General features: G+C 39.3%; 2 protein-coding genes across 2 annotated transcripts; both read left to right on the top strand.

Moving 5' to 3' along the window:
* Positions 1–1,645: 1,645 nt before the first annotated feature.
* On the top strand, positions 1,646–89,394 carry CNOT2 (CCR4-NOT transcription complex subunit 2). The gene is made up of 15 exons (XM_063396474.1): positions 1,646–2,256; positions 54,023–54,145; positions 65,296–65,362; positions 68,694–68,841; positions 69,433–69,615; positions 72,049–72,128; positions 73,231–73,356; positions 75,839–75,963; positions 77,473–77,593; positions 77,705–77,861; positions 79,547–79,608; positions 79,705–79,754; positions 80,533–80,633; positions 81,210–81,354; positions 88,255–89,394. The coding sequence occupies exons 2-15, from the start codon at positions 54,035–54,037 to the stop codon at positions 88,339–88,341; spliced, it is 1,563 nt and encodes a 520-aa protein (XP_063252544.1). The 5' UTR covers positions 1,646–2,256; positions 54,023–54,034; the 3' UTR covers positions 88,342–89,394.
* A 5,952-nt stretch (positions 89,395–95,346) lies between these two features.
* On the top strand, positions 95,347–112,641 carry KCNMB4 (potassium calcium-activated channel subfamily M regulatory beta subunit 4). Its single transcript, XM_063394910.1, has 3 exons — positions 95,347–95,839; positions 105,002–105,129; positions 111,408–112,641. Exons 1-3 carry the CDS (start codon positions 95,501–95,503, stop codon positions 111,574–111,576), a joined length of 636 nt encoding a protein of 211 aa, XP_063250980.1. The 5' UTR covers positions 95,347–95,500; the 3' UTR covers positions 111,577–112,641.
* Positions 112,642–121,243: the final 8,602 nt, after the last annotated feature.

Here is a 121,243-nt window from a genome sequence, read left to right as displayed (position 1 = left end):
CTTTGGAGCAAAATGTATTGAGTCAAGACTAAAAGCAGCAAATGTATGAACACATACTTGACAAAACACCTTCTTTATTGATGGTCTTGGATGTTATTTTAACACATTAAAACACTAAATGCTTTCACTTTCTTTAAGAAAACAAAAGAGGAAGTAGAAGACACAGCTACTAAAGCTTGAGTAATGAACTTCCTCAACTAAACACAGTCTTATGCAGAAGGACAGGTTAGATTTTTTTTCAGTTAACTGAATTTAAATCACAATTTACACACATTGTGAGTACTGCTTAGCATTAAGCTAACCCGTCTAACACGAGATAACACACTTTTCCCCCCGTTATCTAGCTCTGTTGAGCTACTCAGGCTTCTTGTCCTATAAATGCTAATTGATTTGCATGTAAACTGTAATTTTGTAATGGACAGAGATATCAGTTCATGTAGATGCAATGACAATACCAGATTCCTAGTTTACTTGCATCATATTGTTGGGTATTGTCTTAAATGATGTTTCTTTGGGAAAATGGAACAAAAATTAGCTTTCAGAAAAGAAACTCAGACCACTAAAGTGTGAAATGAAACACAATGAAGCAAACTGTTTGTATACAGATACAAAAGAATCAGACTACGTAAACACTTATTTAATAGCACTGAAGGTTAATAAGACTGATTGTATTTCTCAGTCTAAAAGTACTCCTTTTACATTTGATTTGTGGTAAGAGGAAATGTTTGATTTTTCACACTGAACAACAAAAGCAGTTCAGAAGTTCATACTCTGAATAATGTTACTTTTGGTACTTTCTAATGCTACTTTGATTGTAGCAAATGCATGAATGTTTGAGTCACAAAGGAAAGGTTTATGATTAAAATAATAAAATGCAGTGCTTTCCTGGATGGTGTATATACACATTCATTTCAATGACATGGCAGCCACGCTCATCACACAACTAAAGCTGGTGGCATTAAGAAATTAGTCTCCTGGCTTAAAAGGAAGACTGCTCTTTTATCTTCAAAACATATTTATGTTGACAGATATGTTATTGTAGGACCAATGTTTCTATAAAACACTAGTGTTGTGTAACCTACTTCAGTAATTCTAAACAGTTTGGAGGAACTCAAAATCAAACCTGAAAAGAAAGCACAGCTGTGAACCTATTGAAAGCAACCTGCTGTTTCTGCCTGTATCTTTGCCTGAAATTTTAACTTTATGATGATTTTACAACCAAACGAAGGTATCAGTGCCATGGTTTTTCTTGATGGAGCAGAGTGGCCAGTTCACAAATGATGTCGGCCTTCATCCTGTAAACACTTGTGCACAAGCTTAGCTTTTGTACCATTGACAGTGTCATTGCATTCAAGGGGATTATTTGAATGTTTTGTGCATCAGCGCTTGCTGTATTCAAGCCATTGCTATAACATAAATGTTTTGAGGGTTGATAAAACGAAACTCCACTTGTGTCATCTTGTAAATGCTTCTCCATTTTATTAACACACAAAGTGGATAGCAGGACCCATCTCTTCACTGCTACCACACGGCAGAGAAAATAGGAACTTCCACACAATTTACCCCATCGTCGGGTCGTTCCTGACCTCAAAACCTCCATAGAATAACACACAGCTTGCGGAGAGGCCAGGCCGCTCCTGCTGGGCCCTGCAACCCAAGGGGAGTTGGCAGGGCAGGGCCACGGGGGCTGGGACACCCCCTCTGGAAGCTGGGGCGCTTCCCAAGGGAGCGCGGCCCCGCGGGGTAGGTGTGCACAGGCCCCGGCAGCCGCGGGCTGCGGGGCTGAGGGAGGATCGGGGAGCCCCGTTGTGCCCTGACCCTGCTCCCCCCGCCCCGCTCCGGGCCTGCGCGCCGCCCTCTCCCCTCACAGAACGGGATCAGATCCGGGCGCGTCCCCGGCCAGCAGCGGCTCAGAGGGGCCGGCGGAGAGCGGCAGCATCCGGCAGCCCCGCGGCCTGCGGGCCCTGCCCCCAGCACTGGGCCGCGTCTCCCGCGGGAGGCGGAGGGAGCGCAGCCGAGGGAGCCTCGCTGCTCCTTCCTCCTCCCCTTCTTCCCCGTCCCCCTCAGCCCCTCCGCAGGGCCGGGCCGTTGCGGGCGGTGCAGCGGCGCTGCCCCCGCCCCTCGGCGCTGGCGGCCGGGCCGAGCGGCGGCGGGGTCACGGCGGCGGCCGGGTCAGAGGGTAAAGGTTGCTCCCCCAGCATCCTCCGTGCTGGATACTCAGCCATCTTGGATTCGCGGGACAAGAAAATTCATGCGGTGAGTCCGGCCCCGGCCGCCCCTCCCCGGCCCCGCCGCCGACCCAGGCCTCGCCGCCGTCCCGGCCGCGGCCCGATGTGGGAGGCCCGGGCGGCGGCGCGGCCCTCGGCGGGGCTTGTTGGGCCTGGGGCCGCCCCACCGGGTTTCCGTTTGCTTTTGTCTCCGAGGGGGAGCGGGGGGGACGCGCGGCGCCCGAGCCGGGGGCGCAGCCGCAGGCCCGGCCCGGCCTGCTGCCCCCCTCCCTTCTCCGCGGCCGCCGGCGGCGGCGGCCCCCGGGCGCCGCTCTGGGGCCGGGCGAGGCCGCGGCCCGGCGGTGCCCGGGCCCCGCATCCCTGCGGCCGCCGGCGGCAGCTCGCCCTGCGGCCCGCTCGGCCCGCCCGGCCCGCCCGAACGGCTCCTTCCCGCCGCCGCCCCGGCGGCTGCTCCCGGGCCTCCCCCGTCCCTCCGAGCCCGGCCCCGCAGGGCCGCACGGCCGCCCGGCCCCCGCCCGCCGCCTTCCCCAGGCCCGGCGCCGGGGCAGCGGAACCTGCCGCCCACGGCCGGGGCTGCGCCGGCCCCGCGCTCCGCCGAGCGGCCGTGCGGCCTGTGCCGCGCGCCCCGGGCCGAGAAAGGGGGTGAGACGGGGGTGCTGCTGGCTGGCTTTCGGTTCAAAAATATATATTTTTTCTTTTTGCCTGCGCCTGTTTCACTCTCCTCCTGGCGGCGGTTAAGGCAGTGTGTAAACAGGTTCTGGCTTTCCCTCGGACGTGTTTGTAAAACAAACTTGAAAGGGAGAGAGCGCGGTCGCCGAAGGAAGGAATGAGCCTTCCCCTGCCCGCCTGGGCGGCGATGACAAGCTCTGGCGTGAACCTGACCCGTGCTGGGAGAGGAGGTGGCACAGGGTGACAGGTTAGGGATAACAAGGCGACAGTAGGGCGGTAGGGAAGGATGCAAGGGTCAGTGTTAGCAGTCTGGTCAGTTTATGTATGCTACTGGTGAAAACAAGGTACCAGCTAATGGGTATTCTCGGTTTTAGGGTGAGTTTTTCTTGGTGAAGTTACAGGTAACTTTGTTTTGGAGGCTCTGTAACGTGGGAAAATGAAAACATTCTTGTGTTAGGTGTTAGGTTGCTTCTTATTCACATCTAACACAAGCATGTTTAGTTTCTGCTGTCTTTTTTATCGGGCAGAAAGTTGTTTCCAACTTTGCTATGTTTTATCCCCAGGGGAGAATAAGAGCTTTGTGTGTCTTTCATAAGTATATATGTGTGTGTGTGACTTGAGTGTGTGAAGGAGACACTCCTGTGTGCTTGCACAGCAGCAGTCTGGTGCTGGTGACTGGCTGCTAGTCTAAACTCTTCAGCTGGGGAAAGATTAAGATGATCAAATCTGCTGTCATATCTGTTACTGAAAAACTTTGCTTTGGGAAACTTGGACTTGTTTCAGACTGTTAAGACTTGGGAAGACCTGCAAGGGGAAAATAATTGTAGACGTTTATATTGCAAAGGCATCTTCCTTTGGACCTGGAAGAATTGTTTTGTATGTGTTGATGTGCTTTGAGTTCTCTTATAATGACAAATTAATAGAACATAGCTCACAGGAGCAGGTTTTGTGATCTTGAACATGATGTATCTGTTCTATGCCTTTTTTTCCTCTTCTTTTTGCCCCCAACTTCCCCTGTTGTTTATGTTGAGTATTCAGCTGGTATGCTAAACTTCAAGGCGTTGACTGCTTCTGATTTTAGAAAGGGATTTGAATACTCACTTATCAAGAGCTGACTGACTTGACTTGCAAGTGTATTTCCGTTTCATTTTCAGGAAGCTGTTGATAAAGCTAAGAGTGTAGTAGGAGATAAACCTTGTCTACATATCTCTTCTAGAAATTTAATATTGCTGTCAAAGTAGTCATTGTTATTGCAACCTGTTTGTGTGTCAGTTCTGTCAAGAAGTGAAAGAAAAGCCCTTGGTTAAAATCTGAAAACAAAGAAACCCCAGAAACTTATATTTAAAATGGATTTGAATTCTCTTTAACAGAATCTAATTTTAGATAATTGTTATTTAGTGGAAAAAGTAGGACAGTTAGTGTGTCCTAAAGTTTGATGCTAAAAAATTGTCCCATAAATGGCTGTTTCCACCTGAAGATCTTGGTCTTTACCTCAGTCACTTCATATGAAAATTCTGAGTGCCTGCAGCACACTGGTAGATCTCAGAAAGTATTTCTGTTGTATTTTTTATGTTTCTAAGTGCATTTCTGTCTGGATAGAGATTAGCGTTTCAATCGGGAACATTATTGCTTTTTTAGTGTCTGTTGTAGCTTTCTTAAAAATTACCTTAATAGTCATGTTGATGCAAGGTCTGTTGTGTAGTAATTTGCTAAGTTGTAACCTCATTATGGTTTTAAAGGGGCCTTGTATCATAACACTGTTTATTCAAAAATATCTTCCACCTCCTTCATTTTATGAACTCGAGAAGTGAATAGAACTTAAAAATGCACCACAGTTGAATTAAAACAGAGGTTTCTATCACCTGGCTTTCTCACTTTATCTGGAAACTGAAAAGAAGTATTGAATGGCTTGTTTGCCTATGAGGTAGTATAGAAAGTGTGCCAAGTATAGAATTTTGTTCTAAAGGAAGTAAACTCCTGTATCTAACTTTCTAAAATTATGTCTTCTCTTAAAGCTTTAATGTGCTTAAGTAAAAGGCACCTTAAAAATGTGTTATTTTAAAAAATAAAAGAAAAGATCTTAAATTCTTTGCAGAATATTTGCCACATTTGTTGTGTGTTTATAAATGTTAGCTTGAATAGAAAGCCCTTTACCAGTTTCTATGGAAGTACAGTACTTCAGGAAGTCAAATCAATATTTTTATGACTGATTTAAATGATTGCTCTGTAAATTATACAGATTTTCTCATTTTAAATTACTATCAGTGCAGTGGGTATGTAAATTTCAAGGATTGACAAAAGCATAGAAGTTGAAGTTAACTTTGCTTGATCTGAGCTTTTGAGACATAAATAAGTAAAAAAAATGTATGTGAGCATTCTTCTATACAGCAGAAATCTGCAAATATATTTGCTTGAAATTTATTTTTGTATCTCAGTTGCACTGCACTGAACAATTCAATACAGCTTGTTCCAGTTTTCTTTCCTGAGTAGAATTTGCCTTTTTTTTTTTCCCCCAGATGTGCTTTAGCACGTAGGTGCTATGTTTGTGTGTCTTGTTGATCTCCTGACCCAGGTTCCTGGAAAAGCATATGAACACCTGGAAGTTTGTGTGTAGTCTCCTTGACTTAGAAGCCTCTGCTTACATGCTGATGGTTAACTTGTGTGTGAGTTTTCAGGATGGATGCTGTATTTTGACAGCTAACTATGCTTTTATTGAGCATTATAATAGCGTAGGAAGAATTGTGTCAAGTGAAAATACTGCACCGTAGGTATTTTAAATTGTCCTTGTGGAATTATTTTGGTTTTGGAGCAGGTGTGTATACACAAGCATGGTCTGTGCTAATCAACAAGAGATTCTTGTTCAACACAGGATTGAAAGTATTTTTGTATTTGTATATGCAAATATGAAAAAAAACCTAACCAAAACCCCAGCCATAAAATGTTCATATTGCTTATTATATATATTTTATCTTTCATTTTTAATACTCTCAAAAAATACAACATTTTTGTTGTGGTGGTGTGCAGTAGCACATCTTCTGGTCTGGTTGGGTAATGGGCTCCAAGTCAAGGTGTAAGTGATTCTTGCCCAAAAGGGTTACTGAGAAACCTTAATTTGTCTTGCTGTAGCATTGGATATCGTAGCATTACAGAAAAGTGTGCATTACTTTTTCCCCCTGACTTGGTTACTCTGCCATCTGATTGCTTTTTGCAGTCCTAATATGTATAATTTCACAATTCTGCATTTCCTAGGAGGATTCCTTTCAAATTATGCTGGTAGGTTAAAATTTGATTATAATGAAGACTTTTTTCAGACACATCCTTCTCTTGTTAAATTGCAGTGCAAGAGTTGTTAATCAGAAATGCAGTAGTAAGTAAACCATTGTTTCTTCCTGTTTTCCTTTTGATTTGGGATAATTTATGGGGCGATATTTTTAGGTATTATTTTTTACCCCATGCCACTTGGGATTTCTTTTTCCTGAGTGGTTTTTTTTTTTTTTTTTTTTTTTTTTTTTTTTTGGCTTATTGAACTTCAGAAGCATTTTTTATCTGTGCTTGAGACCAGTCAATGATGTTTGAATATAGTTAGCTGAAGTCAAGTTATTCATGAAAAGGTGTAGTTTTTTTAAACTGAAAACTGATATAAAATGCTGCTATATTTGTAGTGCATAAAATGGAAACTTTTACTTTGCATTGCTGTTGCTGAGTAGACAGTAACCCCATGGGCTGAGCTGGACCACGCTTTCTGAGTTACCTACTGAGGTGATGGGTTACTCTGGGTAAGTCATTTAACCAATTCCTAGCAAAGCTCTGGTCTGTGGTAAGAGGATAATGGTTTCCTGTGTTTCACTTGCCTTGTTCAGGACTTCTGTGGAACCACACACTGCTAGCAGTTGATACATATGGTTAGCAAAACCAATTTTAACCCCCCCCAAATGGCCCTATACCGAGTTCAGTAGGTGACACTTGTCTGGTTTGTCCCTTATGTGTTTCAGAATGGCATGTCCACAGTATTTTCATTACAATCTAAATATGTGTGCATTTAGAAACAATAGCAGGGAGTTTTCAGGCTGCAAAAAGAGGCAGTCGGACTCATTATGGCCAATTATTTTTAATTATAAAATGTTTACATTTAGATTTGTAGGCAATGTCTTGGCAAACAAGCTTTTCTAAAGCTGTCTTTGTAACTCAGACAATGATAATGTAATATCATATATTATCTTTTCTGTCAAAGGGTTGTAGGAAAATGCCTGTCCTGGTGTAAAATGAGCAACTAATGCTTGTATCAGTGGACTGTACTTCTCTTGCAGTCTATATGACTGTGTGAGTTTTGGCTTTTGAGCTTCAGTGGAATAGTATTTTTCCCCTTCCAGCTTAGGAAGACCTTGCATTATTTCAGGCAGAATGAATATTCCTTGTAAACATTTTTTATTCGAATTGTAAAAACTATTCTTGCAGAGGAGATGTTGCCAGAGAATTATAATGATGGAAAAAATGTCTGCCAACCTTCCCTCTGTTGCTCTACTGTGTAGGGGACTTGTTTGGGTACATGCTTGAAGTCTTTCACCATTCAGAAGTCATGAGGTTTGTGAGAAAGTACTTGTTGCATATAAATACTTATTTTTTGAAAAAGTTATAAAACAGGAAAATAGCTTGAAGCAGGTATTTTATGTAATGGCTGAGTAAGCTAAAAAAACGTATAGAGGAAAGTTGTCTCTTGAATGTTTGTACCATATGTTGTGATGTGGAGAAGTGGAAATCTGAAAGGTTTTCAAATAGAAATCAGCTGTAAACAGTGTCAACTTTTGAAAGACTCACAAGGTGATGAGCAATTCTGAATGTTAAAGTACCTCATGATACTGTGTCCACCTGTAAAACTGTTTGATACAAACTAGCTTTTTAATGAGTTGTTTGATTATTTATTGCAGTGTTGGTACTGGTCTTGATACTTTGCTGTATGGTGTACTTTTCCTAACATGTCAGAAGCACCCTGGTAAAGCAGAAGGGTACCTTATGTTGGAATCTTAATTTGCTGGCTTATTTTCTGAATGTGGATGCACATTTCCAATACATCACATTGATTACAACCAGCATTACACATGTAAGTAAGTCAGTATCACTTTTTATTTCATGGTGGAAGTCAAAGTAAATTCAGGAATTCATGTTCCTTTGCTGCTGTGGTATGGAGTTAATTTTTTGTTTGTTTGGGGTTTTTTGGGTTTTCTTTTGTGCGTGTTTTGTTTTTTGTTTTTGGAAACTTTTTGGAATTTTCAGGATGATATGTTTTGGACAATAAATACATGTTTTGTTTCCTCCAATGTCCCTGGAAATTTAGTTATGCATAAATGTTGTGAGACATCTGTGATGGAACAGGGACTATCAAAATTCTTACAAATTTAGATTCAGGAGTTTGGTGCTCTTCTGAGCTTACCTTCAGTCAGTGTATGTTGTGAATACGAGCAGTATATGGTTGATGGCAAGTAGTATTTTCATGAGGATTAGTATTTTAATTAGGAATTGCAAGCTCTTAAAGTGAGTTGTGATCCTAATCTTTTATCGTCTCTGAAAGACATGTAACTAGTTTAAATCTTTTTTTTTAAGGAACTGGCAATTCTTTTATGTTCCACAGGGTAGATTCAGTTTCACACTGGTGTGAATTAGGTTTTATAGCAAGAATTCAGCAAGTCTTGAAAACTGGGATGGCCAGGTGTAGGTCTCGTTGGTAACCAGGAGTGACTCACTAAGAGCAGGCATCTTTAACTCCCCCTTAAAAATGTATTCCAGTGTACAGCTACTGGCCTTTCCTATAGTAATGAATACCTGCATCTCATGAGCCCAGTTATTAAAGCAAAACCATTTTGAGCAGTGTATTTTAAAACTTGGTAAACTAAAGGTACTTCACAGGCCCTGGTGTTAATGTAGTTGGGAGAGAGCCTGGAGAGGAATAACAGAGACTCCAAATGAATAAATGGTGATAGTAAATGAATAAACTGTTGATAGTAGAATGTGCTTCATGGGTTAATTTATATTTGTAACTGCAAGAAACATAAAAATTTAAAATAAGTCAAATATATATTGGTAACCTAACTTTTGAGTTAACTCAGATTTAAGCATTTAACTGAATTTATATAAATATGCTTCTATATGGAAACTGAAATCAGAAGGAGAAGTTAAAATTCAAATTATGGTCCTACAGACGTCATACAGTTGTGTCTAGGTGAAAGAAGGAATTTCAAACTAGTGCACCTTCTTAGAAAAGAAATAGTGAGATGATCTGGTGTGTATTCAGTAGGAAGGCAGCTGGTTAAGCATCCTGTAAACACATGCAGACTCTCAGAGTGTCCACACCACAACTCTTTTCCCTGAAGTGGGGGAAAAGTCACAGAGAGAAGTGGAAAAGAAGGAAGTTGTGAGTTATCATGGTTTAAGTATTAAGACACAGAACAAATCTTTAAGAAACCAATTTTTATTAATTCTGCTGCTCATAGCAAAGGTCTTTATGATTAGTAGGTTTTTTCTCTATCTACTGAATGTAAATTAAATTTTATAGTCTCAGATGGTTCAGTATTTTTGGGACTGTCAGGAGAGAACTTCAGTCTGAATGGAATCTAATATTCTGCTCCAAGTGAGCAATTGTTCTTTGTGCATATTGATGTAACTGTCCATATCTCTGCAACAGATTCCAGTGCAGTACTTAATTTTGTAATGTGCTTCTAAAAATAAGTGCATAGTCTTATGTAACACATCTTGTATTGTTAGCACCTAGAGGCTTCATCCCCACTGGTGTGAAGTGGAACACATCCTACATAAGTTTTGATTGTGGTTATTTACATCTGAAATACTTTCTCTGACAGTGTCTATGGGCAAAGAGTAGCTTTGTTTTAGGAATGAGCAGTAGTTTCAGGAGTATCAGATACCTTGTTTGTATGGTGAAGTATGTTACTCCTCTGCATATCTGAGCAAAACAACAGTTGGAAAGGTACTGTATAGCTCAGTAGACATCTCTGATCCACGAGAGAAGCTCTGTGGATTCCTGCTTGCAGGTATGTGCACTTTCTCAGAGCTCTCGCTTAATTTGGCTCTGCAGTGCAACTATATAAGCATTCTGAAAGTCTGTGGATGCTGCAGACATGAAAATGAGATGTTAATCATATTAATGCAGCTTTGAGGGCAAACTTGAAATCTTCTTGAAAAGAAAGGTGACATTTATGATCAAATTACACTGTTGTGTTAGGTTTTGTACACCTCTTGCTGTAGTCTTAGCAATGTTTTGATCTCTTTAATGTGGCTTTTCTCACGCTTTTTGAATTCAGGCTGCAAATAACATGTTAAATTAGATGATAAAATGCATGATGTCTTGCTGATATGTTGTTGTTTAAATTTATGGGGGGTTCCCGGGGAGTGCCCCCCGGAGACCCCCGGGGTCTTTAGGGGTCGTGGTGTTCCCGGGCTTGCAGGCAAGGAGACTCAGACGCCGGTGGGATGCTGATGAGGTGAGGGTTTATTCACTGAGGGAGAGGGGAAGGGGGGAGGGGGAAGGGGGGGAGAGGAGAGAGGAGCGTCCGGACGCCTCCAGGGGTAGAGGGGCAAGAGGGGCAGAGCCTTCTGCCTTAGCATTCTTATCACAGAGGTTCAAAGGGGCGCGGTAACATTCTCCAACCAATGAGGTTACAGATACAGGATACTGCAGGGAGGGTACAGACTGGGGATAAATCATACATTTTCCAAGGGTGAGCCAGAGCAAACCATTTCCATAAAATGCAATTCCACAAGTCACCCTTTTTTTCTTTAAAATGTGAGAAGAGAAATATGACATATGACAATTAATAATTTAAAAAATGAAACAGTAATTACACTTTTGCAGCATGAAACTAAATACAATTGCAGTAAGGATTATGTTATACTGTGAACAGTTGATCTGACCTTGTAATTGCAGTAGACGGGTTATGTGAGTTTATATTGCAAGATTTGAAACAAGTTAACAAATTTGTTTGAGCCTTTCCAGCGTGACTGGCCTAATAGTGTCTAGTCTTTTCCAACTGGCTTTTCAGACCACCACAGCCCCCAGCTTAGGCTGTGGCGCTGACTATGCTCCCACTCTAGGGATAGGAAAACACGTGGAGTTCCCCGGGCTCCACACACGGCTTCAGATTCTCCAGGTGGCCTGCTGCAGTTCCCCCATTGGGGCCGGGCAGGGGCAGTGAGGAATTTAAATCAACTCAAGCTGCCATTGATTTGTCACGGAATTCCCGTAAGGCTTGAACAGCAAGTCACCGACACTCACGGATCTGAGCCAAACCACTCCTTTCACTTTCCAACTGGTTCAACCAAAAGACCCCCAGTTTTAGGTCATCAAAAGAGAAACAAAAGAAAAAAACTACAAAAACCGTCAAATACTTTCTCAGACACCAATTTAGGTTATCAATCACCCTCAGAACTAACTGAGGACAGCATAAACCCAAAAGCGTTACAGATTCAATAGTCTACACTACTGAATCGCGCCTTACAAGAAGACAATTCAAAAACTGCTTCCCTTGGATCTACACTTGTGACCTGAAAAGGCCTCTGCTTTCTAAAACAGAAAACAGGGGAATCTGCAATATTTACACACACAAAACTAGAAAGGCATAATTGTAAAACTACTTCATGGGGATGGGAAGGAAATGGAGGGGTTTGGGACACCCTGCTGTTTGGCCAGAACAGCTAGGGACAGGGGCAGAAAAACAGGGAAAGGGAATCGAAGTAGCATTAACAATTATACAAGGCTGTAAAACTGGTATTACAAATTCACTTTAGCTTTGGGGTTTGGTTTCTTAGCGTTTACCTTGTGGGACTTGAAAAACGGAAGATGGGACTGAGAGCACGTGGCCATGGTGGCCATGCGGTCACAGCGCTGATAGGATGACACCTGTACAGAACAAACTTCTCATATGTAAATAATTTAAGGGACAGAAATCAAATTTATCAAGAATCACAGCTTTATCTGAGTAACTTGGTTCTCATTTTTCACCACTTCTTGAAGTAGGTGCTGTGCTTTTATGTCAGGGGCTCAGCTGAAATTTCAGAGTAGAGGATTGAAAGTTCATCTCAAAGTCCGAGGCCAAAGCAGAAGCAACCATTCTTTATTCTGTTAGTGTCCCTCTAAAAGTTAATTTTCTGTAGTGTTGTTTACTGAAACCCCAAATGCTTCACTTTACGAGGTTCTTCTCTTTCCCTAAGAGATCTGGTACTTCAGTGAAAAATGTATTCAAAGGGATCTGAAGAAATAACTAGAAATCTGGAGAAATCTGTAAAGCTAAACAAACAGGTTATCTCTTAATTAGGTTGCATCTTTATCAATAAATGAGGTGTTTGTAGATGTTTTTGATGATTTTTTTTATCTGAACAACTCAAGTTATTTAATTTTCTAGCAGTACCTAGGCCAGGTATCCATTGCTTTGGGGCAGGAGAAGCACTGTCAGGGAAAGTACCTTTGTCCGTCCTGAGGCCAAACAGCACATGTACATATTCAGGTAGTTAGATATGTGCCATTTCTACATGTATAGGTTTTGGGTTTTGTGTAGAAAGGATGAGAGTCTGCCGGATCCCCAGTGGAGCTGCCATGCACCTCTGATGGGCGAGGGAGGGAAGCATCCCAGAGAGGAAGAGCCTGTGTGCAGACCATGCCATGTTATTCTGATCCTGGTGCGTCAGCCCAGGCCTAGCCTGTCACTTAATACTGTGCTTGTAGAGAAGAAATGCAGTATTGTTATAGCAAATATGTTTTTCTGTTCTGTCTGGTATTATTTCCTTTTTCTTGAGTAAGTGTCCAGGGAGCCGAATGCAAGAATAATGCCTTGGTTGTGTATTTCAGCATTTTTGTGTCAGCCCTTTTTTTTTTAAGGAGTGTATCACAGAGTTTGCTCTCCACAACTGCCTGTCATCTGTTTGTTCACCAGTAGGAGAAGACTGAAGGTGAAGTAGGTCCTGCACTGAGCCTTCTTAGCCTGGTTTGAGTAGGGCTATGCCAGGAAAATGTTGGTATCACCAGGTTCATGAGGGATTGTTAAGTGAGAGGAGTTTAATGAAAAGAACCTGCCATTTATTTTTATGTGCAGAATCAGTACATAACTTCTTACTTTAAACACTTAGTTGTCCTGTTAATATAATTTATCTTTGTGAAGTTAGTGTGTTTATCCCTCACTAATCATATAACTTGCTGTTTATGAAAAGCTTCAGAGTTTATGGAAGATGGCATAACCTCTATTTCCTGTCTAATTAAGCAAAACTTTGAAGTTTTATGTGAGGTTCCTTCAATATCTACCTTTTTAGCTTGCAGCTTGTACAGTGAATGGATAGTCTATTTTATTGATTAATGGAGGGTCAGAATGAGCTCACATCCCTCTAATGTTGCCCTTGCGATGGCATACTATAAAATTATGTGGGTATCTTTTGATCCTTGTGAGATATGAAGATTTTGGCAGTGAACATGTTTTCTGTGAAAACTTTTAGACACTAACAATTGTTGTGACACTCTAAAGTATCTGTTACTGTTTTTACTGGAAAAGCAAAAAGTGCATAAGACCACAAGGGAATAATGGATTTTGCTTAGGAGGTAAACTTCTGAAATTGTTATGCATGAAAACCATTCAAAATAATTCAGCTGTCAGTGTTAAACCGATACTGAAACAGGGAAAAAAGGCGAAAATGGTCTTGCTTAATCAGTTGCCCTCCTGCTTTGTGTCAGAAGACAAACCAAAATTGCCTTGGTTTGCAGAAGAAAGTTCCCTTTTGTAGTGTGCTTCTTCTGTATAAATGCAACTGCCACGGTTCTGCCCACAGTATAAAGCTTTCTTTTCTTTTTTTTCCTCTCTCTTTTTCCTCTCAGAGGTGAGAGGCCAGTGGTGGTAAGGATGCTATCTTAGAACAAGATAGCTGCTAATAGAATGGGTTCCACAGCAAGGCCTTGTCATTCCTGGGAAACATCGCCAGGTCCTGCTCCTGTCAGCAGTCTGACTTCTGTGGAAACTGCCAAACTGGCAAAGTAAAATGGGCAAAAAAATCAGAATTATAAATGGCAAGATTACTAACGAAAATGTGTGCCTTGAGTAAGTATGGGACTCCTAGTGATACCTTGTAATTACACATTGGTTATGAGAATCTAATCTAAATTTGCGGTTTGAAGTGATAGAAATCTATGCAACACTGCTGAGATGGTCATATTCTTCACATATAGGTTCTTTAATATCAGTTGTGCTTTAAAATCTTAGCTATTTAGAAGTTAATTTTTTTTTTTTACTTAGTGTGAGAAGCTTTGAGTTGAGTTAGTACATAAACCTGGAGAGGAGCAGCTTGGTTCCATCAAGTCATGAAGGCTTTCCAGTGTTAAAATATAGGCACATCATGCTGAGGAGTAACGTTTTATCTGAAGACAGCGGTTTAGGTAAATGCAAGACACTCCAGGTAGTCTTTTTTTGTCTCCTGTACTCCCAGAATACTTTTTTTTTTCTTTTTCTTTTTTTTCTTTTCTTTTTTTTCTTTTTTTTTTCTTTTTTTTTTTTTTTTTCCCTGAGGTATTCTTATGATTTGTTGGTTTGTTTTTGTTTGGGTGGGTTTTTTTTTGTTGTTGTTGTTTGTTTTTTGGGTTTTTTTTTGTTTGTTTGTTTTGGGTTTTTTTTTTGGTTTTGGTTTTTTTGGGGTTTTTTTTGTGTTTTTCTTACTCTTTCATTACTTCTTTTCACTGGGTTTCATTTCTTTCCCCACAATTGAAGATTCAAAAGTGAGGTTTTGGGTCACCTTGTTGTTGTTCCTGATGCTTACTTTTTGTATTGCAATGTCAGACTCATCTCATTTTCAGTTCATAAACTGAGAGGGATATAGGTCACTGTTTAAATGAGAGTTTGAAGTTTTCTTGCAAACAAACCCCTCCCTCAGTACATAAAACCCTGCTTCAGTGGCCATTAAAATTGCAAACTCAAGGGAGTCTGAATTCAAGGAATGCTGGAATGAAGGTTTTTTCCCATCTTGATTCAGGTTCCATCTGCAAGTCACTGTTACATAGTTTTTTTGATGAAATAATGTTTTCCCCAGAGCACTCTGGTCTCGTTGGTTGGACAGGTTTCATGGTGTTCTCATACTGAGGTTTTTCTTTTTTAATCCCATTGTTCAGATCATGCTATCCAAATTTTTAGGCAAATACAGGATTAATGTTTTCTCTCCAATTTCTTCATTACAGTTTCATGGAAATGCTTTATAATACTTTTTGGAAAAGTTATATTTTTATATTGCCTCTCTGAAGTGACAGCCATGCATTACAAATAGAGAAACCGAGACATTGGCTTAGTATTTCAAAACAGAAATATCTTCATTTAATTTGCAGATGTGAATAGTTAATACTTCTCCATAGACACATGAAGTCTATGGAGACACATGACTTCAAGCAGAAGTCACTTGTGGAAATCTGTGTGTGGCTCCCTCAGCATTAGTTAAAAAAAAAGAGAATACAAACCATAATGGACAGACATAAAATTGGTTTACATATGTGGCATTTAAACATCTTAGCTAGACATATTTTCTTTCTGTAGTCTCTGTGTCATGATTTAGAAGAGGATAGAGCTAGATCTTGATAGTGGTCCCTGGTCCATTGGCCAAAAGAATGGGAAAGCCCAGAAGGGGTGGGTCCGGGATCTGAGGCTCTGCATGCTGTAGTGTTTGGATTTTTGGGACTCTCTGCCTACCCATCAGCATCTTACACATCTGTCTCTTTCTTTATGCAATTTCTTTTTCTGTTCCTGTTCGGAACTCCAATTCCTCTTCTGCTTTCCTCCCTCCCTTGTGTTCTGGCTATTCTCCTGCTAGCACCCAACTGCTATTTAACTGGTATTTAAGACAATGATAAGCATTTCTCAGTCCTAGGATGCCGGGTCATTAGCTATCATGGCCAGGCTTACATCCACACCACTGCGCAGCAGTCCTGTGCAAGAAGGGGAAATGTGTTGTAGAACAGCAGAGAGCCTGCACAATCTTGGTGTAGCATGTGAGCAGGGTGGTGCAGAGCAGATTTGAGCAGGTCTTCACTGTGGTGGTACACAGTGGCTTCCTAAGACAAGAACATATTGCACTCATCAATGCTGCACAGCATTCAAGTACTAGAGCATCCAAACAGACTAGATTTTAAAATGTTTTCAGCTGGAGGGGGGTATTTTTCTCTTGAAAACCACTGAACAATCTTAGCTGCTCTAAAAAGATTAAATTTGATCAGTTTGGCCTGAAAGACGGTTAAAGGTTGTGTTTGGTCCTAAAAAGCGTATGCATTCTGTAATTTGGCCAAGTGAATGAATGTAGGGGTCTTAATGACTACTATTGTACATTACAATATTACTGCCTGTGCTTTCTGTAACAATTTAAGTTGATCTTAATTTAGTAAGACTGAATCGGTATGTTTTCATTGTTTTTTCTTCTTCCAAAGTAGTGCATTTGAAGGCAATTTTAAACAAGGCCCAGATTAAAGTGTATTTTGTGTGCATGCAATTTATTGTGCTGTTCTGAATATGAAGCATGAGAAAAGCTATAGAAAATTTCTTGAAAATCCTTAGTTTAGAAATGTTGGCTTAAACTTTAAATTACAAGATTTTGTTTGGAATTCCTAACTTCAAAATACACAGTTATCAAAGGGGGCTATCTGTCCAAGATTTCTTTTGAAAATGGCTCTGGAGTTAAATTCTTAGAAAAAGTATTTTTGTGCTCTAGTTTTTTATTTTATTTTCTGAAAGGAAGTGTCATTTAAGGAGATAAGTTGTGTCCATAGGAAAATTATTGATATTTTTAGAAATGGATTGGAAAGCAGTTAGCTGTAACTTCATGGTTAAGGAATGACAACCACTGTTTGTGTTGTAAATCAAGATAACTTTCTGTGTAAGGGTATAGGAGGATTATGTCATGAGAAAAAGGGTGAAGCTATTAAAAGTGAAAGTGTTACAAGAGTGAATGTTCTCAGATGAGGTGAAGGTTTTAGTTTTATTTGGTGTGTTCACCTGCATTAAAACTACTGTGAAAATAGTAAAGATGTTTATTTAAGGAATACATGACTCATTTTCTTCATTTTGTTTTTTACAAGTGAGACTTAATACCCAGACTCAGCTGTAAGTCTTGGGGTGTCAGCTACAAGATCCAGATTTATGCCACATATCTTTCTCCACTTAGTTTTATTGCTTTATTGCCATTGAGTCTTCTGACTTCAGCTAGCTAATAGGTAGGCACGTAGGCCTCTGCAAGTCTGGGTAAAGACGTACAAGAACTTGAGCGTCCTTGAAAGTGCGTGTGCACAGGAGAAGAGAGCATTTGCTCTGTGAGTGAACATGTGTACCTGAAGGAGTCCGTGTGTACGGCAGTGTGTGTGACAGGTCACCGAGACATCGAAAATGTTGCTGTACCCTCGTCTTCCTTTTCAGACTGTGCTTGTTGCAGTACACATAGAGCCAGTCTTTATGGTGTGCACATATGCTGCAAATAATAATCCAGGATTTTCACTAGGATGGACCTAAATGTGTGAGTTGCTGAACTGAAACTTACCCTTTTTATGCTTTCATTTCCAGGTAGGGATATTTTTTCTTATTGGGCAGGTCTTGTTTTCCGTGTGTAACCAAAGGTTATGGTAACAATTTTCCTATGTAAATAGACAGTAGAGCTGCTAGACCTGTGCTAAAGCATAAGAACCCTAATAAACTTGGTATCACTATAGCAATTACAGTATAATAATGATTGAGAAACCTTTGAATAACCTTAAAAAAAACCCCAAACCAAACTCCATGCAACAATATGTAGTCAGTAGGATCCCTATGGGATTCTGCATTTTTTGAAGACTGCCTCTGTGTGCCTGTGTGAGTAGTGATTATCGAGATCTCAAATGAGAATATGGTTAGCATATTTGCTTGTTAGGGATCAGTTCTGGACTCATATTTTCTTCTCCCCCACTGTATCCTCCCTGTGTTGTGGTGCTTGTCCTTCTTGGTGAAGGGTCTGTATTGAATTATGGTTTGTTTACTAGCTCTTCATGGGCTGCTTACTGCCTGTTTTTTAAGCACAGCACCTCTGAGATCTTTCTTCTTCAACCTTCTTTGTCTGGAAAAGGCAGAGTTGGTACCTCAGAAAATTTATTTAGATTCTTTTGGTTGAGAGATGTGGTGATTTTTTGATGTATGATTTTATAAGGATGTGCAGTGTTGCTTTTGCAGTCTCAGTGTGTGCTTCCCCTTTCAGATGCATATATAAATGGTTACCAGTTCTGACTAAAAAATGTGTTTTTTACAGTTTCATGCCTTCTTTTTCTCTTTTTCCTTTTTTTTTTAGTGAATCAGAACCATATAAATTGGATTAAGAGTAGAACATTGAGAATAAAAAGTTTGCGATATGTAATTTTTTGTTCAGTGACTCAGTGTCCTCTCTATTTGTGCACTTCTCGTGAGATCTTAATTGTGAGAAGGTCCCTACTGGGCTGGGCCACCATGCTGATGGTATGAAGTTAATCCAAGGTACAGGCTTTGCTTGTAAAAACCTCCTTAAAATATGATCTGTAATACTTGCCACCAGTTTGTGTCCTAACAAAGTTCAAAATCAGGCTACGTTGTTTTCCATTTTTTTTAATGCTTTTTTTATTGTATTTTTTTTTTCAAGTATGTAACGTATTCAAGAACCACTGAGTTTTATCAGTGGTAATTTATCTTTCTGATCTTTTTGTTCTTTAAAATGTCTATTAGGCTTTCTAACTGTAAAAATATGCTTGATACTGATGGGCTGACATAAACTGGTTGACTTGCTTATAAACAGTTACTTGAATTTTTTTAAGCGTTCTGGATCATATAGAAATGTAATGGAAAAAATCAAATTTTTTGAAAAGAAATAGGTACATTAATGGTTAAGGGAGCATCTGTTAGGGCAGCAGACATACATTGCTCCCATATACATCACGTATGTATAACCTGTTAATCATGATGTGCTTCAAAGGAGCAAACTACTGAAACAATTTCTCTCATTTGGGCTTTTATCTAACTAAACCAGTTAGAAAAGATCATGACACTCTTTCATACTTCATTTAAAACTTTTAACTTACGTTTCATGTGTTTTTGAAGATTCTTGAAGGGTCAGTTCTTTTAAAAGGTGAAATTTCTGTTGTATTACATGTCAGCCTCAATGGAATTTAATTTCAGTATTAAAACCAATAGTTTCTCAATATTGCAGTTGATAAATTTAATTGTGAAGATTCCTTTTGTGTGTGTGTATGTGTCTTCATCCTCTTACAGAGAACTTGTGAGATTTCTGGATTTATTGTTTTTTTTATTTTTGCTAATTCTGTAGTGAAGAGTATGTGTTTACTCTTAATTTGCAAACATGAGTTGCAGTCTCCAAACTTACATGCCATGAGGTATATATTCTGAAATTGGACAGTTGGGTTTTTTACATATAGGTTTGTTTTGAGGGATGATATAACCTGAGATTGTGAATGTGGTACATTTTCCTTTGCAGAATTAAGTAAGCAATTCTCAAGTGAACATCTTCCTTATAGAACCTTCTTATGTGAAATACACCAAAATTAAAAGCATGATATCCATTTAAAAATATCTTTAGCTTGTGTCCAGGTAGGAGATAGAGTACTGTCTTCTCTTTGTTTCAAAGTACACCTTTGATAAGTGAACATATTGGATTATTGGGATGCTTAAAACTACCTGATGACCTTTCTGAGTAAGGTTTTGTCTCTAACATCTTTGTTAACCCATTAAGTAAATAAGGTCTCTTAAAGGGTTAACACAGACATTACTTAGGCATTAAGTCTTCCTTTCCTCAGTTAACTCCAAGGAAGCTGCCATAGGGTTGTTGTGAAAAGTAAATGACCAGGTCCAGAGATTCCACTGTTGTGGGCTGAGTTAGGAGAACAGATTTGGAATCTCCTGTTTTGGCTTTCAGTGTCCTGGAAGGAACTAGTAGTTGATAAACAGATACCATTAATGACTGTAAGAAGGGTGTCCCCTGAAAGCTTTTTAAGGGTTTATAAAGTGGAAGTTACTATTATTAAGCTGTTCTTCATTTATGTGATTTCTCTGATTCCTTGCAGCTGGTCTTGTGGCTCACCATCCTAGGGGCAGAGAGGAATAAACTTCATCTCTTAGAATTTTTTTTACTTATCTGTCATATCTTGAGAATGCTGGTGGTAACCACTCATAGCCTGCAAAAGGTGTTTTCTACAGGCAGTTGTAGTGGATTTGGCTGTGAGGAATTCATTATCCCACAGCAGCCCTCGCTGTGCTGTGCTTTGCATCAGTGGCTGAAAGGGGGTTGATAACACACCAGTGTTTTGGCTACAGCTGAGCAGCTCTGGCACAGCATCAGCACTGTACCCGCAAAACAACATTTCCCCCACATCAGTAGGCTGGGGGTGGGCAGAATCCCGGGAGGGGACACAACTAGGCCAGCAGACCCAAAATAACCAAAAGATATTCCATGCCATATGAAATCAGCTCAGATGTAAATGCTGAGACAAAGAGGAGGAAAGCAGGGGTGGGAGGGGGATGGATATTTGTTATTTTACCAGGTTTGCCTTCTGCAGCAGTTGCTACACGTGCTGAAGCCCTGCTTCCTGGGAAGTAGCTTGCTGATGGGAAGTGGAGAATTAACCTTTTTTTTTTCCTCTTTACTTCTGCATGTGCAAACTTTTGTTTTTGCTTTAGTGAACTGACTTAACTAGAGTTGTTTTCCATCTTACTTTCTCTCCCTTGTGCATGTGGGAAGTGAGAGCAACAGAGCAGCTTGGTGGGCACCTGGTATCCAGCCAAGGTCAACCCATCCCAGAAGCAAAAAGCATTAGATGGAGAGATTTTAGAAAACTATGGGAATTAAGTTTTCGGACGTTGTGGACTGTTCAGAACAGTGTCATGTTTTTCTCTTTTGGAAGCAAGACACAGAAACCATTTATGCAAGATGCTGGTTTCCCCTGGACAGAGGTCATGGAAGAATAGTATAAACATATTCTGTGGTGTCAGCCTTCGGAGTGAAGTATCAGCTGCAGAGCAGTCACTTTGATACAGCCATGTCTGAGCAAGCTATTTATGATCATTACCAGCACAAAAAGCTTTGTGCTTCCATTTTTCCCTGCCTTCATAAATGCTTCCTGTCAAACAATGATCTGCCAGCACGGGTACCTGTATGATAGGGAAGCGAGCAACTAAACAAACCCAGGAGATCCGGCCAGTCAGTAAACTGGATGGAAAGCTGCTGTGAGAACCAATGGAGAAGCTGCTTGGCAGAGCCTGCTCTGATAAATGAGGAAAGTAGTTTTTAAACTTGCTTGCTAGACAGGCTTGCAAGCACTGCCTTAGGCTCTGACAGTTATCTCTGATTTCCAGCAAGGTGGCTGAATTAAAGAGAGCTGCTACATCAGAAAAAGAAGAACAAGTTTCTAAAGAGATATTTCAGGTAGTTTGCTGTGTTTTTCTCAGTCTTAAGAATGATCTAGGAGGCTATTACTGTTCTTTGGGGTTCTCACAGAATTAGGTTTTGGGGGTTATAGATGGGAGTATTTCATAGATGGAGGAAGATTGATTGGGCAATTAATTTAAATGTGTCATTGAACTAAAATGTTTTTTGTCTGCTCATAGTGTGACTAATGTGGTATTTCACAGATTATCCATTGGAAATTTGCTGAGTTGAGGTGAAGTCCAAGATTCATTCTATAAAGGATGCCTTTTTGTGTAACTGTCTGTAGCAAGTATACTTCCTTTGCATACCATTTCCAGAGTAAGTTCAGCTCTTTACAAACATCACTTAGTAAGCTAGTAGCCCAAAATAGAACAGTTCAGTTGGGACGAATTTGCAAAATGACTTACAGCAAAATTAAACTTCATGGAGGAAAATCTTCAAATCTGCCATCTTATGTGCCTCTCAGTGGTTTTTATACTTTGGTTTTGTTCAGGTTTTATCTGTATGCCTGTCTTATCCAAAGGTAGTTTTCTGATACTTTCCTAACAATCAAATTACTTGTGGGCTTCAAGTGTGTCTGTTTCCTGGAGCCAGACCTATGTAGTAGCAAGTCCTAAATTGAGCTCTTGGCTGCTGTAGGCTGAGCATCCATTATAATAGACTTACAGAATTTATTTTGCTAAGAATAGCAGGTTTTATGGTAAGTTCTGTTTGTCTCACATCTCAAGCTTTAAATGGAGACAGAAGCTGCATTCTTTGCGTTCTATCCGTAGTGAGGGAATGAAGGAGGGAACTTGTGCCTTTCAGTAAAGACTATAAACCTGGGATTTGCTCTTCTGCGTAGTTGCAAAACATGCTAACAATTCCTCATAACTTTTATTTGTGGTACTACGCTCAGCTGATTAAGATCTATCCAGTACTAAAAAAATTCAGTGCAGAATTTTAGCTTTAGAGACTCTTTGATAATACGCAAAGGAACAAAAAAAAATATCTCCTATCATGTTAATTCTCATTGCCAGTCTTACGGGTTTACAGCATTATCAGTCTGTTGCTCTCAGTGTTTAAATTGTACTGTCTGAGACCTCTGGAGGTTTTTCCTTGGTCCCAGTTGCTCTTTATGCTCTTTCTGCTCAAAGTGAGCAAAAAATGAATATAGGCATGTCCAATTCAACTAAAAGCAAACTCAGAAAGAGACCTATTATTTAATCATATTCTTAATTAAACATGAACCATTATGTTATGCTTTTTTCAAATATCTCAATTTGTTCTGTTATGCTTTTTTGTTTTAAGAGTGTGTTAAACCTTCAAAAAATGTTTTGCATATTGATACTGTAACTTAAAACATACCCAGAGTCCAGATATGTATAGTAACAGCATTATTTTTTAATTGATTTGCCACGGAAGGGTTTTGAATACTTGTTTTGTTATTGTATTGTTACAGCAGTTATTTTTAAGGGACAAAAGGCTGACAAATAGGTAGCAAAAAGTATTGGAATGTGAGGTAGCCAGGGATGAAACTATTGGGAAAACTTCCTAAAAATACTATATATTTTTATATTTAAGTCTGTATAAATATCATGATCTCTAGCCTTGGCTTTGGAGCATTTTTGGATGCTTTTTGATGATACATATCTTTTAATCTTAATTACATACAGTCAGGAGACTCTCTGGATGCACATTTCTAGATGCCTAATTAAATACTGCAAGAGAAGGATTTAGCATACATAGTGACATTTTTAATAATGAAATTTGACTTAGTCTTAGTCTTAGTTGTAGTGTATCTTACCTTAAAAGAATGGTTCTTAATATATTGTAAAATAGAGGAGTGGTCAGTATAGCTTGATTTGTAAGAGTGCCTGTGTAATGACACAATTTTAATTACAAGGTCATTGTGCTTTCAGATGTATCTGTGCTTATAGTAAAAAGTTTATTTCTTTTTCTTTAGCTGCCATCTGAATGATACTAGTGCCTTATAAAGTAGTAAGTGGAATTACTGTTCTGGTTCATCAAGAATTTGAGTGTGGGGTAGCATAGACAACATAGAAGCAATAATTAGACCCAAAGAATTTTCGCATGATCACCTGCAATGCATCAAAAGAAAAGTTTGCCATTTAGCTATTCCAATTTTAAGAGCAAAAGGCTGGATCATTCACTGACTTGAGAACTGAGCAGGTTTATGAGACATGAAATGAATAAACTTCATGTTGTTTCTAGGTACTTCAGATTTACCATTCAGGAATAAAAAGGTGTTTTCTAATGAAACGCAAAATAACCTGGACACTGATCAGCTGTAAGAGATGTGCAGTTTGCTTAATTGTCAGTACTACCTTGCTCCATCTTATTAAATGAGTTTAAAATCTGGATGGGCCCTGGAATGAGTAATTGTAGGCTTATTTTTCATGTTAAGTGCAGTTAGATTTTTGTAATTTTGAGTGAGAGTTACAAGTGGTCTGCAAAGACTAAATTGTTGTATCTGTTAACCAATGTCTAAATATAAGCAGTAAAGTCTAACTTGTTAGTGTACCTGGTCAAAGACAGCTTTCAGTTAAACATTCAGCTACAAGAGACTGTGCTGTGATACTTAATGTGAAACACAAATTTTTTTGAAATTTCTGCATTAAGGATATGTATTTATGGGGCAGTTATATATCATGGTGCTTTTTTTGTATTTTTCTCCTTGAATTTTTTTCTCTTGCTGTCTGTTTAAAACAGGAGGAAGGAAAGGTGAAAGTCTCTTCTACAGCTGTCTTTCCCTCCCTACAAAAAGGGGTATGGATACAACTTAATTTAACATAGTCTGGGCCCTGTTGGTATCAGTAATATTCTCTGTGTGTAAAAGCACTTGCTTTGGGAAAGGGGTTGGCCCCAATCCCAGACTAAACGTAGCTTGATTTCAGTAGTGAGTTTCTCATTTGACTTCAGTGAGACTCGTTGTGCATATAGCACTTCAACTTTAAGAGTATATTGTGTAAAAATAAAGTAGTAGAGTGATTGAAAGGGCACCACTGATTTGTTTTAAGTTGATATTATCCAGTAATGCATTTTGAATACTTTACCATGAGGCCTTTTTATTAATTCAGATACACTTTTTTTCACCAGCATATGACTTGCTGATCCACAGTCTGCTGCAGAAACCTTTGCTAGTCAGCAGAGGTATCTTGCTGCTCTCCTTGAGCACCTGTGTCTCTCCAGGGATAGGGTTGTTGCTCTTGCACACTGGTTGGTCTGGGCAGGTGGAAGACCATGAGCAGAGCCACCATCCACAGATGAACCACGAAGGGCCTGTAAGAATGAAATCAGTGATCTGCAAAGTGTTCTCAAGCCAAACAAGTATAAGGCTAATGATACTTAGAATTAACTTTCCTCAGTAATTTGGCATTTGTTTCTTAGCAGGTCTGACAAGAGCATAAACCACTGTTTCACGGTTTAATAAAATCCACAAGGGGTATTTTGTGAGGTCATGTGCTCTTGATTCTCTGCAGAGTATGTGTAAATTAAAGGTGAAGGAATACCTCCTTACCTTTGTATTCCTGACTCCTGCTTAGCAGATATGTAGCTGTTTCTTGTGAATTGCACTTTTATTTTGCTCTAGTGTTGTTACTGCATTACTGTAAAGTTCCTCTACTGAAAACCTAAAAATAAGGGCATTTTGAAGTTATCTTAATATCCACTTAAACATCAGAGGATAAAATTCTTGAAACATGCATGGGATAATGTACTGTGGAGTTGAGTTAAATGGAGCGATTGGAGAAAAAAGATACACCCACATTTGGGCTGTTTTGGTTGAATAAATTAAACAAAATGGATCTGCATCAGTGCCTGACTGGGCTAGGCTAGCACAGGTGTGTGCTTATAGCTCCACGTAAATATATGATGCGTGAAGAATTAGTGAGAGAAAACTTGCGGAAGTTAGAATCTATTAGATGAAATAGAATGAAATTCAGTTTGAGTGTATTGATTGATTTAGCTTCAATGGTGTATACTGACCAACTTCAACAAAACAAAAAAGGAGGAGTATTGCAGATGTGCTCAGATGGGTGCTGACTCCCAGTGTCCAGGGCCTGGGTTGTTGCTGTTGAGACTGTCTTGATTCTGTTTCTGGACACGTTGTGCCAAAGGCTGCGTGCACTCTAAAGCTGGAGTTTGGATCCTGCCTACAAGAGTTGGACAAATTCTTAGTTAACCTGTTAACTTATTTGCCCAAGCATCTAATTGAATGCAATACTTCTTTAACTATACTTAACAGACAAAAAAATTTTTGCAGGTTCTTAACAGATGTGAAGATTGCTTTACCTTTGAGGCATGAGTCACATAGGTATTCACACAGAGATCCTTGTATGCTCGCAGCTATTTGAATTAGAGACCTCTTCTGTTTGTAAGGGGTATTTAACAGGAGTATTCTTGGTGCTCTCTCCTGTTTGCTGACAACACTTGGCTATTTTTGTTTTTCTCTGAGCTGCACAAGTTTTTACTCAGAGTTTTTAGCCTTTAAATCTCTTTGCCCTGCTTGTCATTGGCATCTGTGGTCTTTTCAAGCTCTATTTATTGTAAGGCAGGGCCAAAACATGGTGGCAAGGTGCAAAAGCTTCTCAACAGCAGATGAGATGGATGCTTGCTTATTTAACCTGTCTGAGCATGTGCTCCGAGCTGCGGATTTGTGGGGCACAGTAGTGGATCTCTCTTTCCCACAGCATCTGGGAATGAAATAACTTTATAATACAATACGGGTCTGCAGTCATCTTTGTCCATCAGAGAGAGCACAGTCTCCAAGTTTTAGCAGAATAATGGCTTTTCTTCAAGGATTTAGCTGAAGGCATGGCAATGGTCTGTGTATTAGAAATAGAAGAGGGAAGGGAAGCATCCTGCAGCCTCACAGATGCTGTGTGGTAGCTTGATAATTCTTACCTATAGGTATGGCCGAAGCACAGCTCTGTTTCACTCCTGATTTCTGTTTCCTTGGCTGTAGGAAAGAAAGGTCAGGAGTTCTAACCTTCTAGGGGGGACATTTTTGGTGTTGCCTTCGTGTCTGGCTGTCTTGACACAGAGAAATGTTAATAGTTGGAGTTTCGGGATAAGCAGGTATATACCTGTGTTTTGCCAAAACACTTGTATCTGTTGTAGAGGATCTGCCTATGCTGTTTGACCTGAAAACAGATGGTCTCTCATGGTGTCAGGTTTTCTAGCTGACAGCATCCTTTCTTTTGCCTCTGTTATTTTTTAGGAGTTTTTTTCCCCCCAAAAAAGGTGGCTTTTACACTGCTTGGAGACCTTGGATTCAGCTTTTCCTTACTCTGTTTTCAGACACGAAGAAAACTAGTCCCAGTTGAAGGCTTTATAAGCTTCACCTCCACCTCTAATGACCCATTTTGTATTCACTCTGTCACTGTAGGTGTTCCAGCAGGTTCATATTGCCCACTTTGTCCACCCTGCCTGCAGTTTCCTTTCTCTAAAGTGAAAAAATACCCAAACCAGACAGCCAACCCAAACCCAAAACAAACTCTCTCTCTCCTGTTCTTGATGCATTTAGCCACAAGTCTTACCAGTTGTACGATGTCCTACAGTTTGCCACTACCTTTATCTTTGGGGAGTCACTGTGGAATTTTGCTGTATAAAATTTTATTACACTACAGAGAGAAAGGAGTTTTTCCAGCCTGTTTTTCTAGTATCAAAATGGAGGAGAAAGATGAAATAATTTTATTCTGAATCATTCATCTTTTCTTCTTCCTTCAGGCTTTGTGATTAGCCATTCTCTTGGCCATTCAGGAAATTACTTGGTGTCTCTCTTGATTTCAAGACACTGCCATGGAAATAGCTGTATTTTTTTAGTGATGCAGATCTTCCAACACTAAAATACCCAGTGCCCAGAAATTTTGCCTATGCCCTATTCAGTTGGATACAGCTGACTGGGGTAATTTGCCCTGCTACCTGGAGTAAGGCCCTTAGGGTTGTTTTTCCTTTCTCCTTCCAATGTAAAGTTTAATTAAGATTAGTTTTACTTAATCTGTGATGGGATGCACAGGTCTTGCACTTTAGAGTTGTCCACTGCAGAGAATCAGAAATGTTACGTTGTCTTTCTGTATCTGGTCAGTGAAGTGGGGGGACTGAGAGGTTGCTGTCTTTGGGTGTCTATGATGGTATATATCACTCTATGTATTGAGTGTGTAGCAGTATTGAAGTATTGAAGAAAATGCTGTAAAGTCACATGATGTTCATCAAGACAAAATTATTTAACTTGTCAGGTATGGAGTTTGTTTTTCATTGTACTCTGGATGTTGTGAGTACCTTAGCAAAAGTCTCAGTCACTTCATGGCTTGGATCCTGAGTGATAGATTTGGACCTGTGAGATAGACATCTACAGACAGGACTGTCATCTCTGTTAGGCATTCAGAGAATAATTCTTGAAATATCAATTCAATTTGTGATTGTGCTGAAGTGGTGTGTGTTGTGGTTTGAACGCCTTAGCACAGCAGGGTCAAAATTTGCCCAAGACCAGTGAGAAAGTTTGTTGCTGTTTTAAATAATATCTATGCTCCCAAGTCCCGTTTGGTCTTGCTTCGGCCTATTGTTGGAAGCCCGAATATACTTTCCATTTTCCTTTTTCCAGTAGTAATGTCTTTCAGTTTTTAGGATAATATTGTCCTAATACTTCTTGAATTAAAATTTGGGATTAAAATAGTGATCACCTACAATAGATATTTTAAAATATCCTTATTGAGAAGAAAAACACTATGAAACAGCAGAAGGATTTGGGTAGCTGTAATTTCCAAGTAACGGAAGAGAAATGAGACTGTAGAAGCAGGTAGTATCAACAGGAAATTGTGTGGTTTCACTGACATTGTAAACACTTACTTATGCTGGCCCAAGCCAGAGTCACCTTTCTTATTTTTCTCTTGTTGTTTTTTGGGTTTTTTTGGTTGGGTGTTTTTTTGTTGGTTTTTTTTTTTTTTTTTTTTTTTTTTTGTTGTTGTTGTTGTTGTTGTTGTTGTTGTTGTTTGTTTGTTTGTTTGTTTGTTTGTGTTTTTTTTGTTTTTTTTTTTTTTGTTTATGTGAAGTTGCTTTCATCTGCATGTTTATTCTCATTTTGGGTTATTTCAGCACTGGAAATGGCTCAATAATTCAGTGATGTCAATCAGCCACTTTTCTCACTTTACCCCCTACAGCACATTAAGATTTTCTTGCTAGTGTATTGTCTAAGCAGACTACTGGTATTCATTCTTACCATTCCTCCTTGTACGGAATCGGTTACATCTGTGCAATGTGGACCAAGTCAGTGTCTTTAGAATGCTGTGTTTTTATGAGTTTTTGTGGTGACATTTACTTGCCTCTTTTTTTGTTTAGGAATCTGAAATCTAATTAAATGAATGTTCTGAAATTTTTAGTCATCTTCATTAAAAATAAGTAGTCTTTCCATTGGAAATTCACTCCCCAGATGAAATCTGCACTGTATACATTCTCCCAAATACTGAGAAAGACATGGTTTATGTGCAGATAAGAGATGTTGATATTAGTTATCTTGTCAGAGGTGCAATATGTGGAGGAATTAAAAGTGAAAGGTGAAAAGGAGTTGTCGAGTCATACAGGCTCATGAAGAATTTTGAAAGAAGCAGTTGAGAAATGCAATTGAATGTGAATATGGTTAGCCAGAAATGGAATATTGTCTTAGGTTATGTGAATTTGAATATTGCTCTTTGTGATCTTTTCAGGACAGGAGGGATAAAAGAAAGTTTGCATTATAAGAGTTTTATATTAAAAACTTCCTGAAAAAATCCTACCAATTGGTAACGTTTTTGAAATCTGTGGTCTGTTGGGAGACCTTTTTGTTGAGGTCTGCATGTACATCCACGTGTGTGTGTGTACTGTTTAGATGTTTGTATCTTGATCTGTGGATTGTTATACCCCTGTCCCCTAAGTCTGGTGAAATGAGAATGTTTGTTTTGCTGGGATTGTTAGGTTGTCCGTGAATGCAAGTGAACACAGAACAAGTGGTTGCAAGGCACCAAGTAGAGAGGTTCATTTCTGTTTACAAGTATACTTTCAGAAAAGTATACAAAAATGTGCATGTTTTAGGATTATCTCTCCATTAATATGTCAGAGCTGTGTTATTTTTCTTTATAATTATCAGATGATGACTCTGAATGGAAACCATTGTTGTAATTCTGACCTACGTATGCAAAGAAAAACAATGGTGATTTTATTTCATGAAGTGGTTAAAGGGGAAACTGATGCTAGAACAAGCTCCAAGTATTTATTTTTCCCTACTTAATTTTACCTGGATAGTCAGAAGATTAACTTGGATGTTTCTGTGCACCTGTACCTGCTAAGTGTGACACTCACGTGTTGGAAGTGAACTTGTCTGCAGAGTAGTGGTGGTTTTGTTTTGAGAGCTGTCTCCCACTCAAGGTAATAGTGGTAGTATCTGTAGTAAAAGATCATTCAGGGTTACTGGTCGTTTGTGCTTAGTGTTTGTTTTCTCTTAACTGTTTTTTGTGTAGTTATTTTGTACACTTGCCAAAGCTCTGCATGTTTGAGCAGTTTATAAATAATTTTTGATTGTCCTAAGTGCAGTTCATTGATACCTGTCCTACTTTCAGGCTAGTGCTGCACTCTGAGATACTAATGTCAATGTAGAGCTGTCTTACACTCACCTAAGATGCAGTTGAAATAGAATATGGGAGGGAATAAATAAATGAGCTACAGATAAATACAAAAAGTGGTAAACTTTGTTTTAGCTTATTGTGTGTGGTTATTCAGTTATTCATTTTAGATACTGATTGCATATCTGTGTGACAAATAAAATGATTGTATTCCCTTTAGCATGAGCCGTTAGAATTCTGGTGTGACAAATTTAGCATTATTGGCTTTTTTCCAGTCAGTAAGATCAGAGGAAATGTGAAGTGTGCTCTGTCAGATGGAGTGACTAGGTCTGCCTCACTTATGTTTGGCTACTGCTAACAAGTTTGAAATGTGATTCATCCCTTCAGACATCTTTTACAGGCAGTGCCTTGAGATCACTCCAGGAGCGATTCCTTCCCTGACGCTTCTCTTGCCTGTTGGTAAGGCAAACTTAGTTGTTGGTTTTGAAAGCAGGATTCTTAATGCAGCTGTTTCTGAGTTCTTCAAAGAACTTGTACTGCAGACTCGGTTGGTTTGGTGGAGCATACAAAAGGGCCTTATTACCTAGAGAAACCTTTTTGTTTTTATTTATGCAATAGTACACGCAGGATAACAGTGCTATTTCTCTGTAAGGACAAAAAAAATCTCTGGACAGTTTCATTCCTGAAAATGACCTGAAGTGATTTGTATTAGGATCACTGATCAGATAAAGGTTTTTCAAAGCAGTATAAAAATATTTGAATTTAAGGAACAATGCTGGAATAAAATTAATATTCAACTATGGCAAATCCAGTTCAAAATTAAAAATAATGAAATTGTCCATCCGTCAAGCTTATTGAGTCTGAGGCTACGGAGAAAATATCTTTCAAAGTAATTCTTCTGCAGGGAAAAATGCAGGCAGTATTCAAAATACAAACATTAAACTAATGTATCTGAAATAGAAGGAGAATATAAAACTATATCTGAGTTTAGTGTATAGGAAATTCTGCAAAATGACATGCATATTTTAATGTGCTTCAGTATAAGCACTGTTTTGACTGAAATTCTTACTGGAATTTGAAAATTAAATAATGAAATCCTTCCAATAGTGAAATACTTTCTGTTGTCTTTGCTCTGTGTGACCTAAGGTTTTAATGTCAAAAGCATCTTTGTTTTAGCTTTGCATTAATCTGTGTTAAAGTTTGGAATGCTTGAAGAAACACTTTTCAGTTTTTCTGGCCCTTACCATGTGTGGTTTGGTTTTTTCTTTTTTTACTGAGATTTCTTTGTATTGAGACAGTTGTCCAAACTGTGTGGTCTGAGATTCAAAGTGGGACTTGTCAGTGAGAGTACTTCAGTTTTTCTGAAAATCAAATGGAGGAGGGAGGAAGTGAAGCTGTTCTTCAAGAAAATGTTTTAATTTTTTGTTCTGTCAAATCTAGTATTAATATCCATTTTTTCTTTTTGTTTTTCATAGATTTTTATTTATTTTTTTCTGTGACCTCTACTCTGTCTTACTTTTTTCTAAAATAAGATAGTTCTTAGTGTATGTTTTCTTTTGGGGGCTGTTTGGTTGTTTGTTTGTTTTTATAATGTTACTGTTAAGATTTTTAAACACCTAACAATGTTTTTTCTCAGTTTGTTAAAATGGAGAGTGAGTCACTTGGTTAGGGTTTGTAAAGCTAAAGCATAAACTTAGGTTGCAGATGTAGTCTGATTGGGTGTTACTCTTGAAGCCTATTTTGAAAGGTTTTGTACAAAACCAAACTTTGCTGAAACAATCCCATGTTCCGCAGTGCTAGAGCAGAATATTTGAGTAGAGAAGCAGTAGATCCTGTATATTTCAACAGGAGCTTTTGGCATACTCTGGTGTGGTCTACACAACTTAGTTAAGGAGTGGTGTTATAGACTGAATCTTCTGTAAGTTGTTTGGAAAACTGTAGTATGAATATTTCACTGGGAAATTGTAGGGAAATTTCAGATTTTGTATGCATTTTCTTGAGCCTAGTACTTGTCAATACTTTTCCTGAATTACTGGCTAATAGAACAGAAAGTAAATATATGCACTTTGCATAAAAAGGCAAATACCGAAATGCCAAACAGTACAAATATGTGACCAGGAGTACTGCTGAATTAGCAGAAAAGGGGGTAGTGCTTGCACTGAGCAGTAAGACATTCAAACCTGCAGTATGTTACTGAGGGAAAGAGGGAAATTGTCTGGGATGTGTTCATAGGAGTGCCTGTGTCCAATCACTAGTGAAATGCAGCGGCTGCCTTCAATGTACTTAAAGGAGTATATTAACTGTTACAAGGACTAAAAAGGAATAGTTCTAGCAACTTGGACTAGAAACACAGAGAGAAAGAACTGGAGCTGTGCAAAAGGGAAGTGAGAGGAAAATGGAATGGACAAGATTGTTGTAATACTTTGAATAAAAGGATTTTTAGGAAGCTGGAGAGAATTTAGGTGTGGTCAGATGCTGGGGATAGGTTCCTCAGGGAGTTTGTATAAGGGTTTTAGAGCCATTGAATGGTGCTGCCCAGTAGATACTGGCTCCTACCGTATGGAGGACTGAAAGCTCAGGAGCCAGAAACCACCAGCCAGCCAGCAACTGCTCCTCTTGAGTGTGAAGTATCTCTTTGCTAGGGAGAATCTCATGTTTCCGGCAAAATTTTTAATCAAGTTAACATCTAATTTGGAAAAGAAGAATGCAGTTTGATGCACAGCCTTTGGGCTGAAAAATTCTTATTTCCTGTAAAACACGGAAAATGAGGTGAAACTAGGGTGATTTTAGTGAGAATAGAGTTTTTGTTTGTTTTGGTGAAATAGCCTACTACTTGGATACATATGTTGCCTTCTTATTATAACATTATTTACATATGTAACAAAATAATGAAGATTGGCGATTTCTCATGCAAAAGGTGTTTACTTCTGATTTGGTTTTGCTATAGTGCTCTCAAGTCTTACCTATTTTGGTACTTGAGTAGGGTCCCATGAATGCTTTATCAATCTGTATTCAAGGGATGGTGAGGCTGGAGTATTGTGGAATTTCAGCAATACTGTTCTAATTGTTCTGGTAAAGTTCACATTGTAGTGGTGTGAGAGATGCCTTTCTTCTATTGGAACTGAACAAAAGGCTGCTTTGGTGTAGCTTTTTGATGCTATGAAGAGAGGAGAAGGAGGAGCTCAGTGAAACCCAGCTCCTTCTGTGACACTGCCTAGAGAGGCTCTGCAACCCAAGGCCTTTCCCTTTCTGCAAGACAAGGGAGCAATCTAGTTTTATGTTGAAATTTTGACACTTTAGGGATTATGCTCTGATAGCAATTGCTTATGCTGGGATTAAGTTTGTCATGTCTGTTCAGGGAAAGAATATAACCCTTCCTCTCTAATTTCTCTTACGACTTTATTACTACTTGCATGCCAGCTATGGTGCATGCTTCCATCAATAGGTGTATAAGACTCGCTGACAGGAGCCACTCCGTGTATAGCAAATCTGAGCTTAATGTAATAAAATAAATCTAATACCCTCCTAATGATTAGAGTGTTAGAAGAAATACTTAATATTGTTAAGTATAGGGATGCTAGAATTGAAATAGTAACATTTTAAGGCAAGTAAAGAAAGCAGAATTAGGGAGTGTGAGGTGAATTTAGAATCTAGCTAGAAGGGAGTTTTGAAAGCTATAAAGTTTTATGTCCTGTATGTTGAAGCTCCTAGTTGAATTACCTAGTCCCTTTTCAGGCAGAAGGATTGTTCCTGTAAGACTTAGGTGGCATAATTAGTACTTTTTTATAGCCAATGAAGTTGTTACAGAAATCTCTTCCTCAAAAAAAGAAACTTAAGGGTTTTCCACAGTATTTGATACCACCTCCATTTTGTCAGACAAAGAGCCAGCTGTCAGACGCATTCTTTTATCCAGCAGTGCCAAGTGCTACTTGCTTTGAGCAGCAGTACTGCTCTTTGCTAGTGCTGGTGAAGGGAGAGTGTCTCTGGATTATCTGTTCTTTATTATCTGTACATAACTGGGGAGGCCAGGTTTGTTTGCAGAACCAGGGGCATCTGAAACTTCCTGCTGGCTTTTTGGTGGTGCATGTTGACTTTGCAACCTTTCTAAGTGGAAAGACAAGGCAGCAATTTGCCTGCTGTCCTGCTGTTTCTTTGCCGGATGTGATGAGGCTGAGTGTGGTGTAGCAACATGGGAGACAGCAGCCTGTGCTGCTTTTCCTCCTCCCATTGCCAAACTGGGTTGTGTTGCATGTTGTACAGGACCTGGGCCTGCACTGGAATTGCTCAGGAACCCAGGGCTGACCACTTGGACCTGGGCAACTTGGTTGCTTTCTTCAGGCTTTCTTCTAGGCTGTGTTTGGTGGTAGCCTCCTTGAATAGGTCCCCTACAGTGTCGGTACTTTGGCAATAATTTCTCTGAAGTGTTTTTGTTGAATGGCTTAAAAAATTTTGCAGAATAAGAATGTCCAAATTAGTTAGCAAATGGACTTTGAAATGTTGCCACTTTTCTGAGGTAAAGAACCGTGTCGGAAAGTATTGTGAGAAGGGATGATGCAAAACGCTTGGTGGAGTTCTGCCATGCAGCTGCAGGACCTGGTTGTGTTATGCCTTTTCTGGGCATCCCTCTTACAGTCTGGATATGCTCTTCAGCTTTTTGGTAAAAAAATTACAACTTTGTGATTGTGTGCAACAGCAGGTTCCTTCTCTAGACTCTGAAAGGTTACCATCTGCTTTCCCAATTGCTTTTTGGTGATCTTTTGTGTTTGTTTTTTTCTTCATTTTTCTTTCCATTATTTTCTCTATAAACTTAAGTTTGCTGTTGGGGATACTTTTTATTTTCCTTCTTCTCCTTTGGATTTGGAAATAGGGCTTCTGTGCTTTCAGCTTCTGCTTTTGTTTTCCAGTCATCTCTGAAAATGACTGGTTCATGAATTTGAACTTGCTCATTTACTATCCCAAGCATAGAGTTTGAAAGCATTTCTGTCTTTTTGTAAGGAGGAACAGTTCTCTGTAAGGTGGATAATAGAAAGAGTTGTCAGTATTCAAGTTCTGTTGGGGTTAGCAGAGAATAAATTACACACAGTTAAAAATAATTTCAGGACCATTTGTGATTTCTTATGTGGTTTTCTTATGAGACAAGTCTGTATTACTAGAATAACTTGTCTGTACAGGATCAAGGCATCTATGGCTGTCTGTTTGGAGAAAGGATCTCTAGATACTGTAGATCTAGATCTCTGGATTTTCTTTTTTATGGGAAAAAAAGACTCCAGCACTTAGCTGCTGATCCATCTTTTTCCTAAATCTTCAAGCAAGTAATAATTTTGTTTTTAAAATGAAGTTCCTCTACGTAATGACTCCTGCTTTAGTTTGACTGTGATTATTGTTTTTTATGGTATTTAGGTTTTGCTTTAAAACTACTCAGAACCTTTTTAGTTTATTTTCATTTTATTTTCAGTGTATAAAATGTTTTCAAATGGATTTTTTTTTCCTGTTTATGGAACAGTAGGAATTGTAAAAAGGTTGGAAGAAGCAATATATTTTACTAGTAGTATTTTATCAATTATTTTATTAATTTACAGGAAGCAGTCATTGGTCAAAATTTGCTTCCCTGAGCAGATACAAAAAATTAATGGGCAAAAGTATGGTGTGTAGTTGGGTTGCATATTTTCAGTGCACTTAAAGTTCTTTGAAGAGAACCTTATTCTGAGGGAGTGGCATTAGCTCTCAAAATGTAAGGTTTTGTTTTTTAAAATATTTAGGTAGTAGTTTCAACAGTGACGTGTTGAAGGAACTGGCTTTGACGTACATTAATGTGCTCCCTACCATTTTGAGTTTTTATTAAAAAGTGACATGGAATGTTGTGTATATGCATTTGAGAGGTCAAGAGAAATTTTAAAAAGTCTATTTTACATGTACTTTAAAAATTTTTGCAAATGCTTTTCTTTAGGATTTGTAAACACAATATTCCCAAAAGTGATAGTCTTCCCAAATTTGAACATTACTAATTTATAAAGTGGTTTGGCATCTTTAGTTGTTGATGGACAGTGTTTTACTACATGCAGTGCATTGAAATGTAGTGCAATAGTTGTTACACTTCGGTATCATTTACTTCAGTCTGTAATCATAATAAAAGTTAGTCAAGGTTCTGTGACCGTAAATTTACAGCAGCTCTACCACACAGTGAGTGGTTGAGTTCTGCATTTTGGAATATGAATAAGAAATACATTTTATTTATCCCCTTAAAAAAAAAAAAAACCCTTCATATTAACAGTCTGCTTTACACATAAACATTCTTTGGAATCCCTAGTGTTCATTCACCTGAAATGGCAAAGACTAAAAAGATCCACAAAAACCCCCCTTGGTTTGCTCATACAGAAACATATGTTGTTATTAATTATATGAAATACTTTGGGATAGCATTGCGTTTAATTCAATAAAATAATCTTTGAAGATGAAAGGTTCAATTTCAGGACTGTTTTGTTTTTTATTTTAACATCAATAAGTAGAATTTCAGTGGCTTTGTTTTTTATTGCAAGTCTCAAAGTGTGGTGCTATGCAGTGTAGCCAGTTTTTATATTTATGGCCTAAACATAGAGTAGGAAGGAGGTGACGTTCCTAAATTGGATATTATACCATTTTAAATGTAAAATTTCTTACTTTCTTGTGAATTAGGGAGGAATTTGGGTGGACTGGACTCTGTGGGTTAGTAAAAGCTGACAAATTGTTGAGAAAAAAGTGAATATGATAAAGAATTAGGTTAAAAACAGAGGAGATAGCTTTGGGGTTTTGCATGCCAAATTGCATTTGAAAGTAGCATGGTCACGTTCCCAGGAACATGTCATGACATGCTTAGGATTCATTAAACTGAGATGAGCAGAAGAGTTGGTAAACCTCAAAAATAGCTTGCTTTTGTGATTACTCTGCTTTACATTTTGGCAATATGTGTTTGAATTTAATGATACACTGTGGAAAGTCCCAGAAGTGATTTTGAAGAATTTTTCTTTTCTGATGTCATGTGTTGTTTGTTATGCTCAGTTAGAATTCAGTTTGAGGATTTAAATGGGAATGTGAATTTAAATGTGAACTGTCTCCTATGGGCTCCTAGCTCTTGTCCCAGAATCCCAAATGGTTGGGAAAAAGTTGTGCTTGACACAGGTTGGTTTCTTGTTCCTAAGGGTAATTTATCGGTGTGCTCTGTTTGTATCCAAGATAGTCTACAGATTGTTTTGGCTTTCCTAGAGTAGGTAGGTTACCAGGTTCTAAAAAATGATTTTTAGCAGTGTGTTTCTCCTCAGTTTCCCATGTAGTGCTTAAAAGAAGCTGAGACCAGAGAAACCTGTGGTATGGAATTGCAGTTCCCTGTGCAGGTGAGAGCCAGTGTTTAAAGTGCAAGCAAAGGTGTGTGCAGACTGGTAAGCAGGAGCTTGAAAAGTTGTAGTTCCAGATATCCTTGGTATCAGGACAACAGAGGTTGTCCTGACTGCTGTGATAAGGAAGGCAGGTGAGTGTTCTCGTTGATGAATTTATATATTCTGAACCAGGCAGTAGGCTCCCTTCTTAAAGCCAGTAGTGCTTGAGACACATGCAGGTACCAGGGCAAGAGAAATAACCACTAGTAGCATTTGAAAGCCCCATGGAATGTGATTCAGCGTATTTAAATTCGGACTAGATCTGATACTTCATGAAGCAGTACCAGACAGACCTGTTTTGAAAAACTGGATCCACAGATGAAAAGTCATTCATTTATTTAGATAATCTTCAGCTTTGTTCTTTCTGAAGCATTAAAATGAGTTTGCCTTGTAAAAGAAACCTTTGGTTGAGCACTTCTGTATCCATGTTGTGTCTCATTTCCAGTCTATCACTTTTTGTACCAAGGAATTTTACAGAAGCCTCTCATCTAAGACTGTATGTTTTGCTTCCTTTAAAAATAGGTATTTTAGAATAGGACTTAGAACTGAGGGATGCTTTTGTAAGAACGTTTTCAGATGTAGTTTTTTGTTTGTATTAAATCCTTTGTTGATTTGAACAAGAATGAGAAAGTTGTATTTGAGAGCCCCTAACTCAAGATCTGTTTGTCCCTATGAACATACTATGGGAAGAGGGAGCAAACTGTAAAGGTCTACTTTAAGTTCAAGTGCAAGGCCAGTTACAAAATTTAGTAATCTTTACAGAAAGGGACTGGAAAATTTCTAAAGAGAATAGCATGCATACTTTGCTGTTGATGAGAAGAAATTTAGGAACATCAATACAGAGTAAAAGATAGATAAGTACTGGAAGTCACAAAGTTCCCAGGGGGGCTCCTGTCTTTCTCCTAACTAGACTAACTAGACTTCTCCTAACTAGACTTTCTTCCTTGTTTGTTGGATCACTATAAATAATTGATATTTGAAATAATTTTTCTTCTGAAATTTATCAGCATTTTAAGGAAGAAAGCTGTTAAACTGGAAAACAGTAACAAAAGGAGAAAAATAGAACTGACCAAGGATGCACTTTCTACACAGAAAGTAGAAAAACCTAAAGGTTTTAGTTTCAATCTTTTGTCAGTTAATCTGACTATAGAAATGAATACACAGAGGATTCAGAGAATACTTTCAAAGTGTTCAAAGCCATAGTATAGTGAAAGTCTTCATAGAAATAATTCTTTGTAAATAACCTGAAACTTCTAAGTTCTTTTTAAAAGAAAATTTACCGCTCCTTAATTTTATCTCCTTAACTAGGGCTGTGCACGCCCAAACTAACTATCTAAGCATTTAATTTAGAGTTTAGAAAATTTATCTTTATTAACAAAAAAAGGTGTGCTTCAGATCATGCATCTTTTCTCTGTATCCTCTTCATGGCTTGCTGACAGATTATTTTCCTTTAGTGTTTTTGAACCATTAATTAATGGGCATTCATCAATATTTTGTTCTCTTCAGTTGAAATTTTAGACTGGGGATTAATGTTTGACCTTTTGTGAGAAGCATGAAGGTAACAATAGTTAAGATCTACTACCTGTGGGTATATTAGGGTTTTGTTGTCATTCTTTCCCAGTGAAAAGACAATTGAGCAAAAAGAAAATCAGGTGCTGGATGCCAGCTGGCACCCTGGGCAGGGGAAGTGGGGTGGTGCATGGGGTTACCCCCCTCAGCTGTGCTCTTGCTCCTGGCCCAGAGGTGTCTGTTCTCGCTCTAGGGATGTTTGCACAAGGTATTGTAGCAAATCCTGTGTGAACTTCAGTATAACCTACCAGAAGTAAATCAGTGGTACATCAGTTGCTAGTGGTGTTTGCAGCTTGTCAGCAGCCCTTGAGAACAGGCATGATGGAAAAATTTAAGGTGGCAACTTCGCAGGTCACCCTAGTTCAATTTTAACAATCAATTACTTATTATACTTGCTTAATAGTGTTTTCCATCATACAAGAATTCATTCTTTTAGTAAAGTGAATATGGACAATGGGGTACTTGCCTTGATCTTCAGATACAGTTTCTTGTCTGTTAAGATACTGTAAATGGGGGCTGTGGCTGTTACATTGTCCCACCTGCTATGGCACAGTGTAACCATGGCTGTAACCACACAGCACAGATCCCAGCTGACTGAAAACCTAAGGAGCCAGCCAGGAGCAGGACTGTCACAGTGGACTTGACGTTATGCCTTGTGAAAATTCTGCTCAGTGGCAATTCACACTGTAGTGAATCTTTCATTGTAAAACACAAAATCTTCCTCTTCAAAGTCTTAGTATAAAAATTACATTATTTAATGTAAGAATTGTCCACTGAATGTGTAGAAGGTTTCTCTCTGTCACTTCAAAATCCAAAGAGCTCGCTTATCATTAAAATTTTGTAGTTGCAGTCTGTAGTGGATCATGGTTATGGGTTTGTATTCCGTCTTCCCTGTACCTGATTTGCTGTCACTGTTAAGCTTATTTTAAAGTATCTTAAACTATCTTATTCTCAAAGAATGCTTTGAGACTTAAGTAAGTGGTATTCTAGTACCTATCTGTAGGATATCTGGTTTTCCTTGTTCTGCTTTCAAAGCTTTTGTTAGGTGTTTAATTTATTGAATCATCTAGACTTTTCTTTGCAGTTGCTAAAAAAGGTCATGTCAGTACTTCAGAAGTAGTAGATCCTCCTTTCCAGGAATCTCCAGTACTGAAGGCAAATGGTTTGTGTGCATTAGAATTTATTTGATAGCTGTTGAAGTTCAGATTCTTTTTAAAAAATCATGTTTCTGACCGCTTCTTTTTCTGTGTTTCACTTAGATATGGGTGATACAGTATTGTCAAGGTTTTTTTTTTCTGTTAATAAGCAAAAAGCTTTTGATGTATCCAGTCACTATGAAATACATATTTTCAGTTCTTTTGTACTTACCTGTAAACAGTAATGGTATTGCCATTTCTGAACTAATTTGAAGATAAATTCTGGTCGGAGCTAGGAAAGCATTCTTTTTTTGTGTGTAGCTAGGTTTTGGGAGTTAAAAATTGTGCACTGTGCTTGCTCTATAGGCTATTCATTTATGCTGCCTCCGGGAACATTATTCTTCCTAGCAGTAAGTGTTTGGGTAAGTTCCCTTTTAAAACGGGGGGAAGGGGTAACAAAAGCTGCAGGGAATATATTTAACAGAAAGAACTTTTGGCATCACAGAGATACATAAACAGTTTTTTAAAAATGACGGTATTGAAGGAGATCAAACACAGAGATAACTCAGTATTTGTAAACACTTTTGACATTTGGAGTTTTTGACAGGTAGTTACTGTACGCTTCAGTCACTTAAAGAGAGCTGCTATATCTGGGTGGTATCTTGTTTAAATTAAGAAGAACTATAAACTTAGGCAACATGTGGCTGTCTCCAGTTACCTGGTGTATAGGTCCATGATGAAATGTATGACCCTTCATATTTTTGCCAGCCTGATGCCAAGAGAAAGACATATGCATGACTTTACTGCATTCATTTAGACTTTGAAAATATGGTAAAGAAATTAGTTTTTATCTTCCCTGAACAAGATTCAATTCTGGAACAATGTTTCTTTTTAAAACAAAACTTCTAAGATTCTGCTTCAAAATTGTGCAGGCCAGGGGAAGGCAGGAAAAAGGGATTGTAAGAAGCAAGAACTTCTTTCAGGACTTGGCTGACGCTGAGAATACTTCAAAGAATTTGGCATCAAGTTGTGGTGTAGTGATTTAAATCTTCTGCTTTCTCCATCTGCAATACTGGTAAAATATGTTGAGAGTAAAATTCATTTGACTGTTTTGCTGTTGCAAGTTTAGATGAAAGTGAGGTAATGCTGCTGGTCAGGATAACTTCTGAATCTTGTGAAATCAGAAGTAGGAACTGTGAGCAAAGTGTATACATTAGCTGAAGACAGTAGTCCCAATTTCAGTAAAAGTACTTTTTTTTTTTTTTTTTTTTTTTTTTTTTTTTTTTTTTTTTTTTTTTTTTTTTTTTAAATGAGACCAGAGTAACAGGAAGTAATACCCTGTTATTTGTTTTACCAGGCTGTAGAGGCACTAAACATTGCTGTGCTATTTTGGAACTCTGTATCCAATTGTTTTCTGAGAAACTGTGAGGATGGTATGAGATGGAGGGGACCATCCCAGGGCGGGGGCTTGGGCCAGGTCTCAGCAACATTTGCAGTCAGAGCTTAGACTGCCAGTTTGAAGTAGCTCTGTTTTAAAATGTTGTAAAGTCTGTCCGTTCCAAGAAGAGATGTTTTGAATTTAAAATTGGTATTTTATTTCAGTTTCTGATATTTGAGCAAAGTTTACAGCATAAAGGCAGTTTTTTTACAATACGGGAATCTGACTAAAGTCCATGTGCATAAATAAGAGATTGCATAGCTAGTCTAATTCAATATTTGACAACTTTGATGGACAACAGAGTGATTGGAGAGGTTTAAATTAAATGTATGGAAGATTAGTACAGTGGAAATGCATGATAGATGCATTTACCACTTCCTTAATTTTACTTGTTGATTGCATTTATGATTGTGTGGTAGGGAGCTCAGTCCATAATTTCTTTTCCACTTTGGAGTAGAATCTCTTAACACTTAAATAATGAAAAATAATGAGGAATTGCAGTTCAGAAATTTAAAGTCTTAAATAATTGCAATACTTTTTACATTATCTTTTTTAAAAGAGCAGCATTTTTTTTAAGACTGATTTGGCCTTGTACTTCAGATATGATGTAAAAACATTCAAAGTTGTTTTGTCATACTTTATGTCTGAATTTGGTACAGCTGTAAACACAACATAGTCTGGCTGTGTGATCAGAAGGTGAAAAGAAATGGGCCCTGGAATATTTAGGAAGCATCTGAAGAGTTTAATTTAAGAAAAAACACAATAAATAAATAACCAAAGGGTAAAAGTCTGTAATTTTGACTTGGTTTTTTGCATTTGCCCTGAAGAATCACAGACTCATACGTATGTTTTAGGAGGACACTCCAAAAACCCATAAATGAATTTAACTTTAACCTGTCTGTGCTCCTGGGAAATGTTTCTGCTTTTGCAGACTGTAACATTAGTCTGGAGAAGGAGAGGCAAGTATGCTGCCAGGAGGTTGTGGCAGCTTCTAAGTACTTCTTTTCCTTCAAGGATTCAATATATTAAACATACTTAATGTTTTGAATTTTCCAGTTGTATTTTAAGTTAAGGCAAGATGTTTGATGTGCTGTGTGTGCAGAATAAAGTTTTTGGCCAGAATATTCTCAACTATTTCTATTTTTAGAATACCTCCAGGAAAAAAAAAAGCCCAAACCAAAGGGAAGCCTGTATTTCTTAAAATTCAACTTAAATTAAAAGTACTGTTATTATCTCTTTTTTGAGGGGCTTCAAACAAATGGTTAGCAGCTTACATTAAATACTGTATGTGTGAATATACTGATAGAAGATAAAAAGTAGCTGCTTTCTTGTTCAAAGATTATTTGTGCTCCCTGTACAGAAAGGCCCCCCCCATGCAAAACACCAACACACCTTCCCCCACCCTTGCTCAAGCTGGAGTAGAAATGGGTCTTGTATTGATTTATTTAATGTCAACAAACTCCATCAGAGTAATGAAAGAAAACAGTATTCTGTTGTTACTCTCTTATCATGCTGTACGTCTCACTGTACAGTGCTTAAGTCCAGGAAATGCTCAGGAACCCAGGGCTTGTTTAAAATACAGTATTTTAGATTAACCAAGCATGAAAGTTGTGACTCTATCCAGGAAGAAATAGGAAGGCAGTGCAGCTGTCTCAAAAAGTTAGTGGAATTGGTGCTGTGCTTAAAAAACCAACCAAACAAAACAAACAAAAAACCACCCCAAAACCAAACCAAAAACCTGCAGTATTCCTGGAAAGAGGAGCCTGTTCAAAGTCATCGTGGATATGTCCCAGCTGGAGCAATGGTTTTGCTTTTAGCTGTAGCACAAATGCAGAGATCTAGCCTCCTGACTGTCTCAGCTGAAAGCAAATAAAAAGTCAAAGGAGCCCTATTTTTAATTTTTAATCTTTTATTTTTCTCATACAATAAATGAGATTTGACATGATGAAAACATCTAAATCGTGATTATGAACCAAAATTGAATTAACACTTCAAAGTTTCTTTTTTCATCTCCATGTTTGCATATAGTGCAAAAGTTTTTAAACAGTAAATGAACCAACAAAAACCAGTGTCCAGTGAACAGATGCAGAATACCTAATAGATATTGTCATCTAGTAAGACTTAACATTTTGTAGGAATCTAGAAAGCTTATCAATGGGCATTTTTGGTTTCAACTGATTTGGGTATGTAGGAAGTGTTAAATGTTGCTTGAACAGTGTGTAAGGTACTACAGTGGTAGCTGGAGGCACTTAGCAGATGAAGCTCTGTCAGCTTGGCTTAGGTGTGATGTAAGGGACCACAGTAAGATTAAGAGAAATGGGGAAAAACCACTCTCCCAGCAACAGAGCAGGCATGTGGTCATGGTACTTGCTCACTGACAAGCGTATCAACACTGTCCTTGCAACCATCTTCCCTTGCCTGTGAGGCCCAGCTGACCTTCAAGTTTCCAACTCATCCGCTCCCATCCCCGTGCTACTGCCTCCTGCCCTGACAGTGTCCTTGATGCAGGCCATTTTCACTTTTGACACCCTGCAGGGATACAGCCTCCCTAAAATCTGAGAGTGTTGTTTTCTCTTTCCTCAGCACTAACTTTCCTTGTAAAAATTTCTGATTTGGCGGATTCTGATTTCAGTGTAAATGTTTGCATGTTACTCCTCCAAGGGTTTTCTTTTGTTTTGGTAGCTTCTTAGACGATTTATCAGCATAAAAGGTTTTTGAGATGCTCCTTATAACGAAACCTTTGTATCATTTCTTTTATGCTGGGAGCAGTTCTCTCTGCTTCAGAAGTCAGACTGTAGTGCAGGCTTGGAGTAGACAAGGACCTGGTTTGTTTTCCAGTTTAAACTGTGTTGGTCCATTTGTGCATCGTCTGAGTTGACTGTTGTTTGTGGAAAATATTGTTTAGCAGCTGTGAGTGATACCAAATGTCAGAGGTGGCAAAGTATGTCATGCTGGTATCAAAGCTGTAACACTTAACAGAGGAAAAATAATTTAGCACTGCAGCTCTCTTAATTGTGAAGCTGGAGTCCAAACTACTTAATCTTACTTAGTTAACATCTATTATAATTGCTATTAGAAACATCTTTTTTGAATATGTGATGACTATTAAATACCAATGATGAATGAAAAGTCATAAAAGTGTTTTTCTGCTCCCAGAATTGTTCTAAGCTTTTTATCAAAAGTCATGCTGTATTTCTTTGTATTTTTTAACATATTTGACCTGTCTGGGGATTCAGTGAATTAAGATGCTAGAATTCCAAACCTGGCTTATGGCCTGTCTGATTATCACTTAACCTGCTTAGCTCTCTTCATAGGAGTGCATTTATGTCCCTTAAGAATCTTTCCTCTGCTACGTGCCCAGACACGTGTCATGAAACATGTATTAAACAACTGCCCTGTTTTGGGGCGTTCTAGCAAAGGAGGAGTACTACCCAAAGAGAGGACCAGTACTCTGAGGTGAGAATGGTATGTCCCTGTTAAAATCCCATTTTCTGTTGCTAGTACAAGCTACAACAATTTTTTCCAGACTCAAGCTTCTTATTCCCCGTATCTGCTTTGCCTAGTCTTGGCACCCCTCTTTGAATTTTCAGCTGAAGTTACTTACATCCAGTTCTATGACTTGCTTCATATAGAAATGAATTTTTAGAGTAGGAAGTGCAAACTTCTTTGAACTATTGGCTTTGGACAAAATTTCCTTTTTTTGCTTTCATGAGAAATTTATAGAACCTGTCACATTTCTAAGTACTTCAGAACAGTGTGCGTGTTCTTAGTGTGATTTTGCTTTGTGGGTTCATTTCCCCAGTTACCTGATCCTTTCAGCTTTCAGACTGCACGTGCATCGTGTGAGTTTGGCCATATGCACAGTTTCCTGTAACAGAATTTTGCTGAACACAGAAGTTGCATTTTTATCAATTTGCTCTGAGGATCATAATGTTTAAGAAAATGCCGAATTCCAGCTTCTCTCTCTGTGGCCTGGAGGGAATGGTAGGATTTTGTTATTTCTGAAGAACTTAGTTGTAGTAGGAATTTTCTGATATTTTAAAGCTTGGCTTTACAATTGTATATTATCTATTAAGGAAGTCTCCAGAGGGTATCTGAGTAGATCCAGAATTTCTAATTGGGTAAATTGTCTTTTTATTTATTTTATTAAAATAACGTGCCACAAAGCAACAAAAAAGGCAAGCCCAGGTATGAAACTGGAAATAAAATTCAAATAGAGGAACTTGCTGAATAAAAGATTCTCCTAATCTAATTTGTTATAAAAGGGTAATTTCTGAAAAAAGCAAAACTTGTATCAACAGAGAAATACTCAAAAGTATTAATGCAGTTCATATGACAAACTGCAATATTTTTCAATTACAAAATCAATTTTTAGTTTAAACTTCAGGTAATTTTCAGCCAGTATGTTTCTGAATTACGTAATGGAATGAGTCAAAGGTTATCAAGCAAAAGAAGGTAGGAAGGTGCCATTCTGGTTCCTTCCAATGGCAGTTTTTTATTATGGCTGAAGTGCAAAATACTGGTTGAGAAAAACTCACAAAATAATTTTTTGAGGAGCCAGGAAAAGTGCCACTGTAGTAATATGCTTATTATGAGGGTATTTGAAGACATTTCATTATCTTTCTGAAATGGAATTATGAGGTTTTTTGCTTATTTACAGACTTTACAGCTCAAGTTCTCCTTTCTGAGATTGACCCATTGCTTCATTAACCAAGTACCAGCTTTTATAGGGAAAGTATATTTTTGTAATTATATCAGACAAGTAGTTACTGTTCCCAATGGACAAAATTCCTAAACCATGTCCTTGACAGAAAACACAGCTGTGTGTTTTAGAGTATGTATGTGGGTGTGCAGATGTGTGCAGTAGTCAGGACGTGTGATCTCATTGCTGTGTCTACAAAGGAGACACATTCCTCCTTCTCAGGTCATATCACTGACTAAGGCAGAATTCATGTGGCATCTTGATTTCTCCCCAAGCTGCTCTAGATGGAGTGTGAGTTTGTTTGCCCTTGTTCCTTCTGCAAATCTCTTGCTGCCTTTCTTGGACGTGTTTGGATTTCGTTGAATGGTCTGTCAGAAGATTATTTTCCTTACGGGTATAACTCGTTGATCCGACTCAGAAAAGGCATCCAGCTTAATGAAAAGTCATATCCCCAGCTACTGTTGGTTTCTAATATCGTCCAAGTGTTGTGCCTGTAGCAGGAGGAGAACCTGCAGGACTCTGCCCCAGGATGGGCATCGTGTCAGCCGTGTTACAAGACCAAATGGAGTTTCTTGTAAGGACAATTTTCAGGTTCAGCTTTATTTATTTCAATGTTGGTTTATTCTTATTTTAATGTTGGATAGTTTTTCCTACTCCTCCTGTGCTGATCTATTTCAGGAGTGTTTTAAAATGTTTCTTTCATAAGAGATGGTTACAAACAGCATGTTGAACTTGTTCAGGGAGAATTTCTGTGGCTTGTTTGATGTTAGGGACTGCATTTCTTGGATATAGTTTGCTTCCAGCATAGATCCACAGTTTCAGTTTAGCTTTTGAAAGCATTATTATACATTACAGAATACTTACAAAACTTCTATATGTCGTTATTTCTTTGATGCTGAAAAATTTTGTGTGGAGTTCCTGCGGCTAGGTTGCTGTGCATATTGTCTGTCATAGCTACTTTTTGAAAGGAAAGGCTATGCAGTGTTGTAAGGAGATCAGTAACATCTTCAACTGCTTGGAGACTTGACCTGTGTTACTCTGTAATTGCTGTTGTTTTCTACAATGCTGTGTGAATTTGGAACCAATTTATCATAGGACACAAGTACCTGGAGTTTATTCTGAAGGCTATAAAACTTTAAAGTTTTTTGACAGATTTGTCTCTCGTGTTGTGGTGGTCTTTTAGTCTTCCATGTTTCCGAGATTGAAACTTAAAGACTTACTTAATTTAAAAGATGATGAAGCCAGTTGTTAAAGATCACTGAATCATTAGGGTTAGAAGGGACCTCTGGAAATCATCTAGTCCAACCCCCTGCCAAGGAAGGGTCACCCAGAGCAGGTCACACAGAAACAAAACATGAACAAAGTACTTATTATACTATTGTATTCTTACAGTGAGTAAAAACTGTGCCAGTATTAAGCTAATCAAGGAAAAAAAGCCTTATAAACAAAAAGAGAAATAGAACTATCGTAGCATAATCATGCAGTGTACTGGTAGAGGTTATCATTCACCTTGAAGAAGTGGACAGACTTTGATTATGAAATGAGAGAACTAAGGATCTCAACTTCTAGTTTTGTTTTGTATTGCATGTAGAAAATGAAATCTATTTGTGCCAATGTTGTTTTGTTTTTTTAATAGCTTTAACTTTGGTTTGGGATTTGAGAGATTTTTTTTGCATTTGGCAACTTGGTAATATATATATTCTATTGTATATCATCTCCACTTAATATTAACTAGGAATTATCTTTGACACTGAGAAATACTACCACAAACACTAGTAGTTTTTACTAGCAAACCAAGTGGTGGAACTCCAAATTCTATATTCTGACTTAAATTGCAGGCTCATTTGGTGATTCCTGTGATTTTTGAGAGACACTTATTATGCACTGAAAGGCTCATTAAGGGTCACTTTTGTAGATACTTCCAATGTGCAGGTATGTTATCTTCTGTGAAAACAGTGATTTGTGACAGATAAGAAATAGAGTAAATTGTTGGCTTTGCTTATTAATACCTAGGAAGCAAAATCAGAAGCAATAGTGTATAAATGGGTAGAAGATCTGTAACATCAAACTGAGATTCCAACTTTCAATTGCTTCCATGTAATGGTAGCGTGCCTGTTGACAGACACTGTAATCACTGGAGAGGCAGGAACGGGAAGATATTGCTAGAATTCCTAAAATGGTTTCTTTTTTTTTTTAACTTGTATTACTGTGCATAGTTTTAATCTCTCATGAAGACAATGAGTTTAATGAGTTGTAATTCTGTGTTGGTTTTTCTACTCTATGGAAAATTAAAAGTATTCATTCTCCTGTGAGATTTTATAATATCATCTTAGATTTGGCTGTGTTAATGGTGTGAGTGGGCTGTCCTTGGGCACTGCCTATAGTAATATGGCAAAACAAAAAATATAGTTTTCATTTTTTAATAGTATAATTTGCTTCAGGCTGTTAAGCTAACATTGATATACAATCATAGAACCACTTTATAAGTTAATTTTGAAGATTTTCTTGCAGCTTAAGACAAAACTTAATCGTTTTTCCATACAAATTCAGATTTAATAAGATATTTTCAGTTACTGGTGAGACATTTTTGTTTGGTGAATTATGCTATACTGCATAATATATGCAGTGTTCATCACAATTAAAAATACTTCTCTTTAAATCTTTTTTTTAAATAAGTGTTGGTTGTTGTTTGGGGTTATATTCTCAGCTGAAGGAGAAGGGTCAGTGACCACAGCAAACTGTATGTTAGATCTTTCAAGTTCGTAACATTTGTGCAGTGCTTCTAGTTCTTCTGTAGTGGTTGTTAGGAAATGTTCCACCAAAGAATTTAAAGGTCTTACCAGGTTTCTAACTGCATTTTGCTTGATGAACATTAGCCTGAAGTTGTGAGTTTTCAACATAGAATCATAGAATGGCCTAGACTGGAAGGGGCCTTAAAGATTATCTATTTCCAGACCCCTGCCATGGCAGAGATACTTTCCACTAGACCAGGTTCACAGCCCCATCCAGCCTGAAAACTCTGGGGATGGGGCATCTACAACTTCTCTGGGCAGCCTATGCCAGTGCCTCATTATCCTCACATAAGGGATTTCTTCCTAACATTAATCTAAACGTATTCGCTATCAATTTAAAGCCGTTCCCTGTTGTCCTGTCACTACATGATCCGTATTTTTTTTTAGGCTCCCTTCAGGTACTAGGAGGCCACAATTAAAATACCCCCAAACTGTCTCTTTTCCAGGCTGAATAATCCCATTTCTCTCAGCTGTTCCTCATAGGAGAGGTGCTGCATTCCTGTGATTATCTTGGTGTATCCTTCTGTGGATTCATTCCATTAGGGCGGTGTGCTGGGAACCCCAAAGCTGGGTGCAGCCCTGCAGGTGGGGTCTCACCAGAGCAGAGCAGAGGGGCAGAACCCCCTCCCTTGCCCTGCTTGCCACACTGCTTTGAATAGCCAAGATCCAACTGGCGTTCGGTCTTTGAGTGCTCGCTGGTGGCACGCGTCCAGCCTCTCGTTCATCAGCACACCCAAGTCCTTCTTGGCAGGGCTGCTCTGTTCATCCCCAGCCTGTGTTGATACCAAGGGTTGCCCTGACCCAAGTGCAGCTCATGCTTTGAAAGAATCACGTGTGTTCGTTTGATCAGAAATGGATGTGGCTTGTGGCCATGTGTCTGGTGAGTTCTCTTAAATCCACCCTAACATTCCCTTTCTTTTCTCTGTCACCATGAATATTTTCTAATAATATTTTGCATGGGACTACCAGTGGGAGTTGTAAGTACTTTTGCAACATTACGCTAAAGAATGGATTGACCTAAGTGCACCGTTTTTACATTTTTAATGAATGGTTACATTGCCAATATGTCTTGTGCAACAGAGAACTGAGTTCCCACAGTAGAAAAGGAAGAGTAATTAGAGGATTAGGAGAGGGATCTGCATGACATTAGTCTGAGAGACAAGAATTCTTTGCGTAATAAAATTGCCATGCATTTGGCATACCACTTCTGTGAGATTATGTTGGCATGTCTGTGTGTGTGTGTGTGTGTGTATGTATATATGTATAAGAGGAACTTAAATACAAGAGCTGATTTCTACCTTTCTTCACCTCACCAGTCTATACCCTGTATCTGAAGGTCTAAAACCTCAGGTTACTGTTTCTTCCCAAAGGGATTAAAATCTGTTTGTAAGGGCTTCATGAACTTTGCTGTATTTACTTTCATAGCTGATTGGGCACTTATCTGTCAGTCTGTGAAAAGGGAGCTGCAATAGCTTCTTCTAGGAAACTTCTGCCTAGGAAATAAGCAATAAGTTCCATCTGCAGATCTGCCTGCATTTGGCACAGACCCAGTTCTTCTCACACCTTCATACAAAGAGTACCACAACAGTATTTTTCCAATATCTGTGCATATGCTTGTAGCATGAGTGACTAATGAGTGTGTTAGTGAATACTGGAAGAAGTTACCATGTATCAGAAGATGCCTGCTGCTAACCTGGCAACAGTATGACACTGTCATTGCATAAACCCACTATAATATAAGTGTCTGCATGGGGATAAGTGCTCTGATTCAGAAATCTGCCAGCCTTTTAACTGTCACCAATGACTATTGGGAAGTAGGTAAGTTGACTGCTGGTTGTAGCCTCAGAATGAGCACAAAGCAACCTGGCTACAGCAGCTGCAGTTTTAAGTCTCTAATCCCAGTTCCTGCTCTTTCTGTTACTGGTTTTTAGCAGCTTGCCTCATGTTATTGTGCTGTTAGTTTTGTGAAAAGGGCTGGATAGTGGTGTGAATTGTACCACCACATTTCTGTGTTGTCATCTGTGCTGTGGTTCACCCTAAGAACAGGTGACAGCTCTTTCTAGTGGAGTGGAATCCTGTTAAGGATGCAGGCAGTTGCCAGAATGCCCTCCAGTGCCTATACCACTTCCCTCAATGGGAGTTTGGACAGCTTTAACATTACATGCGACTGGTTCACTTGGCAGTGTTGAACAACACAAAATCTTGTACAAAAATGCTGTTGGGAGGACGTGTCAGTCTCTGCAAAAAGTCTTCAGAGGTCTTCAGGGTAGTTGGGTGCAGTGATGCAGCTGGGTAGCAGACAGGAGCACTACAGGCTCCTCAGCCTTCACCTCTTCCCCTACAGCTGCAGCCTGCTCTGTTCTCTGGAGTTCATCAGCACAGTTCTGTTAGGTGTCATGTAGAAATAATAGATTTCAAATAAAAATATCAATATCTATCTAATTATTAAAAGTTTCCTTCATTTCTTTCTTTATAACCATGCTCTTGTCTGACTCCATATTAATATCATTGTACTTCATCAATCTTCAGGGAAGTCTCAATTAGTTTTTTGGGCCACTGTCATATATGATTATCAGTATAGAAAATAATTTTTCAGAAAGTTTGAATTTAGTGGAGAATTTAAAATATCTTTCAACTTTTCAATAGAAAGACTGTATTTGGACATACTAACTTTTTTGCAGCAGCTATAGACATACATTTTGAGAGCTCTGACCTGCTGACTCAGAAGTCTTTGTGGTACATATGTAGCCAGCCACATGTAAACCTTTGCAGAAATAAGATCAAAATCTGCAGGGTCAAAGACAGAATAGTTTTTACCCCTTATATAGCTCCTGTAATGCAGCTCAGGATTGCTTATTACATTAGTACAGTACCACGTGTGCATCAGTGACTTGCTTTCTATCACAGTTCCCTTGTTAATTCTGATAATGTACACAAGAGAAGGTTATGGGGCAAAAAATAATCCTTTTCTTGTCCCAGGTATTCTTAAAGGAGCACCAAAGAATTCTTTGGAACTTGTGAGAAGTTGTTTTTCTGTTCTCAAGAGCAGTAGTTGGGTGAGACTCCAGCTTTTCTTCATTGCTGAGGATAGCTTCACCAAAGCATTTCACTGTCCTTTTTACTGCAGTTAAAGGCAACTGCACATCTCTCTGCACTTTACTCAGGCAGAGCAAAGGACAAGATAATCCCCTTAGCCTGTTAAATGCTCCATCCCATCTGGTAGGTGATAATTGCATTGTAAGGGGATTAACACAGTGGGATATGCTTACAGTGTAATGAAAGCTTCACTCTGAGTGTGAAAGTCAGCTGATTGCATTCTAGCACTAGGGGACCTCACATTTACACATATTTTGTAAAAAACATAAAAGACAACTTTGATCTGGGGAAGGTATGCAGTACCTTTACGTGCCATCCTTCACATATTTGTAACAGATTTTAAATTTGTTCTGGAATATCGGTAGTCTGAATGTCTGAAATCCTCTCGTAGGAGCAGTGCAATAGACTTTCGTTTAGCCAAATGTTTTGAGATCATTCCGTGGAGTATTGCTACATTAAATGCATCCTAGGTGTTGGCTACTGTTTAATCAAAAGTACAATGACTTTGAAATCATGGGGTTTAATTGTTACCAGTCTAGGAATAGCCATGTTATTTGAACACTGCTTGGAAATCTTTGTCAGTAAAGGTGAAATTTGAACAAGCCACACTGTGAGGAATATCACAGTAATTTTGTGTCAGTGGGGATTTCTGTCAAGAGGATTTCTGGCTGAAAGCAACTCTTCTTGAAGCCAACCAAAATAAATATTTTGAAATTTCAGTTTCAAGCATGAGCCTAAGGTAGTGCAAACTGACTCTTAAAAAAAAAGTTTTAAATCCTATGTTTTTAAAGTTTATTTAATGCTGTCTTGAAGATAGTAAATCTTAAGGTTCAGAGCATTTCATAAGCTAACTGTGCCTTAACTTTCTTACCTTTCAAGATGATAAAGATCCTTGTGAAGATAGTTACATAGGGCAGTAGCTCTGGGTTGATTATCACCCTGTTGATTGCACTCTCTCCAGTCTCCCCATATGGTACAAGAAACTGGGCAAGTTGCTCTGTGCTGACCTGCGTGTGCTGCCTCACTGGTTTGAACATTAACCTGTTTGGTTAAAACAGGGTTTGGTTATCCACACTGTGCTGGGATGTAGCTTCATAGTCAGGTGATCAAATGAGAGTCAGGTATAGAAGGACGCACTGTGTGCAGTGGATGCTTTAGTGACGTTGCATGACCTTGCTGCAGGATTAAATTTTCTAATGAATTAGGGTTCTGTGACCAGCTGTGTGGCTGCTGTTTCTCTGGTTTCCATTTCCTGACTTAGCAGCTCTGTGTGCATGTGTGCTACTGGGAGTAAGGGTAAAATAAAATCTAGTGGGGGTTTATGGGCTGTCTGCAGGAACTTTGCCAGTCTGTGATGAAGTTATTGAGTGTGGTTAAGCTCAACCTTCTCTTATTTAATCATGGATCTGAGTGGGGTCAAGTGGAAAGCTAATTTTCCAAGTTCTGGTGATGAGACATGGATGATTTCACAGATTATTTTTTTTCTTCTCTCTTTTATTTTTGTTTATTTATTTTTATTTCTTTTAATGTGGCTGAGCTCTAAAGAATATTCTTAGTTATTTCCTTTGAGGCTAAAAACGTTTACCTGAGGAGAGGAAAACTAGGGAAGGTTGCTCTTTTATTTTCTGACATGTTGTAGTTTTAAATAAGCTTGTGTGTAAGGTCATGGAACTCAAAAAATAAACATAACAACAATCTTCCATAAATTGGAATCATGTCCCCTTTCCTTTCCTCAGTTGTTCCTGGAATATGGATTTGTCCCATGAAAATCCCTCTTGAAAAAACCATTACACTGACAATATTCAGAAAGTATTTTTAAGAGGAGTTCTCAGATATTTAGAAATGGGTTTTTAAACAATCCTTCCATATACATATTTAAAATATATACCAAGTCTATAGCAAACCAAATCATACATGATATATAATAAATTTTCTTCTTATTTAGGTGACAAACAGCATGTTTGGTGCTTCAAGGAAGAAGTTTGTAGAGGGGGTTGATGGTGACTACCATGATGAGAACATGTACTACAGCCAATCATCGATGTTCCCACATCGGTCAGAAAAGGATGTAAGTTGAATAAGCTTATTTTTCCTCCCTACAGTACTGAGATAACTTCAAGTATAAAAAACATATGTGAGGAGGGGCTTCATTTAGCTTTCAGCTGTACATGGCTGTTTCCTGTAGTAAGTGTTTTAATTTCAGTGAATTTGTTCATGTAGACTTCAGCCATATGCTTGTGAGTGGGGTTTTTTTGTTCATCTTGAAGCATTGCATTTGTAATTTAAATTGAGTTATTGACTGTATCTTGCGATTCCATGCAGTGTCTACAGGTTTTCTGCTGTGGTTTTGCATTTTACATCTTCAGCCATTTTTAGTTTCTGAAAATGCTTTGTGCAGTTTGTTTGCTGAAGTATTCTAAGTTAGGTATTTCTCCTATTTGGAATGCCACAAAGTTACAAAACTAGTAATTTCTAGTATTTTCCCCTCAGTAATGACAAATTGTATATTAGAACTGCATTGACAGTACTGAAACTCTGCTGCTTATTACCAAAGATGAATGTATTAAGCAGTAAAGTGTTTCACTTTTATATGGAGTGGCATGGAGAAATACATGGACGCCTTGAAAGCATGTCTTGAAGTTTGTTACCTGCAGGTCAGTAATATCATCTCACGGCAGGCTTGCATTTTAATATGTGTAGGCTACATGCTCTTAAAAAAAAAAATTTCATTCAAATTTTTTAGAAGGTGCAAATGCTTCAAGTCTGTCTCCAAGACTGTCTGGAAATACAGTTAATAACAGTTGTGAATGTAGTCTTGATAGACCTTGACCTGTATCAACATAAGCATTTCCTACAGACTCTTAGCTGAATTTCAGTTTAGATTCTCAGAGATGGAAATAGGTTTAGCGAGTAGAAGGCCTTTTCAGACAAAGTGAAACAAACAAAAAAGCCTAAATGCAGCTCTCCAATTCAGTTTCATAAATTGATAAGAAATTTCAGGTGACCCAGCAAAGGATTAAAAGGTAGTACACAAAACTAAATGGGCTGCTCTTTTCTCTTTTTGTTGATTACTTGTATACATCTACTCCAGATGCACATAGGTACAATGGAATATTTACGATGTTGAATATACATCCTTTCTGTGGTCACTGAGAGCTGCAGCTAGCACTCTGAAAAACAGTAGACAATATTTCACCAAAGTGATTCCTGTACATTAAATCCTCACTTTTAGATTTGGTGTACTGAGGGAAAAATCATTATGGTGTAGTAAGAAAGGTAAAGTGAGATAAATGCTGTGCTGCACAGTGTACGCAGTGAAAACTGATGGCTTGGCACATGGGTGACACAGTGAACGAGAGTTTCAGTTGCCTACTTTTTCTGTAGGCAGAGTTGCAGAAGTGGATCTTAGAATGGCACTTCAAGAGAAGGAAGGTGGGTGTTCCAGACACCAGGAATGACAAATGAGAAATCTTGAAAGCTTGTGAGAGAAGTGGCCAAAATGGGGCATAGAAGCCTGCTGTAGTTGGCAGAAGAATGATGTCATTTCGACAAGAAATGGAAGAGTGGATTTGCAAAAGCTTTTTAAAATTTTATTTCCAAAATTTTTTTAAGATTCTCCAAGCTCCTGTAGTTTCACTAATTGACCATTATGTCTTTCTGAATTTGTGCTTATGAAATTTTAAACTGTTATATGCCATCCTAATTTTTTTATAAATTTATCAAAATAAATTTACGGTTTTAATATTGACTGTACGCTATTGATCACTCATGTATAGCTAAATGTATATTGTGTATTACATGTTCTATTTGCTGTTTTGTTTGGCTAACAGTAGATAAGGAGGGTTGGAATGATAGTTACATTCTTAGTTTCCAAGTACTTTCACAGCTTTGTAAACCTTTTCCTTTTGAAAATAACCATGTTTTCAAATAGTCTTTCAACTAGAATTCAGCTGAAAATGTTGTATATGAAAGTAGAATAAATATATTGACTCTGTTGTTTAGATAACAGTATTGACAGGCTAAAATTAAATTGCTCAGAAGTTTTTCCAAGTAAGCTAATAAAGACTCATGTTCAAAACCTAGATCCAGTTTATGAACACCTAGGGGGAATATTTCAGCATTCTAGATCTTGAAGCACTTTAAATCTTTCTGTCTTCACATCTACTATGGGAATAAAATAAAGGTAGAAGAAATATTGGGGAAAGAAGCAAATTACTCTTATATTAAAGATGCAGGTCTTTTTGCAATTGAAATTATTCCTCCTTTTTCATTTTCAGCTTCATTTATAACTTTACTGAAAGCAGATAAAATTAATGTTGCAGGCTTCTGCTACTGACCTGTAAAAAAAAAATTACAGAAATGTTAATATTTTTCTCTCCTGTGTATGATATGTACATATGAATGCAGAGTCCTTAATTTATGCTTCATATATCTTCTAGAGTTCTTCACACTGAAGTAGAATGGTTTTGGTGGAAGCCTTTGTGAATGGCCTCCTTAAATACTGTTTTTCAGAAAAGGCTAAAGCCTGTTTAGTATTTACCCTTATACTGGCTTTAGGTAGGTGTTTCTGGTTTTCATTTTGTTGAAGTTTCACTGATTCTGATCTTGAAAGTTACTACTTTGCAAGCAACTGTTGCTCGTGTGTGTGTGTACTCCAAGCTGAGGTACATAGGGAATGTACCTAATATTTGTAGTAAAGGCTATTACTGCAAGCATACTTGTATACACTTCAAAACTTACTTTTCACTTTATTTTTACAGTAAAGTCAAGCCAAATCCTGTCTTAAATTTCTGTCTTAAAGGCTTTTGACATGGGCAAAGAACTAGCAGCAAATAATTTTGGATGTCTTACTTTTATTTCAGCCTCAGTGTAGCTAAGAGCTAAAAGTTTTCTTTTAAATTACTTGTTTTTTCACTAGAGAAAGCAGCTGTAGATAAACAGGATTAATATGATAATTGAAATAGAAAAGTTGCATGTTACTCACATGCACAAGTGCTTCCAAGATCATATGGATACTGATTGGGTAAGTTATTTTAGGCTCACAGTTACGATTCCTTAGATGAGATTACATCTTGCTCAAGCCATTTTATGCTTCTTTTTTTACTAAATAAGTTGCTTTGACTTGAATAATCATGTGCTTGCTGAACTAAGTAGGGAAGAGGAGCAGAGTATATGCATGAATGCTTTGTGAATTTTTCTGCATTTGGTCAGTGCATTATAACCAGGTCAGTAATCCTTTGGCAAAGAAATTAGGTGTTTTATAGCACTTTCAGAACACAGAACAGATTAAGAAAATAGTTTTAACTTTTTGCTGGCAAGAAGTGGGATCCTTGTAATATAAATTGATAAGATGATGCGCTGAGTGCCCACAAAACAATTTCAGGGCTTTCTTGTGGTTAATTTCACCAGCTTAATTGAGCTGTCTGTGCACTCTGCAAAATAATTTTCAGGACATGGATACATGTATTTTTATTTGGATATAGTGACAGTGGTAGAAGTTGGTAACTCAAGGCCCTCATGTACTTTTGAAACTACAGTTGTTAAACAAACAAAACAAAAATGTAGACGAGCTTTTAGAAAAGATTGAACTGATCCAGTCTGAACTTCTTTGATTTCTCATGGGAATGGGAAGGGCTTCACAAGGTTTGATCAATCTAGCCCAATCCACTGAAAATGTGTACATGAGAGTATAAGATCAGGGCATCTTCTGTTGCTCTGAACTGTAGTCATAAATCTGACAGTAGGCACACATGCATTTTAATGAAGATCTACCCAGTCAGAAAAGTTAGGAGACTTTTTCAATTAACATTTTTTTCAAATCTTGGCACAATCTTTTGCTGTTCCGTCTCTTTTCTGGTTGCTCAACAGATAGTAAAATGCTTGCAGTAAGGTAATAGTAATACTTATGGATTGTACTTTTAATTGTGGCAGGTGAGATCCAGCTTGAAGATTAGATTTATCTCATTGCAATTGTTTATCTAGGTCCCTAGCACTAGGAAGTCCTCAGATTTGGATACTGAGTACAGAAAAATGGGTTGCTGATTCTAGGAACCTTCTTTCCAGAGATTTCTTCCATCCTGAGCTGAAGCATGTCTGTGATGGATGAAATTCAAGAGTTCCTGTGCCATGAGACAGTTGCATGAAGGCAGATGTCAGTGGTGCTGATACAACAAAGCCTGGTCAAAGGCCTTTTAGTGTGATTCCATGAAACTGATTTTCAGAACCTTTACTTTTACTGTGTTTTGAAGTACTTGGCCTTGCAAGGAGATGGTACTTTTACAAGAGGGAAAACCCTGAAGGTTTAGCTTACCATTGTGGTTGCTAAGTTTTGGAAACTAAGTATTTAAGAGTTTAGACAGTTTTTTGGAGACAACTTTGACTTTAAGGCCACTGAACCTCATGAATCCAGATGAATTGCTGACTTCACAATGCTATTACGCCAGGATTCTGAGGAAACCTATGGTATCGTGTTTCCCAAGGTATCTTCCTTGCTTTAGTCATAATTTTACTTTAGGTGCTTCATATGGAGTTGTATTTAAGAATTCCCGCGAAACTTCCTTGTGTCAGGAGCAGTTGTAGCATTCACACTAATGCTGGTTGGCAGGATAGAGATACTGTACATTAACCTAACTTCTAATTGTCTGAATAGTTTTGATCCATTTGTGGAGTGAGAAAAAAACCTAAAGTTTATTTTGAGAAATAAATAAATTAATGTCTTAATTATAAATGGCAAGTGAATGTTTTCATATGCATTAATTTGCACATAAACATTCTTGTAGATTTGACTGAATAGTGAGCTGGTTTGCCCTGCTTGGTTTGTGAAACACATGACTTGGGCTTCACTCTTTGAAGTGTGAGTTACAAGGCAATAGAGTTACTTTTCACCTTCCAGAAGAGTGATTAAACATTGCTTGCATGTATTACTGAGTACACAATAAGAGTTTTTTTAAAAAAACCCAACCAACCAACAAAAGAAAAAAACAAAAAACAAAACACAAAACAAAACAAAAAAATACCCACAAAAAAACCCCAAAACAAACAAACAAAAAAACCCACAAAAAACCCAACAAAAACAAAAAAAACCCCAAAACAAAAACAAACAAACAAACAAACAAAAAAAAAAACCCCAAAAAAAACACACCAAAAAACAAAACACCAAAAAAAACCACCCACCCCAACAAAACCCCCAACAAAACCCTAATGGAAACAAACAAACAAACTTTAAATGTATGAAAAGTGCAATTCCATTGATAGTTGCAAAAGTGACAAAATAGTTGGAAGGACTTGCAGGGAATGAGATTAGTAACAATTGAAGAAACTGTGTTTTAATGCAGTTCCCTTTCAGAGCTTATCATCATTCTGCCTGTAGTGTGCATTTTCATAGGAATGAAAATATCTCTCAGTATGCTGAAAGAACAAAAAGTTTCAAATACAAAATGCGCCCTTTACTGTGTCACCTATAAGTTTGCACCTGAATGGATTCATCAAACTGATTTTGTTTAGAGACAAAAGTGTTTTTATATTATTTCACACAGTAAGCAAGTATGTATGTGAAAACATATATATCTGAATGTAACTTAGTTCACTCCTTTTACCATTTAGAATTATGTCACAATGAAATTAATTTTATTGTTGATGGCTAGTATAATTTTCACTATGATTGTGTTTGTATTTAGGCTTTTTATAGAATAATTGAATGACTATGGTAGGTGTTCTGTGCTTTTCTTTGCTTAATCTTCACTTCATCTAGAAGCTTTATTTTACTGCATCTCCGCTTCACAATGTATAAAAATTTTTATATTTCAGCTCTAGCTTTTGAAGTGGTGCCTTTAACTAGATTAATTCCATGCATAAAGTTGTGTGCGTTTTCTAGAAGGGGAATTACGCAGTAACTCAGTTCATTGGACATGCTGTTTTGTAATATTGGTGATTATAAACACACTGTTGGGCATTTTGTTTGGTTTTTGGGTTTTTTTGGTATGCAACTGATTATTTAGTTGATATGAAATATTTGCTTTGTTGTCCTAGTTCTTGATTGCTTTGGCATTTTTAATAGCATCTTTCAATGAGCTTTCAGTAGTCATTTGGCTCATTGATAAACTGTACTATCAAACAATGTCTCTACACAGCAGAATTTGTTTTTACTTGGGTAGCCACGTTAACCTCACAGTAATAATATCATTGTCATTCAAAAGCAACATCTTGTCTATGAGATCCTGGGATATTGCTGCCATCAGCAGTGTGGTCCTATCTCCTTATGCTCTCCAAGTGCTGCTGGAGGCAGCAGAAGGTCACAACAAACCAGAAATTATGAAATATGAAAGACTGAATAAAGTTTCATTTATTTTACCGTATTGCATTTGGGTTTATATTTCACAAATTATTTACATCAGTAATAATTTTTACTGGCAGATAATACCCTGTGTTTCTATGTGTATACAAGGTTTTCACTGATTTATGATACTGAGATTTGGAAATACTTTTTTGTAACATGGGAATTTTGTGAGTGCTGTATTAAAAGGTGGTGTAAAGAGGTAGACTAATAGCACTACTAAAAGACTGTCAAAGTCTAGAAAAATATGTAATTTTTATCTGTTATTTGTTGACTTGTTCTACTACAGTTTTTTATGTCACTATAGCACTTTCTTCTTTTGAGGCTGTGGGTCATATGTTGTTATTAAATAGTGCAGCACAGATGGCAGATACCAGAAAATAAACCAGTGTAAATACAAAATGATGCTGATGTTTGCATCTGTGAGAAACCCATCATTTATCAGGCCAGATATTACTCACAAACTTGCTTATTCTAACACATTTTGCTTCTAGGAGTTGACTTTGTAGTCCTAAATCAATATGTTTTAGCTACGGCTTGCCTCATGTTTAAGAAAGTAGCTTTGGGCTGTAAGTACGTAATGCAGCAGCCTTCACAGAATACTGCCGTGTGCTGCTGTGCAGCGCTGGTGGCGGGCAGCTGTCCCCGTGCTGGGTGGGGCTTTGCTTGGAAGAGGCAGGATGCTGCAGTGCACCGGGGGCAGGAACCTGCTGGGCCAGCACTGCCGCTGGAGCTACCTCCCTCTGCTTTTGGGAAGGCTATGATCTCCACTCTTCTGAGAGGGCTGCAAAGTGCAGTGTTTTCTTCACAGTTCTGAGAGGTTTAAGCATTTCATAGTGCTTTTTTATTTGAGATTTGTTGGCATCTTCAAATGAACATTCTGCAGTAAACTGATCAAGAGTAATGAAAGCAGTTACAATAAAATCTCTCAGCACTAGGATTAGGAAATTGTCTGATAGCCCCTTGCAGCTGATTGATTCTTGGTGTGGACCAGTCCAGAAAAAATTGGGCCATCTGTTTGGATCATCATTTAGTTTGAGTTTAGATGCATAATCTTCCACGATCAAAATTGTGCTGTCAGTATTTGAGACTCGTGAGTAAAATGATGTCCGTGTCTTGAGTTGAGTGTCATGAGCTCAGTCTTTCACCCTGCCAGTACTGAGTGTTGCTCTTTCCTGTATATTGGCAAAATAAACTGAAGCCTTCATGTTACACAGGGTCTTTTTTGCTCACTAGTCGCCCTGTCCCATGGGAGAGGCAAGTCTTAGGCCTCCTCTGTCTCCTAATACAACACAGGAAAAGCTAATTGAAAAAAAAATCTGTCAAGTTCAGTGATACAACTTTGGAAGAGAAGCAGAAGTCCCATGCTGGGTTTTGTGGCTGTTAACTACTAGCAAATTGATTTAGGTTGTTACAACTATAATTCTGAGCATTTTTCCCTAAGATTTTAACATAATTAGATAAAGCTTAATAGGTCTTAACAACTGGAAGAGGCTTTAGTCACCTTAGGGCTTGGTTTGCTTTGGTTTTGATTAAGGTTATGACTTTTGGCTGTTGTAGACAAAGAGAAATTCAAGTGACTTCCAGTCACACATGCAAGTACGCTCTTGGAGAATTGTTATATTTTCTGTGTCATGTAGCAGGTAGCCCAGTCAGATGAAGTAATGACTGCAAAATGCCGGAAGAAATGTTTTTAGTATTACTAATACCATTCATCCTGAATCTTCATTATCTTTGCTAGACCAAGTTTGAGTAGACTATAATCGTGTCTCAGAGGCTTCAAATGCAAGTCAAGGTGTAATACAGGTTAAGGTTTTGCTGAATTTAATTTTTGTTGTTGATCCAAATAGTGTGGAAATAATAATAATAAAAGACAATTTTAAACTGTTCTTTACTTAGGTATGACAGAAAAGCGTATTTAATAAAGTAGAGATGGAATAAGTGAGATACCCATACAGTGTATTCCTGGTCCATAAGATTTGAGAAATTCTGCATTTAAATCTGCCCAGAACAAATCCACAGGATTTTTTTATTGACTTTTTTTGAGGTTTGTTATCTTTGATGTTCTAAGTATGTTATGACATTAAATTATCAGACTTACTGAATTTAACGCTTGGCCTTTATTATGGTTTTCTATAAAAGTTTCCCTAGTCATTTTGCAATTAACTTTTCATGTAAAAGTAAGTGGCACAATAGATGTGACCTACTTTGCAATGTTTCAAAAGAAAATCCTCTTCCTAATAAGCAGTGTCCAATAAATATTATTTGCTACTGCTTTTAACTGAATTTAAAAAATCAAGTAATACTCAATTGTACATGAGGTGGGATTATTTTTTCTCTCTTTAAAGTAATCTATTGCCTCTTAGGGGTTTTCTAATTATGGGATATTTTTTACTCCAAATTAGTGTTATAAATAAAGGATTTTATGCTGAGATCTGTGCCATCTTCTCATTATTACATCATGTGCCATCACAGCAGTATTTTAGTTCCCTTAGCAGCTGTTCTTGTGGGATATTCTTTTTTGGCTTAACTGTTTCACTTACCTTTCCCAAAGGTGTTAGTACTTTTTTGATGAATGTTTCTAGTGCAGTGTCTGGTGTGTTGACTTTTATTTTTGAACTTGTGTGCCTATATCGTTGTCTCAGGAGGTGTCTTATAACTTTATGCCTCTCATTTTTCCCCAATAGAATTGCAATTTTTCTCACCTTGCAGCATGTTCTAGGGTTTTACTACTTGTCAAACCTGAATGTTTTTTTAACCTCACCATTTTACTTTGTATTTCCTTTCTTAAAAGCTACTGTGTCAGCTTGTTTTCTCAGTGTTTAATGAGCATCAATTTCTTAGGTTGGGGCAGGGGGGAAGTGTGCTTTTGAAATCTTGCCTCCCAAGTGTCCCCATTTCCGCATGCCTTGGTTCGTGTTGCAGAGTAGTTATTGGTGTGAGTGAATTTTAATCCTTCTGAATGAACACAGGTTGGAAGAGATGCTCTAGCACTGCACCAGATATGTACCACTCACTAATGGGCATCTAGTCCATGACATCAAGTGTTTTAGTTAGGAATTCATACAGGAGCTGGTAGGCTCCTAGAACCAACTTTTCTTATTACAAATGTTCTTCCCTCTGGCTGCATCACTTGCTGATGCAGATGTGGCCTGTGAACCTGGTTATATGAATACTGGGTGTTATTTAAAGTGGGGTTTTGTTCACAGTGAGTTCTTCACTAAGAAAGATGATCTTGTCTTGCTATTTCAATTCTCTTTGTATGCTAGTGTGGATGTTTGTTCCTGGAGTTGCTTACTGTCAAATACCTGCACTTTGTTCTTAATATATGTGAGTAAAATATATGCTGAGTTAGGTTCTGATATATTTTCTGGTGGTCTACAGTAATTGCCTGCTGTAATTTCTTTATTCATATCTTCTGCATATATTCAAAAAAATCATAAACATTTTGTGACTTACAGATACGAATGCTACTTTTTGATACTTACTGACTTACCCTGCATACATTACCCTGTATTCTTTCTCATTTCTACTGTCTGGATTTGGCCCCAGTATAGAAAACTAGCAGATTCGGTTTGTAAGGTTCGTTTGAATTTTACATCTCCCTAGATGATATCAACACAGCAATTTGCAGTTTATCACAGTAAAGTTATTTTGATTTGAATTCTTTACTCTCACATTGAAAACCCTTGGAATTGCCTTATGTCTAAGAATCCAGACATTCCTTTCTTTGAAGCCATCCTAAAATCAGTCCAAGTCCAGACTAATTCACTAAACGAGCATCTATTTGCCCATGTGTTGCTAAGTAGAAGTAGCACGTTGTTGTGGATGGAGGGATTAGGTCAACTAATAATCCTTCTTGCTCTGGGGGGACAATCAGCTATACCTAGTGTTAGTAAACAGCTAATCAACAAAAAGTGTACAGTGATGGATGTTCCAATATTTACTTACCTTAAGACTGCAAAGGGCTTTTTCTCCAAGTGTTTAGATTATATGTCCTGTTTCTCAAATTTATTAATACTTTACATTTCTTCAGAAGCATGGAGAACAGTTTATTCTTTTCCTCTCAGAACAATGGCTAGAAAACTGGTGTCATATGCCTACATTAGTTGCCTTCTTTCTGGGGTATGCAAACCCAGATCTCCATCTTTCTTCATAGAGGGTGATGATGGGGTTTTTTGTGTTTGGGGTTTTTTTGTTGGTTTTTGTTGTTGTTTGTTTTAGTTCTTACTCTAGCCAAGAGTCTCTGTAGTTTGTCACAGAGAGGGTGTGTTGTCTGAAAGTTGGTAAATGGAAATACTTGGTAATATGTGATTTCTCTAAAGTGGGAATGGTAGAGTGGGAAATAATGCTTATGACATTTGTAGGTCCTGTTCATATCTGTGTTCAAGCATGAAGCCAGCTCTTAGGGTAGTATATTATAAATCTTAACATTGGAGTCTTACCTGAAGCTCATATCTGCTGCTGCCTATCCACTCATATCGTAAATAATTATACCAAACTCATTTGTTGAGCAGGAAAGGATCTAGTTGTATGAGGCATGTTTTGCAGAGGAAAAAGACCTCTGATTTAAGTAAATGAGTATTTCTTTTTTCTGTAATGATGGGTCTTCTAGCTGCAAGGGTAAGAAGTCTGAAAGCTTTTAGATCATCTGTGCTCTGTGTTGCAAGTAAAATCTGTGTTTATACAGGTAAAGTCATAAATTTTTATTGATGTGTAATATAGTACAGGTGTGCAGATGTTTTGGGGAGTTTCTAAAATTTTTCATAACTTTAAATGAGTTTTCAGTTGTTTTGTTTTCTTGGCGTAACAGTGTTGTAAACTTTCAGAGCAAGATAGCACAATATCTTTGTCTTTAATAACCTCTTATTCTTCTTACATTTTAGATGCTGGCATCACCATCAACATCAGGTCAGCTGTCTCAGTTTGGGGCAAGTTTATACGGGCAACAAAGTAAGCATTCTTTTTATTAATAATGTATTTATTATTATTAATGTATGCTAAATATATTACAGTTGGACTTTCTGGAACATGCGGATGGGCTTTGTCTGATGATTGTAAAAATGACAGTGTGTCTCCTTACATACAATTATTTTAAGATACATTTTTGCTTTGCTTAGTATGCATTTTTGCAGTGTTCAGTGTGCAAAATGTCATTATCACTTTAAAACTGCTAATTATCCAACCACAATCATACTATAAAAATTTCCTGTGATTCTACAGGCTCTCTGAAGGAAAACTCCAAGAAGGAAAGCTGCGCTAAAAAGAGCATAGTTCAGAAAACTGTTAGGAATAGAAGGATATTATACCTTAAATATAACTGATACTTCATGCTCTACAGGTGCACAGTGAATCTTGTGTACATGAGTGGTAACTTGCACTTGGCAAAGAGCTTTGCCATGAAGATTAATACTTTCTGCATCACTGTTTTTTTCTTTGTGGTACCTTAACGATTTCAAGTGTCGGCCACTCATGTGGACACCGTTGCAACAGAAGAGCTACAGAGCAACAGTCATGGTGTGATACTAATTTAAGGACACCTAACTTAGGGTCAGCCCTGAGAAATGAACCTCCTGGGAACTGAGAGGTGCACGCAGGCAGTGACTTAGAATATCTGAGTTAGATACAGTTCCAAAAGTAAAAGTGGTTGGGAATATCATCTCTCCTGTGTCACTGTATGCTTTTAAATGTTTTCTGCTGTCTTGCTGAGTACATCTGACTCAGATTGCAAGAAAAAGTGTCTTCAGAGTACTTTAGAAAGTCTGGACTTTTTTATCTGGACAAACTAAACTCTTTGTTTGCCAAATGCATGGCTTTCTCAACTTCTTTTGGCTTTCTTCAAAAGGTTTTTAAAATACAGTGGAGTTTTGGGGGGATTTTTGTCTGGTTTTTGGTGGGAGTATTTTTTTTTTACATTTTTTTTCCTATCTCTGGCTGTTGATGAGTGACCCTGTAATACAGACTGCCATTTTATTATGCTACTGAGATTTATATGAGCAGCTTGTAGCCAGCCTGATAGTCATGTTTGGCTCTTGTCTTTTAGGTGCTGATTCTGGCACTGTCGAACCTTTCAGACTTTACTGTATACAGATACTGAAATAGTTTATTCATTCTGTTTGTCACAATTATTTATTTTTTAAGGTCATCTTTTCTGTCAGGTTGTTTTTTCATTCAGTTGGTTGCTGTGCCTAGCATGTAAGCTCTGTAACATGGAGACATATGCCTAAAACCTTGAAAGTAAATATTATCAAGTGACAGTTTCTACCAGACCTTGAAAAAAAAGGGGCAAGAGACTTTTTTGTTGAAGTCATGGTTATGATTAAAATACTCTTTGGGAAAAACAAAGCCGATAGTGCCTGTGCACTTTTAATCATTGGTAGCTGTCAGTTATTAAGCAAGATGTCATGTTATAGGATTCATGTAACTTAACCAGTAGAAGGGAGATTGGCCATTTCATTGGTCTGCCTCCAACATAGCCCATGTAAATCTTGTCTCAGTTAGAGAAGTGGAAAGTGTAAGAAAAAAGGGTTTGGGGATTTTTTTTGTCTTCTTTCAGGGAATATTTCCACTGCCCCTCCTTGCCAGGAATATGGTTCTACTTCACTGTAGCAACCCTTATCAATAAAAAATCTAGTTTAAAGAAAGCCAGTAAGAAGAAATAACCATCAGTCTAAAACTGGCTTTGCTGAAACAAATGCTTGCACAAAATTGACTATCCTAATTGTGTTTTTTGGTGTGCTGTATCTAGTTTGAAACTGTTTGTATTTTTTCTTTACCGTTTTATTTTAAATATACCATATAATTATTAATCAACATGAAATATTATTTATAATACATATTTATGCTCATTGGAGTTATTCTGATGCAGCAAATTGCCAAAATATTTACAGTGAAGACTTTGATGTAATCAACTTCTAATGAAATGTTAGGGTGCTTGTTATAGCAAGTCACACTACCTCTTAATCGGAATGTATAGAGATAAATCTGAGTGTTACATACTTGAGTTTTATAGCAAACGCCCTGGATTTGCAAATTGTAGGGTAGGACACAGATTGCAGTTCTTATAGTGTAAAAGCTGAATGACTGGGAGATTTCTTCAGACCTTGTCCATGGTAATAATTTGAGCATATGCTGTGTCTGTTCTTCACATTCTTAGTATTTAACCACATCATACATTTGCATATTCAGCTCTTCTGCTGGGGCGTTCTACCATGGAAGAATGCTGATCCATCAAAATTTTCTTTTGTTTGGTCTGCAAGATAAGGTTTTGAGTTCTGTCAGTCTGCCTCAGCAGCCTCATGCCAAAGCAATAGGAACTGTCACAGCCATCATTTTTTATAATGCTAAGTTTGTTATTTATTGCCATATTGCACTAAATGACATTTTCTTGTCTTTGAACATAATTCTGAAACTTCTTGAACGCAGAAAAGTGATGTGAGAATGATGAAAAACTTTATTATGTTTTTGGACACTTTGAGACAGGACAGTAACTTAATTATTTTCTGCTGTTCCCAGTTAAAGTAATTTAGTTTTTTATCTCACTGAAGTGCTTGCTTTATTCTGTCACACACAGTTGTATGTGTAGAAAATACTTTCGATCACGTTGTTAAAACCATTCTGTATGTTTTTAAAATGCTAATAGAGGGCTGTTAAAATTTTGCTTGCTTTCTTTTCTAATAAGGTCAAACTTGATCACAGATGCTGAAGTACTATTGCCATAAAGAAGCAACATGAACTGTAGAGAGAGAATTGGCCTCAAATGTTGCTTTTGTTGTTGTAAAACCAGTGTTATTGTTAATTAAAAATCCATCACTTTCTTTTTTTATCAGAGATTTGCTTAATTTTTAGCAAGGCAAATCAGTATTCTAAATACTGGTCAAATATGTACTTATTTATTCAAAAGTAATTAGCATATTTCTTGAGTGCAGTTCTGATTTTCCTAAAATACTTTTGAGATAATTTGTAGATTTTCATGTCGTTATTGAAAAACTCAAAATTCAACCCTTCATCTACAGTATATGTCTCAAAGGAAACAAAATTTTGTGACTTCAGAGAAATTCCTTAAAGAGCCTTTCTAAAGTTAAACAGAAATGGAGCTAAATTTGATAATTGAGTGTCTACTATCCAAACTTAGGATAGGACTTCGTTTTTTCACTGCACTTTCCTTCAGTCTTTACACCTTTTTGTACACTGTCAGCATAAATTGTTTCCATCTGTACCCGATGGAGAAGACCTTGTTCCTGATTGCTCTGTATCTCCACCCCTGTGAATTTTTTTTCAATAGGTGCACTAGGCCTTCCAATGAGGGGAATGAGCAACAATACCCCTCAGTTAAATCGCAGCTTATCACAAGGCACTCAGTTACCGAGCCACGTAACGCCAACAACAGGGGTACCAACAATGTCACTTCACACGCCTCCATCTCCGAGCAGGTATTTATCAACAGCCGATATTTCTGCCATTGTCTCTTTCAGCACAGCTCTTGTTAAATGGTCTGCATATTTTACAATCTGATAAATTAAAAAAGAGGAAAAGTAGTTTCTATGGACCACTGCCTGTGTTAGGGAAATAATACCATTAAAAAGTAAGGATTTACTGTAAGACAGTATTTTATTTTTGTATGTAAAGGACAAATTGCTGGCAAATTCTGCTTCAGAATGTAAGAGGTTGTTATTTGATTGTACAGTTAAAATTTTGCTAGGATGTTGTACACTGCATAAGAATATGAAGATAATAGGTCTAAGGTGCTCATTAGAAAAGAGCTGTAACACCTTTTCATATGTATAATACTTTGGTATTTATATAACCTGATGAAGAACTTGATTAGCATGTAATGGGTCATTTGGTATTTCCGAAGAAATCCAGAACTGCATTAATTATAGAGAATAATCCAAACACACTGTTTGGTCACTAAGCACAAATTAAGTTGTAACAACTCGGAGTCCATCCTGCATTAGTAATCTAAATGAGAAGCCAAATACTGTTGTCCAGATTCATCTCTGTGGATGGTTTTTCTCTTTCAGGGGGATATTGCCTATGAATCCTAGGAATATGATGAACCACTCCCAGGTTGGTCAGGGCATTGGAATTCCCAGCAGGACAAACAGCATGAGCAGTTCAGGGTTAGGCAGCCCCAACAGAAGCTCTCCAAGCATAATATGTATGCCAAAGCAGCAACCCTCTCGACAACCTTTTACTGTGAACAGGTAAGGCTCTTTAGTTGAACCATCTCTGTACAGCAGTAGACATGCTGTTCTGGAAATGTAATTTTTATCCTTTGGAATAAATCTTGAAACCTGCCTTGTGTACTCATGTCTGGGAAATAAACTTTGAAGCTCCATGTAATATTCTTATAAGGTCTTTGCAGCTTTTAAGCTCTCTTTCTGACTATTGAGTTTCTGCTGTGTCCACTTTAAAGTATGTGATGTTTCTCATGTATTCCCAAGTTTATTTTTGAAACATGCCCTGAATTTTCAGCATATGTATCTGTTTTAAAATTGTTCATCTAGGACTTTGGGAAGAAGTAAGGCAAAATTTAAAAACATGATAGTTATTCTGGAAGACTAGTAAACTGATTCAGACACAGTAAGGATCTGGTATTTTACTTCTTTTAATTCTAGAATGATACAGAGAACAGTGGCTTCCCGGTTTTTTAAGGATTTAGTACTCATTTGGATGCCAAAGTTTTCTCAGTTGCTTCTTCTCTTTTTCTAACTCTGGGAAGGATACTAACATCATAAATCATTAGGCTTTAACTGTGTTATTGTGCTGTGTTTATGCTTCATTCATATTGATAAACTTGTAATAAGCACTGTCTTAGTTCTAATTAGTTAATGTGTGTAGTCACAGCTTAGCATGGCTGACTGCTTTTGAAGCTTGGTTCCATTACCTCATGATCTCTGTGTTCCCTGTTAAGTCCTTTTTCTTCCTTCAGGCCCTTCCTTAGAGGAGTGACTATTAGACACAGCACAAATGTGATAAATGGCATTTTTCACAACAAACTCATGGTAGTCAGGTGCCACCTCTAAACCATCTAGTATTTCACAAAATAGATAAAGGAAAGTGAAGACTAACAGTTATCTGAATCTTAATCAGATTGTTTAGTTTCATAATTTCACACTAATATAGGCGTACAGATACTGTTCTCAAGCACAGCAAATAGTGATCCACTAATAGCAGTTTGTGGTCCTGAAGCATAAAAAGTCTTCGTATCTTGCCTCTGACTATATAGAATTTGCCTTTTCTATCCTGTCTAGTGGCAAGTAGAGCTGATAATTTTAAAATATTTTAAATTACTTTAATATTTTAAAGTATTTTTGAAAATAAAATAAATATTTTAAAGTATTTTTGAAATTTGATATCACATACAGATGAAATAGTAATATACTTAAAAACTCTGTGTAGAGAACAATGATATTGGATATTGATACACGTAGACAAAGTACTTGTTTAGATATCATTCAGCTGTAGGGTAGATAATGAAATCCCTGTGTGTAGGAACATTTGAATTAAAATGCTCATCTTTTACTGTTTGCATTTCTTACTTTCAGTAAGCTACAAGTTTTAAAAATTGTGAAGGAAATACCTCAAACAATGACTGGCTCTTATTCCCCAGTTTATTAACCCAAGGAGGTTTAATAGTAGTACATATCAAATGACTAATTGAGTTGTTCAACAGAATTTTGAAATTACTCTTGGGGAAAAGAATTTATGGCTTTTACTTGTTAGGTGCATGAATTACATGACTTTCAAGAAGCATTTTCTGAATAGTTGCTTAGTTGGAGCAATGAAAGTTTTTAGGTTAGGTTTTTGAACATGAAACATTTGAAGGCATTTCAAATTAGAGTTAACTATTTCAGATTTGTAACTGTAAAAAGTTTGCATAGGGAACCATTTCATATTTCTGTTCATGGAAACTTCCAAATCAGCAGCTTCTATCCTGTTACAGGGGAAAGGTGGATGTTGTGATTTCCTGCAGGGCAGACATTCAGAATTTCACTCAGCTGAGGTCCTACCTTTGGGACTCTCAACATATCCAGCTCCCACAGGATGAAACGGATTATTTGTGAAATTGTCTGTGCAAGCAGAGTAGTCCTGTATGATATTTAGATGTTTTCAAACACTTTTGCTTGACTATAAGAAACTTCAGCTCCCGTCCTTGTGTGAGAGAGACCATCTCTCTGCTCGCAGTAGTGCCATTTGTACATGGTCACGATTGTACACCGTAACTGTTCAGCTTATAAATGAGTCATGACAAATTTGGGCATTTTCATGATCCAGCTTCCCACCTGCCAATGAATGGATTACATTTGACTTTTAACTACTGCATTTAAATGCTGCTTCATTTTTGTATATGAAATTATTGAGTAGTGATCATCTTAGTCATAACTTGTTGAGAGATGTCTTAATACACAATGGCTATTAAAAAAACTAAGCTATTTTGAAGTCATTCCACTTGACCTGATTGAGCAGTGCCTGTTGCTGCTGCTCAGTGTTTTCAGAAAATAATTAAAACCAGGTTTAGGCTAATATGGGTCGCTTAGGTGGGAAATAATTTCAATTTTTCCCCCTTAATATCTTCAACTAGAAATACAAAGTATGTATATCCTTTTGTCTGACTTCCTGGATTTTTTTCACAGTATGTCTGGATTTGGGATGAACAGGAATCAGGCATTTGGAATGAATAACTCCTTATCAAGTAACATTTTTAATGGAACGGGTGAGTTTACTCTCTTTAATATTGACCTTAAACTACAGTAGGATTTTTTTTAATAAGTCTAATTAAAAATACATTTTTCTGTTGGAGTGCAACTTTTTAATAATTTTCAGATGTTCCAAAGAAACTTCTCTCCACTTGAAGACAAAGTGGGAGTAGTTCTGTAGTATATTTGCTGTACATCATGTGCCTATAGATTATACTTATTTAGTTAGAAAAGCAAAACAGCTCTTGAATTTGAAAAGGGTATTGGAAAAGAAAAGGTTTACCCATATTCTGTGAAAACATTAGGTATGTAAAAGCAGTGGGAAAGCATTTTTCTTAAATCTCAAACTCCTGAACAGCTGGTTTGTCATGTGATCCTTTCAGTCAGTTGTTTAAGTTGTGATTTTTCTCCAGGAATTACTTCTTCACCTGAATTTAATGAGCTAGAGAGGGGAAAATACCTTTGTCCATAAATGATTTAGGTTGATGTTTGTGTGCTGATGTTTCCGTATGTGGCTGCGTATATGAAGCAACCTGAGGTGCTGGTGATGTCACAGCAGTGGAAGCGTTTGGGCATTCCCTAGGACATTGTGACATTTTTATAGAGCTGCGGCTCTGGCCTCACCTATCTAGCATTTCCTGCTGCAAATCAAAAAGTGTTCCCATGTAACTTGCACTGCATTGGCTTTTCAGCTGCTTCAGCTTTATCTTACCTTGTCTAAGGACAATAGAGCTCTTTGATGCTGCCGCTAATATGGGTTATTCTCTCAAATTTCTTCTTGATCTTCTACTTTAAAACAGATTTTAAACAAATTTAAATGCCCATTCTAGAGCTGTAATTTTGACAGCTTTGCCTGTATTTTACGCATACAGTCTTTTAATTCAAGAGGAGTAGACCTTACTAAATGCTGTTGACTAGCTGTCGTTTGAGAGCAAACTTCAAACATGCTGATGCTCTTTAGGGTAGTCTTGTAACACAAAGGCTGTGGTTATTTGTAGTAATTACAGAATGAGAAACAGTATCAACTTGAAAGAAAATATGTCTTACATTTATCTTGCTCATAATGAAGCCTTTGAAAAAAATACATAAGGGAGTTAAAAATTCCTGTTTTTATTGTAGATGGAAGTGAAAATGTGACAGGACTGGACCTCTCAGATTTTCCAGCACTAGCAGACAGAAACAGAAGGGAAGGAAGTGGCAATCCAACTCCATTAATAAACCCTTTAGCTGGAAGGGCACCCTATGGTAAGACCATACTTTTGAAAGCTCTTTGAATGAAATGAAGTTTGCTTGATTCAGCTTTTGGTGTGTAAGTCAATACCTCTTTTCAAAGATGCCAGACATGTGAGCTGCTAAGATTCATTTTTAGAAATGAATAATTGATACCTGTGATTGGAGACTCCCTTTCAGAAGTATTAGAACTCATCTGTTTTAGTTTTACTGTCAGTAGGATTGTTGGGATTTTTGGTCTGTATGGTATGATTGCTCTGAGCCTGCTCACTCTAGAAATTTCCTAGGTAATAGGTTTTATTCAAATTGCATGTACACAAGAGCTTTTGATGTCTGAGTAGCAAATTACAGGAATAGTACTTTATTAGTAGAGGTGTTACTGTGTAAAAAGTCTTAACCTGTAAACATACTGTAAACTTTTGCTGTTTATTGATAGTATTTGCTGTTGTACTGTTCAGTGTCACCCTTATGATGAACATCAGATTTCAAAAAATAGCCTGCAAACATAAATTACTATCACTCGGATTCCACATATGTGTCATACAATTCTTGCTGTGCAGGTTAAAAAGTAATAAATGGAAAAACCTTTAGGTGGATACGAATCTTATTATTTGGGTCTTGAAAAAATTCAGGTAAGCTTAGGGTGAGGCACAAAACTTTCTTTTTGCTACTGCTTTAGTAGATTTTGTTACACATGTTGCATCAGCTACTGTGAAAAGTTGCCTTAATAACTAAGCTATTTTTGTGCCACTTGTCTAGTTTTGAACCAAAAATAACCTAGTGTTTTCTAACTGTGAAACACTAGTGTTTTTCAGAGATAGCTCCAACTTTAATTGGACAAAATAGATACCACATTATCAAGAGCAAATAGCCTCATAGATTTGGCATAACCAGGTCCGTCTGCATAAGATAGCTGTGAAAAAGAGTTAAACTTGTTAAACTGAATTGTTAAACACAGGAAAAAAGTGACTTCCCCAGATAAAGACACTCAAAACTCACACCAAGCATGAGTGGAGACTTAATACAGCTAGGGGCTTATGTAAGATTGTGTCCAACATTGAATGGCTAGTTCCAGCTCTGAAAAAAGAAGACAGTATGTGAAAAACTGATAGAAGATAGGGAGAGTCACACAGATGTACTTCCAGCACGGAGCCTGAATTCAGTGTTAAACAGCACTGCAGCATGAAAATATCTGTAATTGCTCTTGTGCTTACACCATTTCCCCATTTTGGTGCTAGCATAGCTGTTTGCGTGACTGCATGATAAACCACAAAATAAAAGTTCTCTGAAGAGCTACCCTGAGCATCTGCTTAGTGCAGCAGATGTGTATGGAGGTAGAAACAATCCAAAAAACTAAAATGTGAAATACATTGGATGTTGTCTTCCAGCACAAAATGTAGAGAACGCTTTTGGTTGTGGACAAGAAAGATAAGGTTTGAAACAGAGCAGAGGCTTGCTTTCCTCATGCTTAGTTATTCAGGAAAATTATACTTCAAATAACTTTAAGATGGAATAAGAGTATCCATTAAAGTTAATTCATTATCAATTTTATTCATCCAGTGGAAGAAATTGTAATAACTCTGGATGAAAAGGCAGAACAGCAGAAACAAGATAAACTCAGTGTTGGCATTTTTTCTTAAATAAAGGAACTTTGATCTCTAATTCCAGAACAGTGGAGAAAGTCATATGTTGTCATCTACTGAACCATTTTAATCCTATCCATCTACTAAGAATCTTCAAAAAGCAGGACCTAGACTTCCTTCTGACTTCTCTTCCTCTAGTGCAGTGTTCTTTGCAACCAAATCACTGTATTATGTCTCAGTAAAGTCTAGTCACCCTTGGGTGTGTGGTGTGATGGCTTTTTTGGTTTGGTTTCAACTGCCATTAAAAAAGAAGTTCCAGGTCAGTTGTCAGAATCCATATTCCAATGTGACTGGGCTGCTTTTTTTTTTAAATAAAGGCCAGAGCACTGGGAGTTGCAGGCTAAATGTTTTTCGTTTTGGTACTGAAACTAGTAGTCATTTTTATGTTACAGGCAAGTATTTCATTGTTGACATGTTCTGCTGCAAGTTAGCTGGTTGTCCTTTGAGAATACGTACCTCTGAAGAGGTTATGCAAAAAAAATTCTTCATGCACTTAGGGGATAGAGAAAAAAATGTATTACACTTTTAAAAGCAGTACATCCTTCATCAGTGGATTTACCTAAATACAGCTTTAACAATGCCTGTAAAGATTATTTGATTACTTAAATGTGTGAAACAGGTGCAGTGGATGTGTCTGTGAATATAACCTGGAGTGTTTCTCAGCTCACAAATAAGAGGCTTTAGTCTAATATGTGTGGGTGTTTTGAATGAATATGCTTTGTTTTGCTTTACCTGTTTCTTAAGTCATCGCTATACAGGTTGTGCTAATGAAAATGGACAGTAAGCAAGATCAGCAGAAGAAATTTTTCTAACTTAGCAGTCATTTAATGTTATTCTTGCTTTCATTTTGATAGTTGGAATGGTAACAAAACCAGCAAGTGAGCAGTCCCAGGACTTTTCAATACACAATGAAGATTTTCCAGCATTACCAGGCTCCAGCTACAAAGATCCAACATCGAGTAATGATGACAATAAATCTGTAAGAAAACCTTAAATCTTCTCTTATTTTTAGTGTTCATACTTCTTTTGATGTTTGTATTTTAAAATGGTCAGTAATCATATTTGTAATAAGAGATTTTCAAATTTGCCCCTCTAAATTAATGAGAGATTTTGTATAAGCAACATTTGAAATGTAGCTATGTAAATGAAATTTCTCAGCAAGGTTTTTGGTCCAAACAGTCACCCTTCTTGAACATGTCAAAACTTACTCTTGAGAATTGATAATACTTTTTAATTTTGCAATTTGTAATATTTTTTTCTATCAATTGTAGCTCATTTTTTTGGTTCTGATGCCTCTCATCAGTAGTAGTAATTTACACATTATAAGGTTTTTCTTCGAAGTTGTCCAGTCCTTTAAAAGTTAGGTGGTACAATATCGCTTTAAGGTAAAATGGTTAATGGAGATGTGAATTCAGGGGGAACAACCTCTTTTAATAGTGAGCATTGATGACTATACTGTATACTAGTGAGGTGCTTTATATCTTAAGTATTAGTATAATTACTGCACAATAGATATGTAGTTTAGAGCATAAGATTATGAGCTTTTCCTCATTGTTTATTCTGAAAGCTTTGTAATAAAAATGCTATTTTATGCAAACGAAAAGTAAATAAAATGTATATGGTAGAGGACACTTTCCTACAGGATTTGACAAAATGTTCTATTTTCTGATTGTTTTATTACTTCTAATTGCAAAAAATGTTAATGACTGTGGCATAAATACTGGTGAATAAGTAGTAGACATGACTACAAACTCATGTAAGAACTTAAAAGTGAACTGTTCAAAAAAAAGGACTAAGGAAGTCTGGCCCCCAAGTGTTGTGGGTGAGTCTGTCATGAGAAAAATGTTCTGATACAGTTAGTACTGTATACAGTAAGGAGAGAGAGTAAATGTGATTAATTGTATAACTGTAGACTTGTTATAAAGAATATTAAAGAGTAAGAAATTATACATATGGCAATACATTTTGTGAGTATATAGGTTCCTGGAGCATAGTCATTTTTCTTGCCAGCCATAGTCTGGCAGAATGTTTATATCAGACATAGTGTTTACATATTTCCTGACAGCTGCAAATGTGCCAATTGTATGTTGCTTGCACCTGAAATTGGCTTGAATATTATCTGTTACTGTGTCATGGAGTGTTATGCAGGAGTGAGACTGTAGGGAAAATCCATGATGTGGTAAGTTCAAAAGAACCTCTAGTCACAGGCACTTGGAATTTCACTGTGTATTCCAATTCAAATGCAAAATAAGTTTATTCTTTTAGACTGCAAGCTTTTAGCCTATTAATAGTAGTCCTGTATGACAAGTATACTTTTGAAAAAGGTAAATAGTATGTAAGGTTTGTCAACAGAACTCAGGGGCTTCAGCTTGATGCCATTTTATTGGACTTGATGTACTGGCTTAGAGTGCTTGACTGAAAAGATACGGTCAATAAGCATTTCCATTTTGGTTCATTTTCATACCAACTCTGCAAATTATTTTAATAGAATTTGAGTACATCAGGCAAAACATCATCCAGCACAGATGGGCCCAAGTTTCCTGGAGATAAAAGTTCAACTACGCAAAACAACAACCAGCAGAAAAAAGGGATCCAGGTGTTGCCTGATGGTATGTGTCATTCCACTTTTTCTGTTTTAAAAGTTTTGATAGGCATTTAGATGACCTTGTTGATTCCTCCACTTCTTAAAAGGAAAAAATTAATTTGTTCTTCTTGCCCAGGTCGGGTTACCAACATTCCTCAAGGGATGGTGACGGACCAGTTTGGAATGATTGGCTTGTTAACATTCATCAGGGCAGCAGAGACAGATCCAGGAATGGTACATCTTGCATTAGGAAGTGATTTAACAACACTAGGTCTCAATCTCAACTCTCCTGAGTAAGTTTCCGGGGTTTAATCCTATCTAAACTGTTGGTTTTATTACGCTGTCATTCATAGTCCGTTCACTTGACTATCAAACCCACAAGCTGGTTTGCCAAATAAAATTTGAAAATGTAATGACTGTAAAGTAAAATGTTCGTAACAAAGAGAATTATGCTTCAGGGCAAGCTTTCAATAAACCTAGTGGCTTTGCTTATTCTCTTAACTTCTTTAGGACTTTCTTCAAGGAATTGACAGTATTTTGTTTATAAATGTAATATGTACATTCCTTTTCTAATAATAATATTCCTTGGGGATATTGACACTTAACTCTTAGCAGTTTGGGGATAAATTAGATTTATATAGTGTAATAATGAACAGAACACCTGCAGTGTTAGGCTGCACTGAGGATTAGTTTAAATGAAGGTGTGGTTTTACAGTTAATGTCCAGTGACTCAGTTTACCTAAGTGAACAGGTTAGGTGGATAACCAGCCAACCCAGGATGCCTCTCTTTTTCCACTAGTTACAGAAGGAACTCAGATCAGTTTGAACAAAACTGGTGTCTTTTAGGTGATCACAATTGTGAGAAAAAAATAATTTCTGATGCTCTGACTTTCAGCTGAAAATCTCACACCTTTTTGTTTCGTCACAGATTTATATAGTGTTAGCCTTATAGACAGAGTAGTATATGTATTTTAAGGTTTGCACTTACTGTATTAAAAAAACAAAGACCAGACAGCATACACACATAGTTTCCATCTTTCATAAATTTATATGGAGCTGCATGTAATCAAGGAAGCTTGATGAATGTGGATATCAAGCACAGGAAAAGCGGCTCCTTATTCTTTTGCTTTTCTTATCAGTTGTGCTGTAAATAACTGTATTTTTAGTATTTAATTACTGCATATAGTGTAATTAGGTTCTTGGATGGAGAGGATAGGGTTAACATTTGATGCAGACAGTTCCTGTACTATAAAGTTGATTTTACTTTATGCTGCAGAAAAGCTTTGCAAGCAGCCTGTGCAGACCTCAGTGTCTGGCCTGCCATCTTTCCTTATAGTAAATGTTCTTCACTTGCTCTGTGGATTGTTGTTTGAAAAACTAAAACATATGAAAAGGCAAATTTTTTTTCCCTGTGTGGTAGCTTAGTTGGTAAAAATACTGTCTGACATAAAAACTTAGCACAATAAATGTTCTTTTAGAAACAAAATTTTAGAATTCTGTATATATTGCTAGTGGTTTCTAGCTCCTGTTTTGAAGAAGTGTAAAATCTTCACTGGTTAGTTTTAAAAAGCAATCTGCCAGTATAAATTTTTCCTCCGCTTTTAAATTATAGGCTAATAAATCAGAACACACTAGGCTTGTGACAACTATTCCTAGTTAAATTTAAACCCCGCATAATAACACTGGATACCTGAAAAATGTTGGGACCTCTGGCACCTAACTTGAAGGAAAGATAAATTTAAAAGGAAATCTTGACTCTGTAGTTTCCCATGGCAGTTTATATGCAACCCTGCCCTGCATATTGAAAATTAATAAATGTAACTGCTTTAGGAAAGTTTCCTTCTTTCTTCTCACCCCAGCTAGGGATTTGGTTGTGTGATACAGCTTTTAGGCTTGTGAAATTGTTTATGGAGGGTGTTTTTGGTTGGTTGGCTTGGAGTTTAATTTTTATAAATGTATGCTTTTCTTTTTTCTTCAGAAATCTTTATCCAAAATTTGCATCCCCGTGGGCATCATCACCTTGTCGACCTCAAGACATAGGTAAGAGAGAAATAACTATTAAACTCAATATTAATATTTGCAAATTATATTCATTTACATGTCTTAATAGTTGCATCAATTCCGATTCTTTTTTAGACTTCCATGTTCCATCTGAATACTTAACTAACATTCACATTAGGGATAAGGTGAGTACGTGTGTGTGTGTGTGCGTGCATTTTTTGTTAATTTATTACCAGTAATTTTCTAGATTTTCTTTCAGATAGGTAATGTTCAGAATCAGTCCGTTTTGTGCATGTCCTCAGTTTTTGTAGAGGCAGTGTTGTGTTAACAGGCTGATTGGACTCATCAAGCACCCATTATGTCTTACAAAAAGAGAACGGGCATGCAAAAGAATAGCTAAAAAGCACAGTATGTTTTTAAGAGTTTGTACTTCATGTGAAGTTGAAGTTTTTTGTGATATAATTCAAATGGCAAATTAAATGGAGGTATTTCTTCTTGAGATAAGCTCAGAATCGTGTTTTCATTCATCTGTTGCATTCCATACTAGATGAAAAGGGATTTTTTGAGATACATTTTCTTTCAACTGTTTGTAGGGATCATTGGAAAATAGCACAAGAAATTTTAGTAGGGTGTGAAGGGAGCATATACATGCAGAAGTTTTTTTGGGGTTTTTTTCTAATAAAGTAAGCAGATGGGAATACACAGATACAGGGAGAAAATTCTTGCCAGTTTGTTACATCTGTATTTTTCCGTTGTGTCCTTTACTTGGAAAAGTTAACTAAAAGTGAAGAGAAGTTGATTGGTTTAATAATTATTACTCGTGTTTTATTGGAATATCATTTTCAACACACTTAGAATGGAAGGATGGAAGTTCTGATGTATCCTTGTGTTAAGTGGGGTAGTGTGTTTTAAAACATTTATCTATTGTGATTTTTCATCCTCGTTTTCTTCAATCTTTTGCAGCTGGCTGCAATAAAACTTGGCCGATATGGAGAAGATCTCCTGTTTTATCTCTATTACATGAATGGAGGAGATGTATTACAGCTATTAGCAGCAGTAGAGCTGTACGTTCAAACTATTTTGTCAGTCTTATATGAGTTAATCTATTGCAATAATGAAATGGCAGCTGTTAAAAAAAAACAAAGCCCAAAAAACGGAACACCCAAACAACTTAGACATTGAAAGCGAGAAGCTTAGTCAGTCTTGAACTGTAAATCTTTTTTCTAAATACCTCCTCCAATCTTGGTGTCATTTTGTACAGTTTTTTACATTTGTATAGTAGAAATCAAAAGCCCATCTCATGTATTTTGCACTGTGAAGCACTGTGGAACAAATGGCAGGTGCCAGTCATTACTGAATGTGTAACTTACCTGTCATCAACAAAATAAGAACCAGTAAATACTCATTAAAAAAGTTTGTTGTTAGAACCTACCAGATTTGAAGTTTCAAAATCATGTGTTTTAGTTTGCGGTGTAATAACTGTATGGAAGAGGTGTGGAATCACAGGTTTAACCATGTCGTAGAAATTTCGTTTGGGATTTGAATGCATTGTACAGTTGTGACTGAAACCTTTGAAGTTAGTTTATTAAGACGATTTCAGATAACTAACACTGACTTTTCCTTTCTATTACAAATGAAAGATTTAACCGGGATTGGAGATACCACAAAGAAGAGCGAGTATGGATCACCAGGGCACCCGGCATGGAGCCAACCATGAAAACCAATACGTACGAGAGGGGAACATATTACTTCTTTGACTGTCTTAACTGGAGGAAAGTAGCTAAGGTATCTCTTTTCCCTTGTGTAGATATTTTAGGTCTGTCAGCCATGTACTTTACAAAGACGAGTAAAACACAAAAATCTTCACAAAAGTCTCAAACTTTTTAATCTCCTGTTATTCAGGTTCGTTACCTTAATTTCTGATGTCTGAGAGAAAAAAGATTGTCTGAAACACTGACTTGCTTGTGGAAAATAAGGAGCTGTCTCTTATTTCTAGTTTTCTTTGGGAGTTAGAAGGACATAAGGCTTCTTTTAAAAGTTTTGTTAAAATTGAAAGCTCTTCCCACAGCTCTTCCCTTCATAGAGTTGAAAAATGAAAAGCATTATTTGACATTTTGGAAGTTGTACTTGCAAACATTTTATGACTTTGCTTTAGAAAATTATTAGGATGCTATCACAACCTCAGTTAGAAATTTAAAATGGATGTGGGACGGGTGCAGGGAATGCGTTTTTGGTTTTTGGGTACCCGCTCTCCTTAACCATAGTTAGGAATTCCACCCTCTATTGTTTGAAAATGAGAGATCTTTTAAATAAATAACTTTTTCTAAGGAGGAGGCATATTTCCATGATGCTTGTTTTCTATACTGTAGACCAAGAAGCATTAAAAAACCAGAAAGCTATATAGCTATTTCCCTTCCTAGCTGTCACAATCCATTTATCCCATTTTGTCCATTAATAGTGTCAATAATGTTCTATGTCAGATCATCTGTAGATACTGTATCACACTCTTCTTTTCTCTAAAAAACAACAGATCAAATCAGATTAACCTTGAAGCCTTGAACTCAATAGATGTGATTCCCGCACGTTGTAACTATATTTTGTGGTTCCATGTGCTTAGGTATTCCATAGAATAAGAAATCTTTTCACCTGAAACCCAACTTATGAATTGTTTGCTGAAAAGGTGTTTCATTTCTCTGGGCAAGTTGTATCTATACACTTGGAGATTATGGAACATTGCATGACATAGTTACGTGTCTGTTGATGTGTAAACATCCATTTCAAGGAGAATAGAGTTCAGCGTCCTCCTTTGTCTATACAGCAGTTTGCCATCTAGACATTAACTAGATACATTCTATTTTTATTTCCTCCCCCACTCCCTCCACCCAGCAATTTTGCACAGTTTGTGCAAACTCCCCTCAGTAATTCACATTCTGGCTGCCCTGAAGGATATGGAAGATTCTTTAGTTCAAGTGCAGATGTGACTTGTTGCCTCTGCTGCCACAGGAAAACCCAAGAATCTGTAACTGAGTTTTAATGGCAAGCCCTGCATTTATGGTTTTTCCTAAGTGCAAGGTAATTCCAAAACTTGTAAACAAAGCACCACTCCTCAAAAAGAGAACCCAAATAAAGGAAAGTTTTTGTTTCTACTTGAATTATTCATTTGCTGCATGGCATACCTTCCTTAGGTTCCCCAAGATGCTGTTTATATGCTTAGGCAATAATGAAATAGCTGAAAAGCTATTTCATTATTGCCTAAGAACATCAGAGGGGTAGTAATTACCTTTTGAAAGGATAGATTTCTTTTCTGGAGTCAACTGAACGTGTTTCATTTATTTACGAGCAACAGGCCTCATGTAGTTTCACATATCAATGGAATTGTGGTTTTAGCTTGTGTGGGCACACAGCATTTATTTTTACTAGGAGGAAGCGGTGCCCATTGTATAAGGATAGTAACCTCTTCAGTGTCTCTTTTTTTCTACCTGTAGTAAATGTATGCAGCTGCTAGTTCATGCTTAGCATTACTTTTTAAGACAGTATTGTCTCTGTTTGGAATCCTGAATGCTATTCTGAAACTCAGCATCCAGTGCTTGAGTGATGTACACTCCATCCTCCTGCTAGGCATTTCTGAGATACTGGAGAGACAGGAACACTACTGTTCTTTGAATGGTTTTTCACAAGATCTACAGAGATTCTGTTCTTTTTATTTACATGCTGAAAGTAATTCCCCCAACATTAAGAAGCAATTGATAGCTAGTAAAGAGAGGGATAGTATTTTTTAAAGTTTTGCACTTGCAGTGGTATTGCAACAAGGAATGTGATTATTTTATTTATTCCCCCTCATTGTCCATAAGAAGCAGTAATATATTTTCTTCGAGGCTTGTGTATTCTATCATGTAAAAAATTGAACTGGAATATTATTTTGAAAATTTTATTTAACTTTGAGCAGGCAAATGGAGCATTGGTCACAGGAAGCTAGAGAATGACTTAGGAAAAATTGAGATTTTATTGCATAAAAAAGGAGTTGTGTACTAGAAATAATTCTGTGACATTTTCACTTTTGATAAATAAGAACTTAGGTGCTTGTTGTGTGATCTTAGCTTTCGTTGGTAGAGTTGTTACCTCTGGTATTAATTTCTGGAGTGAACATTTCCTCTGAGGAAGACTAACACAGACTCACCCTAACAAGAACAGCAATATATGATAACACTGTGTTGCTTTGGATGCAAGGAAAAGTATGGCCAAGTAATTTTTTTCTAACAAATGCAGAAGTAGTTAATAAATATTTCAGGAAATTAGACCTGTAAGGAGCTGAAAAAAAAAGAGTTCTGATAAATTTCAATCTCTTATTATAACTGTTACATTATTAGTGGATGCTGGGAATATCAGTTCCTCAGAAGGCCACAACAGTAATTGCTGCTTAACAGTTTCACTAGTCCTTTCTTGAAGCAGGCTTACAGGAATACTTGCTCGTAAATTACTGTCTCATATGTGCATATTCAATTATTTTTCAAGGTATTTTATAAGTTTGGTTCTTGTTCTAGTGTATATGCTCAAATACAGGGCAGCACATACTCTAATGTGTTGTGCAGATGTAGTGTATTTTGCTTTATAAGCATACATATTTATTGTCCCTATTTTAAGTTATACTGCAGTGTGAAATATGCTGCAGTGAAATACAGCCGTTTACTTTAGATAACGTGACTAAATCCTAAGACTTAAATTTGTAAAAACATAAACCAGTTGTGATTCAGTAGATTTAGAGTTCTGGATTGGCTTTAACAAAAGTAAAAAAGGCTGAATAACTTTTTTCAAGAAAAATCAAATAATATATTTATCCTTTTTTATTAAACTATAGGCTCTACTTTTATATTCTTAATAGATAATAGGCTGAAGAAGGAAATTCAACAAACTAGCTGAATATTAAGAATTTCTAAAGTATTAGGAAATAAAATCAAATTTGTTCTGTTTTGAGACATGGTAGTAAAAAGTGAAAAATATATGAATTATAAACTTCAAAATCACCTTAAATGCAAAGTAAACGCAGAAAAATTCTCATTACAGATGTTTGTTACATGGTTTTTCATCCTAGGGTATGTGGAAAGTATGCTGAGGTAAAGACACTGATTATTTTTCACTGAGGTTTTGCCTATAGTTTGCTGTTGTTGAGGAGACATGAGAGAGGAAGGGAAGTAACTCTGACACCAAAAGTGCTTTCTACATCTGCATATGTACTGAAATCCTGACTTAAGTTGTCTGAAGTAAGCTGCTTGAATTTCTCCTTGTTACTTTTCAGTAACGAGAATTAATTTAAGATTATAAAACCTTTTTACATTACAAACATGGAGTTCTTTATGGGAGAGAAAATTAAATTTTTATTTGCTTGTCAGAGTTGCTGTCTAGATAAAATTATTCCCCATCCTGTCAAGATCAGTATTAATTGAAATAGTTTCATAATTACTAGAAAGTTAAATTTATTATTCCAGTAAAGATGTGCCACAGTATTTCAGCTCAGCCCCTAAAGTGGGTCTTTATATCCATCTTTAAGTCAGTTTAAATGCTACTTTTGAAGTCCATTTGGAATTTTTAAGCTAGCCATTGGATTTCTAACCTTTGCTCTCATGGACTTACACAATCAAGAATACTTTGTCCTCAGGATGCTATAGGTAGGATGCTACCTATTGTGCCTTTTTTGTTTTGTTTTGTTTAGTTTTACTCCATAACTGCTATGGATCATCCTAAGCAATCCTCTCCTACCTTAAGTCTCTTTGCCTGTTACTGTTTATACATGTACAGACTGATGTAGCACTGCTATCAAAGCAAGTGTTCAGGATGACATGAGAAGTGGTTATCTTCTTTGCACAGAACAGTTTATTTAGTGTCACACATGCTGTAAGTTTTCACACACATTCAGTATTCGTTATTCCTGGTTAATAAAGAGTATTTAAATTTTAATTATTACCTCCACATGGAAAAGAAAGCAATTTAACACATTTATCAATGGATAAATGGAATTTTTTTTACATCTTAGTTATATCTGTTTGTGTTAAATAATGCCACTGCTGCTGTTGACATCCTAGACTGCAGTGACAAAAGCATAAACATAAAGTATACCTGTAATGTAAGTATTTTTCCCCTGTATAATAAATAATTGGTTTTTAGTTTCCAGAAATACTAGTCAATGAATTCTTTTTGAGGTATTGTCAGAGCTTCAGGTGTTCATATGTGCTACTGAATATTGAATTTGAGCTTCACTGACCCTGGGATGCAAATCAAGAAGGCTGTTTTAAGCCTGTTTATTTTAACAGTGACAGTTTGAAGTATGAACTCACCTACTTCTAGAGAAAATTTGATAGGGAAACATACTCCTTCTGAAGGAGGGACTTCCAGTTTGTGGGACACAAAGGATTGCTCAGTCCCCTACGCATTTATTCCAGACACCTTGTTTGCAGCTCCCATTGCCAGTAGAGGCTCACAACCACCTTCAGTTTGGAAAACTCCTTTTTTAGGATACTGATACTGTCTGGTTTCTGATACTTACTGTATCTTACCAGTTTAATTAGCAATTTTCTATGGGTAATTTTGAAGGCATTTCAGAGCTTGTGGAAGTTCAGTTAACTGATTGAAGCTGAACATAGATTGATAGTGTCTGCAGGCCCTTCCATGATAATGTACAAGATAGAAACTTTGACAGCCATGAAAGGTAGAGGAAGCTTGAGTGGCATCTTTTCTATTATAAAATGACTGCAGAATTACTGGAGATCATGGAATCATAGAATGGTTTGGGTTGGAAGAAACATGGAAGACCATCTAGTTCAACCCCAGTACCATGAACATGAACACTTTCCACTAGACCAGGTTGCTCAAAGCCCCATCCAACCTGCTCCTAAACCCTTCCAGGGATAGCATAGCCACAGCCTCTCTGGGGAGCCTGTTCCAGTGTCTTGCCACCCTCATAGTAAGCAATTTATTTCTAATACTCGATCTAATTGCTGCCCTTCTTCAGCTTAAAGCCGCTCCCCCATATCACTGTGTGCCCTTGCAAAAAGTCCCTCTGCACCCTTCCTGTAGGCCCCCTAAGATCCAACCAACCTAACCCAGCCTTTGACACCAAAGTGCATGTGTGGACTTGCACCCCTTGATCTTGCTTCTCACCCAAGGGGGAGCAGCATCTCTTCAGGCTCAGCACGTGTGTATCTGCACAAAAGGAGAATGTACACCAACTGGCATGCAGGGGGTTTTTTTTTGAATGCCAGAAGCAATTCACTTGAGTATATATGACCTAAAAAAGTCCAAACAAACACACCACATAAATAAATAAATAAACAACCCCCCCAAAACCAACCAGCCAAAAAAAAAAAAAAAACAAAAAAAAAACAACTAAAAAAAAAAACTTTGGTTGGAGTAGAGAGCTGGGAACTAGAAGTGAAGCAGATGTGCAGCATTTCAGTGCAGATGGCTGTAACCTCATATAGGCTTTGCTAGGGTTTTCCGGTTTTAGGGACAGTATTCTCAGGGGAGTACAGAATGCTTCACATTTTCCACTACTTTTTTTCCTTACCATGCTGAATGTTCTTTCTATGCTAAATGGACCTTGTTTTGCCTTAAAAGAAGAGACGTCTGAGAGTTGAATTTCCTAGATTTTATTTTTGTTCTTGCATTAATTTAGTACATATTTACATGTACTGAAATATTATACTATTTAATCACTTTATAGAGTGTTCTGAAATAATCTCTTAATTACTTACGTGTTTTCATCTCTGTGTGAAAATAGTGGGCTAAGTTTGCTTTGCAGATACAGATGATGTTCTGCTGAGGTTCTCCACCAGGTTAGATAAAATAAATTACTGTGCATGTCCAAAGTTGTTGTTGAATTACCAGGAAGTACCCCTAAAGAACAGCTGCTTACCCTGTTTCTTGAATGAAGATAAAATAGGGATGAGACATAGTTAAACTGCTGAAAGGGTCTGAAAATGTAAGATTTCAGGTTTGATGGGTCTAGGGCTTGAATATGAGTATGAAATGTGGAGGAATATTTAGATAAATTTTGGCTTAAGTGGGTCTCAGTACTTTGTACCTGGACATTTTGACAGAATCATTTAGGTTAGAAAAGACCTCTAAGATCAAATCCAGCCTTTTACTGACCACTACCATGTCAAACAGACCTTTGCACTAAGTCCAGTTGTTTCTTGAACACCTCCCTGATGTCCAGCCTGAACCTCCCCTGGTGCATCAGGAAGCTATTTGGTGTGGTAGTGTGACACAAAAATATTCCCAAACTTTAGTTCATCCAGAATAAGCCTCTGGACTCCTGACATGTTGAAAGACAGCTTTTGTTTGTAATTCAGCTCATGCTGTGATTGTGTATTCGTGGCTTTTGTATGTGCATATATAAAATTGTTTGAGATTATAACAAGGGTTCTGAGGGTCATGTGGCATTCAAAAGAATAGGAGAGTCTACGTGTTGCAGGTGTAATGGCTTAGAATTGTTGTAATTTATTGCTTTTTTTCTCTTTAAAATATGAAATTCAGGATAGCAAAGTCATGTGGTTTTGCCTTAGAATAAGTTAGAACTTGATCTCCTCTGTATTTATGCTTTTTAAGTATGGCTAATATACCAGGTCTTGACAGGTAAATGATACATTGTTTTATTTGGATTTGTCTTTTTTTTCTTTTCTTTAACTGTAGGAGTTCCACCTGGAATATGACAAATTAGAAGAAAGGCCTCATCTGCCATCAACCTTCAACTACAACCCTGCTCAGCAAGCCTTCTAAAGACTTCCCTTTTCTTGGGGTATGGCTGTCTCAGCACAATACTCAACATAACTGCAGAACTGATGTGGCTCAGGCATCCTGGTTTTAATTCCTTGAGGATCTGGCAATTGGCTCATGCGAAGGGTCACCATTTGAGGTCCTGCCTTACTAATTATGTGCTGCCCAACAACTAAATTTGTAATTGTTTTTCTTTAGTTTGAGCAGGGTCTGAATTTCTGTTTTTGTTTCCTTTTTTGCCAGCAGACAAGCTTGGGTCTGTAAAGACAAGCGAGTACACTGACAAAAGTTTACCACTTAGTTTTCCAAAATGTAAAAACAAAAAAAAAGAAAAAAGACAAAAAATTAGACAACAAAATTTGCATTGTTCATTGTAGCACTATTGGTAATAAAAAATGTTTGTGCATTTTTATGTGAAGATCCTTCTCGTATTTCATTTGGAAAGATGAGCAAGGTTTGCTTCCTTCATTTTACTTCCCCTTCTGTTTTTGAAAGGCAGTTTTCGCCAAGCTTAATGCAAGAATATCTGACTGTTTAGAAGAAAGATATTGCCACAGTCTCTGGTTAGTTTCCAGAGTTGTGTATTACTGAGCTTCATCTTTCCAGAATGAGCAAAACACTGTCCAGTCTTTGTTACGATTTTGTAATAAATGTGTACATTTTTTTTAAATTTTTGGACATCACATGAATAAAGGTATGTATGTACGAATGTGTATATATTATATATATGACATCTATTTTGGAAAATGTTTGCCCTGCTGTACCTCATTTTTAGGAGGTGTGCATGGATGCAATATATGAAAACGGGACATTCTGGAACTGCTGGTCAGGGGACTACTTTGTCGCCCTGTGCACTAAAGGGCCAGATTTTCAGCAGCCAAGGACATCCATACCCAAGTGAATGTGATGGGACTTAAAGAAGTGAACTGAGACAATTCACTCTGGCTGTTTGAACAGCAGCGTTTCATAGGAAGAGAAAAAAAAAAGATCAATCTTGTATTTTCTGACCACATAAAGGCTTCTTCTCTTTGTAATAAAGTAGAAAAGCTCTCCTCACTGCAGTGTTGACTTTGATTTGAGATTGTGAAATTATTTCTTCAACAATGAAAAATGGAAAAAAAATTGAAGTATTAAAACTATCAAGCTGTACAGTGGTTAAGACACTTGAAGAGTCTTTTTGCTGCTGACAAGTAAATTTATGAGAATTTCATATTCTTTTCCACAGTAAAGTTTCCACGACCAAAAACTTTGGTTAACCTTGGTTTCAGATCCCCTTTCTGTAATAGCAAATAATTTTTAGAAAGATGGGTGGGTACCATATCAAATGATAGAAAGATGCTTCGAGAATTCGTCACTTGGGAGAAGCTTGGGTTAGAACTGATCACAGCTTAGTTCCATGTTGATGTTTTCCCACTTAAAACAGAAATACATTTCATTTGGTGATCGCTATTACTTGGCCTTCCAGATGCAAATAAATGTGAATATAGACTGGTTCTGAACACTGTAACTGTTCTGAATGGAGAAAGACAGACCTGAACTGTTGGGATGGTTTTCTTACTCTAGGTATGATTGCCACTTCTCATTGAGTTGCCTCTGGTGATGCAGATCATTGAAAAGTACCTGAAATTACCAAAGCAAGAAAAGACATGTTAGTGAATCCTGGGATTTTGTTTTTCCATTTTGACCCACTTTTCTGTGTAGTGCAAAAGCGGCTTGTTTGCATGTATTGAATTATGCTTGGAAATCGAACCATTAGTGGCCTTGCTGTGGTTCTGTATCAGGTGTATGGCGAATTTTAAATTCTGAACTTTTTTTAATATCTATTTTAAGATGGTAAACATAAAAATATAAGCCTGTTGATTATATTTTTTTTCTATTATTAAAGCAAAGTTTTCCCAGCCTGAAAGAAGAGAATGATTATAATCCATATGACTAACACAGCTGAAAAAGATGGTAGCCTTTTCTTTTTCTCAAACCAAAGCAGATTCAAACTTATATTTGATTATCCAAACATAAATTTGTAAATTTTAACATCAATAACTTTCAAAAAGCATGTTGTTCACTCCACAATTAATGTTACATTTTTTACTGTCAGAGGTGATCTTTTTTTTTTTTTTTTTTTCTGGTAAGGATTCCTGTAGTGGTATTTCCTTCTTCAAATCAAATGTTATTTCTCACGTTCATGGAAATTACCAACATACGGTAAAGGAAGCAAGATCAATTACATTAAAATACTAAATACCTATGACACTTTAAAACCAATTAAGCTGAAATCGGGAACCTAAGTTCTCCTAAATAATACTTGATGATACAATTGTATTCAACTACCCAGACTTTCAAAGATGTGAAATGCCTGATTTTGGGAAACTTGTCACATGTGAGCATGGAACTGGTGCTTTGCTCCTTCGAGGTGGAAGAAGTCTGGCTCTCGTTTACCAATTAAATAAGCATATATGGAGACTTTAAAATCTGTGACTTAATTTCATATTACACTCTGGGTTGAAACAAGAGAAACAGATATAAACAGAAAACAAGGTGTAAGATTGAAACCACTTCTTAAGTGATACCATATTAATTTTAAAAACTGAAAAAAAAGAACATAACTGCGTTTTTTTACTGAAAGGAAGAAAACCTCAGCCCTTACTCATGTGGCAAATGGGTGATTGATTTGCCCTGTAGACTTTCAGACTGGCAGTTAAGGTCTGAGGCTTATTTAATATGTTTTTACATTCCACTAACACTATAAATGGGAGATACTAGAATGCTGGTTTTGAAATACCTTTATTTGAGATGGGTGTTTTTCCCCATAACTGGTTTTGTACAACAATGTTGCAAGGTAAGTTCTGAGTAGAAAACCCAGTGTTCTTGGAAGGAAGTAGAAGTATTCCTATTTCTGGCCCGTCCAACATGCTCTCACAGTCCTTGTTCCATATTGTTTACAAAGCTTTATTCAATAGTTAGCTCCACTTTCTCTGCAAATCCACTGCCTTCAGCTTCCAGGGTTAACATCAGTTTCACTGATTTGATTACACCTGATATTGTAGAAAACACTTCGTATTTAACAATTGTTACTCAAACCACCCTGCTTGTAGAAAAATCATGGGTAGCAGAGAGTCATGGAGGAAAGGGTTAAGGATGCTCCCCTGGGGTGTTTAAAAATGAACCAAAAAAACTGCCCAGGACTCAATCTCCTCCGCCTTAGTGCCTGGTACCACAAATACATAAGCACATGAGAACCTTCATAGGCTTAATTAATGTAATTGAGGACCCAAGTAATTCACGGGAAACCTGCAAATACATGGGTAAAAATATTTTTCACATGACTCTGACCTTCAATGAAGTGTCAGCTGCACTTGTGTCAGGGTTCAGGACTGACCACACCACTCCCTCATGGCTGTGACATTTCTACACTACAAAGATTTATGATCACATCACTTGGCTGCATCTTGTGTCTGAAATCCTCTCTGCCCCCAAGCCAGTACTTCTTGTACTTGTCTGTTTCCATTTCACAGTTTCCATGAAAAAAGGGAGAATGTACCCCAATACAGATTTGTGTATTGTAGTCAGAGCCGAGATTTTTGCAGTCTTAAGGAACTGTTTCTGTTGACCATGGAGAGACCAGAAACATTCTTTGGCATGACCTAGGCTGGGAAACAGGTCTATGGGGCCATCAGCCTGGTCCTGAGTGGCTCCTAGAGGGCCATGGCTATGGAAGAAGGCTGTCCATCTTTTAAATTATACTGATTAAAGTTACTAGTCACCTAAAAGAAATTTCCCCCTTTCCCCCTCCCACCTCCCAAATACCTGGTAACTTCCAATTGAAAATACTTCCGTGGCTAGACATTGAATGAAACAAAAAGGGAAAGTTGCTATCTGTCACATTTAAGAAAAGCCTCTAAACACAGCTGCCATTCTAAGCATGGGATAGCTAGATAGTGCTTTTGGTTTGAGATCCTAAATATAACAATTGCTATTAAAGCCGTATTTCAGTGTGCTTGGTTTTCAAATACCTTTTCATTGTGTCCCTTAAAATTTGCCACTGCCCAAAATTAATGCTAGTAGAAGTTGAACTCTGGTAATGCAGATTGGACTAAGAAGTTAGTCTGGATTGACAACTGATGCTTTTATTTTTATATATAGTATATGAATTAGGTTTTTGTTTCTCTATGATAAGCATGCATGCTCTCCTTTCCATAAATCTGAAAGTTTCCAGTACATTAAAAAGGCCTGAGGAAATGCAGCTGGATAACTTGCTTTGAAATTTTGGCTTTAATTGTTTCAGTAGCTTTACCACTTAAAACCACTTTACTGTTAGAAGTAAACTTTATTTTTTTGAAAATAATGTTAAAGCACATTGAACAATAGTTTTGACTGATTCAGCCTACTTCTGGATTAGCAGCGCTAACTAAGTTTGTGTATTATTTTTCTAGGCTTCAGTTTCTCATTTGCATTTCATATTGTCTTCTTGGTATTAATGAGCCAATATATGTGGCTATATGTCAAATTTTTACCGTTGAAATGACCAAAATAATTTTCTGTAAAATCACCTTTATGAGCTCCCTCTGGTTTAGCAAACAATCCAGTGAAGTAGCCAGTTTTCATGGCTGGACCATTCTGCATCAGCTGTAAACAGTCCTGATGAGGAGCGAAAGGCAGGCAGGTGTCCCAAAGCTGCTGTGGTGCAGGCATTGATGAACCTCTGTGGAAACCCTTCGGTGTCCTCGAAGCTCTTATTCTCAACTAAATGGTTGGTTTGGTTGTTCCAGAGATCTCTCTTCCCTTAGAAGGCCGGTTTACTTTCTGGTAGGCATCACAGTACTGATTTTTAAGAGGCATTCTGTTGTTTATGTAGACATTTGATTTTGGAAAATGTAGTTCATTACTGGCACTTGCCTGGAAGAGGGGCAGTCGGCATGCCAAGGACCAGCACTAGGCTTGGCAGGGAAGCAGGGGGGTGTGAGCCCCGTCCCGATGAGCGGCCTGGGTGCGTGTGGTGGCAGAGCTGCACCGTGGCTGCCCAGCCTCCGGGTGCCTGACCAAGGCAGAGGTGTCCTCAGCACTGGCCATACCAGGTGGGTCAGCTGCAGTTGGCCACAGGTAAGGCTGTCCCTTGGCTGTGGGGCAGGGAAGGGCCCAAAAGAGCAGGCAGCAACCTGTTCTTCTGCTGTTGAGATTTTCACACAGACACTGAACTTGCTGTGCCAGCTTTCTCAGCCCTGGTGGCTCCTGGTGCAGCCCGAGGTCCGGAGCCAGAATCCTCACTCCTGCCATCAGCAGGTGACAGCACAGCTAAAATCTTCACAACAGACCCCCTTTACTCTGCTACAATCATCAGGCATTGATGATCATTTTTCACTGCCAAGTGATCCAAATAGACTTTGAGTGCTGACCAAGTCATTTGTGCAGAAGTTCAAAATCTGTGAGATCACCTGGTGAATGCTAAGGACCGTTCCCAGTTAAAATACAGCTTTGGCACCTCCCCAGCTGTGGATGATGTAGGGATTGGATGCACACAGGAGGACTAACTCAAGGTTGCTCTGTCACCCAGTGAGCTGTTACCTTAATTTCCGTCTGACAGCACTTTATGTACAAGGGATTGCAGGGAGTTGAACCAAGTATGGAAGGCCAGCTGTTCAGGAGGTAAGACAGAAAGAAGCTACAGCTCATTTACACTGAAAAAGCAGAGCTGGAGCTTCCCTTTCAGATGTTCAATCCACCTGATTATAATTGTGTTTTTTATATTATGAAAACTCTATGCAACAAGCCTCCACCATTAGAGACTGCTGTCACCACAAATGCTGGCAGCAAAACCTGATGATGGAAATGGATGAACAGAGCCAAGGACTAAGCAAGAGGAGTTCAGTTTCTAGTATAAACACATAAGTAAAAAACCCATAGTCCTGGGCTCAGAGCTGGTATACTTTTCCAGAAACCCTTTGATAAGCAGGGCAGGCTACTGCAAAGCAGCTAGCCTGAGAGGAGTGTGGTAGTGCACTTGTGCAAGCAAGGACAATATTTACATCCATCTATATTCATGGCACAGCGAGGACTCCTAATAGCCTTCCTGCCAAACCTTGCTCAATAGTCCATTTGGAGAACCTATGGATCAGCTTCATTTATAAAAGTTTGACATTGCACTCTGCAGTGGGAAAGTGATTGGAACAGGAAAGTGCTATTTCTCAAACTTCCTCTGTGTTTCTGTACTTTCTTGTCCGCTGTGTCATCAAGTTCATCTGTCAGCTCTGAGGGTCACATTTTTTTCTACGTAATTGCCTGTGATAAAGATGACAGAATACAAATGTAAGTATTGCTTATGGTACTTTGGCACTGAAGAGCTTATTGTGTTGCTACAGTGGGAAATGCTGGGTAATAACCAAACTTTATTTGCCAAATAAATGTATGTTCTTGAATCAGCAGCTTTTTTTGCAAACCTGCTTGGAAGAGAACACTTCTTAGGCTGAATCTTCAAAGTTCAATACCTTCCTGATCAAAGCAATTCCTGTGTGGGATAGCTGTCATCTTGCTTATCTGTTACCTCTGTCCCTCCTGTGCAGATGCTGGTTTTGGGGCTGGCCAGAACACTTTACCCTGCACGCCAAAAAAGTTAACTTTTGGCCAATTCCTATTATGTCCCTTCTCAATTAATAAGGTGAAAAGAGAAGCTGGCTTCTTTCCTGTAGATAATTTGATTTCTTTAATTACAGATCAGTTTCCTCCTCTATGCACAGAGACTTTGCAGTTTTCGATGCCTGGGGTACTAAATGAGATTTTATGTAAGATCCAGGATTTAACCAAGCCAGTGGTGGTATGTTGCCTTAGAGAGGGTCCACAATGCACCCACAGGACCCCACCCACCCTCCCTCTTCCAAACATTGTACATTGCATGATGGTACCCAGTATTAATCCGGACTAGCCCTCCGCACAGCAAATCTGCAGGGTCAGATAATCCCGTTGCAAGCTGTCCCTTTCCACCCCCGGAGGGCCCTGAATTAGGTCAGACGGGATTAAATTTGCATTTTATTTATTTATCTTTTTTTTTGTTCGTGCCGGTTCCACGCACAGTCAGCCTCGGAGGAGGCGGGGAGGGAGGCGGGGAGCGGCGGGAGCTTTAGCCGATGGCAGTGGCTGCTGCCCGGCAGCGGATGCCAACGGCAGCCGGGCGATGGCGAGGAGCCGGGCGGCGTACGAGTACACGGAGGCGGAGGACAAGAGCATGCGGCTGGGTTTCCTCCTCATCGCCGCCGGCTTGCTTTCGCTCTTGGGTCTGGGCTGTTGCTGGCTTCGCCCGGCGCTGCAGGAGCGGGGCGGCGGCGGCTCCGCCAACTGCACGGTGCTGGCGGTGCGGCAGCTGGGGGAGCGCTTCGCCTGCACCTTCTCCTGCGGGGCCGCCTGCCGCGGCACCGCCCGCTACCCCTGCCTGCAGGTGCTGGTCCGCACCTCCCGCTCCTCCGCGCCCGCCCTGCTCCATGAGGACGAGCGGCAGCTGCGCACCAACCCCAAGGTGAGCCCCGCGGCCGCCCCTCTCTCCCCAGGCGCGGGGCAGCGGTCCCGCCCGCGGTCCGCGCCCTCTCACCGCTCTGGCGCCTGCCCGGCGCGGGGCTCTCTCTTTGGGATGTGGGGCTGGTAAGTGAACTGGGGGAGCATCCGTCCGAAATGCCACTCTGCTTGTTGCTCAGCAAAAAGTAGTATATCTCTATGGTGTGTATCTGTAAACACACCATGTCTGTACGTCTATATTTATAAGTTGTGTATATATGTGTGTGTATATATATATATATATATATATATATATAGCGTCTCAGGGAAGGATTAGGCTCGATACTAGGAAAAGGTTCTTCAACCAGAGGATGGTTGGGCACTGGGACAGGCTCCCCAGGGAAATGGTCGCAGAACGAAGCCTGACAGAGTTCAAGAAGCGCTTGCTGTCAAACACACGGTGTGACTCTTAGGGCTGTCCTGTGCAGGGCCAGGAGTGCGTCTTGATGATCCCACTGGGTGCCTTCCAGTTCGGGTATTTTGTGACTCTACATAGCATAGTCTAACATACTGTGTATAATGTATAGTGTACTATACAGTGTATGACTCTATATACTGTACTTAGTAGGATACATGCACACACACATTCACACAGACACTCTCACGCTTCGCGGCCAGCCCCGTTCCCGGCCGGTCCCGTCCGCGCCCGGAGCGCAGGGAGAGCAGCGGAGCCTCCTCTGCCGTTCCCGCCGGAGCCCGGGACTCCGCTGGGGAGGCGGGGAGAGGCTCCTGCTGCCGGCGGGGAGCTCTGTCTGCTCGGGCAGCGCCCGGGGCCGCTGCACTGCGCGTCCCGGAGGGTGCGGGACTTCCCAGCACCGCTCCCCAAAGCGCACGAGAAATGTTAATGGAGCCGCTGCTGGCGGGGAGCTGGCCAAGGGGCTGCACCAAAACAGAAGTTTCCTCCGTGTTGTTTTGACTCTTAAACTCCTCCATCACCCACACGAAAAAGGAGCAAATGAGGAATTCGTGAAAGTTGCATCTTCCAGCGAACTGGGGAAGTCTGAAGGCAATGTGTGATTTGTACTTTCTCTTTCTTTAAAGGCAGTTATTCTGCCTTCTCCTTTTCCTTTTTATTCTGGGTAAAGATGGCCTTGACAGCACACATCTGAGTGGAGGAGATCTTATTAAATAGTTTGAAGAAGAAATAAAAATGCGTCGGATTCATCCTACGTCTGAAAGAACTTGAAATTGGGAGTGTGCCGGAGAAGGAAATTTCAGCTCGTGGACCAAGCTGTGGATATAACATGGAGCCAAAGCCAAGGGCTGTGCTAAACACGATGCAGGGGTCTGTTTGCAGGGGCTGGGAGGCATGGCTGGCTGTGCAGCTGGGATGTGCAGCCTCGCATCTCCTCAGTCATACTCGCACTGGTGTGCTCTGTCCCTTGTTAAGTTCCACACTCAGGGTTTGAGGGTTGCTTTTTTACCCTTGGCAGCTCGGAAAGGTGGTCGGGGTAAAAATCAGCAGAGTAAGTAACAGGATGGTAAATCTGACAGGATTTGGATTAAATTGTTGGCACGGCTCAGAAGTGATGAGTGATTGGAGCTGCAGTGCTGGATGGAGCCTGATTGCAAAGCAGATGAAATGTTGGCCTGTGAGGAAGCTTTGCAAATCTTTTCCTGGGAGTGCTGCTGCCAGGCTCCCTGTGGAGAGGGAAGTGGTGGAGGGGTGTACCGGGAGTGCTCCAGCTGCCCGAGCTGCAGGACTTCTCTAAACAACTCTCCAATTTCAGGTGGGCAGGGGGGAGTTGGTAAAACGCAGGAGAAAAGTCACCCTTTTGCTATGGGGTGAGGCTGACATGGCTCTGCAGAGGGTGCAGCGTGGCTCTCCCCCAGCACGGTCCTGTGGCTCTGTTGTGCCCATCTCCAGCAAGGATGGGAGCTGGGGGACAGAAGGTGGGAGGTGGGGGGTGAGTGCTGATTGCCACCAGAATGCCTGGGCTCAGCAACTCTGGCAGCATCCTCAGGTTCAGCAGCAGCTTTCAAACTGAACTGTGGCTGCAATACCTTTCTGAGTAGTCCAAGTGTTTAGGGTAGTTTTGGTTTTTCTTCTTGACCCTATTTTCTTCTGTGTTTCTGGAAGTGTGGTGGGAAGATAAGGATTGCACCTGCCCAGGGGCTGAATTGCAATTGCAGGGAGACACTCTGAGATGCAGAAGTGATGTCTGTAAATGTCACTCAGAAAATTACTTTTATTTAACAATTAATTTTATGTTAAATCTTAATAAGAAAACAGAGCTGTTGGCAGTGTGTGGTACATTCCTGCTTTTACAAATATCTGTTTTCTTTACCTTCCACCTCTAGGTGTAAGCTGTTTACTATGGAATGTTGATTACTGAGGATTAAATCTGATTTACCAGATGTGACCAAGCAGAAAGGATGATTTTTTTTTTTTGATGTAACTGTATTCTTTGGTAGTAATTGAACTTATCTCAGTGGAAAACTATGTATAAAAAAAGTGCTCTAATTATTTCCCCTACATAAGAAGCTTATGTAAAACAAAATAAGAAGAAAAGTTGGTTAGGTCTCATCAGGAAAACATACCTTTGTAAAGGACTGAAGTCTGTATCTGTTGATTTGGTTTTCTCATGTTTTCCCTAGTTCAAAGACTGCAGAGCCAAACAGTTGTACTCTCCTTTAATTTTTGATTTAAAATCTCACTGTCTTTAAAAGCTTTCAGGATTTTATGCTGAAATACATTAGTTGGAGCCACAGAGTAGGAATCTGCTGGATTTAATGCTCAGGATCCCGTACATGTTTATGAACAAACACTTAGAGCGCTGTTAACCCTTCCTGTTCCCATCACATTTTTGTACTACACTTCCTTGTGTTCATGCACTTAGACATACATATGACATGTTAATCAGTTTCAACTAGCCAGAAGGGAAAAAAATACCCCGATTTTCTTTTGAACAGTTTTTAAACTTTACTTCCTGCTTAGCTGCTTCTCTTTGTAGGGTAGCAATTTTTCCCTGTAAAGCAATAGTGTGGAAAAGGTATAGTTCAGGCTCCTTACAACACACAACTATACTAAATCAGTTGGGAGCTTCACTCTCCCCAAAAATTCCCAGTGTATTTGATTAAAAAAATCTTCTATTTTCTGTAGTAGAGTGGGCTGACATATAAACACATCACAGATATGAATCTGTCTGTTCTAATGAGGAAAGACCTTTTTCTAGATGTAGGAAATTTTTTTTCTTCTCCTGCTTTTTAAGATAATCACATCATTGTACAGCCCAGGATTCATTTTGGCTCTTAAAAGATTATATAGCTGGGTCAGAGTTAATCCAGGAATGTGTATATAAAGCACCGGACACGATTACATTTGTGTTCAGTCTGAGTGATCTGTGGACTTTTTTTTTTTGACTGCTGTCTCAGAGGAAGAAATTTATTGGAGTGACAGTGGCCTTTCTTCAGCTGCCTTGATAGCAATAATAATCTCTGAGATAAGGTTTAAGAGGGATTAATTCCAAAGTCAATTTGTGGCTATCGCTCTCCGGCCATCGGTGGCGCACACAGCCAGCGCAGGGACCAGGCCACTGCTCTGCCTGGGGAAAGCGCCAGGGCAGCCTGGCAGCAGCTGAACAGGTCTGCTTCCTGGGTTTTTAGACATTTCCCTTCCCACATCTGCAGTTAACTGCAGGGTTGGAGGAAGGTGTCCCCTGTTTTGCCAAAGAAACTTTTAGGGGAGGGATTGGCAAGACAGATGTTGACAGCTGTGCAACAGGACCTGGTTGTCCCCATCCCTGTCCCCAGGCAAGGAGCAAACCAGCTGCTGCCCCTTGTCTGCACTGCACATCTGCCCGTGCTCCTGTCACACTTCTCTGTATAATGGCTCCACCTGACAAGATGATGTGCAGTCATCTGTGCACTTGTAAATAGAATTGGGCTTAATGTTTAGACTCTCCTAAGTATGACCCATGGCAGAGGAGGTTTCAAAACAAAATACAACTTCACAATAATTTTGTGAGAGTCTGGTGCCTCTGGTGAAACATTCAGACTGTGTTTGGGCTGGTGCCTGCGACAGGCAAACTATGCAGATACTGCCCAGCAATTCCTCTGGAAGCAGGCCCAGGGGCCATGGACAAACTCTATCACCCACTTGTCTCACGTGGGGCACCACTCCCTGCCTCGAGCCCCTGTAAGGGGTCATGGGTTTGATTGCTCCCAGTGGGTTGTGCTGATGATGATCCTCACTGATAGATGCAGGTGAAAATCAGACATGGTGCTCAGCTCCCATTCCCTCAGGACACTCAGCTGGAAGTGGCAATTTTTTGTACTAATGAAGTGAGTCCACCTTCTCCTGTCCTGCCCCAGGGGGATGGCTGTGGCAGCCCTTCCTCCCTTCCATGCCGTGAGGGTAACCCAGTAGAGAACTAGTGACACACACAAAGTTAGAAGCTCATATATTGCCTGGTGTGGTGGATTGACCCCACACCTGGCTGGACTTCAGGTCCCTATCCAAGCTGCTGTATCAGTCCTCAGGTGGACAGGCGAGAGAAAATATAATGAAAGGCTTGTGGATTGAGATAAGGACAGGGAGAGATCACTCACCCTTTATTGTCATGGGAAAAATGGACTTGACTCAGGGAAATTAATCTGCTTTATTGCCAGTTAAATCAGAGAAGGGTACTGCATAAATAAAATCAAATCTAAAAATGCCCATCCCTTACCCATCTGTTCTGTTCTTCTTGAGCTTTACTTCACTCCTGATTTTCTTTACCTCCTCCTTCCCACCAGCACAGAGGGACAGGGAATGTGGGCTGTGGTCAGTTCATCACACTTCTTCCTCCTCACACTCTTTCCCTGCTCCAGTGTGGGGTCTCTCCCACAGGAGACTGTCCTCCATTACCTTCTGCAATGTGGGTCCTTCCCACAGGCTGTCCTTCTTTATCAAGTGCCCCAGCATGGGTCCCCCACAGGGTCACAAGTCCTGCCAGAAAACCTGCTCCGGTGTGGGCTCCTCCCTCCACAAGATCACAGGTCCTGCCGGGACCCTGTTCCCGTGTGTGCTTCCTGCAAAGTCACAGCCTCCTTTGGGCATCCCTTTGCTGTGGTGTGGGGTCCACCATGGGCTGCATCTACTCCAGCCCGTGTTGTGGGGCTTTGCCACACCAAACAAATGGTACATGCTCTGTCCCATAGTTCAGCAGGAGCCAGGAGGATGGTCCTCCACATGTCACTTGGAAACTGAGTTTGAAGTTGCTCTTAAATTACTTTGGTTTATCTTCTGTTGGGCTGAACTGCTTCTAATTTTGGCTGGGATATCTCTTGGCATTTGAAACTTTCTTGGACTTGTCTTGTAGTCTATGAAGTCTGTCTTTTTTTATTAAAAATGTGGCTGAACTAGGCAAGAATTGATTTTTGAAAAGCGTGGAATGCAACCTGGAACTTAAACCATAGTCAAGAGTTCATGCTTCTGTTCTTTCTCTGTGATATGGAAGAATATCTGCCCTCATGAAGTGTTCAGAAGGACCAGGAATCTTCCCATGCATCTGCAGGGACACTGAAGTGGGAGCATCCAGCAGCAAACACAGATACAAATCCTACAGAACCTTGGTGTAAAGATGTATTAGCTGTTCACTGACATTTTTACTGGTTCTAGCTTGCTTTCAGCCAGCATTTGTTTATGTTTTGACATCAGTATTTCATGCCACGTTTTGTAAGGGAGGACTACAGAATTAATGTCTCAGAAACTGCCTATTGCCAAAGTGGAAGTAATTTCACATTCATCCATCAGCTCACAGCAGCAGAATTTGTGAGGATATGATCTTATCTGCCTGCTGAATCTGCTTTGGAGGGTGATAGAGCTGGTCAAGCAAAGGGCCCTAGAAGTGTGCTTGGGAGGCTGAGTAAAGAGAGATCCAGCCCCTATGTGGATCAGAAAGGGTCAAAAAGCACTTTGGGTTGGTGGGGGCTGTGCTGGCATCCTGGGGAGGCAAACAAGGCCCAGTGTTTGTGCAGCAGCCAATATGTTCACACTGGGATTGCACCTGGGGTGTTTCCTGGGGCTCAAGGCCTTTGTCACATTGAGTTGATGTTTCAGGGTGGCCCCTGGGATTTGTATTTGGACAGGGGCCACTCCTCTCTTGAAGATTGTTAATCCTCAACAGGCAGAAACTGTGAGGCCACATCAATTTATGGTAAGACCCCAGGTGTCTCCTTTGTGTTTCCCACATGAAGATAAAGAGGAAGAGGTAGAAGTGTATCCAGCATGCTTTCAGTCAGTTGAGATTACTTGTGCATGGAATGGTGTGAAGTTTGAATTATGGAAAGCACTCACGTTTTGCCCAACTTCCAGGTGTCCCTCCTGTAGATACTGTCAATACTCCCATATTCTGTCTTGCTCTGGCATGGGAAAATACAGAAGTGTTGCCTGGAGAAACTGTCTGTGGGCCCCTTTACATCTTTCAGACAAAGAAAAATCCCTGCCCTGAAAAACTCAATTTTTAATATCTTCACATTGAGCTAAGAGCATGGGAACTGAAGGGAAAAAATGTGAAGCACTCTGTGATGAGATGTCCTGGGAGACTGTAAAAGCCTGATACTTGTCTGTTCAGATGGGCATCTCTTGGGAAAAGAGATCTCTCTGGTTGTTTCTAAGCCTGAAACCCAGGATGGGGCTAACAAACAGTTCACCAGGTTATGAACTTTGTGAAGGATTCAAGTAATATTTTGTGGGGGTGGAAGGTCTCTGAAGGATCCAGAGAAAGTTTAACCAGGACTGGTGAGGCAGTTGCACTTTCATAGCAGAGGACAGCAGTAGGCTCAGCCAGGAGGAAGAAACATTTCAAACATTCAAAAATTTCAAATTCATATCCTATTTCAGAGGATAGAGGAAATATGTGTAATGGAACCAGCAACACAGGAATAGGAGTTTTGAAACAGCTGGGTGAGTTTAGGCAAAATAATGTCTATTGGTACTTAGCTGTTTTGTCTAATTCTGCATTTTGTGTGCTGGCTAAATGTGGCTGGTTTGAGAGCTCTTTCTAGAGCCCCTAAAAGCTGGGGGCTGCCTACAAGCTGGGGGCTTGGGAAGAGCAGAGTGGTGATTACAGTCAGATGCTGGCAGTGAGTGCACAGCTCGTGGGATATGGTGCCATTTCCAAAGCAGGAAATGCTCCATAAAGGAAAACATCAGAGTGGAGGATTTTGGAAGTGCTGGACCCCGGGCCAAGCAGGGAGAAAGGGACCAGCTGCGATGGTGCAGCATGTTGGTGCTGCCAGGGGGCCAGAGCAGAGCCAGCAGTGCTCTCAGGTGTCTTTGTGCTGAATTTGCTGACTCTGCCCAGCTGCTGCACAGATGTGTTTATGCACTGGGAGTGTGGAGGAAAAAGGGGGGTGTTTGATGCTCCCAAAGCGGACAGCCAAGACAAAAATTCTGCTGACCAAGGGATCTTATCTAAGATGGCAAGAACAGTGTGTGATGAACCCTGCATTCTGGTTTCTGAAGTAGAGTGGTGGTGCCACTCATTCCTGTCCTTCATCAGCAGCAGTGGGACAATCCTGGTTTAGGGTCCTGTGAGCAGGGAACTAAAGGGAGCTCTGTGCCATGGCAGCACCAGACAGGCACCCACGTGAAAATGGGGATCCTTGCACGTGGAAAAGGTGGGTTTCAGTTTGGAAGCAGCAAGGAAGAACTTGTAGATTCCTTCATTCTGTAGCATGCATGACATTGGCAGCAATTGCAGGTGCTGGCAGAAGTGGTCAGATTTTACATGATGAGGGGAATAAAACCCCCAGATTTCTCCTTTTCCCCTGGAATGGCAAAGCTTGGAATCCTCAAGCTGTTGTATGGTGAGCATGGACTTGTAGGTCTGTACCTCTTAGGTATAGTGTGCAGCTGAGGGTAAGATAAGCCCCAGTGAAACCTCAGCAGAAGGCAGCTCTCACTAGGCACAGTGAGTCAGGGTGATCTTTATTCTCATGTTAGAGAGGGTATCGCTCTCCTTGCTGTTTCTGCCTTTAGGATACTGTGGAGAAATTAATGTTGTGATCATATGTGAGCCCCCTTTAGGGGCTTCCCACACCCTTCACCTCTTGCTTCCTCATCCTCCCTAAGTAGGAGGATTTTTTGCTACCTTCCCAGTCACACATTTTTTTGTTTGCAGCTCCCAATTTAAAAGGAATTAAAATCCAGTGTGTGCGCCTGGGGCCTTGGCATCCACATGTCCTGCCGGGTGAAAAGCCTCTGTATTATGGGAGGATCAGTTCAGCTGTGTTACTCGGTGTGGTTCATCATCTCCTCTATGGATGCCTGGTGAAAATGAGAGGGATTGTGCTTGGACACTGGACTATGACAGTGCTGGCACTTGATTCAGTGCACTATTTGCTTTCTGTTGTTTAAATGCCTGTGGCTAGGAATTAAGGGTGGTGTGCCAAAGACTTGGAAAGAAGGGGGGGGGGTGTGTGTGTGACCCAGAGGGGAGCCTCTGAAAGCCCAGTCCCAAGGGCACCAAGCTGGGGGAGGAATTTCCCTTGATCTCTGGGCTTTGAGCAGATGTTTGAACGTGAGCAAATGGCTCAGCTGCATGCTCAACTCCCCTTGACTTCTGTACAGCAGAAGCAGATGCTGAACAGCAGATTTCTTCTGAAGCAGGGCTGTGAATCTTATTTCTTCTTTCTTTGTGTTATAACAGTGGAACAATACCTTTTATCAGTGAACAGCAGCCAGATATCCCATCATCTGGGAAAGCTTGCTGCACTCTTTGGGTTATTTATTAGCATGATACTTAACAAACCTTGTGATTACGTGCCTCACTGAAAATAGGAAGTTATTCAAATCCAATCCATGCAGCTGGCTAGGAATACATCAAAATGAAATGATCATTTTCACATTCATCATGCCAAACCCCAAGATGTTATGAGGTGTTTGGTATAAGAGTGGAACAAACATAACAAAACCTTTATTTTGTTTCATAACGCTACTATATTCTTTTCCAGTACCTGTACAGAATAATTAGCAATTGAAGAGATGTTCAGCTAATGTTTCTTTTCTGTTTCTTTGGAGGTTTTGCCTATTATTCTCTGTCCATTTCAGTCACCCTGGTGTCATGAGGAGAACGCAGAGAAGTGATGCCCTGTGTTCTTGAGCACAGCAGTAACTCTGTTTTGCAATGTGTCTTGGCAGTGTTCGTACATCCCTCCCTGTGCAAGAGATGATCAGGAGAACTCTGAGAACGTCACGTACAAGCAGAAATACTGGAAAGAGAAAGTGGGTTCTCAACCATTTACATGCTATTTTAACCAGCACTTGAGGTGAGTAATCTCCATTTGGCTAGGCAGGAGTGCTCATGCATCTGCTTAACAGCTGTACATTGGCTCTGTTTGAAAACATATAAATGAATGCATATGTATATACACACACAGAGACCCCCCTCCAGGGCAATGTGGCTTGATCACACAGAGCTCAGTGCAGAACTTTGCAAGACAGCTCTGTTGATGAAAAACTATACAGAAAGGAAAGGAGTATTTTTACCACTTGGAGTAAAAATATAAAACTCTGAGAAAAGTTTTCCTTGAAACACACAATTTTTATAGCAAAAAGCTTCTTGACTTTTAACCCTCAGATGGCAGATTTCTGGTGTAGATATTAACATTCCATTTGTCCATAGAAAAGAAACCCTACTGTGTTCAAGGAAGAAAAGGGGAGATCAGTAAATACTACAAACTAACTCGTAACTGTGTAATAATTGTGCAGTTGTGTTCAGAGAGGATTAACGGATCAGACATGTGTAATAAACAGCAGCAGACCTGCCAGGTTTCATACATCCTTGCAGAGTAGAAAGTTGTAACCTAAAGCATCTCCCCTTCTCTTACAGTTCTTACTTTTACTGCCAGTGTTGATGTGACTTCCATGTGTATGAGAGTGATGGGTGGTTTCCTTCCTTCAGTAAACAGAAAGGGGAGGGAGTCCTTTTTCCTCTCTCTTTCTGATGGTGATATGCCAGGAAATAAAACGTAACACGGCTGGAGGAGGAGGTTGGTCCTATCACACAAACACTTGTAAGTTAAATAGATGAGGGAACAGCCCATGAGTTGCAGGTGCAATTCAGGGCTCAGTGTGGGGGTGTGGGCACCAGATATTTAAGTTCTTGAGAAAGACAAACAGGGGGAAAATGGATGGCAGGCAGAGAAATGCCTGACTCTCCTGTGGGTGATCTGCTGAGTGCCTTGGGAGCTGCAGGTTTGTCCCAGGCTGGCTGCAATAGCTGTCTCTGGAGAGGCTGTAGGCCTCGTCAGCACGCTCGGATGATTTTGTTGTCCCTGGTTAACTCTTTGCAGAGGGACAAGACCAAAACCTTGTAGCAAATTTTTGTTCTTTAGAGGGGAAAGAAACATTGCTTACAGCATGCAGAGGTGAAAACTTAGGGCACTCCGTGTGATGGCATCAGACCTACCAGGGACCTTCTTGGGAGTCCTCTGGTCCACAAGGTGCCAGTGCTTGGATCTGGTAACCAGGAGCCGAGTCACGATTTTGGTTTTTCTGGGCAGGCAGCAGTTGCCACTTCCTTGTGCTCCTTTGAGCTTGGAGTGCAGCACCTACTGCCCAAGTGAGCAGGAGAGTCAGAAACATGGGATTGTCTGCAGGAGAAGTCATGGCTAGGATACATCTAAACTGGTGTGGAAAGGATGATGTGAAAGTTAACTTCTTTAGTCAGTGGAGAGAAGCAGGAGCCCTATATCTTACCCCAAGGTAAACGCCTGATGCCCATCAGATGCCCAGAGATGTTTATTTCTCTCCTGTAAAGGAGTGTAGGGTGGTAGGTGCTATGTGAGCTGATTCTCACATTACATTTTGGTGAAGCAAAGACAAAGCTTTTCTGAGGCTGCATGCTGCCTAGCGTCTGACATTTATGTAAGCTGGCACTGAGGAACTGTGCAGCACTCAGGAAGGGTTTTCTTCCCTAAAGATGCTGAATCCTATACTGCTAAAAGCTCTTGCCAGCACAATGGCTGCCTTGAAACACTGCCTTTTGCTGATCATACAACAATTCATACACAGCATAAGAGAGGCTCACTGCCAGAGATACTAGAAGAGAATCTAAACCAAAATGTGTACACTGTCTATTTTCTTCTGGAGATAGCAATGAGCTTTGGGAGATAAGTTCTGCTGACTAGGAATGTGCTTGCTTGGGTATACTTTTAGAGCAATGATGACTAAGCAGCCTGCAAAGCAGTAAAAATTAACCATAACAAAGTGAGGGAGAAATCTGTTCCTTTCAAAATAGAAGTGTACATATCTTCTGACAGTATTTTTTTCACTGTGTGGATAAGCTAACTGTTCTGTCACTCTGTATAAAACATATAGTAAATAGTTCCTTAGAGAATGTAGTATTTGTAACTTTAATATTCCTTCTTTTGAAATAGCATAATAAAATTCTAGGTAAATATACAGGCAATTAATGAACATCATCTCCTCTTCACTGTATTTACTTCATCTTCACTATCAGAGCTGTTGTGGCATGCAGAGTGTACCTCTTGGGTAACATCTCCCTTTCAGTTTGGTGGTTTCAACAGGTTACTTTAAAAAGATGAAAAGAGGGGGTAACATTCTTACAGTTCAAAGTTATACAAAAGGGATGAGAAGCAGACTTAGCAACTTCAAGCATTCTTAGTTACTGTAAATCAGCCCAGCAAAATTAGCTGCCTGACATTTATCTTAGGAAATCCAAGTGCAGCTTATCTCAGAGCTCAGTGCTTTACTGAAGAGTGAGGTTTTGCTATGCCACTGTAGGCACTTAACTTTCGTGTCCCACTCTTCTCTAACAAGCTTTGGGACAAGGGCTTCAAGCTGCATGGGGAAGCTGCTTTTTCTGGTGAAGGTGGCTGCCTGTTGACACGGTGATACCCCAGCCTGAGGGAAGCCCACCTCAGCAGAAACCAACCTTCCATGTTTCAGACTCTAAAATTAAGGACAAATTCAGATGAAGTTCTCAGGCTGCTGCCAAAGGTTTGGAAGGCACTGAGCTCTAGGGCTTTGGTGTTCTGGATCTCACACTGAGTGTCCCAGGGGTCTGCAGTCATGACCTCATGCAAACAAGGGCCACAGCTGCATGCCCTGAAGTGGGAGCCCTGCAGGAACAGGCAGGATGGGGGAGATCCTCTTGCTTTATTTCTTCAAATTTCAGGTCTCATTGACATCCACGACAAGAACAAAAGGGAGAAACAAGGATTGCCATGAGCTCAGACCTCACTGTCTCAGACAGGCAGGCAGAGAAACCTGTGTCAAGTTATTTCTTATTAGTGGCTGATGTATGTGGTGTTATTGCTTGTTAACTCTGGGTTTGTCCCATATGCAGGAACGGTCTGTGTTTCCTTTGCTGTGGCACAGCAGATGAGCCAGCCATGTTTTAACCTCCTCTGTGTTTGCTGCAGGATGCTGTACACAAATTTATCAGAGATTTGAAGAGCAAACCCTGTCAAGTGATTAATGAAAACCTGTATGTTGTTGGGGTGCCCTGCAGGATTCCCACTTACCTCAGAATAATTATGTGTGTCAACCAAGGGTGCTCAGGTAGCAGGGCTGCTCATCCATAAAATGTTTGAATATAAATCTTGGTTTGCTCTTTTACTTCACAGTTTTCTAAATCAATTCCCTCCACCTGTGGAGCAGTGCTTCGGCCCGGGGGGGGGGGGGGGGGGGGGGAAGGACTTTACTGTCAGTAAGACACTGTGCTGCCTCTGCATGCAGCCATCCAGCTGGGGATCTCTGCATCTTGCCATAATAAGGGGAAAAATGACTGTTTGTCAGAGCAAAGGGATGTGAACATCCGTGGGGGAAAAAAATCAGTGCATGGCAAACATCTTTAAATCCAGATTGTTTGAATACAAAAATATTTGTGCTGTTTCCCTATCCTGCACTCCACCTCTGTCAGCTATTGCTGTGTGCCATAAGGTTTGCAGTGTGGTTCATAAGGGATGACTGATATGTTTATGTGCCTATAACCTTTTGGTCCTATGTGACTTTTTGGTAATCCCTGCCCTGCAGTCTCCCCATGGTGTCCAGTAATTGCTCTGAAGGCTCTGATGGAGGCCTGTTTTATCTGGTGTCTGTTTGAACTACCTGGCAGAACCTAACAGGGATGTTTTGTACAATGCAACAACTAATCCAGCTAGCCCTGCTCAAAGCTCCACAAGGGTCTAGTCCTGAGCTCAAAGTCCTGCTAAAAATAAGTCCTGGTCTCACCTTTTAGCAATGACAACAAAATTCCTTCCTCCTTGTCTGTTCAGTGAAAGGGAAAGCTGTATTTTCAGAGTTAAGGCAAAGGCTTCTTCAGAGGTTTTTTCCAGAGTTGTTTGGCCTGGGACTGCTGCTGGGCAGTGGCCATCACTGTTTGCAGCAAGAACCAGGTCTGAATGCCCGAGCATGGCTTGCAATCATTTCCCCCTTCTGTCCCACTAGGTCTCTGTCTTGCCTCTGCAGCTGTTTGTGCATGGATAACTGCTATTAGGATTTTGGGTGTAGCCCCTCAAGAGGCTTTGCATTTACCAGAAACCTGAATGGCAGCATTGCTAGAAGAAGAGACTGCCAATAATCAAGCTTAAGGGGAATACGTACAACCCCTCTGCCAACATCTTTGAACAGAAGTACCATATAAAGTCACAGAGCAAAGACAGGTTTATTAAAGACACTGTACTTACAGGAGCAAGGCAATAAATTTAATTGTATGTACTGATTTTCACAGGGAAAAGAAACATGTTTCTAGGCATGAGAAAGGTGTTTCTACTCCTTTGGGTTCAACATCACTGCCTCAGCTCCAGGGGAGTGATGCTCTTAGCCTTTCCAGCAAAGAGAGGTCTTTACCATGAGAAGTCTTCCTCCAAGGACAGAACAGTCTTCCTTTTCTGTTTCCAAGTAAAACAACAAGCCTTCAGTCTGTGGGAGCAGGCAGGTCACCTTTAAAAAAGTAGCATGAAATGTCAAAACTGCTGGCCTTGCCAAGCAAACCCAAAGCAGTTAGATTACTGTGTTTCAAGTGCCACAGATTCACAGAATACTTTGAATTGGAAGGCACCAACAAGGATTATTGAATCCAGCTAATGACTCTGCACAGGACCGTTCCAAAGAGTCACATGTGCCTGAGACCACTGTCCAAATGTTTTTTGAACTCAGACAGTCTTGATGTTGTGACCACTTCCCTGGGGAGCCTGTTCCAGTGCCCAACCACCCTCTGGGTGAAGAACCTTTTTCTAAAATCCAACCTGAACCTCCCCTGACAAAGCTTCGTGCCATTTCCTTGGGTTCTGTCACTGGGCACCACAGAGGTCAGTGCCTGCCCCTCCTCTTCCCCTTGTGAGGAAGTCACTGCAGTGAAGTCGCCCCTCAATCTTCTGCTCACTGAACAAACCAAGTGACCTCAGCCACTACCCCTATGGCTTCCCCTCAAGGCCCTTCACCATCCTCACGTCCCTCCCTTGGGTGCTCTCCAACAGCCTAACATCTGTCTTGTATTGTGGCACCCAAAGCTGCACACAGGAATCAAGGTGAGGCCACACCAGGGCACAGGGAGTCCTGCTGCACCTAAAAATAGCAGTAATACTTATTTAAACACAAACCTCAGCTCAAGACTTACTAAAAGGTTTTGTTTTTGACTCTTCCCCGAGAGGGAAACTCTTTTAACTAAGTCACAGTCACATCTATAATAGTGTTTGACATCCCTTGCTGCTACCTTTGGGACCTATGTTTTTCAAAACATTTAAGATTCATAGATGCTGCTGGTGGAGGCAAGGAGGTTCAGACCTTCATGGGAGTCTCAACAAATTGTCCCTGTAGGAGCCTCCTCAAGTCTACTGAGGCACTGCTGTTTGCAGCCCAAATCACAGCTTATTGCTGAAACAGCCACTGCTGGGAAGGAGCTGAGCTGGGAGCCTTGGCCACCCCGGGGCAGGCTGGGGTCCTCCTGGGGATGGACTTTGTGCAGGCTGCTGCCTGCCAGGGCAGCTGGGCTGGCCTGGGCCAGCAGCAGTCCAGTGCTGAGGACAGGGACCAGCTCCCTGCCCAGACCCAAACCAAGCCAGGGCTTGCTTCATCAGGAGCCTACATGTGGCCCCATGGACACATCAGTGGTCAAAGATAACAGCAAGGCTTTAATTAATCTTTCAATCCATTTCACAGGGCCTGATAACGTTTGAGGTAGATATGTATAAATGCTGCCTGGTATTGTGTTTTTGCCAGAGTGGTTTTGCAATCCACAGTCAGTGTGATACTGTATCCCTCATGGCTGTTTCTGATGACCACATTCCCTGGAAGATGTAAAGCATCAACACTTTTCTTTCTTAATTTTTTTCTTTTTTAATCCAAGTGAACTTGTTAGCCTGTAAACACTGCAAGTGGAAAGCTCTCACAGTCTGCTCTGAGTGCTGGTGATAAAAAGGCAAATGCCAGCAGTGAATGAAATGGCCTGTTTTTAATTTTCTAACACTTTGGCAAATAAAACACCTTTACTCTTACCATGTTAGATGACTTCCTCTTATGATGAATTGACAATATTGTGTTGATTTATGTTTTCTCTATCTTCTGTTCCTCTTTACAGGCCAGATGATGTGATGCTGAAGCGCACCCATGATGAGACTGTTCTCTTGCACTGCTTCCTCTGGCCCGTGGTGACTTTCCTGGTTGGAGTCCTCATCGTGATCCTGACCATCTGTGCCAAGAGCTTGGCTGTCAGGGCAGAGGCAATAAAAAAGAAGAAGCATTTGTGAGTGGCAAGGCTGCTCATGGAAAAGAAAAACCTGCAAGAAGGTCTCGGGCAGGGCAACCTGACACACCTGCAGGTCTGCGGGAGCACCCGGCTGCATCTCCTCCCAGGGTCTGATCTCTGGTGGAGTTGCTCTTGTCTCAGGATTGTTCTTGGGAGACTGCCCCATGAAATGCCAGCTAATTGCTTCTTCTGCTATAGCACTACATAAGTATATTCTACCAAAAAAAAGAGAAAATCTACACTGCACCAAACATGCTGTGTGTTGTTAGTGCTGAAGAGCAGCCACCCAGAATTGAGGGAGTTATAAAACTCCATGATGAGTAATCTTTGGTAATGTTTAATACTGAATATTTAAAACATTTACTTTAGATAGAACGTATTTCCAAAATAAGAAAATTTTATTGTTTTGGAGGTTTTAACTTTTGGAGGGTTTCTTTTGTTTTCTTTTTTTTTATTATTTTTCTTTTTATTTTTAGCTTTAAGGCAAGCCTAATGTTGTGCTGATTTGGTTTTTTTTCCTACTGTGTAGAACTTAATTTTAAAATTCAAACTTTACCTTCTGTCTAGACAAAATCTTTCATCGTCACCCATTCACTGTGATGAAATGTAGAAATCTCTCAGAAATACTTCTAAAAAAAATGAAACAGTTATTGGAAAAGATGATTAAATGCTGGATCTAACTTTGTTGCCTCAGTGGTATTCAGTCCCTACAGTTTCTCTTGTCCCCTCTCAATACCCTCTTCACGAATGCTCCAGGCTGTGAGGAGCAGGGGTTTTACAGTAATGGTTCTACATGAGTGTGTTCACCATCTTCTTGCCCCAGTAGTGGAGTGTCTGAGTGCTTGCTGAGGAGAGCCTGTGTGTTACTGGTGTGACTCACACCACCAGAGAAGGACATCAGCTCCTTGTAGGGCTGTTTGCTGCTGAGCTGCCTATCCCAGTCACACCAGCTCCATGAAGGCCCCCTCCTAGGGGATGCGCCAGAAAGGACAGGGCAGTGTGTGCATGGAATCTTGCATGGAATCTTGCTGGGTGTGCTTTCTCTGCTTGCCCCAGCTCCTTGCTGTGTGTGATGGGAGTACCAGCCATAGTCCACTTGCTCAGCACAGAGAGTTCCCTGTTTCTGGCAATCTCTCAGAGCACATTTTTGTGTGCTGTGTTCAGGGTCTGGGACCAGAGCAGTTTCATGGCACTTGTCACTGCCCCCCCAGGGCTGCCCCCCTGGGACCAGCTGTGCAGCTTGGCAGTGCTGGAATGCAGCAAAAAGGAAAAGCCATGTGGCTTGGGCAGGAGAGTGAGTGATTACTGGCAAAGCACTTTAATCTACATTAACAATTCTGCAATTCTGAACACACTGTGCATTGCACTAATCTCTGATATTCTTAGTATTATGTGTAAATACCTTGGCGTTTTTTGTGATTTTAACACAGCAGAAATATTTTCTGAGGATGAGAAAAGTGCTAGATTTGAAAGCCTGTTGGCACAAGGCATGATAACAAACCTGCTTGTATTGCCCAGTGTCCTTTTCAGATTAATTGTATTGTGTGTTTTAGAGTTGATTTCCATAAGGCCTCTTGTATGCACTGTGGTGCCCATTGATGAGGGTGGTGCATGGCAAGGGCAGCAGAGTGACCGGACATCATTCACTGCTTCCCTTCTTGCTGTGTGACTTTTGGAGTGTCCTCTGGTCCCAGTCCACACTGGGATAGCTCTTCCTTCAAAGCAAGTTAAGAAAATATATTTGTAGGGGCAGGAACTTGATGCTTCTTGGCACATTACTCTGTATGAAAGATCCAATTGACATTGGTCGCATATATTCAAGCACCTCCAGTCCTGTAGATGAAAAATACTCCTTGTAAGAAAAATTTTCAATTCCATGTTTTAAACATCACCGCTTCGAAGGTGCCTGCTGTCCAGCCCACACTGGTACCTTCTGTCTCAGCCTACTGAAAAGAATAGTGCTGGATATACTGGGTGCAGAGAGATTGTCAGCTCTCAGCCTCTCAGAGGAAAGTCTGCAAACTTCTGAAAGAGCTGTCCTGCAAAGGCCACTGTGTTTTCTTTCACCTGTGTCTTTCTGCTGTGGCCTTGTTCACACCCACTGCAATTCTCTTGCCTCAGCAACCCACAGAAACACTGCACTCTGTGTCTGATCTGAGGGCTTGGTTGCTATTTTTTAACATATAAATTTCTTATTCCCACTCTCCACATCACATAAAGCTGCAGGTGTGGGGTGGTTTAGTTATCTGAGTGAGGCAATGCCAATTTCTCTTCATTTATTTCTCTTTGGTAGCTTCCTACAGTTAAGAGGAATAAGCCTGATTTTCTACATACATTCGTCCTTTGTTTTCCCAGGGGAGAAGGAAATACTCAGTGACACAGATTCATCATGAAATTTTAAACCAGTACCTTGGGGCTCACAAATCCAGATTAACAAAATCCTCTCTTGCTTTGCTCCAGAAGCTTTTGTGAGTGAATCGTACAGCTGGTTCTCTGAGCAAAAGGCAAGAAGCAAATTGAGTGGATGCAGCTCACTTGATTGGCAATCATATATTTTAATCTCTTGGAAATGCCTTTTGCAAAGGCCTCTGGAAGAAAGTAATGGCTACAGAGGTGATATTAAATTATTTTGCTATTTGGGAGATTAGCACCCCAAGTTAGATATCTAAATTGGTACCCAAAGACTAGCAGTAGGTATATACCTGGCATGGCAGTATGTGATGCTAAGGAGGAAACTCAAAATCCTGGCATTCAGTCTTTTGTCTCATCCCATCCCTCACTTATTTAGAAATGTCTTTGTAATCTCTGTACTTGGTTGTGGAAGCTGGGGATTTCCCTCTAGTGGATTATTCACTGATTTCCTCCTTGGCCTTGCAGATTTCCAGGTTTTGTGGTATATTCTCTGAAACATATTTGCAGCCAGAGCGGCTGCTTTTCTCAAAGCCATCTGCAGAGTTGGCTTTTGCATTTTATTCAATATTTATATGCCATTGCTTTGAGGAATTTTGTTCTGGCATGCTGTCTACTGCTCCACTTCAGTAAGACCTGCCTTCTTTCATGTAGTGCAATTAAGTCAATTTGTTTATACAGTATCTTTCTCTGTTAGTTTCTTACCCTCATTTTAAAAGTTGTAGTAACAGAAGCTCTTTTTTTTTGTTGCCTTTTCCCTGTCTGTGTGTTTCTGTGTTATAGACAAGATTTCACAAAGTTAGAAATTTTAACTGTTGAATGAACACCTCAATTCAAACTCAGAGAAGATGAGGGATGCCATGGGAGAATCCAGAGGCATCTTAGAAGATCATTACCCATAATCTCTGCTATAAATGTAGCCTTTTGACAAGGTACAGCACAGACTGCTGGATTTGAAGGGCTGTTTCCAACTCAGCTCTTCAGTAGGTGCAGCAGGATGCAGGTTGGGAAGTGCAGTGGGAGGAAGCACACATCTCAGATTCCAGACCTGCACTTCCAAGTGTGTTTTGAGGGATTTGTCCCAGAACGGAACAAAGACATCTGCGAGGTGTGAGAGTGCAGAGCTCTCCACGCATCTGCTGCCGTGGCTCAGCCTGCTGTGCCCACCCCAGCCCCGGTGCTGCCATCTGGGCTTTCCTTGTCTGCAGCTTGCTTCTGGGAACCCTCCTGGCTGAGCCCCGCTGTGCTGTCATGCCCACAGCAGCAGGGATGTCTACACAGGGCTGCCTGGGGGCTGCCACACAGCTCTGCTCATTCACACACAGCACGAAGGCATCCATCCAGCGTGTGTTATCCCTTGGGGTCCAGCTGGGAAATGTGGAAGGGGAAACACTGGTCAATGTTTAAAACCTTTTAATAGATAAAGTGGTAGGGCTTCAGTATTCTTGATGAAGTGTCTAACGCAATTTTCTAAGGCTTATTTGAAAAATGTAAACTATTAAATTTAAAATTGGCAGTGGGGCTGGTCTGACAGTGGGATGGGGAATTGCCTGTGAACAGAAGGGAAGTGCTGTGCAAGCATCTCTGCTCAGCACTGCAAATATGGGAGCTGCCCACCAAATCAGAGTTTCTGCAAACTTCAGCCTAAATGGCCAAAGTATCAAGAACAAACATGTGGAAGAGGAGACACCTAGAACAGCATTAAGTAAGAAAAGAAAAACACTTTTGCCGTGGCTTATATTTCAATAATGAGATGAGAGGAAGCACAGCTGAATTTCTAATTATGACGCCTCTTATATCATGCAAATATGGTCTTTCAATCCCTGACAGAAATCCCATAGCCAGAGTTATCGACTTATTCGTGTGTGTGGTTTTCCTCTGAGAACCAGAGCCTGTTTGGTTTGGGGTTTTATTTCCCCCCAGCGTGGAACAGCTGCTGCTCCCCCATTAGCCGTCAGTCAGAAACGAACCGCTTCCCTTTCTGGCATCTTGAGAGGCTGCTGTGCTGATCTGTCAAGCTAACAATCTTTGCACAGAAAGCATGAGCAGGAAAACCTCTGAGGGAATGTGTGTGCAATTAATCATACTGCCTTGTCAGGTCACAGACCCGCTGAATGAATCAGCCCCAAAGTTTGATATTTGAGAGGCCGTGCAATCCTTGTTCTGGTTTGATACGTGAGCTCAAATGCTGCCACTGCTTGCACTGTGCTTAATCCACTGCTCTTTGGTGATCTGATGGTTTGAAGTCTGGTAAGCCAAACAAATCACTCTGTGTGCATTGGGTGCACGGCTGGAGATGCTACAAAAAGAAAAAACAAATAGCTCATTACACTATATAGCTGTAATTTGCATGTTAAAATATATCATAAAATATGTTGGCATAGCTGTAAAATTGCATGCACACCTACAGTACACAATCTCCAAACAGCACATACAGTAATCAATCAAAAATAACTCTCCCAGGAATTCAGTACTACTTCTGACATTGCATTAAAATAAAAACAAAGCAAACTCTGTAATTTAATTTAATTAGCTAATGGAGCATCAAACTTTACTTTTAATAATGTAACTTTTTCATAACATTTCAGCTGGCATAAGTTCTATATTTATTTTTATTTGCATGCCAATTGCCATTCACTAAAAGCAGTTGGAAAAAAAATCAACCCGTAAGCTCTTTCATATAATTGCTTGTTCAGCAGCTGAGGGTTTCTGGACAAAATACTTCAACTATTTGGACCCCATACAGCAGAATCAATTCCTTTCCCCTCTTGCAGTAAGCTGTTTTCTCTTGCAGTAGGACAGCCACCCACTCTCCACTGCTGTGTCCATCCAACAGCATCTCTAGGATGTCATTTCTGGCCTTTGCCAGGGGACTGGATATCAGGAACACTGCCAAGGTGTGGGGCTGTGGGAGGGAGCATGACCCAGGGGCATCAGGAGACAGCTCCCACCCAAGGCAAATGGGAAATGCTGGAAGGGGCATGGTTATGGCAAGGAATGAAATCTTCCATGGAATCTAAAGGGCTAAGCTGTATATTCCTGCACTATTCCTCTGAAGAATATTTGAGACTGTGCTGGTTTGAAAGCAAAATCAGTGAGACTCCAAGTCAGAAATAAAATTTAATAGAGAGAGACCAAACAACAAGAAAGATAAAAATAAAATAAAAATAAAATAAGATAAATGCAATAGTACAAAGGAGCATTGACAGAGCTCCTTTGAATGCAAACCTGACACCCTGTTGGTCAGGGTGTTGGAAGCAGCCTGAAGTAAGCCCTCCCAGAGTGACAGATGTGGCTCCATTGAAGTAGAGAGGATCCTCAAGAAAGGATCCAGTCATCCTCTTGGAATCCAGTGGAAACAGGCAGTCTTGGTGTTTGGGATTGCTGGTTTTATCCCAGTGGAAAGGCTTTGGCTCCTCCCACTGGGTGGAGCATCTCACAATGGAATGAGGTGATGTTATCAGTCATGTGAGAGGCCTTAAATGGCCCATTCACAGGGGATGTCCCTCGGAGCAGGATGGGTGGAGGAAGAGATAAGAAGGCACTGCCTTATCAGGTGTTATCAGGTGTCCCATTAACAGAGAGCCTCTGTCCTCTTTCCCCCCTAGAGTTACAAGAGATAAAGAACAATATCTCCCAACCAGCTTCAACAGATGAAAATAGAACACACATTTTTGGTTCCATTTTTCAACCCGACAGAGACGATCCAAAAATTCCTATGAAATTTTCAGGAAATCTGTTCTTAGGCAGGGGGAGAGTAGTTTGGAAGGACCAAATGTACAGCACACCTAAACAGCAGGTAGCCTAGATCCTTAACTATATTTTTCCTGAAAAATGGGTCTGATCCAAAAGGAAAAAATATATGGAAATTATGGAGTTAGCTAGCATCTCTTGCTTTTGATGGAATAATTTTCAATCCTTTTCAAAAATATAGAGCATATGTTATGAATCTGCAAGTATCTGGACAAGTGAATCACAGGCAGTAAATTATTCTGCTGCATTAAATATAAATCGTATCCTGTGAACTTCTCTGCTTTTTTGTTAATGGAGATGTATACGGGAAGCAATAGCTCATAGGGAGCATTTAAAATATTATCTCAAGATCTTATTGGTAAAGTTAATTTAGTTCAGGCTGGCAATAACAGAGAGGAGACCGAAAATGGGCTGCAGAATTGTCAGCACGAAGCAATAATGAAGAGTGAGCTACTGAGCACAGGTGTGGGGTGAGGTGTCTCAGTAACTTTTTTCATGATATTAAATGGCAAGATTAAGGGCAAATTGATTGAATTTTTAAAAATATGCCAGATCAGGAGATTTATGAGCTTCAGTTTGATGGGCAGGTGATTCAATAACAAACATAAGGAACTAAGAATACCAGCAGAAGAATAAAATGTCTTGTCTATTCTTGGAAAATATAAGGTAATAAATAAAGATGAAAGGTACAGACAAAATGTTTTGGTGGGAGGAAACATCTCAGCAAGCAAAACTGTGACACTAAAGCCTTCAGGTAGCTGCTAAAAAACACTGGTGCTAGCTAGTCCTGGGTTTTGATGGCATTTAGCTGATGTTTTGGGGCTGAAACTGTGGCCTTTTCTCTAGTAGCTGTCACTAGGTGACATTTTGGGGACATGTGGGAGTACCATGTTTTTTTAACCCGTTTAAACCTATTTTTTCACCTGTTCTGCTCAGAGCAATTTATTTCCCATTCTTTTTTGTGTTGAAATGTCTGGGAAGTTGAGAGTAATGTTGCATGGGATTGTTTGCAGCAATTTGGATGGTTTTTGGTGCCTGAGGAAGGATCTGAAACAGGCAGAACCCAATGGAAATAGCCCCATCCTGTCTGGGTCCAGGTAAAGCAGAGTAGCAACTTCTACTGCCAGCTTCAAGCTCTGCCAATGCAGCATCAGAACCATCATACTGATTTTTGTCTCCAAAAAGCAACACATTTCTGCTGCAAACCCATGCATGGCCAGAGGACCCCTGCCTAAACTCTTGCCAGAGGAAGGAAGTTTGCACAGCTGGATGCAGCAGGCAGGACACTGCTGGGGGTGAACATCTCAGTGTTCACTGGTGTCAATGGCAACAGGTTTGGGGCTAGGTGGGCTTTTCCTCCAGACTTGTTTTGGGCATAAGCCATATATTCATCCACACAAGTTACTTGACAGTAACCTGTCTTCCTCACTGACAGGACATGCATGTGTGCCCACAGAATTTTTGCTATGCAAAGCAAAATTGAAAATGGTTTAGGCAATACTCCGTATTTCAAATCAGTTTTTAAATTATGCCTTGAGCTATATTGAAACTTTGTGGGAATTACTTTTATAATACCTATTCAGATGTACAGCCCATTTTAAAGGAGTAGAACAACTAATGTATGGCTGCACAGTGGAAGCTTATTGCAGCTCTAACTGTGCCTCAAAGTAAGACGGATTGGAAGTTCTTCCTTCCTTGCATCCTGCTGTTGGAGTGACTCACACACGCTTCGATTTCCCTGTTTCTTCCTTGTTAAGCAGCCGCTCTCCAGGCACACAAACACATATATATTGTGCAGTAAGTGTTTACCAAATTCATCATTATTCTGCATTCATGCACACTGAGCTGTCTTTCTCAATAATTAGCTTTGTAATGATCAAAGACATTCTGTACTCACTTGCATTCCTCCTCATTTTATTGTTCCTCCATCACTGCTAACTCTTCTTATGTTACGTTTCCAAGGTTGCTTTTATTGATAGCCCAAACAAAAAGGCAAAATTTAAAATGAGAAGACAAATTGATTACTGTTATATATTTATTTTCAAAGACATATTAAAATGAACTTTTTGTTTTGTTTGATGTACATTCTGTGCTTTGCTAAATAACCTTGAAGACTGTGCCAAGTCAAGCATTGCTATTAGCAATACTCATTCTATAGTTCAAAAGTGTTCTGATAATTCATCCCTCTTTGTTTAAAGACTGCCTTTTATACCCTAGGACATTTGAGAAAAAACACAAACATTAGAGCTGCAGTCTTGTTGACAGTGAAACATTTGCTTCCTCTTTCACAAGAGTACATTTCTGGCAAATGTATCATATTAAAATGTACTCTGTCCTTGGATGAGGAAGAGGGCTGGCAGTACAGTTATTAATTGGAGCTAGGTCTCCTCACAATTCCAGGAAGCTGAACTACTACATGTAGAGTTTAGATTTTATACAAAAGGCTGGACAGTGAAACAGAGACAGATATGAACTGCAGGGATCCTTGTTTCTTAGTCCCTGCCTCAGAGACTAGCCCAGTTCCTGTCCTTTGCTGGAAATATCTGTGTGAAAATGCAGATATCATGGAGCAATTCAATGTTTCTGCATATCAGCAGCCCAGTTAAATGCTAAAAATGCTCTGGGAAACCAGCTATGCAGGCCAGGGTGTGAGGCTGTGACTGGCAGTGCTTGCTGCTGCTTCCACTGGATGCTAGATTGACAATGAAGATGTGGTTCTCCACGTTGGCTGGGGTTGGTACTCACCCATCTGAGGGAAGGGAGACAGCTTTTCTTCCCTTTTCCTCCTTCCCCCCACTGCTCTATCCCTTACTATTCCTCTGAACAATGCCCTCACAGTTTGAACTCATTTTCTTTGAACTGCAGGCGCTGCATAACTTATACTTCTGCCTGTTACTCCATCCCTAAACATTTGCCATTATTTATCAGTGTGGTTTAAACTCTTTATGTTCGATTTATTAGTCTCTCTGAGAATTACCTCCAGCTTTGTGTGGAAATATGTTCAGCACTGGAAACAGCTGCAGGGCTCCCCAGCTCCTCTTGTGATGGATTCCATTACAAGATGACCTCCACCATTCAGAGGGTAGGATTTGATGACTTTGCCATTTTCTTGGACAGAGGCTGCAGACCCATCCAACACAAGCTAGTGCAATCTCTTTTACCACCTAGGTGTAGAGTGAAGATGCCTTTAATGCAGATCCAGAGGCAAATGCTGTTGGTGAACACCTTTTCTCAGTAATGCTGGCAAAGGTGCTCCCATTCTCGCATCCTGCTGGATGTGCCACAGTGGAGTCCCACCACACAGCACTCCTCCAACATGTCTGGGGACGTGGCATTTGTGCTGCCAGCAGCAGTGACAGCTTGTCCTCACCCAGCCTTGCCCACCGTGGTCTTAAATGCAAGGAAGATAGGAGGAGAAGGGGCTTAGAGCTTCTCACAATTTAATTAAGATCTCTTCTTGATTTATATCTCTTCTTTTTGTGTCTTTTCCCCTTACATTTCAGGCT

The sequence above is a fragment of the Prinia subflava genome, chromosome 4, assembly GCF_021018805.1.
Source record: "Prinia subflava isolate CZ2003 ecotype Zambia chromosome 4, Cam_Psub_1.2, whole genome shotgun sequence".
In the NCBI taxonomy this organism is placed as follows: domain Eukaryota; kingdom Metazoa; phylum Chordata; class Aves; order Passeriformes; family Cisticolidae; genus Prinia; species Prinia subflava.
Note: the sequence above shows the minus strand (reverse complement) of the source record. Positions and strands in the feature narration are given on the sequence as shown.

Coding starts and splice junctions, on each gene's coding strand:
- KCNMB4 (XM_063394910.1), top strand. CDS start 95,501: ATGGCGAGGAGCCGGGCGGCGTACGAGTACACGGAGGCGGAGGACAAG. Junction 95,840..105,001: donor AGCTGCGCACCAACCCCAAG/GTGAGCCCCGCG, acceptor GTGTCTTGGCAG/TGTTCGTACATCCCTCCCTG. Junction 105,130..111,407: donor TATTTTAACCAGCACTTGAG/GTGAGTAATCTC, acceptor TCCTCTTTACAG/GCCAGATGATGTGATGCTGA.
- CNOT2 (XM_063396474.1), top strand. CDS start 54,035: ATGTTTGGTGCTTCAAGGAAGAAGTTTGTAGAGGGGGTTGATGGTGAC. Junction 68,842..69,432: donor ACGCCTCCATCTCCGAGCAG/GTATTTATCAAC, acceptor TTTCTCTTTCAG/GGGGATATTGCCTATGAATC. Junction 77,594..77,704: donor GATCCAGGTGTTGCCTGATG/GTATGTGTCATT, acceptor CTTCTTGCCCAG/GTCGGGTTACCAACATTCCT.